General features: G+C 39.3%; 2 long non-coding RNA genes and 1 other non-coding gene across 3 annotated transcripts; 1 reads left to right on the top strand and 2 right to left on the bottom strand.

The window, feature by feature from the left end:
* Positions 1–20,974: 20,974 nt before the first annotated feature.
* LOC140501008 (uncharacterized) lies at positions 20,975–24,761 on the top strand. The gene is made up of 2 exons (XR_011966020.1): positions 20,975–21,468; positions 21,780–24,761. It is a non-coding gene; the product is annotated as an uncharacterized lncRNA (long non-coding RNA).
* Positions 24,762–39,562: 14,801 nt separating this feature from the next.
* Positions 39,563–39,665, bottom strand: LOC140521782 (U6 spliceosomal RNA). The gene has a single exon (XR_011973081.1). It is a non-coding gene; the product is annotated as a U6 spliceosomal RNA (small nuclear RNA).
* Positions 39,666–61,082: 21,417 nt separating this feature from the next.
* On the bottom strand, positions 61,083–140,369 carry LOC140522819 (uncharacterized). The gene is made up of 3 exons (XR_011973362.1): positions 140,311–140,369; positions 68,597–68,754; positions 61,083–61,453 (listed from the first exon to the last, which is right to left on the bottom strand). It is a non-coding gene; the product is annotated as an uncharacterized lncRNA (long non-coding RNA).
* Between the last annotated feature and the right edge of the window lie 3,810 nt (positions 140,370–144,179).

Below are 144,179 nucleotides of genomic sequence, written 5' to 3'. Positions count from 1 at the left end.
CTACACTAATGAAATCACAAATGCTGCCCTGAATTGTTTTTAACTGGACCTCCTAGACGCAGAGCAGAATCTTCTCTGCAATTTATCGTTTTAGGACATGACCTCTGGCACTGAAAAGTGGCTCCAGGACTTATAACCAGTAGGCAGCAGAGGCCAGACTTAACCTCCTCTGAGGCCAGGTGCTATCTACTACATCACACTGTGGAAAACTGTTGTTATAATAAGCGCATGGATGGATGAACTCCCTGGATGGCGTCCATTTAATTGTATGTATATTGTCCAGTTAATCTAGACAACATACATACATCCACTTTATTTTTCAATTTTGTCAGCTGAGATCAATCTTGGTGAAATCCACAGGAACTTCTATGTGCACAATACAATATCATCTCCATACGCTCCCATTTGGAGAATCTGACAACTAAGAACTTTTTGTTTCTTTGTGTTGCTACCATCCTGTGCAGGGCATTTTCCAATAAACGCTGGACAACCCTTTAGGTAAACAATTGCCCACGAGCAGGTGATTTAATGTGGGCCACCAGATAAGGAGTTTCTGAAGTAAGTTCACTGTCTGAAATCATCAGTGTAGATGTGGTGTATATATTTGCATCAAAACTTCCTGTGGTTTATTCTTAGTTTGTAACGGGGGGAAGAAGGGGGTTAAGGGAAGGGAACCCGGTGGGAGAGTAAAGTTGGCACCCAAACATCTAAAAATATGCGAGGGCACACCATCCTTACAGAAACGAGAGGCTTGTCCCCTCCTATTCCCGCGCCCGGACCCCAAGCCTTCGTTACACAGCTACAGTCTGGTGCGCAAAGTGCGCTCCTGGGGACATCCCCACGGACCACCGAGCACACGTCAGGCGTGGAAGGCTCCCGCGGCTCTTGCACAGCAGGAAAGGACACGGACCCCCCACGCGCAGAAATGTTCAGCACAGACAGCTCCCCACTGAGCCCTGTCCCAGACAAAAACCGGCTTCTCGGCCAATACCTGGTCAGCCCGACCACCTCTCCCACCACCCATCCTCGCTCTGATCTCTCCCCTTTAAGCCTCCAGGAGGGACCTGAGTCCGCAAGCAGAGGCGTGGCCGGCGCAGTGTCCTCTGGGAATTGTAGTCCCGGACCCGCCCTCGCCTGCGGGTTCTTACTCCTGTCTCGCGTTTTTCCTGCGGCCACGTGCCCAGATACCCTCCGCGACAACCCCATCTCTCTCTTTCCCGTGCTTCCCTTATCATTCTGCCCTTTTCAGTGCGAAGGGATGACGGGCCTAGGGCTGTGATGGGAGCGCCCGCAGAAAGGGTTTTGTGTCTCCTTAACCCCAAGTTTAGACCTTGGCCCTAAGCGGGGCTGGAATCCTGCGCGGGCCGGGCCAGGGGCCGGCTGCTCCCTTTAGGGCTCGCGCTCTTGGGGTAACTGGCCGAGAGCACCGTGCCGAGCACTGGGCGCCCGGCTGCTTGGGCCTCGCTTGAGCTGTGAGGTAACAGAAATTACTGCAAACATCCCGAAAGCCTCCAGGTAAAACGCGTGACAGGTTACTTGCAGGATTCTTTGTAAGAGGAGACCCAGGGTTTACCAGATTCCCATTCCACCATATGCACCCTATCCCCATTCCAGTCTTCTAACAATACCCACCCTTTTTTGGTGAGCTGGAGAACATATTTCCCCTCGGGATATCACTCTGCCAGGTTGGATTCCCCACAGGTGTTGTGACATCTATACAATCCTCCAAGGAATATGCTTGCCCTGCTCTCAGCTCCATTCAAATTCAACCTGTACTGATGTGTCACAAATGCACAAGAGCACTAAGGCCCACCGATGGATGCCAACTCCCGTTCTTTCTTTCTTTTAACTAGGTATTGAGCTCCTCAGGTCACAGTGGCTGCATACTACTTGCATGTGAATGTAGGTAAATCACTGCCACTTCTTAGGTCACAATTTACTCCCCCAAAATGGGGAAGGGTTTAACCAAATGATCCCCTTCCACTTCCATATGCCAGGCTCTAATCAATGACTTCCAGAAGCAGATTCTTCTGCCTGATTTAAATATGTGTGAATACCCACGAGCACACAAGCACATGCTTTTAAAAATCACTTCTGGTTCAGGAGATGGTTTCTACAGATTATGGGCCCCCAAATAACATATTTTTTTGGTAGAAACTCTTGTTCGCTTTTGTTCGCAGAACAGGCAGATCTCCAGCACTTCTGTTCTCCCTACAGAACCAAGGCCTCTTAGGTTATCTGTTCCTAAGAAAAATAGGGAGTAAAGTGCAGGAGTGATGCCAAGAAATGAGAAGATTATAGCTTTAAGGGAGCATAGACATCATCCAGTACACTCTTCTTATTTTATAGGCCTCTGAGTCTACCTTACTTACCATTGCTTTTTGTGGGGTAGTTGTGCAGATCAGTATCATCTTTAAAAAAAAAATGAGGAAGGAAGTAGGAGCTTTCTGCCATTTTAGAGAGTCCAGCTGAAGTGAATATTATGGGAATGCTGTATTTTTTACAGTCTTAGAAGTCTTTTGCTAAAGCTATGGAAATATTCCTCATTGATTCAGCCCAAGATTAAAACATGGAGGGAATTAACCTTTACATAACACCGCCCATTGTACCACAATATCTAGTAAAGTACTGGATATTAGCCCTGTACTTTTGAAAGCATAAGAAATGTTACTTGACTGTAAAGAGCCTAATACATATGTATATATAGATATTTTTCTTATTTTCCGCTAATTTTAGGCTTATCTGTTTGTAGGCTATATGAGTTCAGAGAAGGGAGGGAGCAATGTAGGTTGCCTTAGGTCAGACTTTGTGGAGGAAGCATGATTTTAGGTGCACTTTAAGGTGATTTCTATATTGGTCTCTTGGGGCTCCTGCAGTTGACAAGTCTGAAAGTGGCATACTGGCTTGCTACAATAAATGTAGACCTTAAAGGCTTTAAAAACTTGGTTATACTCTACTGGTAGCTCCACTTCAGCATTCTTCAAATGTCTCTGGTCTTGCCATGCATGGAAGAGAAATAAGTCTACTAGTATCTCCTCCAGAGAAATAATATTTACCCTTGTGATGATTATAATAATAACTGACATTTATATAGTGCTAAAAGATTTGCAAAGAACTTTTGCATATGTAATGAGGACAATCAGCTGAGCCACCCCATGTCTACTTTTTGCATTAATTTTTGGAGAAGATACCTTATAAATAATCCATTTGGGAAGATAATATCCCTGTCTTTAGGTGAAGATGGAATCTGAAGCCCTTTTCTGGAAAAAGCCTCTCCCCCCAGGCACAAGGGAATACTGTATATATAACAACAGTAACTGTTGTAGCATTTAGCTAGTGCTCTAAGGTTTGCCAAGGCTTTTACATGTTAACTTCTTTGATCTTCACAATACCCCATGAGGTATTATCCACATTTTACAGATGAGGAAACTGAGGTAGAGAGAAGTTAAGTGTCTTTGTGAGGGCTCCCTGAATTAGTGTCTGAAGTAGATTTGAACTCAGATTAGTCTTCCTGACTAATATAACTAGTATTTATACAGTGCTTTAAGGTTTACAAAGCACTTTACAAGTATCTTATTTGATCATCACAACAACCCTAGGAAGTAGGTGCTATTATTATCCTCATTTTACAGATAAGAAATCTGAGGTTAAGTGACTTTCCCAGGATCACATAACTAGTGAGTATTTGAGGTAGGTTTTGATTTCAGGTTTTTCTGACTCGAAGTCCAGTGCTTTATCCACTGTCCTACCCACCTGTTCTGATGTATTTTTATTTGATCCTCATACAATGAAATGACTTGACATGGTGGATAGAGAGCAGGTCTCAAAGCCAAGAAATCCTGGGTGCAAGTCCTATGAACCACACATATTGGCTGTGTGACCCTAGGCAGGTCATTTAACCTCTGGTTACTATCTTATCCAAATCTCTCTCTCTCTTTACAGGTAAAGAATTGGAGCCCCAAGGAAGTTGACTGATTTGCTGAAATCACACAAGTAGTATCAGCTGTGGAATTTGAGCTGAAGTTCTTTCTATTCTAGAGTCAGGGTTCTTTCTAACTCTAGGTGTAGCCATGTCCAAAGCCCTTCATCAGCATCAATAACCTTCCCTTTTTGCCTTGTACTTCTGAGCCTCTAGGGCCATTTTTTTCCTCCCGAAACAAACTTGCTTCTTAATGTTGCAATTCAATAATTGTACCCCTACCTTCAAGGCTGATACTCTTTGACATGCTATGGGGCTTACAGAGCCTCTGCACCTTCAAAATGAAATTCATAATACCTGCAGCATCCAGTTGATAGGGTCATTGAAATAATACAAAACATTGTGTCAACCTTAAAATACTACGTTAAGTGTAAGCTATTGTTATTATTACTATCCTAAGACTTTTGCTTCTACCCAGGCCTTAAAGAAATCTTTCAGTTAATCAACATGTTTTTATTGACCTTACTTACTTCAGGTTTTGTGCTATGCTAAATGCTGAGGGAGATGTAGAAATTTAAAACATGATTCCTTCCCTGGAGAAGATTGCAATTTATTTGGCAAAGCACAGAGAACAATATAGCAGCAGGTTAAATGCCAAGTTCAGGGTGCTTGCTTGAAGTGTCCTAGAGGTTCAGAGAAGATGGAGATCAGTGGGAATAGGAGCAGTCAGAGAACATCATGGAGGATATAAAAAAAATGAGAACTGGGCTTTAAAGGATGGATAGCTGGAAGGGGGAGGGGAAAAAGGACACATTCTAAAAGAAGGAAACCACATAAGCAAAAGAGTCATGGGATTGCAACATTTAGAGCTGGAAGGACCTTAGAACTTAAACTACAGTGTCAAAGCTAGAAGAATATTTAAAAATTATGTAAATCAACCTTCTCAAGAAATTGCCACCTACACAGGTTATGAAGGTCAACATCAGCCTAAGAGGATTAGCTATTTGTACAAATTTCAGACACCTAGAAACTGGTTATACTTGTTGGGAGAAGTTCCCTCTCTGTATATTAAGAAGAAAGTGGAAAATTACTAATAATTTTTGTTCAAAAAATGAGTAACCAATGTATAAAATACAGGGGTGTTGAACCTGCAGCCTTGAGGCCACATGTGGCCCTCAAGTACAACTCTTTGAGTGAATCCAAACTTCACAGAATAAATCACCTTAATAAAAAGATACACACACACATACAAACACACACACGTATTTGTGTCTAATGATAGCCATCTCTGAGGTGGGGGGAGAGGAAAGAAAAAAAGTTATTTGATAACTTTATTATATATTTAAAAGGAATAAGAAGTTACATGTAATAGATCTGCAGTTTCATGTGAAATCATCTATTTTTTCTATTCTATGCTATGGACATTTTGTTTTATTTCCTAAGTTCAGAATAAAATAATTTTTTAAAAAATGATATGAGTTTATAGGCAAGGAGGTCAGGTAAGAGGCTACTATATACTGATCTAATCATCCGATGATAAAGAACAAAAATTGGATCATTGGTAGGGTCAGTTAGATATATGAAACATTTGGCAGGATCAATAGGCATTACTGAAGTAACTGGACATAGAAAATAAAAGAAAGGAATGAATCAAAGTGACTAGCTGTTTTTAAGAATGGGTGACTAGTACCACAGATACTGGGGAAGTTGATTTGGATTAGGGGAGAGAGAGATGAATGAAGAGTTTGGTTTGGGACACTTGGAACTTGAAGTTACAGTCACAAATCCAAGTAGAAACTGTTCACTGGGCAGTTGAAAATATAAGATAGGAGCTTGGAGATAAAGATTTATGGACCCATGGAGATCATCTAGTTCAACTCTCTCATTTTATGGATGGATGAATTGAGGTCCAGGGAGCAGATGTTATTTGCCCAAGGTCATAAAGCTAATTTGCAGCAGAGGACTCATCAGTATCAAGGTGAGAGTTTGAAGCCGTGAGTGAGAATGGTTCAGCACTCTGAGGTTCAGCATTGGAAGCAGTAGGAAGAAAAGCCAGCAAAAGACACAGGGAAGGACTGATCAGAGAGGAGGATCTGAATGGTGAAGTGTCCCTGAAAAAGAGCACCTCCTGAGATCCTGACCTCATCTCCAAAGCTGTCCCAGAAAGATAACCAGGTAATCACTTTGGTGATCTTCACCCATCCAGGCATGAAGGTCCTGTAGCTCTCATCTCTTCCACTTTTCATTTGTAAGTATCTTGAAAGCAGACTTTTTATCTTCCCCATCACTTAGCAAAGAATCTGGCACACAGTAGGTGCTTAATACATGCTTCTTGACTTTGACTTGACTTTCAGCATACCCTTAATCAATGCACTTTCTTTATTCTTGTCATGAATATAGCTGTGCCTCACTTTATGTTCCCCTTGAAAAGCTGAATATAAATCACATTTTCATAAATTGAACCCATTTTAAATGCATTAGGCTAAATAGCTACTTAAGAGGTATACTGTAGTGAGTTTTATAAACCAAATAATTCTTATATAATGTGACTAATTGCCCCTTCCTTAATTTACCAATGTTTATAAATCTGAATTTTCACATTTCTGGTTTTCTTAGAATTCATTCTGTACAAAATAAACACTTAATCACTGTCAATTTGTTCACTGAAAACTCTATAGCAGTATGGTATTGCGGAAAAAATACTGGATTCAAATCTTAGGTATGACACTAACTGTGTGATTTCTCTGAGCTGTAGTTTCCTCATCTGTAAAGTGGGAATAAAAATACATGCATTCCTTGCCTCACTGAGTTATTATGGGAAAGGTGCTTTGTAAACCATAAAGTGTGATATGACTATGACCTATTGACCATGATACAACTATGATATATATGAATAAATGACTATAGGCTATATATAAAACAGGCATTCCTAATGAAATATCATTTAAAAGAAATAAAAACCAAAGTGCCAAATGAGTTGAATTAAGTGCCTGCTATGTGTGTGAGGCACTGGGCTAAGTAATGGTGATATTAAAAAATAAAGAAGAAAGGAAGGAAGGAAGGAAGGAAGGAAGGAAGGAAGGAAGGAAGGAAGGAAGGAAGGAAGGAAAGGAGGAAAGAAAGAAAGAAAGAAAGAAAGAAAGAAAGAAAGAAAGAGAGAGAAAAAGAAAGAGAGAAAGAAAGAAAGGGAAAGAAAGAAAGAAAGAAAGGGAAAGAAAGAAAGAAAGAAAGAAAGAAAGAAAGAAAGAAAGAAAGAAAGAAAGAAAGGAAAGGAGGAAAGAAAGAAAGAGAGAGAGAAAGGAAGGAAGGAAAGAAGCAAGGAAGAAAGAAAGAAAAAGAAAGAATCCTTGCCTTTAAGAAATATATTCCAGTGGGGGGAAAGAATACTGACATCTGCAAGAATCAGAAAAGGCCTCATATAGTACGTGGTACCTGAAAGTACTTGAGGGAAGGAAAGGAGCAAATGCATTCTGAACTTGGGGACAGAGGCAGGAAATAGTTATATTTGTTACATTTCAATTAACTGGTAAACATTTGTAGGGATACAAAAAGAAACAATGTCTCTACCCTCAAGGAGCTCCCAATCTAATGTGGAAGACAACATGCAAATATATACAAAGTAAGCTATATGCAGAATAAATAGGAAGTAACAGAGGGAAGGCACTGGAATTGAGAAGGTTTGGCTAGTCATTGTCTCATAATGACCCCAAAATCTAAAATTAGAGGGTTGATGTGGATAATTTCTGATACTATAAATCTCTGTCTGTCCTCTCACTCAAGCTCCAGTCCTGTATATCTCTTTTGGAGGTAGCTAGTTGGTGCAGTGTATAATGTGCTGGGACTGAATGGTCCTAAATTCAAATTTGACCTCAGACACTAGCTGTCTGACCCTGGGTGAGTCATTTAACTTGTGTTTGCCTTAGTTTCCTTAACAGTAGAAATGGGAATAATAACAACACCTGTCTCACAGGATTGCTGGGAGGATCAGATGAGATAACATTTATAAAACACTTAGTACAGGCAATGCATAATCCTTATTCCCCCCCACCCCCCCCCCCCCCAGGATGTTTTTTAAATATGTCCAAAACTTGGAGTCGAGTTTGAATCATAGCTATGACATTTTGTTATTATTGTTGTTGGTGGTGGTCCTTTATTTTCAAAGAAGACCAATGACATCACAGGGTCTCAGATGAATTGGATCTAAGTGAGACAGAGCAGTTGTACGATACTGGGCAAGTAACTAATCCTCTCTGGAACTCAGTTTTCTCAAGAGAAAAATGGGGATAGTGATATTTATACTACCTGTGCCTTACTTGGTTATTATTAGGAAAGCACACTGTACACCTTCAAATGCTATAAAAAATATGAGTAATTTTCAAAGTTATTTGGCTTCTGTTATGTTAAAAATAGCAAGATTCTCTTTCACTTTGTCTCAGTACAGCTCTTATACTTACATCAGACATTATATTTCAGGTGAATTGCTTCTCTATTATTGTCCTTGTGTACATTCTGTAGCACTTAATCTCCATAAAACTGTATAACAACCATTTTTATTAGTGTTTCTCCAAGATGTCCTTATGAGGTCAGCACTACTGAGACCAAGACCAAAGCCCATGGATATAGGTGTGTACTCATCATAAAAATGCTGATAGAATCCAAATGAAAAGTCGATGAAGAATAATGCACAATATTCAAAATATCAACACTTTTAAAAGATCAATATTTCCATATGGCTATATACAAATCCTTTTCAAAGCAATTATAAGTCACAACTTGGGTAACCACTCTAAAAACAATCCACTACTTGAAAGAAAAAGAAAATCGTATGATTATACATTGAAACCAATTTGAACAAATAATGAACTGAAGCAATCAATAGAGATAATGAATTCAATGTATCTTAGTGAACATTTTTCTAACAGTAGCACTAGACATTGAGGGAGGTGTCATTTGTCTTTTGTTTTTGAAGAGGACCAGTGGTATCACGGGGTGGTATCTTGACTTGTGCATAAATTGATAAATGTTTAACACTGGGATTTCTGGAAAAATGTATATACAACACACTTCAAAATTTATTCTGTAATGCTAATATTTTCTCTATTACTGTCTTAAATCTACATAATCAGCAAAACAATCCTGACTTATTGCATTTGCAGAATTCTGAGGTGTAAATGTTCTTCCTGAAAATTTAACAATTGACCAGAACAGATACATGTTGGTGCTAGGGGTGTCTCTTCTTATTGGTGGAGATCAATGCGCCATGACTGCATCAGGGAGTTGAAGTTGTGCTCTGATCAACTCGGCTAGGTCCCTGATGCAGTTTTGCAGCATTGCTCTCCACCAATAAGGAGAGAGTCCCCTATCATCAGTGGCCTTTGATACTGGTGTTACAACAGAAATAGAATACAAAATAGAATGCAGGATTTGTGTTTGTCCTTGATTGCTGAAGAAGACCATGCCATCAGAGAAATGGTGACATGACTTGCACTTGACTTTGTTTTGAGTGAGGGAGGGCTGTGCAGGTCACCAGCCTTACTTCTTCTCTAGAGCCATCTGAATCCAGTGACCAGATATTCATCAGGATGACTGGAGATTATCCAGGATGAGAATGCAGGAAGTGCATAAGAACAGGTCTTCTTCAAGACCTTCCATGAGGTTATGAGCTAGACAGAGTTCAGAGATGAGAACTGTTTCCACTTGGAAAAACTTCATAGAGGAGATAACATTTGAGCCAGGCCTTGAAAAGCCAGGCTTCAATGGTCAATGACAGATGTAGGAATTTCAGAAGGGAATGATAGGAACAAACCTATAGATGAAGGAAACACAAAATGTGTTCAGAAAAAGAGAATAGTGGAGAAGGAGTCAGAAGACAGTGTTTAGTTTGTTTATAAGGTTGTCAAGTGCATGTTCTCTTGTCCATTAGATTGTAAGCACCTTGAGGTTAGGAAAAGCCTTTCTCCAAATCCCCAGTCTTAGTACAGCGCTTGCCCCATTGGAATTGCTTAATAAATGTTTACTGACTTAATAAAGATTCAGACTCTGCCACTAATCAGCTGTGTGGAATTGGACAGCTGATTTTCTGGACCTGTTTTCTCCTATAAGAAGAGGTAATTTGGGGTGCAAAGGCACCCCAACTCTAAGACTTTCTGATTCTACTGTTGTTTTTCCAGACTTTACTTTTAATGTGAGAATTTATATTCCTATTTTGAAGCTGAAATACACAGCAATTTAAATTAATGAAGGTAGCTTTGGCAGTGTTTAAATTAGCACGTATGCATGAAAAGTCATTTGCAGTCCTGATTGTGTCCCCATTTGGACCATCTTTTACAAAAATTAGGCTAAATTAGGAGTTTTAGCCTACCTCAGCACCATATTCAGAATAATTAGGTAGCTAGATTGGGGATGTCATCAAAACTTCCTGGAACTATCTCTTTTACCATCTCAAAGATCAGATTCTAGTTAATCCATCAGTCAGCAACATTCATTAAACACCATCTGTGTGCAAATAGTGTGCTAATTGCTGAGTGATCATTAAAAGGGAAAGAGAAGATAGGATTTCTGCCCAAATAGAAGAGAATTACCAAGTCTAATGAGGGAAAGATACCCCAAATTCAGAAAACTGAATCATTTAGATATAGAGGTATTTAAAACAAAGAAACACAAATATGTAGAGAAGAGATGTAGTATGCTGAGATAACTGGGATGACTAGTGGAAGTTGGGCTAGTTTGGGAAAGTTTGATTCATTCTGATTGTTTTAAAGCAAAGTTCAGGTGTTACTCCTGAAGAAGACCTTTCTTAACACCACTCCAAATTGTTAGTGGTCTTTTTTCCTTTTGAAATTACTTGTATTTACTTATCGATGTATATATTGTATCCAAGTGGATTGTGAGTTCCTTGGAGGCAAGGATTATTTCTTTTTTGTCTTTGTTTTCCCATTTTTACTACAGTGATTGGCACCCAATAGAAGCTTAATAAATGAATTTAATTGAATTGACTGCATATAGTTTTGAAGGAATGAAAGACTTAGTGTAGAGGAAGAAAGCAGTTACAGTAAACCTTACCATGAATATTCTACAAGAATACTTAAAAAGGATAAAAATTCTATGTGTATAGATGTTATATATGAATGAACACTGTGTTGTGTGTGTGCATGTGTGTATGTGTAGGCAAAGGTACATGACCAGAACTCCCAATTACAATCTGCTCTAAGTAGGTAACTTCTGACATTTGCTTTATCTGCCCCTTCTGTCAGAATACTGATCACTATTAGGAAAAGTCACAACCCCTGGCTACAGATTCATGCTAAATAACCTCAGCTATGTCCTCTCACATCCTTCTCACATTTTCCAGCGTGGCTCCTCTAAAACATATCTAATCTCCAGGACTCCGCCTTGTTTGTGCTCCACTCTGGAGATGACTACAGACATACTTGGAGATATTGTGGGTTTGGTTCCAGACCATTGCAATAAAATGAATATCACAATAAAGTGAGTCATAGGAATTTTTTGGTTTCTCAGTGCATATAAAATTGTGTTTGTACTATGCTGTAGTCTAAAAAAAAGTGCATACCTTAAATAAGAATATTTTATTGCTGAGAAATGCTAACCATCATCTGAGCCTTCAGCCAGTCATAATCTTTTAGCAGGTGGAGGATTTCCTGTCCATGTTGATGGCTCCTGACTGATCAGGGTTGTGGTTGGGGTGGCTGAGGCAATGTCTTCAGATAATACAAGGAAGTTTGCCCTATCAATTGAATTTTCCTTTCACTTGAACACTTAGAGTCATTGCAGGATTGTTAAATGGCTTAATTTCAATATTCTTGTGTCTCAGGGAATAGGGAGGCCCAAGGAGAGGGAAAGAAATAGGAATAGAAATAGGTCAGTGAAGCAGTCAGAAGATACACAATATTTATTGATTAAATTTGCTGTCTAATATGGGTGTAGTTCATGGTGCTCCAGAACAATTGCAATAGTAACACCAAAGATCACTGATCACAGATCACCATAGCAGATATAATAATAATGAAAAAGTCTGAAATATTGGGAAAATGACCGAAATGTGACTCAGAGACACCATGTGAGCTCATGCAGTTGGAAGAATGGCACTGATAAGACTTGCTCCATGCAGGGTTGCCACAAACCTTCATTTTGTGAAAATTGCAGTATCTATGAAGCACAGTAAGGAGAAGAGCAATAAAATGAGGTATGTCTGTCCGCTCCCTACTTTATTGAGAAGGCAGAAGCTGTCATAAGGAGCTTCCTGGTCAAGCTTCCTTGACTCCTGTCCTGTAAGGCAAGACTAAATGCTTTACCACTGATCCCATAACCTCCTGTTTCCCCCCAAACCTTGCTTCAGTCACTAGTTCTCTCTCATGCATCTTCAATAGCTTCCTCTTCACTGTGTGTTGATAACTAATTTATGAAATTGTGAAATAAGGGCAGGTGTGCTAGGGTTTTGGGGTTCTCTACGAAAGACCATGATCAGCAGTGGGAAATGGAGCTGCTTTTAATAAGCAATAAAATGGATGCCAAGGTAAATGGTGGCATAGTAACAGAGGATGAGGTGGTGAGAGAGGCAGGCAGTGTTGAGGAAGAGGATGGGGGGAGGAGGAGGCACAAAGAATCACTCAAATAGCCATGGATTAGAGTTGGGAGCACCAGGCAGCATGGAAGAGTGCTGGTGGAGGCAGGGCAGGAGCTCGAGGTCTCATTTTTATATGATTTTTAGGAAATAGATTGACTCTTCTTATATGTGCTACCATGGGGTTTGTTCATTAACCTATCCAAATAATTTCAAAGTCATAAGTAAAATTTCATCATCATCTCAGATTTGTCAGCACCTTGTTGATGGTCTGCTGCTCTAGAATGGTGGAGGTCTGGATTTTGCCTAGAATTTACACATCATAGGACCAGAATCCTGACAGCATCCCCTAAATGGATTCTGCTGATTCAGCATATATAACCGGGATTTGAATTTTGGTTAATATGTAATACAATTTGTAAATTGTGTTCCTTTGATCTTTGGGATAATTGGTACATGACTTCCAGGTTCCCCATTTGCAATCTTATTTTCTGCTTTTACCTCTTTCTACTGGCTACATATAAACATGCTATAGTAATTGGAAGGAGGTGGGTCTTCAAGGAGATCAGAACAAGAGACTATTTTAACACACACTGGATCCTTCTCCTCTGCCCTTAAATATGCTTAGGTCTCCTTAGTCCTACCTGTTCAAGCCATCAACAGCTTTCTTCTACCCTTTATCTATCTGCTTTGTTTCTCTTTTCTCACCTTCGTGTGCTTTTAGTGCAAGCCAAACCAGAACTCATTCTATTCTAACCCACCTCTTTTTCTTTGCTCATGATGTCTCCAAATGCTAGGATGCACTCTCCTCCCCATCTCTCTCCATCTATTAAAATCCGTCACGTATTTCTGCTCTAGCTCAGGTGCCAATCTTTACCCCCACCCCCACCCCGCCCCCGGCCTCCAAAGTGATCTCTTTAAGCCCAAAATAATTTCTCCCTTCTTGAATGTCCCATGGAGCTACCCTGCCCCCACCAACTAACTGCTGATGCCCTGCCACAAACAGGGCAGGCAAAACAGCCTAACTGAATGCAGAAAGACACTCAGAGAGACAGGAAGCAGCATATGACAAAGAGGCCAAACCACTGCTACCACTTCCTTTCACACTTCAATGAATAAAACAGGAACTTGTGCTCAAGAACCCAGGGGATAGCAGCACGCCTTCCCCTAACCCCCTTATCAGGCCTGCATCCAGTATGGCTCTCACAGTCATTGTCCAGGGGAGCAATCCTTGGGGAGTTAAGATTTGGCAATTACCTCTGCAGATGCTGCAACCCTTGTCTCTTCAGCAACTAGACAGATCAAGTCTTAATCAAGAAAGTTCTTGACAGTGAAATCCTCAGCACCATTAAATGGTTATATGGTTTTATTCACGGAAATGACACTGCAGATGATGGGTTACCATCTACTTCATCAGTGTAGACTAAGGACCACTCTCTGACTTGCAGTTGAAACCCTCCCCCCATTAGAATGTGAGCTGCTGGAGACTAGAGATTATCTTGCTTTTCTCTTTGAATCATTGGTGCTTTGCACATAGAAATTGCTTAGTAAATATTTTTTAATTCCTTCCTTCCTTCGTTATGGATTTTTGTATCTCTACTAGGCTCTTACCATATTCTAGTTGATATTAATTATTTTCGTACTTATCTTAACTACTCCCATTATACAGTAAATGCCTTGAGAACAAGATCTGTGTCTTAGTCTATTTCTAGTACATTCCTAGCACATGGTAGCCACATAATAAATATTGAATTTAATGAGTGTTTCTGGGAGATAAAAAGCAGTGTTGCTGTTTTTTTTTTTAGATCAGTTGGTAGAGGGTCATAGTCAGAACTTTTCATTTGATTCAGGAACAATATGGAGCCAGTATAATCTCCTGAGAAGAGGCTAGAGCCTGAAGTATAAGACTTCTGATGTAATGTGTAAAATAAGTGAGCAGAGCTTGGAAACAGGGAACAAAGAAATGGCATCCGAAACTAGATCTTAAAGGCTGTGAAGGGTTTCAGTAGGTGAAGATGGGGTAGAGAGTCTCTTCTCCATTCTCACATCCTAGGCATGTGAGAAAAATCTTATCAATTAATTTTAATTCAAAAAATATTTATAAAGCATCTGTTACAACATAGGCATTGCACTAGGTGCTGAAGATACAAAGACAAAAACATATAAGACCCTGCCCTCAGGCAGATTACATTCTGTTAGAGGAAACAACATGTTGACAGATAAATAGAAAATGTATTAAAGCAATAATATCAGGGCTGAAAAGGGCCTTAGAGATTGTATAGTCCAATCCCTCCCCCTTTGCCTATTTAATAGAAGAAGAAACATAAATCTAAGAAGATTTAGTTGCATAGGTAGTAAGTACCTGAACCAGGATCTGAATTTAGGCCATTGACTTCAGGTTTAAAGCTCTTTTCAAGGGACCAGACCATTTGGGAATATTTTGTGGTAACTAAAGCCATGTGAGTGGTTTTACTACCTAAGAGGGTGAATATAGAGAAAATCAGATAGCTATGGTTAGTCAATGAATGGGAGGAGAAAAAGGGACTAACAAAGAAAATAGAGGATAGGTATGTAGGAGAAATGGGAGAGAAGCTGTTGCTATAACTGAAATGATAAAGACTTTCTAGGAGACAGTAGTAGTTCATTGCTCAGTGTCAGACAAATACAGTGAAATAGAGAGAATAAGCCATTGACTTTCACGAGGAAAACAGTACTGATCCTAAAAAGTTTTCCTGGAATGGAAAAAGCAAAATCCAGATTGTGGGGAGTTAAGAGGAAGATTAATGTGAAAATATTAAGGCTGACAAGAACTTTGATAGTCTGAAAACATCTGTAATATCACTTATGGAGGTATCCCTTCCAATGATATAGATTGCATCCCTCACCCTCCATCACTCCATATTATACTTCATTAGTTGCTGTGCTCAGCAAAATTTGTTATTTGATGGCCAACTCTACCAATAAGCCCATCTAACTCTCACCACTCTGTCCCTTGGAGAAAATAATCGCAAGTTCATGGTTGGGTTCATGGATAAAATTGTTAGAGTATGTGTTCTATTGGCATAGATTTTGGGAATTCAGAGTCACCTACATTCCAAGATAAGTCAGATTTTATTGGAGATATGTTAAGATAAAACAAACCACTAAAAGGAAGCTTTAAAGGATGATATCAACCCCTCTTATAACTGTTACATAAAGACAAGTTTCCTTCAAAGCTAATCTCAAACACCACCTTCTACCTAAGGCCTTTCTTGATTCCTCAAGCAACGGGTGCTTTCCCCTCAAAATTACCTTAAAACAATTTTGTATATACATACATGTCCAGACATGGACATGTAGATATATCCATATGTCCATATCTACACATATAGATGTAACTATACATATAGATAAATACACACAATTCTACATATTCACATGTATAAATTTATACATACATATATGTATATGCTGTTCTCTGATTGAATGTAATAGCCTTGAAGGCTGAAACTATGTCATTTTTTATCTTTGTATCCCCAGATTTGAGCATGTATCTGAATGGATATCTCTTAATTTGAGGTGCATGAATTTGTTTAATATTTTGACAAACTATATTTCAATATAATTGCTTTCCTCTGTAGTCTTATGTTTTATTTTACGCACTGAAAACTATTATTTGGAGAAGGTACTTCCACAGACTTGTAAAGAGTTAGGGATCCATGATGCAAAAAAAGTTAAGGACCCCTGCTATAAAGCTTGTAGATATAGAATATAGATGTAGAATGTATATTTTTTGAGAGACAATACAAATGGATAGTGAGTTGGGCCTAGCGTTGAAAAGGAGAGTGGGTTGGATTGCTTTTGGGAAATGGCAAAACACTTTTGTTGACCCAAGGTTTCCAATATAACAAAAGTTCACCTTTTCAACAGTTTCTTGGGCTTGCTGTATGGCAGTGGGGACCTGAAACCTCACTGTCTCCAAAGAACATTCCACAGAACACAATGGAAAGGCACAAGGTGGGTAAGAGCAGGCTATAATACATAGATCAATGAAGACCTCCAAAGAAGAACAGGAATAAAGGATGTCATCAAGAGATGGCAGAAAGAGAAAATGGGCTGATCATGTGGTGAGAGCATAGGATGACAGGTGGAGGGCCAGAGTGCAATATTGGCAGAGATTGAGGAAGCCCTTTGACATGTTGGATGGACCTGTGATGGTGAACCTTTGGGAAAAACATGGACAAGAGTTGCAAAGGATGGGCAGTAGGCATGGATGGATTGTGATCTTCATTGCTGGGGAAGAGTCCTAAATCACTGAGTTCACAAATCCATTTGATGTATGAGCATCTCTAGTAGTGGGTATTTAATAAAAGTTTGTTAACTAATTAACAAGTAACATGATTTAACGGAAAGAATATTTTGGAATCAGAAGAACCCATGTTTGTCCTGGCTCTGCTAATATTTTCAAGCCTTCATTTCTTCATCTCTAAACTAAAAATAATAATAGCTACATTACCAGCATCACAAGGTTGTCACATGGATCAGAGTTAGCTGTCTTGTGCAAAACAACTGATCACAGCACTTTAAGAGAGCAGTGTGAAAACTATGAGTTCCTTTATACCTTAGTTTCTTCATCTGTAAAATGGGAATCATAATAACACCTACTTCCCAGGGTTGTGAGGTTTAAATGAGATATTGTAAAGTGCTTAGCACAATGACTGGGACACATAAGCACTACGTAAATGTTGCTGCTGTTGTCATATTCTTATTTACGAAAAGCTTCAGTAAAGTTTATGAAAGTGACAAGTGCTCCGTCTTAGAACCCCTTTGTTCCATTCACCAGATCAATATTTTCCCTTAGTATATTGATTTCTTGTTACTGGCTGGAATTGCCATTAAATGTCTTTATTGGGAGCTTAGATGTACTGGAAAGTGAAGGGGGAAATGCATCCATACTTACAGAGAAGTGGGTAGGCTCAGAAAGGGATCAAGTAAAGGTCATCTGAATCTTAGAAATTATTTGAGATTCTGCTGAAGGACAGGGAGACCTGTGGAAGAAGAAAAAGAACCATGGAGAAAAGCATCCAATCTGCTTAAATCATTGGATAGATGGGGAAGACTTGTCATTTATAGCTGAGAAGGTACTCTCTACCCCCACTCCCAGGGTCCGAATAATTTACCTCCTTATCCCTCCTTTTGGCACAAAAAAAAATAAGAAATACACAATAGTAAATATTGATGTAAACAATAGCTAGTTCATAAACCTGCTGGATTCAGAGTCAGAAGACTGGGCTTCAGATTGATTCTTGCTATGAGCTTGTGACCTGAGTGTCCATGGGCAGGACATTTTCACCTTGAAAAGCTTCAATTTTCCTTTTTATAAAATGATCCTGTCAGATTTGTGATTTTCTAAGGTCCCTTTCCATCCCAACGTCCCATTTGTTTTCTTGTGTGTGTGTGTGTGTGTGTGTGTGTGTGTGTGTGTGTGTGTGTGTGTGTGTGTGTATTCAAGGTACTTCTTTTCCCATTTTGGGTAGGGATTCTTAATACTCAGATCTCTACTGCCAAAGCATCCCTGAGAACTGAAGTAATTACTCATAGATAATTAATTCATGTTCTGAACACTACTTTCTTTAAAACAAAGGTCTGTTCCAAGCTCTAAATCGGTGATCTGGATTAATCAGAGTCAGGTTTTGTGTGAATGACTGATAACCCAAGCCTACTTAACCTAGAGGTTTGGGGCTTTTGTTTTGTTATATTTCAAATGAATACACAATTAATGGAATTTCAGAAGGCGGATTATATTTAAGGAACCTTCCTTTGTAATCACATGATTCAGCCTGTATGGTTGGGAGGGAAATGGGTAAAGCTCTCAGTTTCCTTATACCCTTGGATAGAAAAAGATTTGGAAAAGTGAGTCACTAAGCCTCTCCCTCCACTATTAGCCTTCTATTTGGAGAGTCTGGACAATGTCAATCTTAATCTTCACTGAATAAAGGGAATGGAAGGGATTGGGAAGCATAGGAAAGGTAGTCTTCCTACTTCAGTCACAGCTCCCCTTAGGGACACTAACACTCAGTTCTCAACACCTAGAGGTCAGCACAAGCATCACTGGAGTTTCCCAGAAATCTGAGGTCATGGCTGCCTCCTTCCAGAAAAGCTTGATGCTGTGAGCACTTCAGACCAGTTTCCTGATTGTTCTATTGTGGACTTTAGTCCTTCCCCATTAATCCAGACAAGCTTGGTTTGGATGGAATCCTAGCCATTGTCCAGAGCTAGCCACTGCTCCCAGACTCAATATTGCAACTTTCTCAACTTCATATGCTTCATTGCTTCACTAGAATGGCAGGTGTGCCCATGTTCTCCAACACATCATCAATTTAGCCTCAGACAGGACCACAATAGCCAGTCATCTGTTTTGCCCCAGATAGGATGACAATAGCCAATCAGAAATCAGCACCAACAGGACGTGGATCAGGATGTTTGATCACTAAATCACAGCCTAAGTGGACACCTGTGCAGTAATAGCTAAGGTGAACTTATGAAGTAGAGAGGCTTATTATAATATCATTACCATACATAAATGTCTACACACCCCCAGAAGGCTTTGCTGTATGCCTTCTGGATAACTGCATGTGCAGTTTCACCAAGGTGAGGCCCCCCTCCTCATTTTAGTAAACTCCATTTTAATAATCATATATTCTGCAATGCATATTCATATATTGCTATACAATCAGTTTCATTCACTCTACAAAAATCCCTATCCTGCTCTGCCAAAAGGCCAGTTTCTTCTCAGACCAATGTGCTTTCTGAGAGGCAATAAATCTCAATAAATGCCTTTGATTGGTTTGGAGATGGTCTGAATCTGTGAATTCTTTGGAGATTATTCTAAAATCCACTTTGAACCTCAACAGTTAAAAGCAATAGTTATTTATAAAACCTACTGACCATTTAGTAAATGATGGGAAGGTCTAGGTGACCTGGGATAGGAAAGGGAAAAGGGCACCTCCCTCCCCCTTTTCATCATTTACTAAAGGGTCAATAGGTCATGCAAATGATCAACTCAGACCCTCAAGACAACTCCTGTTTCCCTTAGTGGTAGAGTTAGCCTTTCCCCCTTCACACCCCTAAAGTGAACTTGACTGCTTTCATTTGTTGAATATGTTAAGGGGAAAATTTCCAAAACTGATCCTCCCAGTAAGATAGAGGCCCACCAGGGTCTACTTTTTACCCCCACCAATCTACCCTCCAAACCTTAGGATGCTGCCATCTGACCTGCCAAAACACTCTAAAGACCCTTGGGCCTTGCCATCTATCCCATCCTTAAGATTTCCAATCTGCTCTATGGTAACTAAGCCTTTCTATATTTCTTCTTTCCCTCCATTAGAGTGTGAACTCTGAAGCAGGAACTGTCTAGCTTTTCTATCACTATCCTCAGTGCTTCATAGGGATTAATAAGTGCTTTTTTCATTTATGCCTAATTAACACACAACACAGTAACAGTATTTATAGAACACTCAGCTCTGTTCATGAATGTTCAGACCTCATACTGGGTTGTTTACTTTGCAGGGACTGCCTTCTCACAACTTAAAAAAAAAAAATCAGAGAACACAGTGTTGTTGACTAGTCTTCTTTGTCATTAAAATAATCAGTTGATCCTTACAACCTCTCTAACTTGATAGTTAAGTGTTAGACACTTGCTTGAGTCCCATAGAGGCTAAATGACTTGCCCATAGTTACTCAGTGTCCAGGGTGAGATTTGAACATAGATCTCCCAGATTCCAAGCTCAGCACTCTACCCACTATGACACACTGCTTCTATGGTAATAACTCTATTTAACTACAATTTTTTAAAAGAAGAACCTGTAATTGCTGGGAATTTCTGTTGTGGACATTTCCTCAGCTGATACAGATCAGCAACCCTACAAACTATAGTTTTTAAGAGTTTCCTGGAACCCCCAGGTATTAAGTGGTTTGTTCATGTTCACATAATCAGTATCAGAGACTTGAACTCAAGTCTTCCTGACCCTATGACTGGCCCTCCATTTTCTCCTCTCCCCCATCCCCTACTCACATTTGTAATAATCATCTACTATATGAATAGATAACTCTATACTAATTAATAAATATAATTATAGTTATTAGGGAACTAGGGCATACATGCCTAAAAATACATTGTGTAACTAATTAAATTTACATGTTTAACACTGTACGTTAAACATTCTTTAGAATGCAGGAGCACTTACTTGGTATAACTTTAATGATTGCTTTTCCCAACCCAACCCCCCAGTGGCTTAGCTCTTTCACTGTTTAACTCCAAGATACTGTTGTCAAGCAAAAAGAACGGGAAAGGGGGCAGAGACCAAGAAGACAGAGCTATGCTTTTGTATAAATCTGGATCATAACTCTCACAAAAGGTCATCCTTCCATCTGCAGAAATCAATAAAATATCAGTATCAGCTTTCACCATAGCCGAAGTCATAAAACAGAAGCCACAAGGTCTCCTAAAAGTCATCCTCAGAGGTTACTGTGTGGTCGGGATAGGAGGATTCCACCAGACAATTAAAAGCATTTCTTTAATAGAACTGGAATGTGGTTTCTGAAGGAAACGAAACCTTTCCTTCTGCAGAGGAAGGCTGAAAGAATGCGGTGCACGCTCATGCACACCCTGGAGATCTGACCGAGAGTAACCCCGAGCTGCGAGAGAGAACGAGGGAGAAGCCAACATGTCCTTCTTTGCCAGCGCTCCGAGACAAGCACCCGGGGTATCTGCAAACCGGGCAGCGCGTAACCTTTAGAGAGAGGAAAAACAAGGGAGGATCATCGCCCATGTTTTATTGCAGAACAATGAGATTTATGCCCGGGTGGTTTATGGGGGCAGGAGCGAGCTCACTTGGCACGCCAGGAGGCTCCGCAGCCAAGGCGCGCTGCTCGGGCTTTAGGGCTCCCCCATCGCCTTCTTCTCCCCGGGGAGGGGCGCTTTGGCACGGTGGGCACCACTGGCCAAACAGGGGCCTGCCGAGGCGGTGCAGAGAAGGGCGGGTCGGGGTCTTTGGGGAGCAGCAGGCGCGCCGCGTGTGGTCGGGGCGGGAGGCCCGCAAACAGCCGAGGCCGGCGGAGAGGAGGGCGGGCACGAGCCGCGGGGGGGAAGCGCCGTCTGCCCGGGCAGGGTAGGGGAATCGGGGGGCGCTGGGCTGAGCCCCGCGCCGGCTGGGCGGCCCTGAACCGGAGAAATAGGTCGTCCGCAGCAGCGAGGGGTGGGGGAGGGAAACCACAGAAAAACCCGACGCCTTTTTACAGAGGGCTGCAAAGCCAGCGGGTCACGTGGCAGCGCCGGGTTCGAGGAGGAAGCGAAAGAAGCAGCCTGGGGAGGAGGAGAGCGTGACTGCGCAGGCGCACCCGGACTCCGTCTGAACTCTAGTTACCCCAGGGCTGCGAGCGGCGGGGAATTAGGTGAAAGGTAACTTTGTGTCGCTGCCCCCAGCGGCGGCCGCAGGGCGCATGCGCCATCGAGGGATGCCTTTCGGCAGGAAAGTCCGGACTTGGGCGCCGGCCTCCACCCCCAGTTTAATAAAGTTTGCAGTTCATTCCTGGAGACTGGGGAGAGTAAAAGGTTTCGAGCTCTAGGGAAGAGATAAAAGCCTACGTTAAAAACAACAATCCTTTTTTCCTTCCCAGACCCCACCGAGAAAATGTCTGAGATAGAGGGATGAGGATGGAGATCGGGTGGAGGGTGTGTCCGGGAGAGGTGCGGAAAGGAGGAAGGCCCTGGAGGAAGCCCCTTCAGCCCCGGGGTCAGCCACCCCTTCCCCACTCCATCCTACCACCCCGGCTGCACGCCCTGCCTTCCCCTTGGTGGTCAATGCCCCGAGCGCATTTTCCCACCTCCGGGCAGATACCCCCTTGGCTGCTGGCGGGAGTCCTACCGTAGTGAAAAGCAAAGATGTTACCGGGAAAGATTGTATCTGGCCGACTACCACGAAGGCAAGCATGCTTGCTACTTGGAACTGGTTACAATCGTCCCATCTACTAGCTTTCTAACTATCCAGCGTGCCTCTGAAGAGGGAGGACGACACCCATCTGCATCTGTGATGCAGCACTGAGCCTGGAGAAATAACATACATCCCAAGTATTCCGAAAATATCTGTTGAATTCGTGAAAAGATGAGCTACCGAGTGGGGCTTAAAAATTACCCTGAAGGAAACACTAAATGTTTACCTAATCTCTGAAGTAGCCGGGGTTTTTTTAGAGTCAGGAAAACCTAGCTTCTAATTCTACCTTTGACACAATGATTATACTAGTCATACCCTTATCCAGTCTCATTTTCCTTATCTGTAAAATGGGCATACCTTAGGCAAGTCAAAAACCTTTCTGGTGACATGTTGAACTCTAAATTCTCTTAACAGAGGTTAGGACCCTGAGGGCCTTGATGAGACTAGAAACCAAAAGTTAGGGAACACAGTGAAGAACATTTTTTCTGGATGTGGGAGCCCCCACCCTTTTTCCAGGGAGTGTAGTAAACAACATACCCAGATCCCCAGCACTAGAAATCAGAACAACAACAAAAATCTACCCCAAAGAGGGGGCCTTGGGAACAGGGGCATCGTTAACAAAAGCGAAATGAGGCAAGGACAGAAGGACAGAAGTCCTTTACCCTCTTTCTACCCCTCTCCAAGGGCTTCCCCCTCTCCAGTTGCCATAGTTCCCACCAAAGGAGTTGGAATGTCATTGGTTGGTGCCCAAAAGACTTTGTTGCTGCTCAAAGTTGGCAGTCTGATAAAGAAAGGAGTTGCTATTGGCTGATTCTTTTGCCCTAACATAACCTTTCTTTCCAACCTCACAGAGGTGACCAGAGGGAAAAGAGCTGAGGAATGTCTTTTTAGAAACTGCTTGCTCTTTGGGGCTTGTTCAAAGAGCTCCCCCCCAAGTTGTTTTTCTTCTTAATTCTCTGTCTCCTAAAACACTGAAACCTAGGCTGAATAATAACAGTAGAGAAAAAAGGGAGAGAAAGAATTTGTGAATGTATGATGTAGCTCTATGGGAGCCATTTCAATTACCTCCAGACCTTGCGCTCAGTACTAAAAATCTAGACCAGGGTTTCAGCCTCAGTGGATTTTGAAAGATAACTTTAGAATTTATTACAGTTGTGCTTTACTTCAGAGACCTTAGATGCAGCTTACTCCAAGCATCTCCCCAAACTCCCTCCAGGACCATTTTCTGTCAGTGACTCCTGGACTTGGTATTTACCTCTGTCCCCTGCAGGATGCAGTTCTCTTTTTCAATTTGAAAGGTCAGACGAAGAGGGGACAATCTCTGTTTTATTATCTTGCCTAAACAGAGGGGAGGAGAGAAGGGGGCAGCATCCATGTAGCAGAAAGAAAGCATGGCTTGGGGTCAGGATGCTTGGGTTTTGCTTCCTGCCTTCAACATTTACAAGCTTTGTGATTCTGAGTCAGTCCCTCCCCTGTCTGTCACTTTCCTCATCGGTAAAATGGAGGGTCATGATATCTGTGCTACATAACTCACAGATTGGGGAAAAATGTTTTGTAAACTTTTAAAGTGCTATGAAAATGTAGCCTTGCAATTATTAGGGTAATTCCCTGTTAACTTGTTTCATTCTGAGAGAGCAGGGAGTGATTAGTATTGGGGAAAGCCACAAAGCTTTAACCTTGTTATCAGGAATAGACTTAGATTCAAATCCTGACACTGACAGGCACTTATTGCTCATTATTTAATCTCTCTGAACCTCAGTTTCCACAAATGTAAAATGGAGGTGATAATATTTAGTTAGTAGGTGTTATGAGATACAAATTAGGTAATGAATGTGAAGTGATTTGTAAGCCTTAAAATAACTATGTATTTAAAGTTACTATGTAAAATAACTACGTATAACAGCTCCTAGTATTATTATTTATCCAAGGTTTGGGTTGTTGTTATTCAGTTCAGTTGTGTCTGACTCTATGTGACTTTGTCCAAGGAGTTTTCTTGGTAGATAATCGAATGACTTGCCATCTCCTTCTCCAGTGTGTCCCCATTTTCCAGATGGAGGAGCTGAGGCAAATAAGGGTTAAGCAACTTGTCCAGGGTCACACAGTTAGTAAGTGTCCTAAGTTGGATTTGAACTCAAGTCTTCCTGACTCTAGGCCCAGTCCTCCACCTACTGCACCACCTAGCTGCTTTGACCACACAACCACTAAAGGAAGAAGATGAAGGAAGAGATGCGTTCAAAGACTCACTTTTTAACAATCAAATGTTCTATTAAAAACTTAATATTGAACACCAGTTGAACTGATTATACTTCCTTAGTAATTTTGTGCTTGTTTTACAGTAATGTCTGACTCTTTGTGACCCCATATGGGATTTTCTTGGTAAAGATATTAGAATGATTTGCCACTTCCTTCTCCAGTTCATTTTACAGATGAGGAAACTGAGGCAAACAAGGTTAAAGTACTTACCCTGGGTCACATAGCTAATAATTGGGGCTAGATTTGAACTCAGGTCCTCCTGACACAAGACCTGGCTTTTTATTCACTGAACCACCTAGATGAATACATTTCAAAGCATAATGGATTATAACTTTTTAGTCATTTCTCCCAAGTCCCCTTTAAGATTGTTTTATACATTCATTCCCATTCTTTCTTCTTCACGTTGTTGTTATTGAATAATCTTTTGCAGGTTCTGCCTTTTTTTGGCTTTGCATTATTTCATAAAAGTTATTCCAGATGTTTTTGCATTCCTCATTCTCATCAGTTTCAATGGCATCACAGGGTTCCATTTTATTCAATGTAGGATAATTTACTCTACTATTGGGCACTTAAGTTCCTTCCATTTAGTTTTTTGCTGCAGTTGTAATACAGCTATGAAAATCTCTAAATAATAGGTCTCTGTTTATTTTTGATGACCCTTTCAGGTTATATAGGAAAGGGTTACGTTTGGCCCAAGAAAAGTTCTGGACTGAAAACATTCTCAGGCAATAAAGAAAACAAGTCTAATAATATCTGTACCCTCTCTCTCTCTCAGAAGTTGTTTTGAGAAGAATCCTTCATAAATCTTTTTTAAAAGAATGTTTGTATTTTATTTTTTTCTCAAGTACACATAAAGCAGTTTTTGACATTTTAAAAATAATTTTTGAGTTTTAAATTCTCTCCCTCCCCTCCTCCACCTTTGACAAGGCAAGCACTTTGCTATAGATTATACATATGCAGTCATGCAAAACATATTAGCCATGTTGCAAAAGAGAACATAGATCAAAAAAAGGTGAGGGGGGAAGAAAATTTTAAAAAGTATGCTTTGGTCCGCATTCAGACTCTATCAGTTTTTCCTCTGGAGGTGGATAGCAATGTTTCCTAAGTCTTGAAGCATGATATAAATGCAAATTATTATGAAGGAGCACGGAACAGCCAGCATGTTTATACAGCATAGGCTAGAAAGCCAAAAGTGATATTAAAGGTCAGCTACTGCAAACTTCTCATTTTACAGCTGAGGAGAAAGGTAACTTCAGGGAGGTGGCAACTGACGACTGAATGGAGAGAAGCAGGTATTTGATGGCCTTTTCCTATGTTGTTGCCCTTTATTTCAACAAGTAGGAGGGGCGAGATGAGTAGGGTCCGGTCGGGGAGATGTATTCCAAATGCAATATAGTTTAGTTAAGGATCTTCATTTCCCTTTCACCTCTCCTGGCCCACTAATTTGAAGAGATTTTTTGCTTGAATTCTGATCACTGGAGGGAACTGAAATTCCCTTTCCTGTATTTGGGGAGGCAGTGTGGTATTGTGACTGGAAAGTGCCCTGGTCATGGAGTTAAGAGAAAGAAACCTGGACCCCAAATCCGACTCTTGACACCAATTCTTGGCTGTGTTACTTTAGCTCTCTGAGTCTCAATTGCCTCATGTGTGAGATGTGCAAATTGAGAGACATCTCCACTCCCAATTCACATGCGCTATTTGTGCTCAACCTGTGGTGGAGCCTTCTGGGCTTGTACTGGTCTGATCAGTACAAGGACATCCTGTACCTTGACCCCAGTATAGCAATGTCCTTTTGGTCATCTTTGAGAATGAAAGAAGACACTAATCAGCCTCCTCTGTAAACTGAAAAGAACTGGATAGACCTTACCTTCCAGGGTTGTTGTAAGGATCAAGCCTGATAGGATATATAAGGTGTTTTATAAACTGTAAATGGACCTGTGAATGGCAGGTGCTATTTAGATGGTGCCTTCAACAAACAATCTTGGCTTTTCCTGTTTTTGTTTTTTTTAAGGGATTTTATACTGTAGGTTGCACTGACTTGTTGTGTGGTAAGTCAGTCCATAAACTTTTAAGTACCTACTGTTTGTTCCAAGTGGCTGAAGCAGGTGCTGTTGAACCCCTAGAGTTTGGTCACACACCAAAGACATCAAGGTCATCCACTGCATCCAGGCCATCTCCAGTCATCTGGACTGGAAGCCATTGGACTTTGATGACTCAGGAAGAGAGGGTAAGGTTGACGACTTTAGGCAGCTTTGCCTCCCTTAAGTCCAATTCACTCATGAGTCAAGATATCACCTGTGATGTCATTGGTCTTCCAAAAAGAAGGACCACCATCAACAACATTTAAGCATCTACTTATTTGGCATACACCATGCTAAGTGTAGGGGATATAAAGAAAGGCAAAAGACAGTTCTTGCCCTCAAAGAACTGGCAGTCTAAAGGGGGGAGACGACATGCAAACAAGTGTCTACAAACAAGCTCTATACAGGATAAATAGGAAATAACAGAAGAAAGGCATGAGAATTAAGATGAGTTGGGAAAGGCTTCCTGTAGAAGTAGGATTCTAGCTGGGACTTGCTGGAAGCCTGGGAAACCAGAATGCAATGATGAGGGAGAGCATTCTGTGTACAGGGGACAGTAAGTCAAAATGCTGAGAGCTGAGAAATGGAGCGTCTTGTTCAAGAAACAGCAAAATGTCCAGTGTCACTGGATCTCAGAGTAAGTGGAGGGGGCAGAGAAAGAAACATGGGAGAGCTGCACCCAAGATCAGCCCAGAACAGAGAGATGCTACACCTCTTTCTAGATAATCTAAGGTCTATTTTTTTATACCCCAAAAAACTGGGGGCACAATTCTATCTGCTCATCATCTGAAGTAGTGCAGGTTCCATTTTGCAGATGGGAAAACTGAGGTTTGGAAAGGATAAGTGACTTGTCCAAAGGCAAACAACTAGTGAGTGGCAGAACAACGTTATGAACCTAAACTTATGTTTTCAAATTCAGTGCTTTTTGTTTACCATGTCACGGTTGTCCTTTTTGCCATTCTGGTGTCAGAGCCTGAAGAAACTAGGCCTCTAATCAGCTCAGCCACTCTGTCTCTTTTTAAGCCAAGGAAAGTCTTAATAGCCATCTTTTCAACTCAGAAATGATGCCTCTTTGCCTCTCCCTTCAGAAAAAAATGTTCCAAAAACAAAGGCCTGTGCCCAAAACAAAACAAAACCTTCTTCTAAAATAATAGATGGTTTGAGAGTAGCTATTACCAAAGGGTTGACCTGATTCCCACTAAGGAGGAGAGATTGTTCATCATTCATCCATGGTTCTTCCATAGTGAAGTATCTCTAATCTGTTTGGTGATGGAGTAATTGAAATAATACAGCGTAGGATTTTAGACACACTAATGTGAATGAAAGCCCTTTGTTCCTCCAGCTGGCTGGAAACACTAGAGACAGCAAACCTGGAGCCCCTTCTCTGGATGTTCTTAAGCTTATTGATGTCTCTCCTAAAACATGGTGAATGCATTACTACAAATGTGATCTGACCAGGGCTGACTATCATCTATCACCTCCCTAGTCTTGGACAAGATGTCTCATAATAAAGCTTATGTTAACTTTTTGACTGCTATGCCATATTGTTGACTCATATTAAGCCTGTGGTTCATGAAAAATCCCAGGTCTTTTTCAGGCAAACTGTATAGCCATGCTTCATCTCCATTTTGTGCTTGTAAAGTTGTTTTGTTTTTTTTTTAACTGAACTATAAGACCTTACATTTATACATATTAAATTTCATTTTTATTAGAATCAAACCAACACTAGCCTGCTGAGATTTTTTTTTTTTGGACCCTGATTCTGACACCCAGTAAATTCTCTCTCTCTCCTAGCTTTTTGTCGTTTAACATAATAAGCATGGTATCTGTCATTGTAGGAAGCAATCTTGGTGAACCTGGAAATTCTGAGCGTCTTCATCAGTCTGTAAAATATTAATCCCAAAAAAGTTTTGAGGACTTTTTACATTCAGTGGACTCAGCAGTCTTGTTTATCAGGCAAAACTTCTTGGCCTACTGGAAGTTTTGTTTTTTTTTAAACTCCCCTCAACTTTTTCTGGGTGGATATTTTTTAGAATCTGGGCAGCTAGGTGGCACAGTGAATAGACTTTCAGAGTTGGAGTCAGAAAGACTCATCTTCCTGAGTTCAAATTGGGCCTCAGACAGTTACTAGCTATATGACCTTGGGGAAGTCATTTACCTCTGTTTGCCTCAGTTCCTCATCTGTAAAATAAGGAAGATGGAAATATAAGGAAAAATAAGGAGAAGGAAAATGGCTAACCATTCCAGGATCTTTGTCAAGAAAACCCAAATGGAGTCATGAAGAGTCAGACATGACTGAAATGACGAAGAACAATATATTTATGTTTATTGTCTCTTCCATTATCTTTCATAATCAGAGATTGTTTCATTGTTTTTGTACTTATGTCTGTAGCACCTAGCACAGTGCCTGACACATGGTGGGTGCTTAATAAATAATTACTGACTTAATGAAGTAAGCAGAACCAGAAGAACATTCTATACAGTAGCAGCATATTATATGATGATGGACTATGGATGACTTAGCTCTTCTCAACAATACCGTAATCCAAAACAATTCTGAAGGACTCATGATGAAAAATACTATCCACTTCTAGAAAAAGAACTAATGCAGTCAATGCAGATTGAAGCATATTTTTTTAACTTTATTTTTCTTGGGGTTTTTTTTTTGGTCTATTTTCTTTTGCAACTTGACTAATATAGAAATATGTTTTGCACAACTACACATGTAAAATCTATATCTATATTGCTTGCTTTCTCAAGGAGGGGAGGGAAAAGAGGGAGAGAGGAAATTTGGAAATTAAAATTCTAAAAAAATGTTAAAAATTGTTTTTACATGTAGTTGAGAAAAAAGAAAAAAATTCATTTTTCCAAGGATAAAAAAATTATTCTTGATTGATTGAAAGGAGTACATATGGCATTTTAAATGTTCTTTAAGGATGCAAAAACTTATAAGGTTTATTATATATCATAAGCTTAATTATTTTTCTAAATTCTAATTAATTTGTGTAATGCCACATGTCCTCTCCAGGTGATCTATGGCATACACTTAGGAAGATATTTCTTTTGTTTCTGCCTGTTTTAAGCTTTCCCCAGATGCTTTCCCTTCCTCTTATTGGCTGATTTCCTTAGAATGGATTTATCTTCTTAATATACAATGTTACTCTGCCCATTTTTACCTATTGTATTCCTTTTGAATAAAGTATACGCTTCCAGACCCTTTTTCCAAGCATGGGTTCCATTCTACTAAGTCTCAGTGATACCTACGAGATCAAATATGTTTAATTGTATTACACTGTCCAGTTCAATTTGCTTGTTATCTGTACTTTGTACTTTTCTGTATAGTCGAGTAAGGCCATGCGCTTTATTGTTGGCTGTTCTCTTGGATTCTTGTCTCCTAAGAACTTCTGTTTTCCTGACATTTTTCTTCCTAGACTGGTCCTACTCTTTATGGCATCTATTTTAGTGGATCCATTTAGGCAGTTTTATTCTTCTTCCTTTTTAGTTTATAGCCCTTTTGTTAGATTTTTCAGTACATTTTTACCAGTCCTTGCAAGGAATATTCCATTCTTGGCCATGAGCCAGTATTCCTATATATTAAACTGTGGTCCAGAAATATAAATCCTCTTCCTAGCCACAATCTTCTTAGCCATCTAGCTGTTTGCTTCCCAAGCATGACTTTATTTTCTGTAAGCCTTGTCTTTGATCAGCATCGGTGATGAAAATATCCCTTCGATTCTGCCTGAATTCTTCAGTCTCTTTCCCAAAACTGAATAATCCTTAGAAATACTTTCTAGATCCCTTCTAGTTATATCATTTGTGCCTACACAAATTGTCAAAAGTGGGTAGTATTTATGTTGCTTGACAAGTTTTATGAGGTTCTTCATCATGTCCTAGATAAACATCCTGGAAAAGAGTAGTCCTCTCTATAGCTGAGGTCAACACAACAAGCAGCTGCCTTAGTGTCCCCTCAGTGGGGAGTAAGTAATCACTTCTCTGCTTTTTCTCTCATCTCTACTAGATATTTTTTTTGTGTGCTTGATAGCATCTCTAGATCCATATCACTCCTTAGAGGACAAATAGCTTCTCTGGGAAGCGCATAATATCTATTGATTGTTGTTGTTTCAGTTGTTTCAGTTTTGTCCAACTCTTTATGACCCCTTTCAGGGGTTTTCTTGGCAGATACCAGAGTGGTTTGCCATTTACTTCTTCAGCTCATTTTTACAGATGTGGAACTAAAGCAAACAGGGCTAAATAACTTGCCCAACATCACACAGCTTGTGTCTGAAGTTAAGAGTTGAACTCAAGAAGAGGGTTCCAAGGGACCTCATAGGCTGTCTACCTAAGAATCTTTCACTTTCTCTATGTGGTGGACTCCCTTCATTTTCTGGTTATCTATCTCTCTGACAACATTCCTCATCACTTCTGCCCATTTCTTCCTTCATGATATTCTGTAGCCCACTCTTGCTCATCATATGCACCTCTCCATTGAACTTTAAAGAAATTGAATTTTTATCAATACTTAAAAAAAAAAAAGAAAGTCACATTCTTCCACCTTTCATCCTCTTGACCCTGGAGAATGACTGAATGTGTGCGCATTCCAGATCCTGTAGATAAGTCAGTTTGAGAACACTGTGCTAGAAAAGGACAAGGAAAGGTCTTATATTCCAAGTGCCTGGTCTTTGAAGTAGTTAGGAGGATCTTTTCCTTAGAAGGAAGCTTTTATATGGGAGGCACCCAGGGTGATATTTCATCACAAGCCTAGAGGATATTTGCTTCTTTCTTGGACAGTTCCCTTCCTCCTTTACTCCCTTGAAGATCCATTCAGAATGGAAAAGAAAATATTAAGAGGAAGCATGATATAATGGATAGCATTCCAGTTATGGAGTCAGAAAGATCTCAATTAAAACCCTACCTCTGGCACTTTTTAGCTGTGTAGCTATGGGCAAGTTCACTTGTCTTTGAGTCTTAGTACCCTCATCTCTAAAATGAAATTGGACTTGTTGACCTCTAAGACCCCTTCCTCTTCCAAATCTATGATCTGTATAGTCAACAGTCAAAACATTCAAGAGTCTTTCCAAAACTGCAAAGATAACAGATCTAATATATTTGTATTAAATGTACTAAGAAGCCAAATGTCCTCCATTAAAGTCACTAATAGGTTGCCTGCTCTTTTACCTGAATTGTCTACATTCCTATTGTAGATTTTTAAAACATGATTATTGATCATAAGAATCCCATCATGTCTTCCCAGGGTTGATTCATACTGAGCAAACTCACAAGATCAAAAAGATCCATACTGACACAAAATCAATACTATGTGCTCCTCACTTAAAATTTTTTTTTAGATGATTTAAAGCATGAAATACCAGAAATAGCACAGGGGATGGGAGTCAGATGGCTTGAATTTCAGTCCTATCTCTGCCAATAACTATGTAACTTTGGACAAGTCACTTAACCCCTCTGGGCCTTAGTTTCCTTATGTATAAAATGCAGGGTATGGATTAGGATAAGTGATAACCAAGGCGTTGATCCAACTCCAACATTCTCCAGGAAGTTGCTTGTATTTTGAGCTCTGAAAATGAAAAGTTATGTCAGTAAATGAAAACCTGCATTTCAAATAATCTGGGCAGAGAAACAAAGACTGACGAAATCCTGAAATATATAGGAATTCAAGGACAAATAGTCTAAAGCCAACTTTTACTTCTGTGTTCTAATCTCCTTCATTTAATCCAACAATTATGTCCTAATTAGGGGGAAATGTGTGGTTAACAACAATGAAAACTTTGTTTAGTTTCCTAGCCAAAAATGGCACTTATTATTTGTTGAAATTAGATTACTAAGTAGTGTGTCAGGTTCAAGGAGAAAAAAAGTATTTTGCACCCAAAAAAATCTGTTATTTAATTTTCACTAATCTGGAGGAATATATGGATTGATGTCAGTATTTTTCAGCAGATGTGTCATAAGTGATGCCCCACAAATCAGTAGCAGAGAAAAATAATTAGGAAATTCATAATTTAGCCTTTGTTTACACACCAGGTTGTTCCTTAGTTATAGGTTAGTAGGGCCAGTTCTGAAACACTATTTGTATTTCATAAGTATGTTTGAATTTCACTCTCAGGAGCCAAACTTGGCCAAACTTACACATAGCTCTCTGGTGATAGAGCCTATGATTCAGGGAAGCATGCTAAAAAAAGAAGCAGAAATTAGAAAGGATTCAGAAATTGTCATTAATTTCAAGTTCCCCCAGAGGCAAATAGTGAAAGTTTATTTCAAGGGGAAAAAAGGACAAGACACATCACAGTTAGGAGTTGAAATGAAATTTTGTCACAACTACAACTAATCTCGATGCAGCCCCCATCAACCAAATTCTCTTTTTCCTCATTAGAATTTTTTAAGGGGTTTCAGTTGCTTCCATTTAATTCTATTCTTGTGGACACCACTGCAAAGTATGTATTGATAAGAATTATTTAATTTTAGAAAGAACTTTAAGATTATGTATTAGTAATGTAACCAGGGACTCAAAACCTATTTGCATACGATTCATCTCCTTGATGGAGATTGGCTACTCCTGCTCTTTCTTCTTGTAAGAGAGAGGAGACATGAAACCAAATTCTCTTCTGGGAGAGGACCAGGAGGGGACAGAAAGATTCTGGGAAGAAGCTGACATGTAGAAGAGCTGGCAACTTGATCATATTTTTATCCCCAACTTTCCCCCCTGGATGAGATCTGAGTCTCTTTTGGTAGAGGTTGAGATATCTCACTCCCAATGGGACAGTTCATTTATTCTGTTTGGTATATTCTCATCTATATAACTTCTCTGATTTTCTGTTGTGTGTCATCTTAGATAAATGGATTCGTTTCCTATTAGATGAGGGAAAATTATCCTTTTTTATTATTCAGGGGATTAGTAGAACCCTAAACAACTTAACTCCTGGCCTGCTGATATGTAGAGCCAAATTTTACTATCTGCATAAACTAAGAACCTGGTTTTACAGATATGTTAACCATGAAAAAGCAGCATCTAAATCTAATATTTTCAAGATACTACAGTTTATTTACTGTTAGGGTCAGATGACTGGGATTTTGTTTTATATCGTTATTGGCTTGGTTTGGTTTACTTTAGGGTGATAGATATCTTGTCCACATGGTTGCATTAACATGTTATTTTGTCTTTCCTTTTATCATTATCCTAATCAGAACAGTTTTTAATCATGGTGCTGAACATTGTAAATAATAGATTTCCACAAATTCCTGATTTTTACGGTTTCCAATGAAATGCTGGCAGGTCCAAGGTTGAAATCATATCTTTAATGTTTCTAAATGGCCATCGTCTGGAGGTAGGCAAATGACTTCTGGTAACCTCCCAGTTTTCAACTCTGGTAGTTCTCCAGTTCAAATATAATACAATGGGGGAAGTGGTTTGCTGAACCAGCTGACATAAAAGACGTGCAGCCTTCGTTCTAAATGAAATGCAGTGAGTCACATCCTCCCCTTCTTGCTCAATTAAAAAAAAAACCCACATCTTAATCACTTGTTTTCCACAAATGCTGTGCTGGTACTTGTGTAGATGAGTAGACTGATTTCTTTGAGTGTGTTTTGGTGATATTACCTCTCTTCTTTCACTTCCCTCAAAGGCATTGCGATTTTGGGACTTAGAATAAAGCTTTTACTCCCCCCGCTCCCACAGATACCCGTCTTTCTCAGATTGTTGGATTTTTTTGTTTGGGGGTTGTTTTTTGTTGTGTTTGTGGTTGCTATACATGAGTCCTCACTGAAAAGAACTTGACCACACTGAGACATTTTGCACGCATCAGGAAAAGACTAGCTAGGTCACTTGTCCCACTGAGGCAGCTAAAGGGTTTTATCCTGCACAGAGGGTAGGCTTGGAGTCAAAAAGAGTATGGCCTCAGACTCTTACTAGCTTTGTGATCCTGGGCAAGTCACTATTTGTCTTAGTTGCCTCACCTGTAAAATGGGCATAATCATAGCACCTACCTCACAGGGTTGTTGTGAAGATCAAATGAGATAATTGTTAAAACTGTAAACCACTTAGTATAGTGCCTAGCACCTAATAAGTGTTACATAAATGTTAGCTATTAATAACAATAATAACATTTATTATTAGTCACCCAAACAGCCCCTAAAGTGTTTGAAGACTTCTTCCTAGAGAGAATATCTTGGGATAAGGTTGATGGTGAGATGCTGGGCAAGAGGGGTATCTTTGAAACATGTTATTGGTGCCCTGGTGGTCAAATCCAAGTCAAAAAATCACATAAGCCATGCCTCACCATGAAAGACAAAATGACTTATTTCGAACCCCATCTGCCAGTCATCTTTACATCCAGAAGATGAAATCATATGAGTATGACTGCTTTAATTTATGCAACAAAAAATTCTTGAGTGATTGCACAATTTTCCATTCAATCCAGCAACAGTGGTTAACTCTAACTTTGTGAGGAGAATATTCAATAGACTTATTTTTTATGCACAGGCATGATCTTTTTTTTAAAAAAAATTAATTGTGAATCTATGAGTCATCCAAGGGACTCTTTGTTCCTATGGAGTTGAATACATTACAACATAGCCTCTCATTTAAACCCTCTCTAATTTTACACATCCCATTGCTTGAAATAGCTTTTTCCCTTTCCCTTGCAAAGGTTCTGTATTTTCTTATTCAAGGCTACTCAGATCTGGAAAGGTTTGGGTTAAGGACTCCTGTTTCTCTCAAACCACATAACAATCACCCTCTACAGTATCCTCTTCAAGTTTTTCTAAACAAAATTAAAGGGAAAACAGAAATCATAATGCATAACTTTTAAAAGTAGGGGATTCTCCAAGTCCCCCTTTGATGTCTCATTATGGTTTCAAGACGATCTCAGCTTTTGAAAGTTATCCATGGGAAAGGGTCTCATGAACAAAAATATTTATAGCAGCTCTCTTTGTGGTGGCTAAGAACTGGAAATCGAGGGGATGCCCATCAATCGGGAAATGGCTGAACAAGTTGTGGCATATTGTGCTATAAGAAATGACATATAGGAAGACTTCAGAGATAATTGGAATAACTTAGATGAATTGATGCAGAGTGTAAGGAGAAGAACCAGGAGAACACTGTACACAGTAATGAACACAGTGTGTGAGGCGCTTTTCTGGTAGACTTAGCCCTTTACAGCAATGCAAGGACCTAAAACATTCCCAGTGGACTCTTGAGGCAAAATGCCATCCACATCCGGAGAAAGAACTATGAAATTGGATCACAGAATGAAGCAGAATATTTTCTTGTGTTATGTTTTGTTTCATTTGGGTTTTTCTCATGGTTTCATTCATTTTATTCTTCTATGCAACATGACTACTGTGAAAATGTGTTTAATAAGAATGTATGTGTAGAACCCATATAAGATTGCATGCCATCTTGGGGAGGGAGGAGAAAGTCTAAGACTCGTGGAAGTAATTGTAGAAAACTGAAAACAAATATATTAATAATTTTAAAAAATAAAGAAATTATCCAGCAAGCCAGTCCTACTAACCTGGAAAGTCTTGAAATGGACCAGATATTTTCTATCATCTGAGGACCAACATAGTTACAGGCAGAAAGGCTCAGAGAACTGACCCCAAGGTAGTGACTTGTTTTGGCCAAAGCAGCTTTTGAAGTCTCTTAAAGTCATAGAAGAGAAATGTAAGCTTAGTTGGCAGAGCGAGTGCCCACCCTGATACAATGAAGGCATGTCTGTGTGTTGACATGTGAACCATATATATCATACAGTTAGAACTAGCCCTAAGCAAAATTGTGAGGTGCTCAATTTTTTGAGGTACCTTCTTACATCCTTTTCTGTGCCCCTATCCAAAAATTGTGACAATTTATGATCTATAGCGTAATCATTGGGGCATTAAATGACATTAAAAGAATGGGCTTTTGTGTCAGGGATTAACTTGGTCCTAATGAAAGCACTGAACGATTTTCTAAATATAATCCAACCTGATTATTAAACACAACAGCTATCTATCAAGGAACCTAATATGATCTTTTTTTCTTGGCTAATGGAGTTTAATAGAAGTTTCCAGTTAATAGCATACTAATGAGTGTGGTACTCACATTTCAGCACTAATCTGTTTCTCTGATTGGATTCTGACTTGAGAGGCAGAGTCATGAGCTCCAAATCCTCCATTTAAGGAGGGGGCCCAGCACAGGCTTTTCATCTTTTCTCATCAACTGCTCTGCTTTTGGGACAACTTAGGAATTCTCCCCCTACCCCCATCCCTTTTGAGCTTCCCTTCTTCCATTAAAATGTAAGCTTCTAGAAGTCAGGGACTTTCTTTTGATTTGCGTTTCCAGCACATAGCATGGTGCTTGGCAAATAGTAGGTATCACAGAATAACGACCAGTTTATTCTATATTGTCATTCTCCAAGATAGCTTGAAGTTTTGAACAACTTGAGAAATATGTTAAAATTCAGACTTTAGGGAAAAACAGATGATATATTTGTTTCATTTCTATCCTTTGCTAGTGTTTGCTATATCTTATCTCCTATTCTTATCTTTTTTTACATCACCACAGTAGCCCTGCTCTTCCACTCCCAGAGAACCATTCTATATAATATATAGTATATATGCACACATACACATATACACACATACATTATACATTTACACACACACATACATATATATACATATACATATACATACATACATATATATATATATATGTATATAAGCCCTCCCTCACTCAAAACAAAATGAAGTGCAAGTCATGTCATTATTTCTCTGATGGCATGGTCTTCTTCAGCAATGAAGGATGAACATGCACACATATATGAATTATGTATATGTATATATGTATTATACATACATATAAATATACACATATTCATACATATGCATATATACACATATACATATATGTTTGTGCATATATATGTATTTGGAGGCAATTGGATTAAGTGACTTGCCCATGGTCACACAGCTAGCATCTAAGGCTAGATTTAAACTCAGGTCCTCTTGACTCCAAAGCCGGTTCTCTACCCACAGCATCATCTAGCTGCCCCACAAATAGTATTTTTTTATTAATTTATTTTAAACTTAAATACACAATAAGAAAAGAAAAAGAAACATATTATAAACTTAAATACAAAATAAGAAAAGAATAAAAAAGCATTGCCATGTGCACAGAAGAACATAAGAGCGAATTCAAAATATACAGCAATAAATTTCCATTTCAAGAAAGCCTACGTAATAAGTACTACCCATTGTGTTCCTAGCAGTCCATCTTTTCTTTGCTTCCTTGTAAGTTTTCTTTTGTTTTCTGCTGCACCTTTCACTTTGTTCTTTTTTCCCCCTTTCTTTCCTGCTTTCCCCCCTTCTCTTCCCCCCCCCCGCCCCCACCAGGCTACAATTAAGTGCAGACATATATATACATACATATACACACCTACATGCACTTATATACCATACATATACTTAGATAGCTATAATCATACTCATATATAGATATATACATTCATATGCATCTATGTAAGACCATCTCTGGCAAGGACTTCACTGTGTGACACCTTATCCGTCCAGGTGATCCTCAGAATCTTCCTAAGACAGTTCAAATGGAAGTGATTCAGTTTCCTGGCATGGCGCTGGTAGACTGTCCATGTTTCATAGGCATACAATGATGAGGTCAGCACAATGGCTTTGTAGACTTTCAGTTTGGTAGTCAGTCTAATACCTCTTCTCTCCCAAACTTTTCCTTGGAACCTCCCAAACACTGAGCTAGTTCTGGCAATGCATGCATCAATCTCATTGTCAATGTGTACATCCCTGGAAAGTACACTACCAAGGTAAGTGAACTTATCCACAGTGTTCAAAACTTCTCCATTTGTTGTAACTGATGGTTCCACGTATGGATGGTCTTTGCCTGAGCTGAACTGCCAAGCATTCAAACTATGCTTCAGAGACTGCAACTCTGATGGGCTGGCCACGTTGTTTGAACGCAAAATGTAGCTTGCCAAAAAGACTATTTTATGGAGAAGAACTTGCATGGGGCAGGTGATCACATGCTGGTCAGAAGAACTGATACAAGGACACTCTCAAGGTCTCTCTCAAGAACTTTGGATTTGATTATGCAACATGGGAGACACTGGCACAGGACCACTCAGCATGGCATGCCCACATCAGAAAGGGTGCTGTGCTCTGTGAGCAAAACAGAATTGAGACAGCATAAAGTAAACATACAATGTGCAAATTTGGAGTATCCACCCCAAATGTTCACATGAACTGTCTGTGCCCAATCTGTGGTAGAGCATTCAGAGCTCATGTTGGTCTGATCAGTCACAGTCTGACCCATTAAAACTTGAGTTTATAATGGTGATGTCATTTGGGTCCTCTTCAAGAATGAAGGACAACAACCAACCAACCAACCAATGTAAGACCATACTCTACTTGTTTGTCCTGTTTCTCTGAGGGTAGATAGCATTTTCCTTCATTGGCCCAAGTCTTTCCATATTTTTCTAAGTCCACCAACTCATAGTTTCCTATACCACAGCAATATTCCAATCTTATACTGTCTATTTTAAATAGTCTAAAACAATATTGATTATTATGGCTGACATTTAGTATAGTTTCCCTATTTTCCTCTTTTGATTAAATCTGTTTTAGCTTTAACTTTGTCTGAAATTATGATTACTTCCCCTGCTTTTTTTTTTCCCTAATAAATTCTGTGCCTGAACTTTATTTGGTTTGTATGTATCTCTTATTTCTTGAGTGTCTGGCAATTTAAAATATGAAATCCTTCATGAAGTTGTGTATGATCCTTGTGCAGGGACGGTGTTAATTTTCTGTGGATTGTTTCAATTTCAGCATACGTGCTGCGAAAGCAAGCGCACAAATAGCATTTTTAAGACCAAGAAAGGAGGAAACAATTCAATACAACTCATCAATACACAGAAGAAGTGTGAAAAGATGTACAATATGCAACATTTGTGAACCTTTCTTCTCTGCAAAGGGAGTGTGAATCTTTTCTATATATCTTGTTTTGAAGTATGCATTTTTATTCTCTACGATTTTGTAAAATTCACTTTTGATTTTGTGTATAGTTGGTGGTTTTTTCCATTAACATTATCATCATTCTATATATTGTTTTCTTGTCTCTGCTTACCTGACTCTGTGTCAGTTTATATAGATCTTTCCATGTTTCTCTTTATTCATCACATCAATCATTTCTTACAGGACAGTAATATTCCATTACATTCAGGGACCTCAATTTGTTAGTTATTCCCCAATCAATGAACATCCACTTTGTTTCCAGGTCTTGACTATCACAAAAAGTAATGCTATAAATATTTTGATGTGTATAGGGACATTCTTTTTATCAGTGGCCTCCTTACGGTATAAGTCCAGTAATAAAATCTCTGGGTCAAAGTGTAGAGACATTTTAGGTGTTTTATTTGTGTAAGTCCAACTTCTTTTCTAAACTGGTTGTATTGATTCATAGCTCTTCCAGCTTATCTTCTCACAACCCTCCAACAATGTTATCTTTGCTGATTTGCAGGTTGTGGGAAAAAAAAAACATCAGGGCTGTTTTGATTTACATTCTCTTAATTATTTGTGATTTAGAGCATCCTTTTATATAACTATTAATAGTTTGCATTTCTTTTGAGAACTGTTTGTTTGGGAAATGGCTGTTGGTCTCATATATCTATGAATTATTTATATATCAGATGCCACACCCTTATCAGAGAAATTTGATACAAATATTTTTCCCAGTTGACTACCTCCCCTCTTATGTTAGATGCATTAATTTTGTCAGTGCAGAAGCTTTTCCATGTTAAGTAATCAAAGTTATCTATTTTATCTTTTGTAATTGCTTCTATTTTTTGTTTGGTTAAGAATGCATCTTTTACTCATAGCTGTGAGGTGTGTATGTTCTGCTTCACTTCTAATATTCTTTTTTAAATTTTTTTATTATTATTTTTTTATTTTTATTTTAAATTTTTTAAAAAATTTATTTAACTTTTAACATTCATTTTCACAAAATTTTGGGTTCTAAATTTTCTCCCCATTTGTCCCCTCCCCTCACCTCAAAACACCGAGCATTCTGATTGCCCCTATCACCAATCTGCCCTCTCTTCTATCATCCCTCCCTTCCCTTGTCCCCATCTTCTCTTTTGTCCTGTAGGGCCAGATAACTTTCTATACCCCATTACCTGCATTTCTTATTTCCTAGTGTCAAGAACAGTACTCGACAGTTGTTCCTAAAACTTTGAGTTCCATCTTCTCTTCATCCCTCCCTCCCCACCCATTCCCTTTGGGAAGGCAGCCAATTCAATATAGGCCATATCTGTGAAGTTTTGCAAATGATTTCCATAATAGTCGTGTTGTGTAAGACTAACTATATTTCCCTCCATCCTGTCCTGCCACTCATTTATTCTATTCTCTCTTGATCCTGTCCCTCCCCAGGAGTATTGACTTCTAATTGCTCCCTCTTCCCATTGCCCTCCCTTCCATCATCTCCCCCACCCTGCTTATCCCCTTCTCCCCCACTATCCTGTATTGTAAGATAGGTTTTCATACCAAAATGAGTGTGCATTTTATTCCTTCCTTTAGTGGAATGTGATGAGAGTAAACCGTGTTTTTCTCTCACCTCCCTTCTTTTTCCCTCCACTAAAAAGTCTTTTGCTTGCCTCTTTTATGAGGGATAATTTGCCCCATTCCATTTCTCCCTTTCTCCTCCCAATATATTTCTCTCTCTTCACTTAATTTCATTTTTTAAAGATATGATCCCATCCTATTCAATTCACTCTGTGCTCTGTGTGTGTGTGTGTGTGTGTGTGTGTGTGTGCAATCCCACAAACTACCCAGATACTGAAAATTTCAAGAGTTACAAATATTGTCTTTCCGTATAGGAATGTAAACAGTTCAACTTTAGTAAGTCCCTTATGACTTCTCTTTGCTGTTTACCTTTTCATGCTTCTCTTCATTCTTGTGTTTGAAAGTCAAATTTTCTTTTCAGCTCTGGTCTTTTCATCAAGAATGCTTGAAAGTCCCCAATTTCATTGAAAGACCATTTTTTTCCCCTGAAGTATTATACTCAGTTTTGCTGGGTAGGTGATTCTTGGTTTTAGTCCTAGTTCCTTTGACTTCTGGAATATCATATTCCACACCCTTCCATCCCTTAATGTAGAAGCTGCTAGATCTTGTGTTATCCTGATTGTATTTCCACAATACTTGAATTGTTTCTTTCTAGCTGCTTGCAATATTTTCTCCTTGACCTGGGTCTCCTTTAGCAAGGTGTTGACCTGATTTTCATGCTTTTCTTGCATCTCTTTCATTTCTCTTCCCAGTTTTTCCTCCATCTCTCTAACTTGATTTTCAAAATCCTTTTTGAGCTCTTCTATGGCCTGAACCCATTGAATATTTATTTTGGATGTTTGGGATACAGAAGCCTTGATGTTTATGTCTTTCCCTGATGGTAAGCATTGTTCTTCCTTATCAAAAAGGATGGGAGGAGATATCTGTTCACCAAGAAAGTAACCTTCTATGGTCTTATTTTTTTTCCCCCTTTTCTGGGCATTTTCCCAGCCAGTTACTTGACTTCTGAGTGTCCTCTCTACACCCACCTCACCTCCAGATCCACCCAGCCAGCGCTTGGGGTCTGAGATTCAAATGCTGCTTCCCAGCCTCAGGGCTTTGGGCAGGGGAGGCGCTGCTATTCAGGATAAGATTAAGTTCAGGTGCTCAGGTGGGGGCAGGGCCGCCACTGGGGACTCAGTTTCCTTAGAGGGTCTATGCAGAGACATTCAACAATGGATCTGAGCTCTTGCCTGCTTTGGGAGCCCTTGTTCGTTGCTGCCTCCACTGCTGCCTCCCTAGGGGGCCTGAGTTATGGAGACACCCTGCTCCCCTCTCAGCAAGCCAAAAAGACTCTCTCACCGACCGTTGTCACCTGTGGGTGGAGGGACCTGCGTGGCCTCTGGAGAGTCTGTCCCTGAAGCCTGCTCAGATCTGCTCCCCTTGGTGCCGCTTGGCCAAGGCAGGACTGGGCTCTGCTCCGGGTCTGGTGAGTGAGGGACCTTTCATGTCAGGTTTTCAGGTCTCTCTGGAGCAGAAATCTCCACTCTGTTGTTCTGTGGCTTCTGCTGCTCCAGAATTTGTTGGGAGTTCTTCTTTACAGATATTTTATGGGCTGTGGGTTAGAAGCTAGCATATGTGTATCTTTCTGCTCCACCATCTTGGCTCCTCCCCCCACTTCTAATATTCTTATAGTATGATTTTTTTTTAATATTAAAGTAATCTGCCCATGTAGAATGTATTGTGAAATGTGGTATAAAGTGTGAATCTAAATCTAATATCTTCCAGATTTTAACATAACATTTGAACATATTTTAAATAACACTTTGTAGTTATTTGGAATGGTATTCCCCTTCCTATTATTATCTCTTGGATTTTGTTATTACATAGAAATGCAGTTTATTTTTTCCTTTTATTTTTTAAAATTTCTCCCCTGTTACATGTAAAGACAATATCCCACATTCATTTTTTTTAAAAACAAGTTCCAAATTTTCTCTCTCCCTCCCTCAATTTTCTCTCTCCCGTCCTCACCTCCCCTTCCTGAGATGGTAAGCAATTTGATAAGAGTTATACAAGTTCAATCATGCAAAAAATATTACCATATTAGTCATGTTGTGGAAGAAGACACAGACTGACAGGGGAAAAAAAAAAACATGAAAAAATACAAAAAGTGAGAAAGAGTATGCTTCAATCCAGGCAGTTTATTTTTGAAAGTTTATTACAAGTCTGCAACTTTGCTGAAACTACTAATTGTCTCAGTATCTTTGTTAATCCTTTGGGGTTTTCCAAATAAACCATCATATCATTAGCAAATAGGGATAGTTTTATCTTCTTCTTACCTATCTTGTGGTGTTTCTATGTTTTGTTAGGAATCCCCTGGATCCTCTGCTTTATCAGGTGTTAATTGGTTTTCTTTTGTCTTGCAACACATTCATAGATGCCTGAACTCTCTTACCTGATCTAGAGGCCTTCTGCATTTAGTTTCTTCCCTATTGATTTATCTGGTTGGTTTTTCTGTTTGTGCTCAAGGTATTTAATTGATTTTTCTTTCTTCTGTCATATTTTTTCAGTCTTTCTTCATTATTTTCAATAATGAGTAATTTCAATCTTTTTTTCATTATATTCCCCTATTGCTCACTTTATGACTCTTTCCTTTTTGATGATGGTTTCCCTAGGAGACTAGATTTCAAAGGGGCTCAAGCTCCTCTGATACTGGTCAGTTCATGGTTCACCAGCTTTGATCTCTGCTCCAAGTTACTTCTGGAGGAACAGAACTATCTCCAGTTAGATGCTGGGCTCTTTATCTTAGGGTTAGTGGAGTACTACCCAACTATAAATGTGTCCTGCCCCCTTTCTGTTCCCCTGTTATCTGGTTGAGTTGCTCCTCACTGCCATGGTGCTGTCTATCCCAGCTTGAACAGATTCCTGTTTTTGGCATTTCCCTACACTGGGAGTGGGATGTAGAGCTGAATTCTGTTGAAATTAGCTAGGTCAGCTTGTATACCCCTACTGCCAGGGTTGTGGTGGGAAGGGATGCTGAGTGAATTCTTGTTAGGGGCTAGAGATTAGTTTTCTATGCTATTAGTTGATTGGGTGGCATTTAACCTTGTTTTGGCTCTTTATATTCTAGACTATTGAGGCAACTGAAATTGCTTTTTCTCTAGTGCCTAATTCCTATTTTAGAGAGGTTTGAGAGGTCACACGGACCAGAGAACATGTCTAGACTCCATATTTTTAGACATGTGACTTCTTTATATGATCTTGACACAAGCATAAGACCCTCAGACTGGAGCACTGATGATGAAACACACAACCCTTCTTTTAGCAGAGTGGGAAATGTTGTATGAGCTGTCAGATGTGGTCATTTAGCTTATTTTTCTTTATAGAAAGGGAGGGTTCAACAGTGTCTTTTTCCTGGCTTGCCAGTCCCAGAGAAGTAGCAAGACATTACATTTGAAATCTTGATCAGAATGGGTTGGAGGAAAGAAACTCATTGCTAAGACAGATTTGAATACTGAGACAAGAAAGGAAGTGGCCACCATATCTGGAACTTCTACTGTGGCACACATCTGAAACAGATGTAGAGATCAGAAAATGAGGGGAAGGAATCAGATGTACTCTGAAACGTAGTATAAAAACTATGTAAAACACCTGCTTGAAAGACTGACAGTGAATAGAATATATGGAAACCATGCCTTTTAGAGGGCATTGAATTCAATAAATCTCAATTAGAATTATGTGTAGACAGACACTTAATTCAACAAATGTCTATCAAGCACCTACTACACGTGCTAGGCATGTACTAAGTACTTTCATACTCTCAAGTAGCTTATATTCTAATGGAGGGAAATGGACTGTACAGAGAAAAGTAAACTAAGAAGAGGGTGTGATGGGGGGCAAGAGAAGAGCTAGACAGAGCACTCCAGAAAAAAGGAATGACAGAGAGGAAGCATGGCACAATGGAAAGAACGTTGGCTGTCTAGTCAGAGGATATGGGTTCAGATCTTACTTCTGATGCTTACTGACTATGTGAGTTTGGGCATGTCACTTAGATTTCTTACTTCTTAGTTTCCTTGACCATAACATGAAAGGGTTGAACCAGATAACCTTTAAGGTTTCTTCTAGCTCTAGATCTATGATCCTAAAAAGCATATGATTTAAAAAAAAAAAAGGCACTGGTTATATTCACTGATCCTTCTGTGGAGACTGAGCTGCCCCACTGAATATTTGGGGAAATATGGCTCTTAATGCAGTACTTGCATTAATTACATAGGTATTTCACACAGCACAATAAAAAGTAAATGTTCAAAAAGAAGATCATTTATTTTTTTAGAAAATGCTTCATCTGAAGGAGGTGGGGGGGTCAAGGAAGACTTCACAGTGTAAGCAGGACTTGAGTTGAGCCTTATGTATCTACAGCTACATTTATATACACATTAATTCAATTCAATAAATGTTTATTAAGAGCCCACTATGTGTTAGGCACTGTGATAAGTGCTGGGATACAAAAAGAGACAAAATACAGTTCCTGTCCTCAAGGAACTTACAATCTTACTAATACATTACTAATATTGTCTATACCTGATCTATAACCACAAGTCTTTTTGTATCCTTCTATCTCAAACTACTTTTTTACACACTCAGTCAGACTTACATGGATGCCTAGGCCTCTTTCTCATATGAACTTTCTTGTCTGTTTCAGTTAGCTACATTCCAATAGAAATTTCCAAGAGAATATCTGTTATCTTTCACTCTAGTGGTCACTTGCAAACTCTGCCAATGCTCTCTGGTACTAATTTATTTGACACAGCTATTCCACTAGTTATCAAGGCTAAAAATAGAAGTAAGTCCATTGAAATGATCCTTCTCTCTCCAATCTGTTAGACCCCAGCTTTCCTTGCAGGTTTAGAATTAATCCCATGCCAAGCTCCCCTTTAGGAACATTTCCTCATTTATTCTACTTCCCTAAACAAACAGCTGTATTTGCCAGTTCCAAGAAATAGGTGAAAAGACAGCTCATGTGCTTAAAATTTCATAATCTCTCCCTCGTTGATCAATCCCCCAAAACCTTTTAAGTTTAAAGAGACCAGATTATCCAGTGTTTGTCTGAGCCTAAAGCTCAGGAAAGTTCAGTTACCCATAGAATCAGGGCAGAACTGGACAGGACTATACATTTGTCCAAATACCCTTGGATTGGTGGTACTAGAGAAGTAAAGTTAGTTGGTACCATGCATGGAAAAGGTGATTCAGTACTACTGAGCCCTGGGCAGAATGGATTTAAGTACCAGGAGGGAAAGAGACTTTAAATGCTAAAATAGACATGAACATATCATGTAGAAGCAAGGAAGGAAGTGGCTGCCACAGAATATTTGCATGCATTTTAAACAGCCATGAGATTCTTTTAGAGACTTGAAAATGGGGGGAACCAGTTAGGTTTCCATTTCTAGAATATTAGAATAGAAAGATCACTGAAGGCAGGGATTATTTCACCTTCATCTTTGTATGTCCTGCACCTAAAACAATTCCTGACACATAATGATTGAATAGTTATTTGATTGGAGTCAGAGGACTTTGATTTCAATCCTCTTACTTATTGTCTTTGCAATAGTAAGCAAGTTGCTTAACCTACAAGGGTCTCAGGTTCCTCAATTGTAAAATGAGAGAGCTGGACTCAACAGGACTCTGAGTTATTATCAGGTGCTCTTAATCTATGATTCTATAAATTTGATTCAAACCAGCTGGATTGTTTTTCTTAAATTTTTTCCATGTTGCTGTCATAACTAACTGGTTTCCTCATTCTTACTATTCTCAAGTAAAGATGGAGCCTCAGATTATACTAATTGGGACAAGAGTCTGTACTCCAAGCCTTGACACAGACTGCCAACCTACTTGTGACCTTGCTAACAAAATTCATACCCCTCCTCCTCCTCTCCTCAGTTCACACTGAGGACCTCCAGTCCCTGACAGCACACAGACCAGTGCCCCTCACACAAGGGCCCCTTCTCCTAGGGATGTGGGTAGTACAATAGCCCTGTCCTTAGGCAGTGACCAAGGTGCCTAATCCTGAACAGAATAAATGGCAAGAAGGGACAGGTTTCTAGTAGATAAAAGAATGGTATTCTTCATGTCCTGTAGACTTGCCAGTCAATTAATTGTATTGCAAATAGAGTCTAGATTCAATGACCTCAGTGAAAAAGGAGGACAGCTGGTCAGAAACAATAGCCAGCCTGAATGGGACCCATCTGCTGCCTGGAGATGAATGGGAAAGCACTGTGTGCTGTGGATCTGCTGATTGGTGGAGCTCTGAGAGTGTCCAGGAATCCAGTGAACCAGGCACACACCCATCAGTGCTGCCCACACATCAGTGTCCAAGGGACACAAAAGTGTCCATAGTCACTCATTCTTCTTGACATCTGTCCTGTCATATTAAACAGCACCTTAAGCCAGCTCCCTCATACCTCTCTCCCCTATCACCAAAATAACATTTTTTTAAAATAATGCTGTAGGGGTCAGAGCCAAGATGGCAAAGTAAAAGCAGGGACTCGCCAAAGCTCTCCCCCAAACCCCTCCAAATACCTGTAAAAATGACTCTAAACAAATTGTAGAGTAGAAAACCCACAAAAAGACAGGATGAAATAAATCTCCAGCACAAGACAACCTGGGAGGTCAACAGGAAAGGTCTGTTGCACCATACTGAGATAGGAGTACAGTCCAGTGCAGGCAGTGCCAGCACCAGCACAGACCAGGCCCCCCACAAACCCAGAGCAGGCCTCAAGGGACTGAATCACTGTCAGCTGTGGTAGTTTCCAGACTTATTAATTCACAAACACCAAAGAAAACTTAAAAGGTCAGTAGAAAAGGGCTGTTGGACCTGGATGAGAAAGGAATGCAATCCAGCCCTGACCCTAGTAAACCAGGAACAGGTCTTGGGAGTGATTGAATCAGCAGCAACAGTGGTGGTGGCAGTGACTGTGGCAAACAACAGCTGTTTCAAGAGCTCTTAGTCCACAGATGGTAAGGGGTTCCAACAGCTGGTCAGAAGGAGATAATAGGAGTCTCTTTTCTGGCACTGAGGCAGGACTCTGTTGCTTTGCCCATACTTGGATCTGGGTCACAGTCCTGGGTGGCACTCCTGGGGTGAGGAGGAGCACTGGTATAGCAGAGCTTGTGGCAGCAGTGGAGAGGGAATCCTCCTTGCAGTTTCAGGGCAGAAAAGAGTGCTTGTGGCCACTTATAGACCAGAGCTCAGGCCAGGAGAGGAGTAAACACCTCTCTTTAGGTCATGCCACCTGGGAAGAACTAAAAACTTACAGGTTCCTAGAAGCATCTCTGAAAACAGCTGCACAAAACCCCTGAAACTTGGGACAGTATGCCCTCCATACTGGAAGCAGAGCCCTACCTTAACAAAGAGTTAAGAAGTCAAGAGATAGGTTAGGAAAATAAATAAACAATGGAAAAAAACCTCAGAGTATAGAATCTTACTGTGGTGATAAGGAAGATCCAAACATATACTCAGAAGAAGACAATAAAGTCAAAGCTCCTATATCCAAAGCTTCTAAGAAAAATATGAATTGGTCTCAGACCATGGAGGAGCTCAACAAGGACTTTAAAAACCAAGTAAGAGAAGTAGAGGAAAAGTCAGGAAGAGAAATGAGAGTGTTACAAGAAAATCATGAAAAAATGAGTCAACAGTTTGGTAAAGGAGACTCAAAAAATACCGAAGAAAATAGCACCTTAAAAAATAGACTAGATCAAATGGCAAAAGAGGTCCAAAAAGTCAATAAGGAGAAGAATGTCTTAAAAAGCAGAATTGGCCAAATGGAAAAGGAGGTCCAAAAGCTCAGTGAAGGAAATAATTCCTTCAAAATTAGAATGGAGCAAATGGAAGCTAATGATTCTATGAGAAATCAAGAAATCATAAAACAGAACCAACATGGTGAAAAAGTACAAGACAATGTGAAATATCTCACTGGAAAAACAGCTGACTTGGAAAATAAATCCAGGAGAGATAATTTAAAAATTGTTGAACTGCTTGAAGGCTATAATAAAAAAAAGAGCCTAGACATCATCTTTTAAGAAATTATTAAGGAAAACTGTCCTGATATTCTAGAACCAGAAGGTAAAAAAAAATTCTCAGGAATATTATAGCCACATTCCAGAGCTCCCAGGTAAGGTGAAAATGTTGCAAGCAGTTACAAAGAAACAATTCAAGTATTATGGAAACACAATCAGTATAACACAAGATTTAGCAGCTTCTACATTAAGGGATCGGTGGGCTTGGAACATGGTATTCCAGAGGTCAAAGGAGCTAGCATTAAAACCAAGAATCACCCATCCAGCAAAATTAAGTGTAATCCATGAGGGGCAAAATAGATATTCAATGATGTAGTATGATTTAATGCATTCTTGAGAAAAAACCAGTGCTAAATAGAAAAATTGATTTTCAAATACAAGACTTAAGAGAAGCATGAAAAGGTAAACAGGAAGGACTTATTAAAATTGAACTGTTTACATTCCTCCATGAAAAGATGATATTTGTAACACATGAGACCTTTCTCATTATTAGGGCAGTTAGAAGGAATATATAGATACAGAAGGTACACGGTGAGTTGAATATGAAGGGATGATAGCTAAAAAATAAAATTAATAGGTGAGAGAGGAATATAATGGGAGAAGGAGAAAAGAAGAGATTGAATGGGGTAAATTATCTCACATAAAAGAGACAAGAAAAAGAGTGGAAGGGAGAGGTGAGAGGGAATGAGTGAACTTTACTCTCACTGGAATTGGCTTAAGGAGGAAATAACATACACACTCAGTTGGGTATGGAAATCTATCTTACCCTACAGGAATGTAGGGGGCAAAGGGATACAAGAGAGGGGATTGATAGTTTGGGGGAGGGTAGATAGAGGAGGGTAGTTTGGGGGAGAGGTACTCAGAAGCAAATACTTTTGAGGAAGGATGGGGTGAAAGTAAACAAGATGACTGTTATGAAAGTGTTTTGCATGACCACACCTGTATGACCTATATTGAATTGCTTCCCTTCTCAGTGAGGGTGGGTAGGGAGGGAGGACGGGTGAGAATTTGGGACTCAAAGTTATACAAATGAATATTAAAAATTGTTTTTACATGTAACTGGGAAATAAGATACACAGGCAATGGGGTATAGAAATCTATCTTATCTTACAGGAAAATAGAAAGGGAAGGGAATAAGAGAAGTGGGGTTGGGTTGTGATAGAAGGGAAGCATGAAAAGGTAAAAAGGAAAGACTTATTAAAATTGAACTGTTTACGTTCCTCCATGGAAAGATTATATTTGCAACACATGAGACCTTTCTCATTATTAGGGTAGTTAGAGGGAATATATATAAGCAGAGAGCACAGGGTAAGTTGAATGTGAAGGGATGATAGCTAAAAAATAAAATTAATGGGTGAGAGAGGAATATAATGGGAGAAGGAGAATCCCCTTCTATTCCATTCCAAAGTGGGAGAAGGGGTAATCAGAAGCACAGCACTTTTGAGGAGGGACAGGGTGAAAGAAGAGAGAATAGAATAAATGAGGATAGGGGGAATAGGATGGAGGGAAGTACAGTTAGCAATAGTATAAATGAGGATAGGGGGAATAGGATGGAGGGAAGTACAGTTAGCAATAGTAACTGTGAAAAAAAGTTTGGTTGAAGGAAGCTTCTCTGATAAAGGCCTCATTTTTCTAACATATAGAGAACTGCATCGAATTTATAAAAATAAGAGCCATTACCCAATTGATAAATGATCAAAAGATATAATCAGTTTTCAGATGACAAACTATTTTAACTCACTATTGATCAGAGAAATGCAAGTTAAAACAATCCTGTTTGTTTTAGATCTGTTAGATTAGATAATAGATAATTAGATAATAGATTAGAAAAGGTAAATGTCAAATGTTAGAGGGGATATGGGAAAAATGAGATATTAATGTACCATTGTCAGAGTTGTGAATTGATTAAACCATTCCATGGAACAATTTGGAACCATGTCCAAAGTGCTATAAAACCATGCATACTTTGACATAGCAATATCACTAATAGGTCCATTTCAGAAGGGAGAAAAAAATCAAAAAGGAAAAATATGTAAAAAATACTTATAGCAGCTCTTTTCTGAGGGTAAAGAATTGGAAATCGAGGGGATGCACATCAGTTGGGGAATAGCTGGATAAGTTATGGTACGTAATTGTGATGGAATACTATTATTATACTATAAAAAAATGAAGAGAAGGATGCTCTCAGAAAACCCCAGAAAGACTTGCATGGGCTGATGCAAAGTGAAATGGAATGGGTACAAAGAAACAGCAGTATTATGGGATGATCAGCTATGAATGACTTAGCTGTTCTCAGCAGTACAACAATTCATGATAACTCTGAAGGACTTAGGATGAAAAATGTTATCCATCCCCAGAGAAAGAACTGATGGTGTGCGAATACAGATCAAAGCAGTTTTTTTTCCCTGCTTTCTTTATTTTTCTTGAGTTTTTTTTTATCTGTGTTTTCTTTCACAACATGACTATTATGGATTTGTTTTGCATAACTACACATATATAACCTATATGGAATTGTTTGGAGTGAGGAAGGAATAAGGGAGAGAAATTGGAACTCAAAGTTTTAAAAACAAGTGTTAAAAATTGTTGTTTACATGTAACTGGAAAAAAATTTCATACTAAACAAAAAAATAAAAATGTAATTGGGATATATTTAACAAAATAAATTAAAATATGATACAGCACACAAAATATTAATGGTGTAGTCTACAAACAACCACGACCAAAATGTTGCATTGCCTTGCTCCCTAAGTTGTTTAAACTCCTTTGCATAATCATGAGCCTTCTCCTGGTGTGAATTACATTTTCTGCTGGGAAAGTAGTAAAAGGATTAAAATATCCATGTACCACTTAAGAGAGAGGCAGAGTAGGGATATATTTTTTGTGTCTGCTAAACCCATCTTCTCTCCTTATCCCTAAGACTTCAACTGAGCAAATTAAGTAGTGGACACCTAAGTTACAAGGCACAGCCTCTAGCTCAACTAGTTTCCTAAGCAATAGAAGTCAACTTAATAGTGCTGCTGAGGTTCTAAACACTGGATTTCTGATCAAGGGTCTTAATTTAGTTGCTGGAAGCTTCTTTCTGCTGCTTCCCATGTCATTAATATGTCCTTTTGCTTTAACTCTCAATTACTGCCTATAATGTGGGTCTAGGGATGAAGGAGAGGGGAAGGGTGCAGAACATGATGTATAATTTCACTGGTCCAGGAAGTACTCAGTGAGAAAACTCAGCCTACTAATGCAGAATGGTTTCTAATCTATTCTGTCTTAGTTTACTGAGACATTAAGTGACTTACATAGGATCACATATCCAATGTGTGTCAGAGGGAAGGTCTGAACCTAGGGGTTCCAGGCTTTAAGACCTGGCCTCAATGCTAGGAAAATATCACCTTGCTTCGTTGTTATGAGGGTCAAATAAAAAATAAATTGGGGCATCTGGTGGTGCAGTGGCTACAGCACTGGACACAAAGTCAGGAAGACTTGAGTTCAAATCCTCCCTTAGACACTTATTAACTAATGAACTCAAGCAAGTTATTTGACCTTTGTCTCTCTTAGTTTCCCCCTCTTTAAAGATAATAACTACCTCTTGGAATCCTTGTGAGGATCAAATGTGATAATATTCATTAAATGCTTTGCAAACTCTAATGTTGTTAGTCGTTTCAGTCATGTCTGACTCTTCTTGACCCCATTTGAAGTTTTCTTGGGGAAGATACTAGAGTGGTTTGCCATTTCCTCCTCTAGTTCATTTTGCAGATGAGGACATGGATGTAAACAGGGTTAAGCGACTTGGCCAGGGTCACACAGCTAGTAAATGTCTGAGTCTGGATTTCAGTTAAGGTCTTCTCAGTTCTAGGTTTGGTGTTCTATCCCCTAGGCCACCTAGCTGCCCTGGAAATTCTAAGGTGCTATATAAATGCTAGCTATTATCAGGATCAGTGCCTAGTATGTGCAAAGAAGTACATCCTTTAAATAGTCAAATGAACCTTGATTTGATCAGTGTAGGAACTAACATAGACAAAAACCCTTTCACTCCTTAATAGAGGGATCATTATGAGTTACTGTGGCAAAAAAAAATAACAACAAAATCCATCACTCAATTTCTAGCGTTCTTAGGATAAGCCTCTGTCAATTTAGCTAGGCCAGTGCTTAGATGAATATACAGGCCTTCAACAGCATCAGATTCAAAATCTTTCTAAATTGGTAAGAAGTTGGAGGTAGTCTTTGCGGAGCCCATGTATCTAGTCCACTCACACCAAAAACATTCCACATTTCCCTATTCAGCCCCACTTTGTTTGGCCTGCCTCTCTGGATTGAAAGGGTAGTTGATGATCCCAATGTAGGCCGTCTCCACAGATAGATAGATGGATAGATAGATAGATAGATAGATAGATAGATAGATAGATAGATAGATATCTATCTAAATCTATATATCTATAGATATATATGGAAATCACTTTATCTAAGAAGATGAGGGAGCCTAGAGAGGAAACTAAATACTTCAGTGATTTGGAACAATGTCTCTGGCCACCCCAATGTTGTCACTACCCTTCAGTGTGAGGCTAGATCTTATCACTCGCTGCTCCCCAATTACAGTAATCCTGGGAGCAAGTAGGACATAGCACCTCTGTTTAACTTGTGGCTCTTTTTCTACTCTCTCGTTCTTCTCCAGGAATTCTCCATCTTCTACCTTGTTCACTGGGATCTGACTTTCCTGTGACCATCAAAGGGGAGATTCACATGCCCCATAATAGCTGATGCACTTGGGAATGGTTATGATGCTTCATTCAGAAATCATGGCCCATGTCAGCAACTGTGTTCTCTACAAGAAAGACATGCTGCTCTCATCTGAGAGCACCCTTAACAACCAACTTTGGGAATTCCACTTAACAATCCCACTTTGAGAACCTATGGTACAATGTTGCTTTTCCTGGATTTTAGGATTCTGAGGTCAATTCATGTCAGTGATAGACACTTTAGTGTAAATTAAATAGCTTAAAAACTGCCTCTGGACCCCTCCAGCCCCACACAGAAAGAAAACCACAGACAAATAAAACCTATGGAGGGATTCCATTTTCTCATGAACAAAAATACAAAGTTCATCTCTCTTGACCCATTTGTTCATTAAGTCAAAAAAAAGCATGCATTAAGTACTTACTAAGGGCCAGGAATGGTGCTGGACCCAGATGGTATAATGACAGAAAACAAAGCAGTTCCTGCCCTGAGGTAGCTTTACTAAGGGGAAAATAGAATGCATACAGAAAATTAAATGCAAAAGATATGCAAAATAATTTATGTCAAGCAAGGTACTAACAACTAGGAAAATGAGGTTTAAGCTTCCCTTAGGAGGGTATAGCTGAGCTTAGACTCAAAGAATGTGAAGAGACAGAAAACACATTTCAGGCAAGACAGGACTGTTTGTGGCCAAGTAATGTGAGATTAATTAGTGGGAATCCAGGAAAAGCAGCATTGTACCATAGGCTCCCAAAATGGGTGATACCACCCCTCTTCCCCAAGGGGTGTTGGAATGATCCAGGGGGTGGTAGTAACCTTGGGTGCAATTAGGGGGCATTGAATAAAAATAAGGGTTCACTAGAAGCATAAGGACGGAAGAGAGGAGAAGAAAATTTTGAAAAACTGTTTGTATATGTTTTATCTGTTTTGTAACAGTTAAAGTCGTAGTGATTACATTATTTTCCAAACAAACACACAAAATACAAGTTATAACCAATCAGTAGTCAAGTTCTTCAACAGGTCTTAACAAGCAAGTGTTAGCAGGTGAGTGTGTTGCACATTGTCAGGTAATCCAGCATGAGTTGGCAGGAATAAATGCATGTAATGACTTGTTTACAATACAATACTATGTATTTACATGACACAATATTGTGTTATCAACATTTCAATGCAGAAAAAAACCACAAATTTACAATAAATTATTAAATTTAAGAAAATATTTTATATAAAATGAGGCAAATTTTAAAAAACTCTTAAAGGGTTAAAGAAAGCAGATTTCTGAGGCGGGGGGTGCTGAGTAATTTTTTGTGAAAAGGGGATGGTAGTCCAAATAAGTTTGGGAACCTCTGATCATACAATGGAAAGAGTGTTGGGTTTAGAGTTAAAGAACCTGGATTCTCTATGATGCTACCTGTATGGTAATGGTTTCAAATCCTACCTTTGCCACTATGAGCTGTAGATAAGAGGCTAGCTGGGTGTTCTCTAGTCAGAACAGGATGCCCTTTATAATCAGCCTAAAATGTGAATTAACCTCAGCATAGGCTTTAAACTAATATCGGAGAGTGTGTTCTGAGAACCCGTGTATGACAAGAAGCAAAGAGGATAAGCATGAAAGGCATCATCCTCTTACACACAATTAAGGTATTCGGAGAAGCTACCATTATTTGAGGAAATTTTGCTTAACAAGCTTACAGTTATGGTTCATCTTACATGCCTAGTGGTAAACTAGCCTATTGGATCATGGGATCATAGATCAAAGGAACACAAATTTAGAGCTGAAAGGGATGGGTGGTGATGAGGAAACTGGCCAAAAGAGAGATTAAATTACCTGCCTAGGGTCACCTAACCTAAAAGTCTAGATTAAAACGCACACTTTAGTCTTTCTGACTCAAAGTCCAGTACCTATCCACAAATAGTGTCTTCTATGTATTCACTCATCAATCCCCTTAAGCTCCCAGGATCTCACTCTATAAGAGGAGTATGGGTCTCCTCTCCATTCTGCTATCAGGTTGAAGGTAACCAGGTTGAGGGTAGGCCTCAAACCTGTTGGTAAGTTAGGGGGGTGTCTAATGAAGACATTCCTCGCAGGATGGATGGATGAGAACAATTTATTCCAACGGACATGAAGACAGCTGAAACAAGAGTTGTGGAGCACTTAGAGCTTGGTTATATCTCAAAGACACCAAGGTCATCCACTACATCCCAGGCCATTGCCAATCTTCCTAACTGTTGTTTTATCACTAGATTTCAATGACGCTGGAAGAGAGGGTGAGGCTGATGACTCTGTGCAACTCTGTCTCACTTAAATCCAATTCAAAGGCAAGTTGAGACATCATTTACGATGTCACTGGTCATGTTCAAAATGAACAATGAACAACAGTATCTTTTAGTCTTCAGTGCTTTGTCAAATGACTGTATCTAGTAACCACTTCCACACCCCAAGAACAGGAGGATCTTTTGGCATGAGTATCAAACTCAAAAATGCAGGAACCTTAAATATATTAGGTAAAGAAAGCACCTGATTTAATGATTGTGTTGTCAGGCTTAATATCAATTCTGACACTGGACAAAAGCTAGATGCTTATTGAATAACATGTTTTAGCAGAGAAAATAATAAGAAAATCATTTCATTAAAACAACAACAACAAAAAATCAAATTATGCCTTAATTTTTTGGTGGGCAGCCAGGTGGTGTAGTGAATTGGGTGCTGGATTTAGAGTCAGAAAGACGTAAGTTCAGATCCTGCCCCGGACACTTAGATGTGTGACCCAGACTTAACTCCTGTCTGCCTCAGTCTTTTCAACTGTAAAATGGGGATGGTAATAGCACAACTTCCAAAGGTTGTTGTGAGGATAAAATGAGATAATATTTGTAAAGTGCTTTGCAAACTTTGTAAAGTGCTATATAAATGTTAGCAATTATTTATTTTTGTCCGATTTTCACTGTTTCTGAGGCAGGACCTCAGGGTTCAAGTAGTCCAGACCATATCTGAAAAAAATCTTCTATAACATGTCTGCAAGAGAGATCATCAAAATTTTACTTAAATACCTCTGACAAAGGGGAAGCCCAGTTCCTTCTCTGGCATGCCATCCCACTTTGGGGATTGCTAGCAAATTGTTTCTCTACATAAAATCTAAATTCCCCTCTTTGCAATTTGCCATGATTGCTTCTAATTCTGTCCTCTGAGTCCAAGCAGAATATGTTAAACCCCTCTTCTAAATAACAGTCCTTCAAGTACTTCAAAATAGCTAACATGACCAGTCTGTGTCTTTTGTCCTCCAGGCTCAACATTCCCACTTCCTCCAACTGGTCCTCAAGAGGCAGAAACTCCCGAGTTTTCATTATTCTGTTTACCTTTCTCTGGAAAGACTTGAGTTTATCAGTCTTCCTCTAAAAATATGGTATCCAGAGCTAAGTACAGTTCTCCAGATATGTTCCAATCAAGGAGAAAGCACAATGAAACCATTACTTCCTTAATTTCTAAGGTTCTATCTCTGTTAATATAGTTTAAGATTTCATAGCGCATTTATGCTAGTGACTCATGCGGGGACTGAATATACTAAAACTTCCACTTCTTTCACAGAAATTGCTACGTGGCCATATATACTCCATCTTCTACTTGGAAGGCTGATTTTTGAATTCAAGTGGAAGCCTTTTACATATAATTCCATTCTATTTCATTTTATTTAATTTGGCCAGATTTTATAGCTTGTCCAGGCCTTTTTTGAATCTGCGGATTGATTTATCCTAATCAGTATTTGCAATACTCTTATAAGAAGCAACTCACAGTGAATCCCCTTATCTGCACCTTGCAGTCTCCTGATATACTGCAGCCATATTCATAGTGCGTGTATGAGCCCAGGATATACAAACCAAGCCGCAACACAGTTGTCAGGATTCTCTTTCTCCTTTGAGACATTAAGTGACCCTCACTAACACAGAGATCCCTCAAATAACTGTTGCACCTCTAGAGAAAAAGTTCTTTCCCTTTTTTTCCTTTGACTGAGTACTTAAAATATTTAGAATTTGACTTGTTTCCTCTTCTCCTCCAAACCCTTCGTGATACTAAATAGGAGACTATTATCAGCAAGGATGCTTTGCACCACAGAAGCATCTATTAGAAATTCTACCCCAAAGCCCTGTAGCATTATAAAATCCAAGCAGCGGGGAGTCACATTCACTGAACAGACCATTTGCAAAATGTATGAAGCCAAGAGTCAGAGTGAGCAGTTTTTCTCTAAGAAGGAACAATTTGCATAGTCCAGATATGCAAAAATTGTTTACAAGTGCATTATAAATGTGTGCTTGAGTGATTGAGGGCAAAGGAATCGTTCCTGTCTGTTTGCAAAAAAGGATCATTCAATATACAGAAGTCTGTGTAGAAGACATAGTCTGAATTCCAGCATAAAGGATAAATTTCAATATGATTTTCTCACTCTGAAAATGGAAGCTGTGGCTTCTGTGGCATGTGAAACCACTTTACATGGGGGTACTGCTGATGTATTGTCGGTTTCTGAATTGGCATCCTATGAATGTAGGAAATTTTTTTTGGTGGGGGGGGGTTGAGGCAGACCACTATCTTTTATTCAGGTTATTCTTAATTTGCAAAATGAAAATTTGAATTAATGGTCCAAACAGATAGTAGGAGCTAAAGAAAACCCAGAGAATGTAGAATTTTATTTGCTGAGACTCCCCAACATTATTATGTATTGGTTTCTATTCTAAATCATTACATGCAAATGAGAAAGTCCCATGGATTTGCATCCAGTAATGAGTACTCTGACTTGGCACTTGTCGTTATCTGCAGGCTATTAGCAGTGAAAGCAATTTGCTATGTACTGAAATGGTGGGTTTTTCCCTTTATCGTAAAAAGTAGTAGATTGGCAACTGACTATAAGACAGTGTTGACTATAAGACAAACGCCAAGCATCATGTATTAGGATTTCATTAAACCTTCCAACCCCCAAATCTCCTGCAGATATCTTATTGTCATCCTCCCAAGCTTGAGATTCAATCCCAAATTCTAGTTTTCCAGAGCATGGAACAACTTTATAAAAAAACACCTTAGAAAGTGGTCAGTGGTTGGTACACACGATATGTGTACATTTGTTACAAATTCTAAAGTAGGTGAATATTGAAAATAATGATCTTTGTATAAACTATTAACATTTGTGTAACATATATGACATTTGTAGGCAAGATCCCCATAGTTCAATGTGAGATGGGGCTTAGAAAAATCTTCTTTGATTTTAATTTACCTAGATTGGGGGCCAGTATTCAAAGAAGGGACTTGAGACATCATTTAGTCTAATCCTACTTGCCAGTCCCAACAAGTGGACATTAAGTTTCAGCTTGAAGTCCTCCAATGAAAGAGAATTCTATTTTCCAAGCTGATGCTATCACTTTTGCCCAGCTTTAATGGTTAGGAATTTTCCCTTCCTGTTAAGCCTCAATCTACCTCTCTGAAACTTCACCCATTTTTCCTAGTCTTGACTTAAGGAACTAAACAGAAAAAATTGAATCATGCTTCCAAATGATATTCCTTTAAATACTTGAAGACAATCCTTTTCTAGGTTGAACATTTCCAATTCATTGAATAAAGCCATACATGGCATGGTCTCCAATTCCCTCACAATTATGTTCTCACATTCTAGATGCATTTTGGCATGTCCTTATTAAATGTCCATTCCTTTTTTTTTTTTTTTTTTTGAGGCAATTGGGATTAAGTGCCTTGCCTAGGGTCACAGCTAGTAAATGTCTGAGGTCATATTTGAATTCAGGTCCTCCTGACTCCAGGGCTGGTGCTCTATCCACTGTCCCACCTAACTGCCCTATAAATGTCCATTCCTAATGTCTTTCCTAAAATGTGGCATCCAGAACTGAACACAGTCCTCCTTCATATAGGTTCCGACCAGAACAGGAAATAGCAAGGCTCTCACATGCCTTGTTCTCGTCATTATACTTCTATTAATTTGGCTTCAGATAATTTGTTGTTTTTTACTTCCATGTGATCACTGACTCATTTTACATTTGTAGACACTAAAATTCTCTAGTCTTTTTTTTTTTTTACACAAATCTATCTAGCCATTCCTCCACCATTTTGAATTTGTGAGGTTGATTTTTTTAAAACTTCTTTTCTTTATGTTATTAGAGTCAACCAATTCCTCTAGCTTCTAAAAAAATCTTTCTGGATCTAAACACAGTCACCCAGTATGTCACCAATCTCTCCCAGAGTCAAGCCATCTAAAAATTCTACATGTGCTATCTATGCTTCCATAAAAGTCATTGCTAAAAAAGGTCGGTCAGTGACAGGTTAAGAACATATCCATGGGAGGAACAAATGGGGAGGGGGAGAGACATCGCTGGGAACCTCCCTCTAAAGTGACATGAAGCTATCAATGACACTCTTTGGGTCCAGGTGCTCATCTCAATTAGCAACCATAATTCTTCCAGCATAAATCAGGATGGTTATCCACCTATCCCAGAAGCAGAGAAAGCAGAGGATGTGGCAGGATGAAAGGGGCTGGTGTTAGAATAATTGGGGTTAAGTTCTGACCCTGAAGCCCTCTTTAAGCCTCAATTTCTTACATATAAAATGTCGATACTAACCCTTGTACTATACACTTTGGAGGGTTGTTGTGAAGATCGGACAAGATATGGTATACAAAGCACCATATAAATATAAGCTATTAATATAATTGCTGCTCTTACTCTTTGGGAACTTGAATCTAGTCTATACGTGTCATAGGTGCGGACTCAGTATAACAGGAGAATTATTTGGAGTACCAGTTCGGTTTTTGTGCTTAAACTCAACCATTCCATAGAATGAGTCCAGGTAACTGTCTGAATAATTCAGATCCTAAATCCAGATTTTCTGACTTGTCAAAGTCAACTGTCAGCTGAACATGGATTTACCAAGTAATTGCTAGTTTTCCCATTCACACAGTGCTACATGAATTTTTATTTTACGTGAAAGGTGAATGACGCTGATATCATGAAAGGTTTTATGAAAGAAGTACAATTCTCCCCCCCATTTAGTAGGGAGATGAAAGTATAAAGTGGTGAAGGGCATACTCCAGAATAGAGCTGACCCTTAGCACCTAGCCAGGTGCTAAGAATGCACAGGTAAAGACCTTCTCCGTGTTGTCAGAAGACTTAATATAGACTCAGTTTTTCTTGTTGAAGTCCAGTGCAATCAGTGTCATGGTTCACTTTTGTCCTTTCCACTTTGCCTCTTGGGGAGCTAATAACGCCGAATGTTTGCAGAATTCAGTAAGCTCAGAGACCCCATCCTCATCTGTAAAAAGGGAAATAATAACAATAGCACCTAACTTCCAGGGAGAAAATGAGATAATATACGTAACGCACTTTGCAAGCCTTAAAGTGCCATAAAAATTTCAGCTATCATCATTATTATTAAAAATGTAAGATTGGAATTAAAGGAGTTTTTTTGCAGGAATTTGCAGGAATTTTGTACTAAATTGATTTTTATATTTTTAACTGAGCACATAAAATAGACTCTCTTTCTGCCTATAGAGTCCATGGTTGCTACTGCAACTCATGACCCAGGCCCCCAGAATCCTAGGCTCCTGTAGATTGGGTCCAGTCTTCAGATTCATTGCCCCAATTTGAATTTTCTCCAGGAAAATTTCCAAATATAACTTAGATATATAGCTTGTATATAACTTTGCACAAATGTGAATAACAATTCTTTTAGTTCCTATACAGGCACTCAAGGTAACAAATGTGTACCATAAACAGGACAACATTTAGTCCTTTCCATTCTAAGATCTAGACCCCTAAGTGACTTGCCCTTGGCTACACACCTTGGAATTATCTGAGGTGTTATTTGATCCCAGGTCTTCCCTAGCTCCAAGCCTAACATGTTGCATCTATGCCAAGCTGCATCCCAGCGCAATATGTTTTCCCTATTTCCACCAATATAATGGGTTGGCTAAACTGTCAATCAATACTGGGGTCATTATGTGACAATTTGAATTGGTTGATATTCCCTGACTGGTTGATCTGATACTGATTGAAAGCTAAGTCAGTTATCAGAGTTTTAGGGAGAATAGCCCTTGATGGCTAGTATCACTTGATGTTTGGTATTTGTTTAGTAATAGTAGTTTTGAGAGAGCCCCAGATCTTAGGTATCCTAGGTCTTATGTATCAGGCTTCATTGAATACTCTACTTGTACCTGCAGTGGTGACCTAGAGAACAATGGTCACAGTGATGACATAATGTCTCATAGAACTTTACAATACAAATAGTACTGAGACTTTGGGTTAAAGTCTTGTTTATTATTGTTTTTTGATGAGCTGGATTTGAGAGAGGCTTTTTGGATTGGCATAAACTTCTAGATGCAGAATGTTAGAACTGCAGAAACCTTAAGATCATAACCCAACCCCCTCTTTTCACAGACATGAAAGCCAAAGACGAGTGAGGGGAAACGATTTCTTTTTATCCACATCATAAAATACATTTCCATGAAGGCATTTTTTTTGTCTGTGTGCCTATTTCTTGAATTGCCTAGGGTTGGAGGGGGGAAGGGAGGAACCCAACCTATTTTAGAACCATCAGAAAAGACATTGCCAACAATTACTGATTTCTTAAGATGCTCTGAAGGTAGGGCTGCTGAAGAAAGCCTTGGAGCAGAATAATATGAATAACTTACCTCCAAATAATATGTTGCTAGACAACTTAATCTCCAGGGCTATGGAAATAAACCACAATTCCCTAGCGGAAGAGGAAAAAAATGTCCATATCATCTCTTCTTTTTAGATATGCTGGAAATTTGGGGCATTAAATAACCCTTACTGATTTGTTTGCTACACATGGCTTTGTCAGAATCAGTGCCCTTACCAAGCTCAGTAAGAAGTCTCCAAGGATTTCTTGGTATAGTTGATTGGAAGTTCCCAAAGGGCAAGTCCAATGTCATTTCCTATATATTCCCAGAACTTAGCATTATGCCTGACATTTAGTAGATACTTAATGAGCATTTCTTAAATCAAATTGAACAAATATTTGTTGAGTGACTGCAGTGTATTAAGCCTTAAGGGAACCATGAAAATAAATAAAACATTGCCTTGAGGGTCCCTACCCTTGAAAAGCTCACAGTAGGAGAGAGAAGACAAATACATTAATATCCTACAAGGCAAAATTTCAAAGTGAAATAAGGAAAGAGCAAAGTGCTCAGAAATCACTTCTGGCTAGGAGAAGATTTCATGAAGAGATAGCACTTGAGCTGGTGATCAAAAAGTGAAGAGCTTATCGGCTATTGAAAATAGACTAGGGAAAGAAAGGGAATAAAGCTAAAGGAATAATTTGCATGATTCAAGCACAAAATGTTAAGAGAAAAAGAAAGTTAAAGGTTTAACCAAAAATTATCCAGAGCTTTTACCTACACCATCCATATTCACCAAATTATTGCTTTACTTTCTACTTCTTTTGGTTGATGGGGATAGAAAAAGTCTTTAAATTGTATTTGTCTTCCTAGTTGTAAAATAAATTGTTTTTCAGCATTCCGGACCCCAAACAACTATTACCTCTTTTTTCTCCTCCTTTTTTTCTGCCAAATCTCTTGAAAAATCAGTATACACCCTATGTCTTCACTATTTTACTGCCAACTCTCTCCTTAATCTTTTCCCTTATGATTTCCATTCCCTCCTACTACTATCTACTGATACTTTCAAAGTTTACCAGTGGTCTCCTTGATAGCTAGTATTTATACTATACCTTAGGAATTGTAAAACACATTACATGTTTACATTACATTACATCTCACGTGATCTGCACAATAATCTTGTGATATAAGCGCTATCATTATCCCAGTGTAAAGATAGGGTATCTCAATCTAAGAGATTTGCCCAGGGTCACAAAGTTAGGATTTGACCTAAGTTCTTTTTTTTTTTTTTTTTTTTTTTTTTAATTAATTTTTTTATTTTTTTTAATGTTTAACAATCACTGCCATACAATTGCGATTTTATCCCTCCCCACCCACCCCCCGCTACCTCCCTCCCTCCCCACGACTGCATACAATTCTGTATAGATTCTACATATACTTTCCTATTGAGTATATTTTCACTATCGTCATGCTATGTAGTCAGACTAAGATAAATGAAAGAATCCGTATAACAAATCAGAACATGATACACAAACAGATACACATACACAAACATGATCTGCTACATTATGTGAGTGACTTCCATATTTCTCTCTCTGAGTGTGGAAGGCTTTTTGCCTTGAGGTCCACCATTGGGATTTTTTTTTTTTTTTTTTTTTTTCAGAAATTCTTGTGTTATTACAAAAATCTAAGTCTACCAGAAAAAACTCTCACACACTGTGGTTGTTGCTGTGCATAAAGTTCTCCTGGTTCTGCTCCTTTCACTCAGCATCAGGTCATATAAGTCCTTCCAGGCCTCTCTGAAGTCTTCTTGTTCATCATTTCTTATGGCACAATAGTACTCCATTACATTCATATACCATAATTTATTCAGCCATTCCCCAATTGATGGACATCCCCTTGACTTCCAGTTTTTGGCAACTACATAGAGTGCTGCTATAAATATTTTTGTACATGTGGGACCCTTTCCCATTTTTATGATCTCTTGGGGATATAGTCCTAGTAGCGATATTGCTGGGTCAAAGGGTATGCACATTTTTGTAGCCCTTTGGGCATAGTTCCAAATTGCTCTCCAGAATGGTTGGATGCGCTCACAGCTCCACCAACAATGAATTAGTGTTCCAACTCTCCCACATCCTCTCCAGCATTTATCATTTTCTTGTTCTGTCATGTTTGCCAATCTTATAGGTGTGATGTGGTACCTCAGAGTTGTTTTGATTTGCATCTCTCTAACCAATAGTGATTTAGAGCATTTTTTCATATGATTATAGATAGCTTTAATTTCTTCCTCTGAAAATTGCCTGTTCATATCCTTTGACCATTTATCAATTGGGGAATGACTTGTATGATTATACATTTGGGTCAGTTCTCTATATATTCTAGAAATGAGGCCTTTATCCCCGAGCTTAGCTGTAAAAATTTTTTCCCAATTTACTACATCCCTCCGGATTTTGGTTGCATTGGGTTTGGTTGTGCAAAAACTTCTCAGTTTAATGTACTCAAAGTTATCCATTTTGCATTTCATAATGCATTCTATCTCTTCTTTAGTAAAGAATTCTTCCCTTCTCCATAGATCTGATAAATACACTATTCCTTGCTTCTCCAGTTTATTCATGGTATCAGTCTTTATACCTAAATCATGTACCCATTTGGACTTTATTCTTGTGTACGGTGTCAGGTATGGGTCTATGCCTAATTTCCGCCACACTGTTATCCAGTTTTCCCAGCAATTTTTGTCAAACAATGAGTTCTTATCCCAGAAGCTGGGGTCCTTGGGTTTATCAAACAGAAGGTTGCTATATTCCTTGCCTACTGCATCTTGAGTGCCAAGTCTATTCCACTTGTCTACCTCTCTGTTTCTTAACCAATACCAAGTGGTTTTGATAATTGCTGCTTTATAGTACAGTTTAAGGTCTGGTAGCGCTAGGCCACCTTCCCAAGCATTTCTTTTCATTAGTCCCTTTGATATTCTGGACCTTTTGTTTTTCCAAATGAATTTTGATATTATTTTATCCAGCTCTAGAAAGTAATTGTCTGATAGTTTAATTGGTATGGCACTAAATAAGTATATTAATTTGGGTAGAATTGTCATTTTTATTATATTAGCACGGCCTACCCATGACCTAAGTTCTTTAAAGCATTTGACACTGCTATATCTTGTCCAAGCCCTCCCTCTGCGTGTTCTCTGTACCTTTGACCTCCAAGACACCATATCTACTTGGTTTTCCTTCTTCTTGACTGCTATTTCTTTTTTGATTTAGTTGACTCTTCTACCTCTTCCTAAAAGTGAGTTAATATTTGATAAGACTATGTCCTTGGCCTTTTCCTTGACATCTATACTATGTTCCTTAGCAATCTCATTTACTTCCTATGACTTCAACTAAATTCTCTCCTCTTCATCTCTCTTCTGTATGCCAAAACTATATCTCCCACTGTCCACAAAATATCTCAATTCATCATTTGCTCCCCAAAGTCTGCTTCTATTTCTAGCATACCTACTTTCATTAGCAGAATACCAGTCATCCAGTCTGCCATGCTTGTAACCCTGAAGTTCTGTTTGAGCCTTTCCTCCCCCACTCACCTTCCAGATCAAATTAGCCACCAAATCCTGTCATTCTATTTTCATAACGTCTCTAATAACTACCCCTGCCTTATATTCTCACTGTCACTATCATTGTTCAGGATTTCACTAACTCTTACCTGATTGATTGTAATAGATTACCAGTGGATTTCCTGACTCAGCAATAGGGTACCATGGAAAGAGCACTTGAGCAAAATCCAAAGACCTGGGTTCTCACTACATGTGGAAATAACAACCTATGTGATCTTATGCAAGAAACTGGACCTAAGCCTTCCCATCTATAAAAAGTTAGGAGTTGGACTAAATAGCATCTGAAGTATCTTCCAACTCTAGATTTGTGATCTAATGCTGTCTCTCCCCTCCAATCTATCCTTCACAGAGTCAGATTAATCCTCTTGATTAAGAGATATGATCATATCACTCCTTTACTCAAAGTCTTTCAATTATTTTCTTTTTATTTTACAAATTTCTCCTTATCTTGCCATTCAAAGCCTTCTATAATCCAACACCAATTTACCTCTCCAGGCATACATATCATTGCTGTCCTCTGTCTTCCCTATGAACCAAATTGGACTTACTTTATGTTCCCAACTATATCCAATGACTTGGCATCTCCCTGTTTTTGCCCATTTCATGCCCTGTGTCTGAGCTATCCCTTGTTTCACACACATACACACAGATACACACACACACACACACACACACACACACACACACCTGCCATGATGAAATCTTACCCATACTTAAAAGACCAGTTCAAATGTTTTCCCTTCTATGAGGCTTTTTCTGATGTTCCCAGGTGAGGAGTTTCTCCCTCTGGAATCTAATATGGTGCTTTCCAAGTACCTTTTTTACATACTTATTATATTTTATTTTGCATCATAGAAATTTCTGTGAGTATTATATAGTAGGCTACCAGGGTGCCTTCATTGTTACAGATAAGGAAGACCAACTCAAGTCCACGGACATAAATCTGATGGTAGGTCAGGTGGCTCGAGGGAGGCCTTAAGTGTCCACTAATTAGTTGTCTTTGTCAGGCCAAGGATGAGTAACAGGGAATGAAGCCAGAGCTGATTGCAGAAGGCACAGCCCTGCCAAGAGAGAAAGTGAAGAAACCTAAGCTTAATGGGCATGTGGAATAAAGAGCAGAAAGGGGAGGAGGCTGTCTCTGCATTCTAGTAGGAGAGAGTGGTGCCTCAGTGAAAAGGAGGGACTGAAAAGGAATTAATAGGCTTTGTTCTTGCTTCTGTGACTTATTTTTACTCTGTGTTAGCCAAAAAAGGAGAACCCAGTGCCCAGCTGGGTCTGACATGGAGCTGATTGGCCAACAAAGTTTGTATACATCATCCAAGAATAATTGTCTGTCTGGGTCTCCAGACAGGAAAGGTGATCTTAGCCCCACTGTCCGTCAGTCCCTTTTGACATATGTACATTATAACCTGTATAATAACATACAACTGACCCACAATGGAGTTGAATGAATGAAAGAGTAAAAAAGTATTTATTAAGTACTGTCTAGTAGCACTTAGTAACAAAGAGGAAATGTGGCATTGTGGGATAGAAAGCCAGCCAGAAAGACAAGGGTTCAGGGCTCAGCTCTGACACGTATTGGCTGTGGCTATAGGCCCTCTCAGAGCTCTAGACAACTCTCTGAGACTTTAAGTTTCAGAGAAGATGCTGGTATACATTATTAGAGGGAGTTCCCATTTTAATGACATCCCTATCCTGTAGGAATAAAGTGTTAGAAATACAAAAAGTCAAACAAGACAGGCCCTGCTCTCAAGGACCTTAAACTCTTAACTGGGGAAAATGGCACAAGTAAGAGTTTTCAGCTACAAGATACTTGAAACTTCCTTGTATTCCTTAGGGTTTTGTGCAAACAAGATGGCAAATATATGCTCTTTAGTGTGGGTTTCCATTGACAAAATGATGTCCATTTCTGATGTTGGAGCATTGGATGGTGCCAAGGAATCGGGGGTCAATTTTTTTTCTTTTGGAGGCTTTTAATAGCTGTGACTACTTAAAGATGCAGGAACTGTGGCACCTCCAGATGCAACTGCCAGATCACATCTCCACAATGACTGCTCCTCTGAATGGTGACTCTAGGGCCAGGTTGCGGTATATCTATTGCTTTGTAGGCTTGTGTTATTCCAGGGACTCTTGGGTCAAGGCTTTATGCTTTTCTCACCAGGACTGGAAGGGGAGGTGGTAATCAAGGTTGTGGCTATAGACCTACCGGGCACATGATGCTTCCTCTTTCTTCCTGAGGAGGCCTTGTTGCTTCATCTACGCTGGCTTGCCTGCCTCAGTGGTGACAGTTGTTTGGCATTTGGTGTTGATGAATACAGGGATGACAGATTTCCTTCTCCAAAGAGGTTGCTCCCTGGAGGAGAACTATGAGGACAGTGGTTTTGTTTGAAATTGTAGAAGAAAGAAATGACCAAACTCATACACACACACACACACACACACACACACACACACACACACACACACACCAGGCACACTCATAACAAGAGCTCAGTATTTTAGCTAACCGTCAGAAGCAGTTGCATAGAGACAACTGCCTTCACTCTATGTGCACAGCGAGTCTGAAGATGATTCTAGTACATTCTGTGGTCAGCCTTCTTCCCTCTAGAGTCCAACTTCCCTTTATTTCTTAGCAATAGCAATAAGTCTTCTTAGTTATCATCCTCCTTTTTTTTCTGTTGCTTGGTTACCCTCCCTTCACCAGGTCTGTTTGTCATTGTCTCAGAAAATCAGCAATCTCTGGAATGTTGCCATGCTACCAAACAAAAAGGTTTGGGAGAGGTGGGGTGGGATAGAATCTTCTCAGAGCTTTCCTTAAGCTACTAGTTACGTTATCAGTGTTCCCATCCATGGTCTAAACCAGTTCTTGTCCAGGGCTACCTCCCCTTTACCCCGCCCCCTCCCCAGTGCTCCAGCAGATTTAACCCCTTAGACCTTACTAATATTAAACTCCATGAGCATGGTGTAGTAGATAGACACTGGACTTGGAATCAGGAAGAATGAACTACAAAACCTGCTTCAGACACTTACTAGCTATGTGACTCTGGGCAAGTCACCTAACCTCTTTTGCTTCAGTTTCCTCATCTGTAAAATGAAGGAGTTAGACTCAATGATCTCCAAGGTCCCTTCTAACGCTAAATCTATGAGCCTATGAATCTTTATCTCTCCCCCAGAATCTAGCTCTCAATTTCATTAAATGCTTACTAGGTGTAAGAAAATTGCTGTTTTGAGCACGGGAAATAACAAAGACAAAAAGAAAACCCTCCTCAACCAGATGTTGCACTCTCCTGGAGGATAGAATGCACTAAATAAATGATTTTGGAATTACAAGTAGCTCCTGATTGGTACAAATAATAAATTCCCCAAAGGGGTCTCATTATTTGATTTTGTACTGGGACCACTGAGTATATTTGAAGTAATTATAATTGTGCATAGTGGGAATTCAAATATAGGCAACCACTTCATGAGATTCATTATTCACATTTATCAAGACCTAGCTGTAATGGAAGGGAGTTTTCATGTTACTGAAAAATGTTACTATGTACTTGGCATCTTGTTTGGCTCTAACAAGTTAGCATATTTTCCTTAAATGAGAAAATATTATTTGAAAAAGTTCCCATGAAGGTATTTTAATTCAAACTCCATTAGGAGTCCTATGCTGACAGAGTCTACTGAGCAGATGGAAACTTAATTCACTAGATGGGCACTTATGATATAAAACCAACTATCCTGGGAATTGGGAGGATGAGGGATTGTTTGCTCAGTCCTTCCAATCAAGTCCTAAATTCTAGTGGACATTGAGTATATGTGAATAGATTTTTCCTTTGCCCTTCCTTTCTTAAACAAGCAAGTTTGTTTTGTTAGTACTTTTCATCCAGAAAGATACACAATGCAGTCTTTCTACAGAGTCAATCACCAGGGCTTCTCGGAGTTGTTGAAACGTTAAGGTCAGGCCTCTCTTCAATTCTCCTGCTGGAGAGAGCTCTTGATGTGTTACAAAAACAGTGAAGGATCATTGGACTGAAAGCCTGAAGAAATGAGTTTGAGTCCTTGGTCCCACCATTTACTAACTAGGTAAATGTAGGTAGGTCACTTCACTTCTCTTGAAAACCAGTTTCCTTATCTCTGAAATAGAAATGATAATTCCTTACTCTGCCTACCTCTTGGGGTTGTTGTAAAGCTCAAATGAGATAACGTCTATATAAGTGAGACTTAAAGATACCTTCATTATTTCTACAATGAATCCTGCCCCAGGCCTTATCCATTGGCTTCTGGGTGGAGTGGACCAGGAAGAGAGAGGGGAGAGACATCTGAAGGAGCTTCTTCCCTAGGAAGTTGATCAAGTAGGAGGAGAGAGGTGAAGACCAGGCCAGGGAGAAAAGGAGGGAGTACAGACGAGTGACAAGCAAGCTGGAGAGAAATAAAATTGAGCTGTGTACAGGTCTTCAGGGAGATGGCAGGAAATGAGAAAAAGCAATATGGAGCCACATACAGACAAGAAAGAAATGACATTGAGTTGTGAATGAGCTTAGACTAGGGGGAGCCAGCAGAGTATGAAGCATCCTGTAAGAGGGTGGCAATGATGACTGCCAGAGGGAAGCAGTGGGTACCAGTTGGAGATAACCAAACCGATGGTGCAGGCAGCCCTGGTTCTCCACTCTTCTGGGACCTCAAGGGTATTGCTGTGGGCTCTGGGCATTGTTGTGTTCGTCTTTTGTTGCTGAAGAAGACCATGCCATCGGAGAAATGTTGGCATCACTTGCATTGTGTTCTAAGATGGAAAGGGGGAGGAAAAGGAACAGGAGGGGGGAAAGGGTTTTCTTGATTTGTGTAGGGCTCAGATAGGAATACTTTCAGTGTGTGTCATTGCCTTAGATAAAAATCTATTCTTGATTAGATAGCCTTGCTGGCCTGTGTGCTTCCCAGAGAGCTGAGTGCCGTTGGAGGTGGTCAGGGCAGTCAAGGAGAGCCAGATTCTGAAGTTCTCAAGGTTGTCTCAGGTGGAAACACTAGAGATATTTTGTGAGAAGCTTCCGAAATCATACCTAAACCCAGTATCAGTAGGGATCCTCAGACCCTTGACCCTTTGTATATAGCACTGGACCTTCTGATGCCCAGGTTCCATCTTGAGGACTACTTATTTTGAGAGGCAACATGGAGTAGTGGGTAGAAAGCTGTTCTTGGAGCCAGGATAACCTGGATTCAACTCCTGGCACATTCTGGCTGTGTGACCCTGGACAGTTCATTTAATCTCTCAGTGCTCTATGTGACTCTCAGAGTTTATATATTACAGAGAAACTGCTGACCTGCATTACTAGAAGTATTTTCCTCCCCAGAGAGTTAGTTGTCTTTGTCAGCGAAATCACTGACCTGGTCCCTACCTCTGTTTAAGATATTATGCGATGGGGTTGTATGAAGGGGAGTTGTAAATGTGCATTAACACATCATCATCTGTGACTGAGTCATGATATCTTGGCAGGCATGAGCCAGGGTGCAGTATACAATTGAATATTAACTGGGTTTACAGATGTAAGCACTTGTTTTTTTTTAATAGTATTTTATTTTTTTAAATTACATGTATAGATAATTTTTAACATTCAGTTTTTTAAAATTCTGCATTCCAAATTTTCTTCCTTTCTCCCTTCCCTCTCTCCCTCCTAAAAACAGTAGGCAATTTGATACAGGTTATATATGTGCAGTCATGTCAAACATATTTCCATATTAGTCATGCTATCAATGAAGAAACAGACCCAAAGGAAAAAAAGACAAAAAAAAAATAAAGTAAAAAAAGTATGCTTCAATCTGCATTCAGAATCTCTCAGTTCTTTCTCTAGATGTGGACAGCATTTGCCATCATGTATCCTTTGGAATTGTCTTACATCATTGTATTGTTGAGAAGAGATACATTGTTCATAGTTGATCATCACACAATGCTGCTGTTACTATGGACAACATTCTCCTGGTTCTGCTTTCTTCACCAGCATCAGTTCATGTAAGTCTTTCTAGGTTTTTCTGAAATCTGCTTTTGTCATTTCTTGAAGCATAATAGTATTCCACTACATTCATATACCACAGCTTATTCAGCTGTTCCTCAATTGATGGGCATTCCCTCAACTTTCAACTTTTTGCCACCACAAAAAGAGATGCATATAGGTACATATAGGTCCCTTTCTGTTTTTTTATGATTTCATTGGGATATAGATCTAATAGTGGTGTTGTGACCACTTATTTATCAAGGAGAAGTTGCACAACAATGGCTATGAACCCTTACCAATGAATATTGATTTTCTAAATGCCTTTGGACTGCAAAGAGGGCAACATTGAAGATGCCACTAAGTGACCACTGAGGTATGGGTCCCCAAAGCCAAAAAAGAAGCTGATCAAAATTATATAACTCACCAAAAAAATTTTTTTTAAATTGCCAAGCATTTATTTTCCCTTCTTCCTATCTCCCCACCCACTATTGAAAAGAAAAGAAAAACAAAAGTGATGTAACAAATATTCATAGTAAAACAAAATTAATTCCCACATTATCCATGGCCCAAAAGGTATATGTCATTCTGCTCTCCAAGTCCCATCACCTCTATCAGTGGGTGGAGAGCATGTTTCATCTTGGATCCTCTGGAATCATAGTTGGTTGTTGGTTAATAATCTTCATTTTTTGGAAGTTGTTTGTTTTCACAGTGTTGTTGCTGTAATTGTGTGAACACTTCTGGTTCTATTATTCCCTTCGTTCAGCTTTAGTTTATACAAGTCTTTCCAGGTTTCTCTGAAACCATTCTTCCATCATTTCTTATGGTATACAATAGTATTCTACCACATTCATATGCTGTAATTTGTTTAGTCATTTCCCAATTGATGGATACCCTCTTACTTTTCAGTTCTTGTGACTATAAGAGGTGCTATCAAAACATTTGTATATGTGGGCCTTTTTTCCTTTTTCTTTGATCTATTTAGAGTATAGGTCTAATGACGATAGCTAGGTCAAAGGTTATGCATAATTTGGTCATTATTCCAAAATTGCTTTCCAGAATAATTGGACTACTCTACCAACAGGGCATTCATGTGACTCACCAAAGAATTTTGAGCCAGCCTGGCTATCTCTTAGATTATTGTTCAAAGTTATTCTTCCCTGAGGATCAGAAAGGCTTGGGTCCATATACTAAGGATGCCCACATTGAAAATAGTATCAAGATAATATATCTAAAAAGGCCAGGAGATATTTTTCTATAACTCTAGACCATATGACACATGCATGCTGAATATACTCAAAAAGGGGATATACTCAAAAAGGCCATCATTGGCCTTCTAAAATGTACATATTCTTTAGTCCAGCAATCCTACTGCTAGTCACATACCTCAAGGAAGCCAAAAATAGAAGGGCTCCAAATGTGTTAAAAAATATATGTAGCAGAATTTTTTTGTAGTAGCAAAGAATTAGAAACAAAGTAGATGTTCATGACTAGGTAATAGCTAAACAAAGCATGGTACGTAAATGTAACAGAATATTACTGTGCTATAAGAGAAAATGAATATGATACTACAGACAGGCATGGAAGATTTATATGAATCAGTGGAAAGTGAAGTAAGCAGAACCTGGCAAGCAATATACATAGTACCTATAAAAATGTAAATGGAAAGAATACCACCATTAACAAAAAAAGAAACTGAATGTTGACCCCAGAAAAAAACAAGGAAAAATTCACCTCCCTTTCTCTCTCTCTCTTTTTTACAGAGGTGCAGGACAACAATTGTACATATAGTCAGAATCAGTATGTTGTTTAGTTTTGAAACTCCTTTTTCCCCCCTCTTTCCTTTATTCTTTATTACAAGAAAAAGTTCTTTGGGGAAAGGAGTGAGGAAAGAAGTATATTTATAAAGGAAGGTGATGTGAAAATTAAACTTATTGGTTATAAAAATTAAAAAGAAAAAAGAAATGAATTCTTGCACCCCTCCCCCCCAAAATCTTCCTGGATCCATTAATTTTAGGTTTGTAGGATTCTCATGCAGTAATGATCAGGATATTTTTTTTAATTTTTAAAATTCTGAACCTAAACAATACTAAATAAAATATACATTTCCATATAAGAATTGAACAGAAAAAAAGAGGATTATACATGACACTGCAAATCTGTTATATATAACTTGCTTTTCTTTTAAAATATATAATAAATTTTTAAAGGAACTTTCAAAGCTGTCTTGCTTGTTTGTTATTCTTTCTGGCCTTCTGTTCTTTTCTGTAGTTTTTTTAAAAAAAAGATCCTTCTATGACATTGTAATCTTTTTTCTTTTTGTGCCTCTATTTCTATTCTTATTTCCTTCCCACCCACTTCCCAAATGGGAAAAATTAGAGGAAAAAAATTTTGTAACAAATATGCATAGTGAAGCTAAACAAATTCCCACACTGTATCCAAAGATGGATAGCTTATTCTGTATCTTAAACCCATCTACTCTCTGTCTGTAGAGGAGTAGGATGTTTCTTCCTCAGTTCCATTGACAAGAACAATTGAAGGTCCTGAGTCTATCTGGTGCTCCAAAATGAATCATGGAGTTCTATGGTCATTGAACTGGAGTGATTGGGAAAGGAAATTTTATGTGGAGGACTCCACGTTTTAGTTGAGAAACTCAGAAATTAAGCATTTTTAAAAAATAAAATTCAAGAAGTATTTCTTGAGTGCTCCCACATGAAAAGCTAGGGGTGGAGAACAGAGAAGAAAGTAACTCAAAAAGTTTCACAAGGGATCCTGACCTCAAGGAACTTACAGTCTAGTTGTTGAGATAAGATCCAAACACAGGAAGCAACTAGGAAATGATATAGGAGAGCATTTAAGAAGCTGTGACATTGATTATATTAATTGTGTGTCACATTTTCGGGTTTAGAGAACGTACTCTGGGAAGTCAAAAAAGGAAGAGATCTAGGTTCATGGAAGTTTTCAACAAAGACTTCATGGAGGATATGATTTGAACAAGCAGGGAAGAAGGAGAAAATATTCTAGGTGGGGGCTGAATATGAGCAAAAGCATGAAATGATTGAAGGAGACTCCAAGGTCTTCTGGTCCAACCTCCTCATTATACAGGTAAGTGAACCAAGACCAGAGAGACCTCATAGGTAGCAAGTGGGAGAGCTGGAATTTGAACCCTCTCTCAAAGGAGATGATTGTAAAGCCTTACCAAGTCCTCCACCATTTACAAAGCACTTTCACATTACTATGTTCACTTGAACCTATAGTACCCCTGTAAGGTAATAATCGTTATTTCCATTTTAGAGATGAAGAAACTTGTCCACGATAACATCACTAGTAAAAAGAACAAGTGTAGGACTAGATCCCTGGTCTTCCAATTCCTGGGGCAGTTACACAGTACAGTGGATGGAGTAATGGCTCTGGAGACAAGAAGACTCATCTTCCTGAGTTCAAATCCAGCCCCATACATTTACTAGATGTGTGGCCCTGGGCAAGTCACTCAACTCCGTTTGCCTCAGTTTCTTCATCTGTAAAAAGAGCTAAAGAAGGAAATGGCAAACCACTCCAGTATCTTCACCTAGAAAACTCCAAAAGGGGTCACAAAGAGTCAGACACAACTGAAAAATGACTGAACAGTAACTGCTACTCCTCTTCCAGTTCTCTTTTTACCACACTATACTAAGTTCAATGAGGCACTCAAGGAATCAGAGAGCATTGTGAAAATATGTCTGGCAGAAGCATGGGGTCTCTGTTGGTGAATTGTGGAAGATCACGTTGAATAGCTAAGAGGAAAGTGGAATGTGGGATGTCTCTAAGTGCCAGGCTAATGTGCTTGAACCTGACCTTTTAGGCAATAGGAAACCACTGTAGATGCTTGAGGGGAGGGTACCTTTTGAGGGGGCAGTGATTTAGGAAGCCATAGCACATCATTATTGATAAACTGCCCTCAGCAAATCATTGCTTATCTCTGATTAAGAATTATTCCTCTTTGAATCTTCTGTTTTAGCACGTCCGGAATGTAAAAAGTCAAAACTCTTTCAAGCAACAGATCTTAGAATGATGAAAGCTGCTGGGATAACTGATAGATAAATTTTAGTATTTAGCTATTGGGGAATAGTTGAAAAAACTGCGATAGACGAATGTAGTAGAACATTATGATCTGTATGATGTTGGGCAAGTTATAGCCTCTCAGGTCTTCATCTTTAAAAGGAGGGGGTTGAATTAGATGATCTCAAGGACCTTTCTACCTCTCAATCCATGACCCTGTCATTAGGACCACAGGAAATAATAAAAATGAGGAATTCAGGGCAACACTGGAAGAGTCTGTATGAACTGACACAATGAAGTAAACAGAACCAGAGAGCATCAAATATGTAAATGAAAAAAGTATTAAAACAAAGCCAATCATTGAATAATTGTATTGGCAAGACAACCTTAAAGAAGGTATGAGGAAACACTTCCCTCCTTTGGGTAGAATGCTGAGGGAACCAACGTTTCATGTATTTTCCGACTTGGTTGTTGTGTTTGTTGATTTAACTTCACTGCTTATCTTTTCTTTTTCTTTGTTTGGAGGGAGGGTTAATTTGAGTGAGGGGAGGTATGTCTGGAAATGAATGTGATGGAAAAATAGCAAGCATCAGTAAAATAAAGATCCTCAGTATTTAGTGCTAAGAATTGTCATTGGAATGGGACTGAATCTAGGAAGCAGGTCAGTTAGACACTAGTTAGTTCCTCTTAGGCATTCTTGTAGGGTGGATAGAATAAATGAAGATGAAAAGAATTGCTTATGACCTTTACTGTTTGCAACATCCTCTCCTCAGAAGAACAGAAGCTCTTTGAGAGAGGGTTCAAATCCCAACCCTCCCACTTGCTACCTGTGAGGTCTCTCTGGTCCCAGTTCACTTACCTATATAATGAGGAGGTTGGACCAGAAGACCTTGGAGTCTCCTTCAAGCTTTAAATCTATGAGACTCTGAGAGAATGTTTTATTTTTGTCTTTGTAGACCCAGTGCCTAGCATGATGCCAAACTTACTCAACTGCATGTACCCTTTGATCCAGTGATAGAACTGCTAGGTTTATACCCCAAAGAGGTATAAGGGAGAAAGAAAAGAAAGAGGGAAAGAAAGAAAGAGGGAAAAGACCCATTATGTACAAAAATATTCACAACAACTCTTTTTGTAATATCAAAGAACCTGGAAACTGAGGTGCTCATCAACTAAGGAGAATGGCTCAGTAAATGACAGAATATGGATACAATGGAATACTGTTGTGCCATAATAAACAACGAAAGGGACAATTTCTGAGAAGCCTAGGAAGATCTGCATGAAGTTATCAGAACTTGGAGAGTTTATGCAGTGACAACAGCATTTTAAAGACAAACAACTTTGAAAGACTTAAGAACTCTGATGAATTCAATGACCAACCATGATTTCCAGTAGATTCGTGATGGGATATGCAATCCACCTCCTGACAGAGCAACAATGATCTGATAGGGAAGAATGAGACTAATGTTTTATGGACAGGGCCCATATTTTGTTTTTGTTTTTATTTTCCAGGAGGTGTGGAGTGGGAAAAGGGAAAGAACATAAACTGCTTATTAACTGAAAATAAAAATCCACATTTTAAAAAGACCATTTGTAGAAGTGTGGGAAAACAATTATTGTTTGGGTGGCCAGAATTCTGCTAGTGAGGTGGTTTTTTTTTTCACTTAGCTAAACTAAATAATGAGCACAAGGCCCAATTCCTATCAAAAGTCTTTCTAACTTGCTAGGTCCTGCCAGAGTTTGAGTTCCAACTGGCATAGCCTTGAAGCCCAGAGGCAATGGAATAAAGTTCATAGAGTACTAAATATACATTAAAGCCCTATGCAAATCTGAGCTATCATTATCATTATACATTGAAATAGGGTTTTAATGGAGAGTTGTTCAGTTCCTTTTTAGTCATGTCCAACTCTTTGTGATCTCATTTTGGGTTTTCTTGGCAAAGATACTGGAGTGGTTTGGCATTTTCTTCTCTAGCTCATTTGACAGGTGAGGAAACTGAGGCAAAGAGGGTTAAGTGACTTGTCCAGGGTCACACAACTAGTATGTGTCTGAGGCGGGATTTGAACTAAGGAAGGTGAGTCTTCCTGACTCCAGGCCCACTCTGCCACCTACCTGCCCAGAGAAATAATAGCAGTTAATACTCATACAGGGCTTTTACTTTTTTTTGTCAATTCCATCCATCTGACAGGTGGGAAGTGGAACCTCAGACTTGCTTTAGTTCATATTTCTCTAATTATTTACATACGGGGGTACCTTTTCAACTGACTGCTAATAGTTCAGATTTCTTCTTTTGGAAATGTCCTGCTCACAGAGGGGCTCCAAGGTCATTCCCATGCATCATTAGTATCTCCTAACAACCCTATGACATAGAGATGTGCAAATGTTATTAACTCAGCTTTACAGGTAGGGAAACTGAGACTCAGAAAGTCTAGTGAATTGATATCACATGGGTAGTAAGCACCCAAACCAGTACTCACACTCAAGCCTTCTGACAATGAGAAGAAGGAAGTTAATGATGATAATGATGATTGCAAAGATCCATGCTATTTCCCCAATCCATCTTTAATTCTAGATATAGAACAAAAATGATACCCATTACACATTGTGTTTTTGCTCCCTACCACCACAACATCAGGATAAGATCACCATGGAATCATGGGATTTTCATTGCCCTTTTTTTCTTATCATTCTATGATCTGCTTTAGCTTAGAGACTAGCAACTCAGCCCAGGCTGTATCAAACATCACTTGGCCTTGCCATTGGGTCTCTGAATTTTAAGCTAAGCCATTGGAATGGAAAAGCATACACCCACTTTCATTTGGCTGTCCCATTGACTCTTAATACTTTCATTATGTTATCAAAAATAGTTTCTTTAAAAGTCCTTGATACATCCATTAGGTGCTCCCTTATAGCAATAGGCATACAGTCTAATTCTTCTTGTCTCTCTGATCTGGCTGTATTTAACAAGAGTTGATGCTTTCCTGGTGGATTTGAACGAAGGCAGCTTGCTTCCTTGTCAAACCTTAGAGTGGATTGTAGTAGTGAACCTTTCTCCTCCTCCCATTTATTTGGATGTGCCTTCATGTGGACTACAGGAGGTAGCTATCAGAAAGTCTTGTGCTTTGGTCTATGCTCCCTTGTAATTGAGGAAACTAAGGAGCCCAGGGGAGGTTCAGTAATGATATTCAATTGGATTTTGCAGAAACCATGATGAAGGACTTTGTTGATATCTCCATATATTGATGAGCCCTAGTTTTGACAGTAGGTGAATGAAAAGGAAACGAATCTTACTCTCTGTCTTCTTTTCTTTTCTTTCTTTTTTTTTTAAATCTCTGGGAGGCTGGAAATGTAGGAGCAGAGCTGCATGAGACTGTAATTACAAATCTCAGCTGGCTGGCGAGTTTGCAGCAGAAACTCAAACCAGCAAGCGGGCTTTTATCTGAGCGCTCATTCAAACCCACACAACACTGATCAAAATTAGAGCCAAAAGTTCAGCAGTATGGCACTTGTCTCTCAGCCAACAACAGCTGGCTTCTTTTTCCAGTTTCCTCTGGAGAGGAGTCTCATACACTTTCTGTGTTAGACCCATAACATAGGAATTTCCACTAGCCCAAAAATATAATGGATGATGTTTAATTCATTGTGAAAGACTCAGTCTCCAGGGTTTTTGGTCTGTGGAAGCTTTTTTGGTATAATGGAAATCATGCTCAATTTGCAGCCCAAAGTACTAGGTTTTTTGCTTGATGGGAGACTAGGGTAGGTCCTTTAACTAATCAGTTCTCCCAATCAGGAATTCAAACCTAGATGTTCTGACTCCAAATCTCTCGACTCCAACACAGAGAATGCCAAAAATTCAGGCTGGATCTTTTACAGATTTATGCTATTGGATCTTTCATTAATCTTTTGTTGAATCCTTATCAAATTACCTAAAGCAACTTACTTGTTTAGGCAATAACCGAGATTACCTTATGTAAATCCTCAGAACTCTCTTGGGAAAGGATAGATGAAATCAGCTTGGAAGACACTATTAATGAAAGTTTAAGTAGCAGAGTAGGTAGATTAGGTGCAGACAGAAGGTGAAATGAGCTATTTAGAAAAAATGCTTGATTGGGCAAACTATTGATGAATACTAAAGATCCAAGCCAAGGATGGATCAGGAACCAAGATGGGATGGGACATAGATGGAAAAAGAGTCCATGACTCTTGTACAAAACATACAATCAATCTAGGAGAAAAGTGGTGGAAAGAGATCTTAGGGATACTCAAAGTTAGATAGAAAATGGAGCAAAATGGATACATTCATGGTCAACAAGTTGAACTGGGACCAGACAAGCTATGGGGGAAGTTAGAGAGAAGGGGATAAAGATCAGAGGAAAGAGCTGGGATCTCTCCCAAATGAACAAAATACTTTCTGTTTAAAAAATGAGGCAGCTCAGGGATTTCTGGAAAAGGCTTATAGTGAGGTGGTTTGTCCATCTCAATGACTCAGATATCCTAGGTAATAATTTCCTCTTCTTCCATCCAAGAATCCCTTGAGTTTATTTCATTTTTTAAAAAATTTATTTATTTATTTATTTTCAGCTTTCAGCAATCACTTCCATAAGTCTTAAATTTTCTCCCACTCCCTCCCCAAGCTGGCATGCAATCTTATATGGGTTCTACACATACATTCCTATTAAACACATTTTCACATTAATCATGATGCATAGAAGAATCAAAATGAATAGGAGAAACCATGAGAAAAACCAAAACAAAACAAAACATAACACAAGAGAAAACAGTCTGCTTCATTCTGAGTTCCGATTCCATAGTTCTTTCTCTGGATGTGGATAGCATTTTGCCTCAAGAGTCCTTTGGCAATGTTTTAGGTCCTTGCATTGCTGTGAAGGGCTAAGTCTATCAGAATCAGTCCTTGCACACTGTGGCTGTTACTGTGTTCAACGCTCTCCTGGAGTTTAATTTAGAAGGAATGAGTGAGAGGAGGTGGAGGGAGAGAATGCCAAACCTCAGGATGAGTACTACATCCTTTGAGACCTTAGGGTTACTTCTCTTCAAGATGTCTCCCTTATTTTGAACAAAGGGTCAATAAGAAAACAAGGGCCAGGTCTATGGTCCCAATACTCTCTTCCTTTCAGTATTCCTTTCAGGAGCAACTATGGGGCACAGTAGATAAAACACTGGATCTGGAGTCAAGAAGATCTGAGTTCATTCCTCAGACTTTTACCAGCAGTGTGGTCCTAGATAAACCACCTAACCACTATTAGCCTCAGTTTCTATATCTGTAAAATGAAAATAACAATAGCCCCTATCTCCCAAGGTGAGGCTTAAATGATATAAAATACATAAAGTGACTTGAAAACCTTAAATGCTGGGCCCCTTTTCTATAAAATGGGAATAATAATATTTGTACTCCTATGGAAATCAACTCAAGTCAATTTAACCCACTTCTTAGGGTTTCGTGAAGAAAACATGTCTTAAAGTACTACATGAGCATGAGCTATTATTATAGGAAGATTGGTAGATCTAGAATATCCCTTAAAATTTTAAATTCTATGATCCTATAATAGGGACTAAGAATTCTTTGTTGCATGAGTGTATGATGAATGACTAGCATATATAATCCTAGAGTTGTTTTTCTATAAAGCTTAGAGGATATCATTTCTTAAAAATTAGCTTGCCATGAACCATTTCAGACTGGTTGGAGGTCTTGTGAGATATGGTGATAAACCATACAATTTTCTATGAGTTTTACCGGGGTGTTGTTTTCCTTACTTTAATAAAATCACTGCAATGCCCTCAACATATGGGAAGATGGAAAAAGAGAGATCCTTTAACTCCTCCTACTTCCTTTGACCACCTTGCCCTGTGAATGGCTTTCTATTAGAGCTGTTACAACATTGATAGATGGACTGCCATGTCATGCTCCCTGTACCAATGCCGAAGGTTGGGATTCTTGATATCTATCCTTATTTCTGCTCCTAGATTCCCCACTTTAAATAGGTTCCCTTCTTAACCTTCCAAATATGACTCATCTGAAGGACCCAAACCCTACGATTGACTGCTGACCCATCAAAAAGACTAGAAGAAGTTTCTTTCCAGGTAAGGCAGAAGTTGCCTTCTTCATTGCTGGTGTCTCACCTCAGCTTGCTGGGCTTCTGTCCTATCATGTTGTTTGATGGTAGAGCTCATTTTAATCTTGACCTCTGATATCTGGTTATTTTCTAATTCTTGGCTACCTAAATATCGTTAAATGAAAGTTTGTCTTTGTATTCTTGACAGCTGATGACCTGCCTAGTAGGCCTTTGATGTTTAATTTTATTTTAGTTGTATCCAGCCTGTTCCCTCGCCAGGCTTCTCCTTTTGTATTGCACCTAACCTTGGCTTGTTTCTCTTGGCCCTGTCTTCTTACCTTATCTCCACACTCTTATCACTACCCTCAGACTCAGAGCAACAGAGGTTCTTTTTCTTGTGCAGGCTTGCAGTTTGACTCAATAGTTCAACAACAGAAGAGTGTTCCTATCCTTCGCAATACTAAGGCTTATCATCTTCCTTTCTGAGATGCAAAGAAACTAATCATGGCATGAGTCAAGCAAACAATGTGGTGATGGAGTTGCTTGCTGTCAGTCAATCAGTCAACAGATATTTGTTATTGGGTTTATTTCTTATTACTGTGCTGTGAGGGCAACCACGAAACTGAGGGCAGAGAGGAAGCTGTGAAAGGAGCACAGATTGCAGAAGGGTATAATCATAACATCATTAAAAACAATAATCATAGCTTTCATTTGTACAGTGATTTAAAATTATGAAGGGCTTTCTACATCATCTAAGGCAGGCTAGCATTATTGTCTATGATGGTCATTGGATGTTTTCCCCAATTTCTGACGTTATTATTCCATTTTAGCTATTTCTATATATTTTAAACTGTTGTTCTGTTTAGACAGTTTTTGACTGTTTTATGTTGTTAAGTATGTTAAAGGTCCTCTGATCCAATCCCTTTATTTTTGAGATAAGGAATCTGAGACCTAGAGAGAAAGAGAGGTTACCTTGCCCTAGTTATGGACTGAACATTTCAGAGCCATGGATTTTTAAAGCATGTCTCTATACATGTGTACCTGTATATAGATACACAAGAAACAGGCAGACAAACAGACAGGAGAACAAATAAAGCCCAAGGTCACACAGCTGAGACCAAAATCCAGGCCTTCTGACTTCTGTTGATTTTTCTACTATAACATGCTTCAGAGAAAATGTGAGAAAAATTCATCAGAAGAGACTAGTGACACAGAAACTAAATGTTTAATCCAGATCTGAATAAGGTACAAAACCCTGATCTCCTTGCCCTAGTTATGGACTGAACATTATGGAACTATGAAATATTAAAGTATATATGTATACATTTGTGTCGATGAGAAACAGACAGACATACAGACAGAAGGAAAGACAGAGCCCAGGGTAGCATCCACCAGAACGTATGCTTCCCTGACATGATTTTCAAGAGCACAGGGTCCCCTCTACACCATAAGGAAACATTGGAGTCCAACCAGTTGCCATTATAGTAAGCTCCTACTCTAAGTTAGGTAACAGGACTAGATGTTTGTTTGGGGTGTTCTATGACCAAACTAGAGTGCCTTCATAGGATTCAAAGTGCAGTGAGGATGACAAGGAAACTCGAAACTATGTTGTACAAGGAAGAGTTCACATAACTAGGAATGTTTCCTCTGGAGAAGACAGGACTTAGGGACAATATGGTTGCTGCCTTCAAATGTTTGGAGGATTATCTTGTAGAAGAGGAATTATTCTTCTTTGCTTGGCACACAAAGACAGAATTAAGATTAACAGGTAGAAGTTACAGGGAAGCAGATGTCTTGCTTTATATAAGGGAAGACTTCCTAACAATTAGAGCTTTGTTGTATAAGGAAAGTAATAATAGCTAACATTTAAATAGCACTTTAAAATTTGTGAAGTATTTTACAAATTTATCTCATTTGATCCTCACAACAACCTTAGTATGTAGTTACTATCATTACCCCCATTTTACAGATGAGGAAACTGAGGCAGAAATTGTGACTTGCCCAGGGTCACTCAACTAGGATGTGTCTAAGAATTAGAGCTTAGGTCTTCCTGACTCCAGGTACAATGCTCTATCTACTCTACATGTATAATAATATCACTATACAAATTCATTTATGTATTGTTACTTAAATGAAAGTTACTAGTATTGCATTTTTTACCCTTTTCCAGCTATGAACTCAGGTCTTTCTGACTCCAGGTCCAGCATTCTATCTGGTGTACCACCTAGCTCCCTCTAGTTTTCCTCTCACTGGAATTTTTTAAATCATGAGAGATTTTGCGGAGGATTCTATTACTCTCTCTCTAAGATCTCTTCGATTCAATTCAACAAATAATTATTAAACTCCTAATATATGTGAGGACTAAGTGATGGGGAGATAAAGACAAAAACAAAACAGTTCTTGCTCTCAAGGAGCTTATATTCTACTAGGGCAGGGCAGAGGAACAGGATACAGCATATACACAAGAAGTGTAACACCAAGTCATTGAGGAAGGAAGTGACTTCCTTCTAACTATTAACACTAACTGCTAGGGGGTAGGGGAGATCAGAGAAGGGAGGAGATAACTCTTGAAATGAATCCCAAAGGAAGACAAGAATTCTGGAAGAAGGAAATGAGAAGGAAGACCATTCCATGCGTGGAGGACAGCATGTGTGAATGTATAGAAGTGGGAAATGAAACAATTTCCAAGTTATTTTAAATAGTACGTAAAGTATATGAGGGAAAGTAATATGAAATTAATTTGGAAAAGTAGCAGTAATTAGATTGTAGAAAGCCTCTGGTGTCAGTCTGGAAGTGAGAATATTTAGGGTACAAATAAAGGGGTTTTACTTGGCAAAGAAAAGGAATACCTGTTCCTTAGAAAAGTGCAAAATACAAGGAAAATCAAGGCATAGAGTCATCTTGAAGTACAGAGCAGGAAAGGTATGAGAGTTCACAAAAGATATTTTCCATTTTCTGAGTAAAGTAGGAAGTAGAAACTGCTGAGAGAGTTGGGATAGGGATGGCACTGGGGGTGTGAGGTAAAAAGAGAAGTTGTAAACAACTGCTGAGGGGAATGAAAATGAAACAATTATCACATCAGTGAAGATCCAATGGAGACCAGATATCAATTTATAGTTGACCCAATCATCCTAATTGTGTGTTTTCCTTTATTAGCGTTAAGTAATTTCAAAAAGGTTGATAGTGGGCGTTATCCAGTGTTGGGCATTGAGAGGGTGTGGATGGTAGAAAGATAAGAAAAAGGGGATAAAAGGTAGAGGACAATACTGAAATGTAGAGGACAGTTGAAATGGTTAATTAAAGAGTAAAGAGACGAGTGAGGCCGAAGCAAGGATAATGGACCACAGGGACAGAAAGGGCTGGAAGGAGTAGAGGTCACAGTGAGGAGGAAGACTGCCTTTAGAGGGAGTGAGGCAGAGGAAGAGATGGAAAGATAAAATGCTATAAGCATAGAATGGAACTTCAGAGTTCAGAATCATGGAAGTGACACATTATGGGTGATGGTGAGATCTGAAGGATTATATAATCTCTGTGAGTGACTGAGGTGAAGTGAAAATGTAGGAGACTGATGAGCTAGGAGGATAGAGTGTTCCAAAGGATATCCATATATTTATTGTGTACGCTGAGTACCTATGTGCAAAGGTACCAGGTATTGGATAGAGAGGAAGATTATGATCCAAGTGCTTGGGAAAGGAGAGAGAATGGCCTGCTAGATTATATTGTATTAGAATGGCTGCTAGATTATAGCAACTAAGATTTAGGTCAGTCAATCAACAAGTATTTATTAAGCACCTATGATGTGTAAAGCACCAGAGTTGCATAGATCTGAATAACAAGCAAATCTTTACTCTCAAAGAAATTACAATCTACATGTAGACTACATGAAGACAATATGTAAACATGCAAGTCTATATAGAATAAATACCAGTTAATACAAGATAATTAGGGAGGAATCATATAAAGCTACATCGGTGCATGAGTTATATCTAGGTAGAAGTGAGGGATTCTATGAAGCCAGGAGGTAAAGAAGGAGTACCTCCCACGCATGGAGGATGGCTAATACAAAAGCATAGAGATGGGAGATGAAGAGCCATATATGAAGAAAAGTGAGGAGGTCAGTTTGACTAGACTACAAATTTCAAAGAGCTAAGTCTATATTGAGTTTGGAAAGATAGGTTGAGGCTAAGTTGTGAAGGAGGGAGTTCTATTTTATTCTAGAGGCAACAGGTAACTCATATGGTAATGACCTAATTAGATAGGTAATTAAAGAAAAACACTTTGACAGCTGTGTGGAGGATGGATTGGAATGTGTGTGTGGGAGGGGAAGACTTGAGGCGCTGAGACCAATTAGAAAGATATCACAATGGTCTAGGTAAAAGGTGATGAAGGTATGAGCTAAGACGGTGGCTATGTGGGTATAGAGAAAAGGCTAGATGTAAGAGATGGCGTAGTGGAATAAATAACTAGAATTTTCAACTGCATATATATATGCATATACTCACATATACACATATACATGTATGTATATATGTATGTGTGCATATCTGTACCTATTTATCTATATGTCTATCTATGTAGGCTGAAGGGGCTGTGGAGGTTGAGAAGTCAAGGATAATGCCAAGGTTGGGAACCTGGGAGACTGGAAAGTGATGGTTCCTTTGAGAGGAATGAAAAGTTTGGAAGAGGGATGGGTTTGAGGAGAATATGAATTCTGTTTTGTATATGTTGAGTTTGAGATGTTTCCAGGATATCCAGTTTGAATATTCAACCAAAAGGCAGTTGGTGATATGGAAATGAAAGGTGAGATTAAATGTAGAAATATAGATCTGTAAGTCATTTACCTTCAAATGATAATTAAACACAAACACAATGGGGGATGTTGAGGAGAGAGAGAGACAGAGAGAGAGAAAGAGAGAGAGAGAAAGAGAGAGAAAGAGAGAGAGAGAGAGAGAGAATGCAGATAAAGGAGAAAAGGAATCAGGACAGAACTTTGGGGAATTCCTATTGATCAGAATCAGTTGACATGGACAATTGGAGTGAACTGCAAAGAAGAAGAGGGTATTAAATTATTCTGGCGGAGAGATGACAGTGAGAAGCAAAGAGTACACTAATTCTTCCTCCAAATGGTCCAATGTGTCAGAGACATGAGGAAGGAAACCATTAGCATTGGAGAGGGAAGCAGTCTTCTAGGGAAAGACAGGTTTCCATGAGTGCAAGAAGATGGAAAGTATGAAAAGAAAGACATGTAGGATGAAGGGAGTTTGATAATGATAGAGGAGGGGATTCCAGAGAGCAGAGAAGGACTGGGAATAGGAAATGTAGGGAGAGGAAGCAGAGAGTTTTCATTTGACAGCAGAAATTGTTTAAGGGAATAATTTGATTCAATCCAACAACTATTAAATAAGCACCTGTTACGTATAAGGCTGGGCAGGCCAAGTTCTTCCCTCATGCCTGAGTAGCATTAATAGACCTAGAATAAAATTTGCATCATGCTGGGTGGATTGTTTTTGGGGGATATATTGGGGAACCTAAAAAGGGCTCATAAAGAATTGAAAGAGTTGTGATCTCCATTGATAGAGATCTGTGAGATTCCCAAATCATCCAAGTGGTGAAGTACATACAAGGATCATTATATATCAAGTGAAGGACATACGAAGAAATACAACACATAGCTCTTGCTTTCAAAGAGCTTGCAATCTAATGGGATGTATGGGAGGTGGGGGAGAGAGCTATCATTCTCCACTCCCGCCCCATCCCTAGTCTTTTCTGCTCCTGTCTAAATATCCTCAGTCCCTTCCATTAATCTTCAACTGTGGCTTAGTCTCTTCAGCGTCTTCATTATCTTTAATACTGCCCTCTGGACTTGCCCCACTTTGTTAATATCTTTCGTATAACATGGCACTCAGAACTGAATGTAACTCTAGATGTGATCTGGCCAAGGCAGAATATTGTTCTGGACACAGTTCCTCTCTTAAAGCAACCTAAGATTGCTTTTGTTTTTCATGACAGCCACGCCACATCGTGATTCCTCTTAAGGATGCAGTACACTAGCATCCTCAAATCCTTTGCAGACAAATTGCTATCAAGTCACATCCCCACCCCCATCCTATCTTTGTGAAGTTGATTTTTAAAAAAAATCTTAGTGTAGGATTTTATATTAAGCCCTATCAAATTTTATCCTACCTGTTGAGGTCTTTTGGGGATAAGGACTCTAGTATCCAGTATATAAGCAATGTTCTAACTTTGTGATATCTGAGGGTTTGACAAGCATGCTGTCTATACCTTTCTCCAAGTGACTGATAATAATGAGAAACCACACAGACCTAATGACAAATCCCTGGGACTCCCCAGTAGAGACATCCTTCTAAGGTAACACTGATCCATTCAAAGTTACTCTTTAGGTCCAGTCATTCAACCACCTTTTCCAAGTTCACTTAATTGTACCATCATTTAGCCAGAGCTTCTTAAACTTTTCCCATCGCTAACCTCCTTTAACATTTCAGCAGCATTCACTGGTGTTTGATGGCCTGAGGGCATGCACAGTACAAAGTGTGTATGCTTTGTGTTCAGAACCAAGGCTGCAGTGAAGTTGCCAATGCAACCCGGGCAAATGCTGCCAGAAACACCTTGGATTCATTACAAGTTTGATTTTTAATTGATTTTTGGTCGTTGTACATTCAGAAATCTTTTGCTGTTGCCAAAATTTTCAAAACCCTATATGGATGGGGTCTCTACACCTTGTTTAAGAAGTGCTGATCTGGCCCACGTGACTCTGCCTTGCCCACTTGAACAAAAATGGTAGCCCTGACATTTCAAAAAATTAGATAGAATTTTGATCATGTCTCACGTAATCTTTAGTGATTCAATAGACACACTATAGTGTCTTAAAACATTCAGAGGTGTGTCAAGCAAAAGAAGGATTATACTTTGTGTGATTCCAGAGGGCAAAAGCAAATTTCCAAGGACATAGAAAAGCTCACTATAAGGTAAAACTTCCCAGCCCTTAGAGAAAGAACAAAGAGTTATCTTATTGGAAGGCCTGCCACTGGAAATGCTTATGAAGATGCTCAAGACCATCTGTGAGGGATATGTGGAAAATGGAAGGATGTCCAAGAAGGTATACGGCACCAAAGATAATCCTACAGCACAATTTTGTCTCAGGTCTGACCTTAGTGATGCTGTCCAAAAGAGTCTTAGGAGAATGTATAATGGGAGAACTTTGAACAATCTCCATTAATTTTTCTTCCTGTTCACAAAATGCTTGCTTTGGTCAGGTACATAATTCCAACACTTCATAGAATCATAGATTTAGAGTTGGAAGAGCACACTGCCTGAACACATAGTAGGCACTTAATGTTTATTGACCGACTGATGGAAGAGATCTTGAATGTCATCCAGCACAGTTGTATAAAACTCAGATAGACAAGGGATCCCTGCCACAGAATACTGACTTAGAAAAACATAAATTAGCATCATCTATGTGATATTGTATTTTTATCTTGTTATTACATTTTAATATGATTTGGTTGGCACTCAGGAATTTATGGGACAACTTGTGACTTCAAGTTTGACATTTTTGATTTAGCCTGACTCCTTAATTTTATAGATAAGGAAACTGAGGCTCAGAGAGTCACTTAAGTGAATGTCCAAAGTCACACAGGGGCTTAATGGCTGAGACAGATTTGGTAGAAAGTCCTCTGATTCCAGAACCAGAACACTTTCCATTACAACATACTGGCTCCTCTATGTTCTGTGGTTCCTTTTGAATTTGCACAAAACTCTCTTTGAGTGGGGAGGAGAAAGCAATATTTTACAAAGTAGATTTTGATTGTGAATGGATGGACAAATAGAGCTTGGTGTGGATACAGTTAAGAGGGTGTTAAATGGAAATAACCTAGTAACCATCTTTGCTAAATAAACTTACAAGTTGTGTCTCGTAGCCATTGCTGATGAAACTTAGTGTGTGGAATAGCAAATTTCAAAGGACTTTTATTTCAAAAGAAAAAGATGTTTTTACTTAAGTGGAGATGACCATCACACACACACACACACACACACACACACACATTAAGGAAAATAATCTAAACTATCCAAGTCTTTCTCTTCATTTTTAAAGAAATTTTTTCCCCATTTTCAGGTGGCTTATAGCTATCCCTGGGAAGTATGAAATTGAATGCAGGCTTTTTCCTTCTTTATGTATGACTAGAGTGGTGATTCTCACAGTGTAGTATACAAGAATCCTCCAGGTGGTCTGTGGACTGGTCTCAGGAATAAAACATTATATCTATAATGTGACAGTCTCAACACTTTTATTTTTAGCTTGAATGGATAATGTGCTTATTATACTTTGTGAAAATCATACATCACCATCTCCTTGCTTCTCATTCAAGGAGCATCAGCCTTGACTTGGGGACTTCAGTCAGTGGAAGTAAGTAGGAAAAAATGATCCACAGGGTCTTCTGGGTCATGGTTCTAATTTTCCTTCTGCCCCAGACAAATGTCTCCTCATCAGCCCACCCTACCCATTTCTTTCCATGTCTTCAGTCTTATATCTTTATACACACACACACATGCATGCACACAAACATGCATGCACATGCATGCTCACACACGCACGCATGCACACACAGCTTATTTGCCTGCCTCCTTTTCTCCAATCCATCCATCGTTACCTTCAAGACTGGGTTCAACACTCAATTTCTTCAAAAAGCCTTCTTTGATCGAATTCATCCTTGATTGCTATTCCACAGGATTTATGCATGGTCTCTATTTTATTGTTTGCCATTGGTTTATGGGCTCTCAGGTTGTAGCTTGTAGTTTTTCTTGTCTCTGAGCTCCTTCATGATGGAGGTCCAATCTTCTACTTTATGGTTCTTCCTGTGTTCTCTTCTCTATTCCCTAAAGTACCCAGCACCAGGTTATGAATAAAGTGGATGTTTAATAAATAACCTCTTCTGAAATGTATTAAGATACACCTGACTGATTGACCAATTCAATTAAAAGCACTTTTTCATTGGAATCGATATTCCTTTGTTGATGGTGCTTGTTTTATTGGAAGAGAACACTGCTTTTAAAACCTTCTGAAATCTGTTGTTTTCAAAACTAGCTCTTTCATGTCAAACAAACCACAAAAACCACAATCCTTAACATTGAAGGAAAGCTAAAGTGCTTGCTTCCATTTATGACCCTTTTATGGAATCACCTGCTAAACACTAATTTTCAGAAATGTGACTTAGCTGATGAATGCTCGTAAAGTGCTTTGAGATCACTGGATGAAAGACTCTCTAGGGTAGATGAAGTGTTATTATCATTGGAATAAATATTATATATGGCCCTAGCAACTTCTTGACTTGTGAGACTGAGTTTCTATAAATCTGTAGAGGCAGAATCACAGAATCTAAGATGTTAGAAAAACTGTTGGACCTTCCCAGTGCCTGAGACGTAGTAGGAGCTTTAATAAGTGCTGTTGACTGACTGACCTAGTCCAACTCATACTGAACACAAATCTTCTTTAAGACATGCCTAAGAAATGTTCATTGAGTTTTTTTTTAATTTGTTTAATTTTTGTAAGTTCCAACAATTTCCCTCCTTCCCTCTCCACCCCACACTAGAGAAGGCCACCATTGGACATAGTTGTGTGTGCGTGTGTGTGTGTGTAGATGTGTATATGTATATATATAATATGTATACATATATGTATAGTGTAGACACATATTCACATATGTATACATATATGTGTGTATGTATATATGTATATCTATACTACGTATGCTTGTTTTTATCTTTCTTTCAGTTCTATCTCTTTGTCTATCAGTTTCTTCTCTGGAGGTAGATGGCATCTTCCTTCATAGGTCCTTTGTAGTTGATTTGAATATTTATAATACTCAGAATGGCTTAGTCATTCAGTTTTCTTTGAACACTATTGCTATTTCTATATTCCCCATTTTCTTGGTTCAGCTCACATCACTGTTCATTTTTTCGTGCAAGTCTTTCTAAATTCAACCTTCTTATGATTTCTTACAGCATCATTGGGCCTTCGTTAAAGGCCTCTAGCGAAAAGGGATTCATTACCACTCCAAAGAAGCCTATTCCACTTTTGGATAATCTAGTTGTTAAGAAGTTCTTCCTGACATCCATCAAGCCTAAATTTGTCCTTTAACAACTTCTGCTCATTGCTCCTGGTCCTGAATCCTCTGGGGTTAAGCAAAATAAGGCTGTTCCCTCTCATACACAACAACCCTTCAAACCCACGAAGACAGTTAAGGTGTTCCACTTCTACGTCTTCTTCTCTCAAATCATAAGACTTAATAGTTAGATATTTCCAGCCAAAGATGCACATTATACAATGATAGGCCAGAAGATATGGCCAGAAGAAGCCCTAAGAAGATATCTAGTCCTGCCCACTATCGTAAGCTTCCAAGAAAGTCTGAAGCTAAGTTTAAAACAGAAAGTTATCTATTTTGTGCTTCCCATGAAAGCCTGATTTAATTTCTAACATGAATTTGTTATTCTAATAATTAATAGTAGTTTAGAATTGGAAGGGTCAAAAAAGAACATCTCTAGTCCAAGTACAGGTGAGAAAACTGAGGCCATTTGCCCAGAGGAAGAAGTAAGAACCAAAACAAAGTCTCCTGACTCCTAATTCAATTTCTTTTCTTTCTATTGTGCCCCTAACTGCAAGAGAAGGATGCTCAAAACTGCATCAATTGTCCTCTTTCCTTTTCCCATTTCATATCTAAACAACCTTATCTTTGTTCTCCATCACATCCTTTGGTGTATACATTACCCCTTCCCTTTTGAAAATTAAATTTTATTTTTCCAATTAATGAAAAGCCACCTTCTCTTCCTCTCATTTTCCCTGCCCACTCTCCTCCTTATTTGAGGATGAAAGAAAAACAAGGTTCCTGTTATAAACATGTTATAAATATCTCAAAAAGAGCTGCTATAAAGATTTTTGCATATATGGGTCCTTTTCCTTTTTCTCTGATCTCTTGGAGAGTATAAACCTAGTAGTGACATTGCTGAGTCAAAGGGTATGCAATTTAATAACTTTTGGGGCATAGTTTCAAATTGCTTTACAGAATGGCTGGGCCAGTCCATAGTTCCAACAATGAATTAATGGACCTGTTTTCCCATAGCCCCTCCAGCATTTCTCATTTCTTTTTTTTTTTTTTGCAGGTTTGTTTTTGTCTGATAGGTGGAAGGTGAAAACTCAAATGCCAGGCCTAGAGGCCTAAGGGCTACCCGAGTCTTACCTTACCTATCGCAGGTCTTCGGATGGCCAAACCAGATAAACGTATGAGAGAAGAGACTTCCCAGAGTCGAACAAGGGTTAGGCTTTATTCAGGGCCTTGGTTACATGTGCAGGGGGAATTCTTCCTGAGGAGAGAGGAATCTCCCAAGGAGGCAAAGATCTTACAGAAAGAGAATGGGAGCATGGGAGTGGGAGAGGGGAGAGGGGCCTTCTGTCCTGTAAGGGCCCCTCAGCGCTAAGAACATCTTCAGGCTTTCCTGACCCTACTTAAGCTCCCCCCCCCCCCCCCCCCCCCCCCCGCATAGTTTGCACGTGAATACCAGGCGTGCTCTCAGCCTTTTGTTAGTCAACAACAGGTGTGCTCAGACCCCGGGCCAATCTCGAGGGCGGGATGCTCTCCCCAGCACAGAGAAGAGGTGGAGATGCACGAGATAGCCCGGGTCTCACACCTCAATTCCCAGCTGTTCCCTGGGGGGCCTCATGAGAACTCTGAGGTTTAGAAGTCCTCACTTTTACCTGCCCGAGACTGTCCACATGGGACTGAGCTTACACCCCCAACACTCAAAGTTATTTTAATGTGCATTTTTCTAATTATTTGGGATTTAGGGCTCCCCCTCCCAATATAACTATTGACAGCTTGGGTTTCTTCTTCTGGAAAATAACTGTTCACTTCCTTTGATCATTTATCAATGGGATAATGGTTCTAATCCTCATAAATTTAAATTAGCTCCCTGTAACAACTAGGTGGCACAGTGGATAGAGTGCTGCACCTGGAGTCAGGAAGACTCATCTTCTTGAATTCAAATTTGTCCTCAGATACTTAACTAGCTGCAAAACCCTGAGCAAGTCACTTAACCTTGTTTGCCTCAGTTTCTCATCTGCAAAATGTGCTGGAGAAGGAAATGGCAAACTACTCCAGTATCTCTGCCAAGAAAACCCCAAATAAGATTACAAAATGTTGAATATGACTCAAATGACTCAACAACTGGAAATTCTAGAAATAAAACCTTTGTCAGAGGAAATTGTTGCAAAAATTTCCCCCCATTTATCTGATTCTCTTCCAATTTTAGCTGCATTGGTTTTGTTTTTGCAAAAACTTTAAAAATATTATGCATTTTATCTTCTCTGATGTTTTCTGTCTCTTCTTTGGTCATGAATTCTTCCTCAATCCATAGATTTAATAGGTAATTTCTTTCTTGCTCCTCTTATTTGCTTATGGTATTACTCTTTATGTCTAATTCATGTATATATCCACCTGGAACTTATCTTGTTATATGGTGTGAAATGTTGGTTAACACCTAAATTTCTGCCAAACTGCTTTCCAGTTTTTCCAACAGTTTTTGTCAAATAGCAAGACATAACTCCAATAGCTGAGACTTTTGTGTTAATCATTCATTCCTTTTTTAGAAAACAAGAACTCCAATAAATCCTTTAGCATTCTGAGAAGACTGTAACAGAACTTGGCTAAACTGTTATGACTTGCTATGTGTGTGTGTAGAAACAAATTTCTACGAATTAAGGAGATGAATATTTAAGTAATAGCCTTATCCTCTGTAGCCAATTTCATCTTAGAATTAATTGTTAGGGTAATTGAGACATTTTTCTGAGCCATATATAAGGAAGGATTTGTTTATTTCAAGAAATGCCTCCCAGGGATTTTTTTTCTCTTTTAGTTTCCTATGTATATTGACGTATCTGACTTATTAAAACTTCCATTGACCACAGCATAGAAGAAGATGCAGACCAACCTCAGGTCGAATTCATCAATAAATGTTGATGATATTAGCACAAATTCACTCTGCAAATGAATGCTTGTTGTATGCAAGACACTAGACCCTTTATGGAATATAAGGAAGAGTCAATCATATGTTTTGTGGTAGAAGCAATGACTACTACCCCCATGCATGTTAGGCTAGTTTTTCCTTAGGTAGCCTGTATATGTCACTGTCTCAGAGGGCTATTGTACCCTCCTCACTCTGGACCCTCCCAACCAGAAAGAGTGAATTTAAAAAAACAAAAACAAAATTCCACAGACTGTACTCTCACCATCTCCTGACCCAGTTGAGCTAGAACTTTCTCCTTTGGTCTGATCCTCTACCTCTTTTCTTCTCTTTAGAGGGGACTTTGAAAGGAATCACTTAGCCTCAGGTAAGCCAGGCAGTCATTGGGGAGCCACATCAGGTGACTAGAGCCAAAAGAAATGAAAAGACTTGAGTCTAGGAAAGATTGAAAGAATACTCCAGGTTCTGTTCTAATTCTTTCCTTGGGATTTTGCTGTGAAACACACAGGACAAAATAGCTCATAAAAATATTCCTCCCATCTCTGGGGTCTCTTTGATCATAAAACCAGTAATGAGGTCTTGATTTATATATTTTGTGAAATACAAAACTCTCCCTGAACTGTCTCTACTTTAGCATACTGGATGGTATTTATAGTCACACTAAAACAATAGGGAACAAATTCTTTATCAAAATGAATTTTTGATGTAAAGTTTAATAATCAAAACCATTACACAAGAAAGATCTATACAGGAGTGAGGGAATCTTCTTATAGAGGAAGGGAAGGAAAGAGAGTAAGAGAGAAGATGCCTGTGCAGCTAATGGGGGAAAATCTGCGGCTGTTCACTAGTACTTCATTGAGTTTTACTTTCTAGTAGCTGATGTCCTACCAGCCTACATCACACAACAAAAAGAGTCCTTTCTCTCTTTATTCCATCTGTCTTTCAGTGCCCCAAACTTAGTACCACCACAAAATCTCATCCTCTCTTGTGACAAAGGATACATTCCCCCAGGGAGCTATCTTAATCCTTGGAAAATTATAAAAGAGGCTACACCTAAAAGGTATTGACACTATCCAAGAGACTTTATTGATTCAGTGGGCTAAGGCTTGAACTACTGATGTAGCTAACCAGAAGCCTAAGTACAAAATATAGTCCATGAGAAATCAGGAGCTCTTCCCTCAAGCTTAAGCTGTGTGCCAGCAACACAGACCAGACTCAACCAAATCTCTGCTGGATCCTTGCTGAATATCCTGTCCATGTTACGATTAGGTAAACCTCCTTTTATTTACTGCTCTCTAGTTTACTGCTATACAAATGTTTCATTTTGTTCCAATCCAGAAAATGACTGGCTTGAGTTTGACTGATCTTAGAACACATGGTCTCTGGTTGTATTCCAAAAGTGTGTTTGTAGCCCATAAAAATGATAGTTATCAATAGTGGTCATAAATAGTTCCTAGATTAGCCCACAAAAGTCTTCTTGGTGTCAAATGTAGCTAAAGTAGTATATATTCACAATGAAAAAGAATAGGAAACAAAACTGTCAAATACTGATCATTAACTAAAACTACAAAGTGATAAAATCAATTAAGAAATAGTTTATTCTGCTAAATAAAAGTGCTAAGGAAAATCAGATTTAGAGGATGGATGCGGAGATAGAGGGAATCTTTCTGAAGATGTAATGCATTAGAAGATGGCTGATTTGGAAACCCCAGGATCTGAGTTCAAATCCCACCTTTGATACTTACTATCTCTGTGGCCTTGGGGAAGTCATTTAAGTATCCCCACCTCAATTTCCTCATCTGTAAAATATGGGAGCTGGACTAGATGGGCTGTATAATCCTTTCCAGCTCTAGATCTATGATCCTCTGATCCTTAAGGACAGGATTTATTTCATCTTTGTCTTTGTAGCCTCAGTGTCTAGCATAGTAGTAGGTCCCCAACTGATACTTTAAAAAAAATTTCTCTCAATGACATGTAAAAATTTTTTTTCAACATTTATTTTTTTAAATTTTGAATTCCAAATTCCCCCTCCTTGAGAAGGTAAGCAATTTGATACAGATCATACATGTGAAGTCAGGCAAAACATTTCCATTAAAGACATGTTGAAAATGAAAATGCAGACCAAAACAAAAGACCCAAGAATAATAAGGAAAATGGAAAATAAAAGAGGAGTTAATGAAGATATGTTGCATGTTTGTGAAAAAGAGGTTTCCCAAAGACAGATTTAGCTTAGTTTTGAGTAAAGCGGGTGGGGGAAGGAGGTGGTTGGGAAGAAATGTTCATTTATATATTTCCCAAAGACAACCACCAGGGGTATCATTGCCTTGAAACAGGTTAGTTGCTGCCTAGACTATGAAGAAGACATGTCTATTGTTTACAAGTCAAGGGACACCTGAACAATTTTTAATGAATCCATCTTACTATCACCGTCAACAACCAATATTATGTGATAGCTCATAATGATGGCTAGCCTTTATATAGTTCTTTAGAGTTTACTAAGTGCTGTACAGATGTTATCTTATATGATCCTGGCATCAACCGTGGGAGAGGTAGATACTATTATTATCCCCATTTTACAGATGAGGAAACTAAGGCTGAGAGAGGTCAAGTGATTTGCTCACATTCACACGATACCTGAGGTAAGATTTGAATTCAGATCTTCCTTACTCCAAGGCCAGCACTCTATTTACTGTGCCACCTAGCTGACTATTGGGATAAGCAAGAGTAAGAATCCTGATAGAAAAATCATGTGCCAGAATGTTACAGTTAAATAGTAGAATGGATAATTTTACCTCCTCCCCTCCAAGTAGCTTCACACTCTCTACTGGTACCGAGGGCACCTTTTCCCCATAAATGAGCAAAGCTTATGGTCGTTACATCTTGGCCTTTGAAAAGAAACTTATAAATAAATGAATAAGTGTGTGTGTATATATATGAACACATATATACATATACATACACATATATGTATGTATGTATGTATGTATGTATGTACATGTAGTGATACAGTGGATAGACTGCAGGGCCTGGAGTCAGGAAGACTCATCTTCATGAGTTCAAATCTGGCCTCAAACACTTACTAGCTGTATGACCCTGGGCAAGTCACTTAACCCTGTTTGCCTTGTCTGTAAAATGAACCGGAGAAGGAAATGGCAAACCACGTTAGTATCTCTGCCAAGAAAACCCCAAATGGGGTCACAAAGAGTCAGACGTGTCAGAAATGACTGACCAACCACATGTATATGTTATGTATATCCATATGTAGTTTTTCTTTTTATTTATAATAATAATAAGACTGTGTATAGTTTTCAAGGAGCTTTTACAAAAATCTTTTGATTTGATCCTCACAGTAGGATCATAGATTTAAAAGGGGAAGGAACTTTAAAAAGTGATCCCTGTGAGATAACACAGGGCATATAATATTATTATCATTTCCCAAATGAGGAAGGTAAGGCAAAAAGAATATACTGGGGTTGTAGACTTAGAATGGGAAGGAACATTAGAGTTCATTTAGTCCAAGCCTATCATTTTAGAGTTGATAAAACTGAGGTCCAGAAGGCTTCACAGGTAGGGAGTAAAGCTCAGATTTGAGTCCAGGTCCTTGGACTTTTCCCACTGTACTACATGACCATGTATTTAAGGTTATGTGTTTAGTAACTGGTCGATAAAGGACTCATACCAAAGGCTCTCTTTCCTCATCCTTTTCAGTATGGCACAATGTATTTATCATTTAGTTGTTTTTATTTCTAGGGATGAATTCCCTTCTGGAACACCCTCCTCAATCAGACTTCTTAGGAGCTTAGAAAGGCCATTGGAACATACAGAGCAGATGAAGGAGCATGATCATGCAGTCTTTGAAAGATCAGAACCATGGCATGCCTTTGAACATCTAAGGGCTGAAAAGCTTCTATTGGATTATGGGTAGGACTTGCAGTCATAATGATCAAAGGGAAAATTAAGAAAATCACCATTCCTATTGGAATGATAGTGCTACAAGAAAAGTAAATCAGAGTGAGGTTGAGTAAGTATTAGATTGAAAGAATCCTGTAAAACCTTTCAAAAGCTTCCCCTTCTTCTGGGGAGGGAGACACCATCCTCTGAAGTCCATAATTTTAAACTCTTCCTTGACTCCCTCTCCCTGTCTGATCATATCCAATTTGTTGCCAAATCTTGACAATTCTATCCTTGTAGTATTTCTTACATTTTTCTCCTCTTTAATCACAAATCTTGTCCTCACTTCTCCTTTGCACTGTTATAATACAGTCTCTCCATTTCACTCTCTGATCCACCTTTTCTCTATATGCTAAAATAAAAAGACATAGGTTGATCTGGGTCACTCTCTGATTCAGATATATTTAGTGGATCCTCATTGTTTGAAATATAAAACAAAAGTTCTTTAGTCTGGCATTTAATGCCCTCCACTATATGGTTTCTACCACTATGTCTAGTGTGATTTCATACAAAATCTACATAAAGGGACCACTTGGCTGTTCTCTGAACTCAACATTCCATCTCTTATCTCTGCATTCAACAGAGGCAGCTCCCTGTGTTTGGAATGTGTTCCTTTCTTATCCTCATCTCTCAGAATCATTGTTTTCCTTCAAAATAAGCTCAGGTGCCAAGATGGTGGAACCATCTCTGATCCCACAGTTGTTAGTTTTTGTTCCATTCTCAGCTTCCCTTACATTGTTCTTATTGTGTACAAGCTGGATCTCTCCCTCTCCCCTAGTAGAATGTAAACTCTTTTATGGGTAGGAACTGTTTTGTTTGGGTCTTTGTATTCCCAGGGATGATCACAGGTCTCTGATCTTAGCAGGTATTTAAAAAAATACCTGCTGTTGTTGAAACAGACTAAACAATGGCTTATTATGACTTTAACATCAATGTGGCTGCACCAGGTTCTTTGTATACTCCTCAAAGGATGACCGATAGAAAGACCAAAGTGAGCAAAAACAGCTGAACACACACACACACACACACACACACACACACACACACACACACACACAGAAAACAAATAATGTTAAGAAAAGTGCTGACAATTAAAAATGGCTATACAGGAACAAATAAGCCAACACACCAGAACTGAAGCATGAAGCAAGCCATCCCAAGAGACATCCTCCAGATGATCAATGGTGCATTTAAAGAAATTAAGTAAGAACTCTCATTATTAAGAAAGTCAGGAGACCAAATAAAAGAATGCGAAGACTGTAAAAACTCATGAGCTCTCCAGCGATGGAAGATGTTAAAACAGACCAGCAAGAAATTAAGAGAAAATGGTCAATGTAAGGAATATTGAAAATCTGAAAGACTCAATTGACTAAAATAGCAACAGACTTAACTATGTGGGAAAACAGAATTATAGCCAATGCAGATCAACCAAAGGAAATGCAGGCATGGAAAATCCTTTAATTATCCCAAGAATTGGAAAACATACAGAACCAACTGACAGACCTGGAGGAGAGGTCAAGATACATTTGAGATGCCTAAAAATGTAGGAAAAAATCAGAAGAATCTAAAGTGAGTTCACACTGACCAAAACTATACATGTATATATGTGTATACATATATAGATGTATATGTATGTGCATACATATGTTTGTGTAAATGGAAGACAAATGGGTATTAGATTCTCAAGCAGATTTTGAAAGGGAAACAGAAGCAAAAGAAATCCTTGTTTATTTGCTGTCTGTGAAAAGAAACAACTTATTGGGCAATAGATCAGTTCTATTCTATTAAATACTAAGTGTTTTATGTAAGATTTTCATCCTTATTTTATACTTTTATTGTCTATATTTGTTGATGGTTTTTGATTTAGAGTAAAAACTTGAAAAAGAAAGGAATAGTAATAGTTCATTACACTAATTTCTTTCATTTCTATAGTGTTTTTCAGAAAGTTACAAAGTTCTCTCTGACATACTGCTTCACTTTATTCCAACCACAACCCTGTGAAGTAATAAGAACGATGATTTATCCATTTGGAATTATACTAAGAAAGCGGAGGATATGCCCTGGAGTTTTGGTCCTCTGACTCTGACTCTGACCAACCCAACACTGCCTCCCACTACAGCTTCGTCAAAATGTGCCAAGCACTCACTGATCCAGACAAGTATTTGCCATCTAGGAGGATTCTGACAGGGAAATGGATGGATTCAGCATTCCTTTCTCTTTGTGTGTCATAAATTGTTACTCATGTCTTAATGCATAGATGAATGGCAATGTCTCAGGAAATGACATTGAGTTGATATTAGCATATCAACATAGTATCTGAGAAATTAGCAAGGGTCAGCAACCAAACTGGCTCAACTAGAGCAAGAGAACAAAGATGAGGCATGATGAGAGAGGAGGCCAAATGGGAATGATAAGGGCCAGCTGATTGCCTCAATCTATAGGGTTACCTCAACTTTTGGCAAAGGTTTATAGGCATTTTTCAGATTTCTCTCTCACAGAAAATGCATTGCTGAGGAATGCTATCTGGAGAACCATGTCATCATCTGCAGTAAGGAAAATTAAGTCACATATATCAAAATATAGGTCATTTTCACATGCAGTAAACTCGGTTTGAGTTTTGCTGAGAAAGGCCACAAGAGTATCTCATGTGTCTAGGTTTGAGACCTTGTTACTCAAGAGATAGCCTAGTGTGGGGAACCTGTGGCCTGGAGGCCACATGTGGCCTTCTAAGTCCTTGGGTGCAGTCTTTTGACTGAATCCAATTTGTTCTACAGAACAAATCCTTTTATTAAGGGAGTTTGTTCTGTGAAGTTTGGATTCAGTCAAAGGGCTCTACTTGAGAACCTAGAAGGCCACCACATGTAGCCTCCAAGCCGTAGGTTCCCCACCCCAGCAAGTGACCCATGGAGATTAACTAAAGCAAATACAGCCATGGAAAATCACTTCATTATCTCAAGAACTGGAAAACCTACAGGAACAACTGACAGACCTGGAGGAGAGGCCATAGGAAATATGTGAAAACATAGAAAAAACTCAAAAGAATCTAAACTGAGTACACATTAAATCAGAAGATATAGATTCCAACACTAGCTCTGATACTACCCTGTGTGATTCTAGATAAGTTGTTTAACCTGTCCAAACCTCCATTTTTTCATCTGTAAATATGGGAATCCTTACACATTCAGTATTGCTGTGAAGAAAATGCTTTGTGAGTCTCATAGTGCTACAAAAATGAGAGTGATTCTGTACTTTCCTGTAAATATGGGAGGCTGTCCCCAGAAGGCAAAAGTATCCAAGTTATGAAGGCTGTGGTCAACCTCAGTGGTATTTCCCTTTAGAATTGATGTCTCCCAGTTTTTTTGTTGTTGTGCAGTTGTTTTCACTTGCATCCTGCTCTTTGTGGCTGAATTGCTTTCTTTTGAATTGTTTTAGGAAGATTCTGAAGATTACCTGGCAAGATAAGGTACTAAGGTCATTTTTGGAGCTTAGTGGTGAAGTATTCAAACTCTACTGCAGAGAGCACAACTCCAATGAGCTGACCAGATTGATCAAATTTGAAATGTACACTTGCCTAAAAGTCTATCTTATGGAGAACTCACAGCACATGGTGGTCAGGAGAAGCGATACAAGGACACTCTCAAGATTTCTCTGAAGAACTTTGAAATAGATTGTGTGACACAGGAGACACTGGCACAGAATTGCCCAGCATGGCGTGTCCACATCAAAGAAGTCTCTGTGCTCTATGAGTGAAGCAGGATTACAGTGGCTCGAAAGAAATGTGATATGTGCAAATTTAGAGACATCTTCACTCCAAATGTTCATGTGAACTATTTGTGCCCAACCTGTAGTAGAGCCTTCTGAGCCCATGTTGATCTGGTCGATCAAAGTCAGACACACTGTACCTTAACTCCAACATACTGATGTCATGTTGGTCCTCTGTAAGAATGAAGGACAAAAACCAGTCAACTCTTCATGACCCCATTTGGGGTTTTCTTGGAAAAGATACTGGAGTGGTTTGCCATCTCATCTTATAGAAGAGGAAACTGAGAAAAATGGGGTTAAGTAACTTGCCCAGGGTTACACAAGTAGTAAGTATCGAGGTCAAATTTGAATTAAAAAAAAAATGAGTCTTCCTAACTCTAGACCTGGCATTTTGTCCACTATACTCCCTAGCTGCCCAGTGAAGGGGAAACTGAGCTCAGAAGGGGCTACAATCAGTGGCACCCCACAACCACCCTATGAGGCATAGGCCCAATTTATTCAGTTGCTTCTCAGTTGCGTCCAACTCATTGTGACCCCATTTGGGGTTTTTTGGCAAAAATACTGGAGTGGATTGCCATTTCCTTCTCCAGCTCATTTTACAAATGAGGAAACTGAGGCAACCAGGATTCAGTGACTTACCTATGGTCACACAGCTAGTAAGTGCCAAAGGCCATATTTAAACTCCGGCAGATGAGTCTTCCTGACCCCAGACCTGGCATTGTATCTACAGGGCTTCTTAGCTGTTCTAAGCCCATTTTTCCCAAATCCCAGCTAGGCCTCGCAAAATTCATCTTCCTTTCCCACTGGGATTGGAAAGACGGAGTTTTGAGGACAGACTGACTATAGGTCTTAGAGTTGAAAGGGAGAGGCAATGTAGTTTAATAGACAGAGAATGATCCTTAGAAGCTATGATATAGTGACCTTTAAAGATGGAGAAATGGTTGTTGAGTAATATGGCAAAGAGAGGGTCTAAAAGTAGCACTGAGGGGGAAGGAATATGCCAGTGCTTCTTCCTAGGCTTGTTGTCAGTACGGGGTGAGAGAAGAAAAACTCAGTTTTGAATAAAGTACCAAGAGATGTGACTGGTATCTTCAGTGGAAAACTATGTTTTAGTGAGCACCAGAAGATTGGAAGAAAATGAAAGGAAGAGATCTAGGAGGAAACTAATAATCAATATTGATAGAGAAGATTTACACAGGGTATAATGGAAAGGAAGAGCTAGGATTGGTGAATTTCCTCAGTTCCCACCAATTCTCCTTAGGCTTCTGCTTGGTCTTGAGGCTCTAGAGATTGGGACTTTAACCATCCCATCTAATCTGGGCCATGATCGTGGTCCTGGCAGCCCTGGATTATTGGGCCCAGGCTCCCAGTTTATCTTGGGCCCTGATCCAGCAGGAAGAACCTGCCTAGCAACCCAAAAGCTGTTCCACTCTCTGCCTCTTCTTTGCAGTGCTACTCGGAGAGCCATAAACCAACGTTTCACCAACATTCCTGGGTTGATCCCAGGTGCCCTACATACCGAAGATCCTGGTGGCATGTTCAGGGCATTTCACCTTAGTGGGAAGGTGAGTCCCAGAAGAGAGATGTGAAAGTTAACTATGAAACTCTGTGGGGGAGGGGAGAAGAGGACATAGAAAGCATGAGAGGAAAGTACTGACCCTATATGAGTATCTAGACAAAGCCCCAGAGACCTCAGGTTAATTCTAGCTCTGCATATGTATATTTCTATTTTTTTCAAATCCATGCAGATTCTGTTGTGATTAATAAGGTACAAATTCATTAAAAGTTTTACTGAATGCATGGAAGATTTTCAACATTATGTATTTTCTCAGTCAATGGACAGTGATGGTTGACCCCATCAAAATGGGGACCTTTTATTTAAAAAGCTGGGGAACCACGGTACTACACTTTGCTCCTCCATCAGAAGAAGTTGAGAATGAGAACAGAAGTTGAAAGGTCTCTCTCTGAAGGCCTATACTGTTTTACTCCAGCTTGGGTCTCCTTCAGATCTGGTTTTCCCCTAGTCAAGTCTCTGTGCCCATGCAGATAAGGACAATCTGATCTGTCTTGTGTACTGACAGGAACAGAAAGACATCTGCTACGGTGGTTGCAAGATTCTGCCTAGTGAACTCTAGTAACCTCATCTGTGTTTTGTTATTACAGTCCATGTGCCCTGGCTCTGAGGCCCAGCCCTTCAAGGAGAGGAGGAAGGCAGAGACAAGCTTTTCAGGCAGATTCTTCTTGCTGAAGGGGGGGTGCAAGGTAACTAGGAGCCTGGGCCTAGTGGACCTAGTGGATACTCAGACCACAGGCATGCCCCAGATTGAATGGGATGATAATATCCTGATGTCTAGTGCCTCAAGACCAAGAAAGAATTCTAAGGAGAGCTGGATAGCAGCTGAGAAAAATCATCCATCTCAGGGAAGAAATCTTGCTGAAAAACAGGTGTGTCCTGGGCCAGGTAGGTTCCTTTCCAGCTGACAACCTCCCTTGAAGAAACCTGTCACAGGGCATGCCTGATCCCTGATTTCCAATGAGGTTGGGTTGCTAAGCAGACTGATAGGACTGTGTTCATCCTTCATTTTCAAAGACCATGACATCAGAGAAATGATGACACGACTTGTACTTGACTTTGTTTTGAGTGAGGGAGGGCTGTGCAAGATCACCAACCTCACTTTTTCTTCCTGAGCCATCTGGGTCCAGTCACCAGATAGTCATCAGGATGACTGGAGATGGCCCAGGATGCAATGGGAGACCTTGGTCTTTTCAGGTACTCACTTACAGGAAGGTAACCTAGGATCAGCTACTAGTCTGGGAAGAGAAGCCTTTTACCTTCAAGGGGCTCTAGTGGTTCCACTGAAGACTGGAGCCCAGTGAAAGGAACTTAACTGGGGATGAAGGTGACATTGAGGGGAGGTAATCTGAGTCCCCAGCAAGCCAATTGACCCAGACCACAGAAATGTTACTCCTGCCAGAAGTGTTAGATAGGGACCCAATACAGGGAGGAAATTGAAATAAAACTTCCAAACTTCGATGAAACTAGGGTTGTCATAGGAGCCCCAGTTTGAGAGACCTCACACCCACCTGGAAGGGCCTCTAATGGTGTGGGAAGGATTAGGAGTCAGAAACCTGATTAAAAATCCCAGCTCTTTCACCTCTCTACCTGTAAGACCCTGGGCAAATTACTTAATCTCTTTTGGCTAGTTTCCTCATTTTAAAAAACAGAGAGAGTTGCTCTGGATAACATCTAAAGTCTCTTCCAACACTAAATCCAGATCTTTTCCCCCAGTGTTGTTTTTTTTTACATGTTTGCATTCGCTCTTTCTTCAGATAGCCTCGATGGGAACTGACTGCAGCAAGAGGCATCTCTTGAAGATGAAAGGTAGCCAGCCAAAAATATGGTTCACCACACTGAGGAGGCTGGTCCTCAATTTCCCAAACCCCAGAATCCCAGAATATTACAGCTGGAAGATACTTTGCAATTCTTCATTTTGCAGGAGAAAATAGGTCCAGAAAGGGGAAGCAACTTGGCTAAAGTCACCCAGAATGAAAACCCAGAGCTCTGTCCTCTTAGACCAGGGCTCTTTCCACCACACCACACAGGCCAAAGCTTTGCCAGTACAAAGGGTTAAGAAGTGTTTTTCCCAATTACAAGCCAGGTCACCACTTCCCCATCCCCCCCAAGGCCAGGCAGTAAGTCAAGTTGACTATGATACTTCCAAAAAAAGGAGGTTAAAAGAAGGCAAGAAATAGGAACAAAAAAATGATTCTTGCTTTATCTCTTGATGCCAGGATGCCCCCTGTCTGTAGGGGAGTCAACTGCCTCTTCTGAACTTAACTTTTTGATTAAGGCAGAATTGCACCAGATGTAAAATGCTAGAAACTCAGCTGGATTGAGCAACGTCCCAATGAGACCGAAGTTTAACAATCTGATCGCTGTGGAAGCTAATAGGCTTTGTTTGGTCCCATGCCCAGCAAGTGTACCCATAAGAACAGCAGCTCAATGTCTTCCAGATGCATTGTCTAGGATTAAAAGGAGGCCTGGGAAAGAGAGGAAAGGTGATCCAGTCATCATCCTTTCCTAAACATGTACTTGTTCCTGTGCTACATGGTACGATTTGGTAGGGGTTGGTCGCTTTTCTTCAGGGTTCTTTTTTTCATCTTGCCGTGTCTCTCTAGAAATGTCACCAGAAGACCAATCAATCAAGGAGCGTTGAATGAGTGCTTACCATGTGCCAGGCACTCTGCTAGACACGGGAGATAAAAAGACCAAAATAAGATAGTTTCTGCCCTCAAAAAGCTTGTATTTGGTTTGATAGTGAGTCAATAAGATTAACTGTGTATAAGAAGGGCTTTACATTTGTTAGATAGAACTCTACAGAATCACTGGACAATTTCCTCATCTAAAAAATGAAGGGGTGGGACTTAAATGTCTTCCAAGTTTTATTCCAGCCCTAAACCTATAAAATTCTGGTCTAGATCTATAAGAGAGCCTTAGACATCATCTCCTTCTATCCCCTGATTTTACAAGTGGAGAAACTGAGGCCCAGAGAAGATAAGCCATTTGCCTAAAGTCACAAAGGCAGTAAATAGTGGAGCTGGAAATCAAACCCAAGTCGTCTGTCTGCAAATGTAGTATACTTTCCATGATACCATTTGGTATGCAAGTTGGGTCTATCCTAGATCCTACCTATTCCCTGACCATTCCTTAACTATCAAGGCAGCTATGTGGCACCATACATAGGTATATCCTTGTGGTTTGTCCTTTGTTCTTGAAGAGGACCGTGACATCGGAGAGATGATGATGTGCCTTGCAATTGAATTTGATCTGAGTGAAGGAGGCTTATGCAAAGTCACCAGGATCATTTTCTTCTCCAAAGTCATCTGGGTCCAGGGGCCAGATATCAATCAGGACAACTAAAGATGGCCTGGGCCTGTCCTAGACTCTACCTAAAGGGAAACCTTTCCCTGATCATTTCTTAACTACCAAGACAGCTGTGTGGTGGCACAGGAGATGGAGTGTTGTCCCTGGAGTTAGGAAATCCTGAATTTAAATCCAGCTCCAGATACTTGCTAGATGGGCAAGTCACTTAATTGTTATAAGCCCCAGTTTCCTCATCTGTAAAATGGGGTTGATATACATCTCAGGAGAAAATAAGATAGTATTTGCAAAACACTTTGCAAACCTTAAAGCATTAAATGTTAGGGGTTATTATCATTATTGTCATTGCCAAACCCCAAATCCTTCCCCTCTAATGGTTTGGGCACCTGTGATTTGTGCTACATAATTTCCCATTTAGCTATATATTATTTCAGGTTGTTTCACATAGGTGGTTGGATCTGAGTTCTATTTCAATCCATTTCAACTGACTATGTGAAGGACACTGTGCTAGGCCTGGGGAAATGAAGGCAAAAGGAAAATAATTCCAGCTGTAAAGTAGTTTTCATTCTCTGGGGAAGGGAGGAGTATGTAACATGAAAACAGATAAGAAAATGCCTTGATAACTGGAGAAGGAAGGAAGCATTATCAGCTTTAGGGAAAAGGAAAGGTTTCCCTTAGGAGTTGGCACATGAGCTGAGCCTTGAAAGGAGCGAGGAATTCTAAAAGGTGGGGGTGAGGAGAGTATATTCCAGGCATGGGGAACAGTCTGTGCAAAATCACAGAGGTAGGAAATGCAGCGCCAAGTTCTAAGAATGGTAAGCAGGCCAGTTTGGCTGGAACATAAAGCACATGAAAGGAAGTGATGTCCAAGAAATCCAGAAAGTAGTTAGGAGCCAGGTTTTGGAGGGCTTTAAATACTGACTGAGGAGTTTATGTATTATCCAAGTAGCAATAGAGAACCATTGAAGTTTCTTGAGCAGGGGAGTGGCATAGTCAGATTTGTGACAGGACTGGAATTTAGATTATAGAACATCAAGCGGGAACAGATTGAGGAACATATGGCCAGCAATGGGGGTGGTGCTGGGGGTGGGACTCACCTGTATTTGACTAGAGAACTTCCAGGTGAGTAAACTCCCTTAATTAATGAAGGTTGGCACCTTCTCCATGTAGGTGGACTAAAGCAATTCTATTTTGTGTATCCCTGGCCCTGTTTGTATTGTAGCCCCTGCCCTGTTCTAAAACCCTCTCTCTTTCTGCTAAAACAACAAATAAATGGGAGCAATCCTACCTATTAGGACAGAGCCTTTCCTGTGATGAAACCCCAATCCCATCCCTACTCTCCCAGCAATAAGCCCTGTCCAATCAAGAGGTGCCCCATCCCCAATCTACCTCCCACCTAATTGAGACCTCCATAAGCCTTTTGTTCCTTGAGCCAGGCTGGTGGGCCTTCCTTTCTGGCCAACTTAATAAAGCTTCCTTGCTTCCAAAACTTTCTGACTCTTGTTTGGGTTGGTTCTGATAATGAATTTTTATGCACATTCACAATCTGTATTTTTGGAGACTTACCTTAAGGGACTGTGATTTTCCCAAAGTCACAAAGCCAATGTCAGAAGGAGAACCTGAACCCAGATCTTTTTGACTTTGGATCCTGCCCTTTATCCAATGCACTGCCCTGCCTTTCTGTTACCTAAATTGTTAGAACTAGAAGGGACGTTAAAAACCATCTAGTCGAAGCCTCACATATTACAGAAAAGGAAACTGAGGCCTAGAAAGAAGTGACTTTCCCAAAGTCTGTTGTCCTCAATCAGAAGAGAAGACCCTTAAGAACAAACACTTTTTATTCCCCTAGCAGTTAGTACAGCCCTGGACACTAGCAAGCAAACAAGCCTCCTCTAGGTCAGGTGCTTTATAAATATTATCTCCTTTGATCCTTACAACAACACTGAACAGTAGATGTAATTATAATCCCTATTTTACAGTTGAGGAAACTAAAGCAACCAATTGTGCAGTCACTACTTGCCTCAGGTCACACTAGTATCTGAGATCAGATTTGAACTCAGGTCTTGACTCTACACGTTGTAGTCCTGTACTACAAAAATCTACTTTGCTATTAAGTAGGCATTTAGCACATAATAGATACTAAAAACTGGTCTAAACTCTGAACATTCAATCAAGGCTCACAATTAGCACATGTGGCCTTCACATATTTTAAAAAACAACAACAAATCTCAATTTTCCCTCAAGTTTTGAAACCTTGGGGTCACTCAGCTCCTGGGGTTGTAACAAGAAAGATTCGGAGATGCGTTGGAGATATCGTAGCAAATGCAAATTTATTACCTGAAGGCTAATATAGTAAAGCCTGGGGTATACACAGGAGTATTCTAATCCCTTCCCACCTGTGCTAGGAAGAGATGTGACCAGCTGACAGGCATGAGAGAAAGGCAGGCCTCATATCATAGGGCTGCTTTTTCTGGGGTTACTCTGTGGTAGTCTGAAGTGACTCACATTGTCTGCCAATCATGGAGTCTCGGTTGATCTTGGCTCAGTTGGGACGAAGTGAGTGATCTTCCCTCTGCTGGCCAGGCCTGGCTTTAGCTGGAATTCACACCTGAGCTGCTATTGGGTTTTTTCTTTCCTTTTGTAGAAGCAGTGGGCTCTGCCATCATTCTAAATCTAAAGACCTTACGGTCATTTCGCTATCATTCTTTTAGAAAAGGAAAACAGAAGGCTTACGTCATCAAGCTCCTCATAAACTCCCTAGTCATGAGACTAGGGGGAAAAAAATCCCCTTTGGGCTATTTTTCTTTCCTATAAGAAGAGTTCTGTCTGTTCATCCAAGACTTGCTCAGAAATTACTTTCCTTTCCAGAAAGAGATTCCTCATCCCAGGAACCAAGCTACTTGGAATACAAAGCAGAACCAGCTCCAGCTAACTTCAGATCACAGTCTATGTGCCTTTAGTGCCTTCATGGGGAAATACATGTTTTCATCTGTCTTTTCTGGTTAACAAGCGCAAAAAACTCTCAAGAGTTCTTTAGAGTCTGAAAGTCCGCCTAACTCCCTGTGTAATTTCCAATGGCCAAATTACCCTTAGTGCCCCATTTTAGACGTAGCCTTCCCACTTAAGTATCAAAGATTTTCAGAGTTAGGATCCCCATTTTCTCCACCCTAAAACCTTTTCTTTCTCTTCTATGCAAATGAATAGGAGGAAGAAATATCATTTTAAAAAACAATCCTTTGAGGAAATTAGGTAATAAACAGCTGACAGAAAGAGGACCCTCAGGTGGACAAATGCTCTTTACATAATTATTATCCTTACAACAGCCAAACGAGGAAAGACAAATATTATTTCCACTTTAGAAAGAAGAAACTGAGGTGCTGGTATTGAAGGGATTTGCCTGAGGTCACCCAATTGCTCTGATGGCATGATCTTCTTCGTCAACGAAGGACAAACACACACACACACACACACACACACACACACACACACACACACACACACACACACACACACACACACACACACACCCCCAACCATTGAGTAATGAAGGTAGTACTTGAACTCAGGTCTGTGCCCTCCTGATTCCATTAGGCTGCCTCTCAAACAATTTAAAACAATGGAATGTCGCCTTATCTAGAGAATGAGTCACTAGATTACTTGTTCAACATTAATTTAAGTCGAGGCAGTAGCTTTGCTCCTGTTTCAATCATGGAAGTGGGTACCACCAGTTACAGAAGGAAGGAAAGAAGGAAACAAGCATCTATTAGGAGCCTACTATATGCCAGTACTTTACAATTATTTCTTTTGGTCTTCAGAACAACCTGGGAGGTAGCTGCTTTTGGTTGATTGATTAATTAGCCCTATTTTAGAGGTGAAGAAACGGAGGCAAATAGAGGTTAAATGATTTTCCCAAGGTCACACAGCTAACAAGTGTCTGAGGCCAGATTTGAATTTTGGTCATTCCTGTCTCCAGACTCATTGTTGTATGCACCAAGGTACCTAGTTGCCTTGTTAAAAGCCAGCATCATTGAATCAAAAGCTTTTCCAATATTCAGGCTCTATATTTTATGTTTTCCTTTATCCCATACTTTCTTTTCTATCGGCAATACTCCATACCTGCTCCAGGAGCAGGAGGTCACTTTTCTGGTACAAGTGAAGTCTGGGCTGATAAAGTCATCTGGACACAACTTTTGAAAAGACAGTTGCCTGAGACTCTAGCTCTAGGAGCATGCTGGAGAGCCTCTGATATAACCATTATGTTTCTTTCATGTTCCATCTTTGTTATAATGTATGCATCAGATTCCTCTCCTTACCCACTAAACTGTCAGCTCCATGGGGCAGGTTGACTTCTGTGTCATCTGGAGAACCTAGAACAATGGCTCCCCAAGAGTAGGTATTTAACTGTTTGTCAAATTGAAGTGAACTGTGCTGAGACTTCCTGGAAGAGATGGGCCTTGAACTGGGCCTTGGGAGGAAGGATAGAGGGTTGAGCTAAGCAAGGGGAGGAGAGAGTGCATTCTGGCTAAATGGCCCAGCTAGGGCAAGGGTGCTAGGGGAGAAGAATGGTGCTGTGTTGGAGGAAGAAGAAAACCAACTTGGTTAAAACCAAACACAAAGAAAAGCTGTCGAACTTCACAGTCTCTGAGGTCCCTTAATTCTCAATACATCATATTCTATATGAAAGGAAATAAATTCTAGAGTTTTCTCTGCATGTGTCCATAAGAAATAAAATTAAGAGATTAATTCATTTCAATAATATAATATAATTATTTGTCAACTATTCCCCTCCCCACTCCATTGACAAGCTTCCTATGCATCTTATATATCACAGGTTGAGAACCCATGATTTAAAAGAGGAATGGGAGGGGGGGAGGGTTGGAGAACTAAGGAAGGATTAGGCAGAATAAAGAAGGCCAGAGATGCCAAGCTAAGGCTATTTTTTGTAAATGAGAGGATATTAGAAGAGGTGGGAAGTGATTATTTCTAAATGTAGATACAACAGGCATAGGGGAGTACTTCTGTAATCCCTCCTGCCAGGGAGGCTGTCTGGTGGATCACCTGAGGTTAAAGTTGAACAAGTGGTCCATGAGAAGTCTGGTACCAATATGACAAGCCCCTAGAACCCAGAAAGGGAGGAGGCCCCAGGAGGGGTAAACTGACCCAGGTAAGAAAAACAGAGCCAGCCGAGTTTCCCATGTTAATCAGTGTTGGGAGCAGGCCCATTTATGTTTGCTGCTCTTTTAGCCTGGTTGACATGGGAATACCCAATCTCCAAAAACAAACCAAACAACCAAAAAAAACCCATCCATGTAAGAGTGATAACTTCAAAAGCCACATAGCCATCTTGACTCCTTGGATTTCTTTGGTGGGATGTGGATACATAAACTGTCAGACTATTACAAGAAATGTGCTGATAAAGTCACACACCTGACAAAAACAATAGGAAATTTATTGAGAAAGGGCCATCCTGCAGAGACTTAGGCTTTATGTCAGCTAGGTCTTATGATCGTGTGTCAGATAAAGGTCAATGCCCCATGATACAAATCAAAAATACATTGGATTTGGAGCCAGAGCCCCTGGTTTCAAATCCTAGCTCTGCCACTTACTGCCTCGTGTGACCCTGAGCAGGTACTTTTTTCACCTCCTGAGACCTTGTTTTCTCATCTGTAAAATGAATGGGTTGGACTTAATGGCCTCTAATGTCTCTTCTGGCTCTGATACTGAACACACACTAATGCATGTGTTGGTTGGCATCTGTCCTTTGATTTGTTCCCTTTACTGAATAAATAAAGGTAGAGTTGGAGGACATTGTTACTAACACAGGAGCTTTAAGGAAAGATTGGCCTGAAAGCCACTTCTCATCCTGGGCCCTCATTGACCACACTGTAATTCTGTCCTCCTCTTTATACACACAGAACAGTGTGAATCCTCAAGGGAACTTTGTTTCCCGAGGCATAAGGGAGTGGGGGGGCAAGATATGTCTGTTACTGAACAAGCATTTATTAAATGCTTACTCTTCTCCAGTGACCATGCTAAATACCGGGGATACAAAGGAAGGCAAAAATTATAATCCTTGCCCTTAGGGTGCTTATATTTTAATGAAGGAGACAGCATTTGAGCAACTCCGTACATGCAAGACACAGACAATGTAAATGGAAGGTAATATCAGACGGAAAGCAGTAGCAGTGGAAGAGGAGGAGAAAGGGAGTAGAGGTGGGAAAAGGTCTCTTGCTGAAGGTCAGATTTGAGTTGAGTCTCCAGATCAGTGCTAGAAACCCTGGTCAAAAGAGAACATACAATTCATAATGCCAGGAAGCTGGAAAAAGGGCCACCAGATCCTACAGGGGCAGGTTTCCTCATCAGGCTAGAGAACGAGAGTGTAGCTGCTCAAAGCTACCACTTTGAAATAATGCCTCACCACACTAAGGAGAAATTTAAATACTCTAGATGATTGGGAACCCTCAAATGATTTGAGCGGCAACCCTGACTTGATTCCTGGATACTTGGAGCTGCCTGTCTAATGAAGGTGTCATAGATACAGTATGGGACCTGTGACCTATCTGGTTCAAGATAATTCAGAACTGGAGCCAGAGGTCTCCTTGCTGCCCAGACATGTAACCATGAAGGAGATGGTTCCTGTTGTGGCATGTCAGCAGCTTCAAAGGGAGAAAGACAATGAGAACATGGGAAGGCTATCGCTAGAGGCCAAATTCAAATGAACATTTGGTTTCTCTAACTCTTCTCACCCCAGACTGGGCGGATGTGGATAACAGATGAGAACAGTGGGAAGAGATAACAGATGAATGGGCTGAGATATCAAGCATATGTAGAACACATATGACTGGTGACTCATCTTGGCATAGAGATGACCTGGCATTCCCCAGGGCTATATCAGGACAGTGAAAGTCCTACAAAAGCTGAGGTGGCTTTGACAATGGACCTGGTGATGGACTCATGTCTGTAATGCAGTGACAGTGACCTACATAGGGAGAGACTAATCACCACAAGGCTCGCCCCAAGAAACTGGCTCTTTTCTTTTTCCTTCTTTCCTGCCTTCCTTCCTTCCTTCCTTCCTTCCTCCCTTCCTTCCTTCCTTTCTTCCTTCCTTCCTTCTTTCTTTCCTTCCTGCCTCATTTTATTTTTTTTTGAGGATGACTCTTTTAAGGCATTTCATGAGGACCATCTACAAAGGCATGGAGAGGTTATAATCTGCGTCAGTAAAGGGAGTATTCAGATTAAGGAAATAAAAGATCTTTCTAAGTATTTTAGTGTATGGCAATTACAGCCAGTCAGAGGGAGAGTACCACATTACCCCTATGTTTACTTTACAAAGCCATGAACCTCCAAGTTAATAAATTTTCTATCTGGAATCTGTCATGTGTTTGATTGTTCACTCTGAAAAAGTGAAACATTTGGAAACCTGAGCTTTTCAACTAGCTCTGTGACCTTGGGCAAGTCACCCATTCACTCTGTGCTTTAGGTCCCTCCTCTGAAAAATGAAAGGGTTGGATTTGGTGGCCTCCAAGGTTCCTTTCAGCTATATAGATGATCCTTGAACTTCTTCACAATGTAGGGGTATGCTTGGGTATACTATAAATAAACCAGATGAATGAACATGTGAATTGACAAGGGAATAAATTCAGGGAAAGTGATTTGCTTGTTAGCCTGTTAGATCTGAAAGGGACTAATTCCCTCATTTTATAGATGAGAAAATGGAAAATCGATTGCTTTGCCCTGGGTTGTACACCTATTTAGTGGCAGAGCTGAGGCTAAAACCAAGGCTTCTTCTCTATGTTTGTTGGTTTTCAGTCATGTTCAGCTCTTCTTGACTCCATTTGGGGTTTTTTTTGGAAGAGACACTGGAATGGTTTGTCATTTTCTTCTCCAGTTCATTTTACAGATGAGGAAACTGAGGCAAACAGGGTTAAGTGCCTTGACCAGAGTCACACAGTTAGTAAATGTCTGAGGCTATATTTAAACTCACAAAAATGAGTCTTCCTGACTCCAGGTCTGATGCTATATCCACTGCTAATTAATAGATAGATAGATAATGTGCCCCTTTCTCTATAGCTCCTCTAAAGACTACTTTATAGAAACAATAATCTTGAGCTTTTAAAAAAAAGTGAAATGTCTAAATATTTTAAAAACATTACTGCAGTTGCATACAACTTTTCAGGAATATAAACATTATTTCAAGCAAGGTACAATTTGAAGCCATATGACGGGACAAAAAATTCTGGAAACCTTAAGTGTACAGAGGCAACAAAGTGGAGTGGATAGAATGCTGGACTTGGAATCAGGAAGATCTGAGTTCCAATCCTGACTCAGAGACCTCCTACCTGTATGACCCTGGGCAAGTCATTTCACTTCTATCTGCCTCAGTTTCCTCATCTGCAAAGTGAAGATGATAGTGGCACCTGGTTGTTACAGGGATCCAATGACAGAACATCTGTAAAGTGCTCTTAAAAATGCTATATAAATAAATAATATATACTATATAAACCTTAAAAATACTGTATAAATGTTAGCTAATAGTGTCAGTGAAGCTCCCAGGAAGCAGTCACCAAGGTTTTGGGGAAGCCTTAATAGGGGGGGAAAGTTGAGAGAAAAGGAGGGATCACTACTGAGAACCTGAGGGAAGGGTGACATTTCTGTTTATCTGGTTTTGGAGACCTTCTTTCCACACTACTCGTTCCATGAGCATCTCCAAACTCAGAACAGTAAGAGTCAAAGGCAGCCACTGGAGGACGTGTTATGCTTTCTTGAAATATGACTCCTCTAAAAGTCAGTGACCTTGATAGTGACATGAAATCACTTGTGGGATTGTGGGATGACTGACTTTGATAGACTTGGCTCTTCTCAGCAATACAAGGTTCTAAGACAACTCCCAAAGGCTCCTGATGGAAAATGCTAGCCACATCCAGAGAAAGAATTACAGGGTCTGAACGCAGATTATACTATTTGTTCTCTCTCTTTTTCGTTTTGTTTTGTTTCTTCTTTCTCATGGTTCATTCCATTGGTTAGAATTCTTCTTTATAACATGACTAATGTAAAAATGTGTTTAATATGAATACATATGTAGAGTCTATATCAGATTGCACATGGTCATGGGGCAGAGGAGAAAATTTAAAACTCATAAGCTTGTGGAACTGAACATTATATAAATAAATTAATTTTTAAAAATAAAAAAAAAGAACTCACTTGTGGGAAAGCAGGTGACAGTGGTCTCTTTTATCAGCACAGGCTGCCTGCCCACCATGATGAAAAGTCTCCTATATTCTTAAGTGGCTTTTGAGAGATTACAGGTCCTTCCTGGTTCACTCTATGTTCAGAGGATGCTAGGTCCTTGTGTAGTGTACCGAGTTGAGGTGTACCAAGACCATTGTAGTGGAAAGAGGGCTTTGTTTTGACTGAGGTTGTGCAAGGTCACCAGTCTCACTTCTCCTCCAGAGCCATCTGAATCCAGTGACCAGATATTCATCAGCATGACTGGAGATGACCCAGGATACACTGGGAGGCCTTGGCCCCTTTAGGTGCAAGTTATGTCATCATTTCTCTGATGGCATGGTCTTCTTTGGCAACAAACGATGAACACAATAAGTAGGAAGAGGAAGATGGTGGCCAATACAAAGAAGGAAGATACTGTCTGCAGACAGAACAAATTAGGGGCGTTTCTTGAGTGGGTGATCAAGAAGGAAGCCACCTTCTTCCAAGGTCTTTTTAATTTGTTATTCATCCATTCATTTATTTATTTGATAGCAAGGTGATTCAGTAGATAAAGTGCTAGACCTGAACTCAGGAAGACCTGATTTCAAATACAGCCTTGAATATTTCTTAGCTGTGTGACCCTAGGCAAGTCACTTTACTTCTGTCTGCCTCAGTTTCCTCATCTGTAAAACAGGGATAATAGCACCTATCTCCTGGTATTGAGTGTTGTTGTGAGGATCAAATAACATAATATTTGTAAAGTGCTTAGCTAAAAATGTAAGTGAAAAATAAAATGCTTAGCTTACTGTCTGCATTACATGGTATATGTAATATAAGTATTAGCTATTATTAGACATTATTATTCTCCTTTTTACTGATTTATTGTTTTTATATCACTTTTGTCTTCAAACATGTTCTCCCTCCTCCACTCCCAAGAGAGTTATTCCTCGTAACAAATAACAAAAATGAAAGAGCACAAAAAACAAGTCAGCAACACTAATCAACACTCCCAAGTCTGACTATATCCTGTGTTCCATACCCATAGTTCCTCACCACTGCAAAGAAAGCAGGGAGGATTTTTCTTCTCTCTTTCAGGGCCAAGTTTGATCATTTTTATTATTATTAAATAGTTTTGTTTTCTCTTTTTGTTGTTGTATACTGTAGTCGTTATGTATATTTTTTTCTTTGTTCTGCTTACTTCACTTTGCATTAGTCCTTCAAGTTCGGAGTCCTTTTAAAAAGGATAGATTCTCCTCTTTCTAAGATGTGGTTCAACATGGATTGTCCAATGACCTATCGAGATGGCTTCCATTCTAGGATTATCATAAGAGTACCCAGCAATGGTGGCACCTGACTTCCAGTCTGTACACTAAGAGGAGGGAAATGTAATAGTATTAGAATCTGGGTGCTATAAAGTCCACTGATATCAATGAGATAGTGGAAAAGGCTCTGTCAATCAGCTAGTATGAGTCACAGATGGGATTTGAACTTAGGTTTCTCCTAACTTTATACCTAGTACTATAGTATGATATGAGTTCCAATGTCTACTTGGCTATTTCCCAGTTAGGCAACCTTGAGCAAGTCTCTCTTCTCTCTGCATCCTAGTTTCCTCATCTGGACAATAAAGGAATTGAATGAGATTTGTTCTAAGGTCCCTTATAACATTCCCAAGGATCTTGGGAATCAATTTGGAGGCTTGTCACCTTTGCATCAGCAATTCCCCAAAAATCCTTTATAAAGGAAAAAACACCCAAAATATGTTCATGGCTGAAATTCTTCAAAGCCCCATCTCGTGCATGTGTTTCCCTTAGTCTCCCTTTTTTATGTCTGTGGGAAAACATCTGGGAAGGTTTAGCCTGATCTCTAGGTACATGGAAGTTTATGTAACAAATCAAGGTCCCTCTGGGTGACCAAGAGCTGGTGGGAGTGAAGAGAGCGCAGCTCCTTGGAATTCTTTTGGGTCATGAGAAGGTCACTGTACCAGAAGGTCTGATGTATTTACAGAGAGTGAAGAATACGCTGAATGTACCAGTAGGAACAGTAGAGGAACAGTAAAGTTTGTTTACCATTTATCCAGTGGTCAGTTCAGGCCACTGAGTGCTAGTTACTCACACTTCCATAGGATTTAGATTTTGAGATTTCTGTAGTTTTCATTATCCTTCAATATTTCCAATCCAGAGGAACCATATTCATGTTAGAAACCCATATGCAAAGTCATTTGTTTTCAGTTGTGTCTGACTGTTTGTGACCTCATTTGGGATTTTTTTGGCCAAGATACTGGAGTGGCTTGCCATTTCTTCTCCAGATCATTTTACAGATAAGGAAACTGAGGCAAACAGGGATTAAGTGACTTGCCTAGGATCACATAGCTAATAAGTTTAGGAGACTAGATTTGAACTCAGGTCTTCCAGGTCCAGCACTATATCTACTGCACTACTTAGCTGCCTCCATAAGGAAAAGAAAGACAATTCAAAAGGAGGCATACTGATTGCCAAACCAAAAAATGATAATATCTCTGTCTGTCTCTGTCTCTTTCTGTCTCTTTCTTTCTCACACACATGCAGACATGCATGCGTATGCACTTTTTGGTCTTTATAATCATGTTACAAGAAGAATTACAAGTTTCATCCCCACCCACACACTCTTGTCTAAAATCAAATTATTTCAATGTCTTCTCAAACTCCATTTCATACTGACTACCATGTGGCTCTTCAAGGCACCTCTAAATGAGAAAGGCAGCATGGTGAGATAGAGAAGAGAAGTGTGAACCCAAGAAATCTTCCTCCTTAATTAGCTGACTCTGCTACCCACCTTCTGTGTCACTTTAGCACACCCATTGTCTTCCCTGTTTCTATTTACCCTTCCTGTAAAATTAGGTTTCAGTCCACCCTGACCTCACATGATATAGGGGTATTGGAAGGAGATGTGAACCTGGAGAGAAAAGTTCCCTTTGAAAAGCGGTGTGTAAACAAGGGCAGGATGTCCCTCTTGGAAATAATCCAGACAACAGGAAATCTTTGCAGTACCACAATGTGACAGACACATTGCAAATATTGCAAGACTGAAAATTTCATGCCTCTGTGGTGCTTTGATCCCTGTAAGGGAGGAGCGCCTGCGGTAACTGGGAACAATCACAGACGATGGAGCGCTGACCCTGACCTTGGTCGGGGCTTGAACTTCCAAGAAGAGGGTTTTATAATGTATCCAAATTCATTCAGTTGCATTCGATTCCCTTTTGGTTGGTGTTGAATGACGCCTCCTTCCTCCACCCCCACCCCTCACAAATTCCTGGACCAAAGCAATGAGGATGCCGGCTGAAGTGATCTGAAGTCAGGAAATGTAACAAGTAGGAGTGAGGTGGAAAATAATTCATTACCTTCCCTACCACCGTTACAGGACCCCATTTCTTTCTGCCCATTCCTTCTTCCCATTCATGAAAGGGTCCCTATTTCGATAATTAATAATAATCATAATAATATCAGTTAATATTGATATAGTGTATATACTACACAATCATATATAGTATATATGTATGTGTGTGTATATATATATATATATATATGTATATATTATGATGTAGGATTGCATTTTATCCTTACAACAACACTGGGAGGCAAGTGCTATTATTATCTCCATCTTATAGATAAGGATCCTAAATATTAAAAGTATTAAGTAAATGATCTAGGAGTCACACAGCTAGTAAGTGTCTGAGAGAAGACTGGGAACTCAGGTCTTCCTGGATCCCGGTCCAACAAGATCTCATGTTTAGGGATAGTCTACGTATTCAAAGCAATATAGTTACTTTTAGAGAATTTTTGAGGCAGCTGGATGACACAATGGATGGAGTGCTGGACCTGGAATCAGGAAGAGTTGAATTCAAACCTTACTTTAGAATTTATTAGCTGTGTGATCCTAAACCTCCATCTGCCTCAGTTTCCTCATATGCAAAGTGGGGACAATAATAGCACTTATGATTATGAAATAAAATGAGATAATAATTGTAAAGTGCTCTGCAAACCTTAAAGTGTTATATAAGTGCTAAGTACTATTATTATTAATAGAGAGGCAGTGCTACATAATGGAGAGAGAGAGAGACAGAGACAGAGAGACAGAGAGTCAGAGATGGCCTTGGAGCCAGAGAGATAATCCTCACAAGTTCCACTTCTGACATATGTTGGCTATGTGAGTCTGGGACAAGTCATGTAACCTCTTAGGGAACTCTATAAGACTATGAGTTTTTGGTAGACAAGGAACCTATCTGTTTTGGGAGAAGGGATTTCCTCATCCAGGAGGTCTCTATATCAATGAAAGCACAGGAACTATGACTATGGTAAGTTTTAAAAGCACACATATAGAGCTCTATAACATTTTCAATAGCACTACGAGAGTTTTCACCACAAAGATCAGAGCACCCACCTGATTCAAGAAGAGTCACAGTTTGAGAGTAAAACAAAATTAGCCTCAGTAGAACACTGGTGATGATTTCCTGTGAGCCCCCAACCTCCTTTGTTTTACCATTTTCTAATTCAATCTCAGCTACAGCTTTGATTCCAGTTGTTGAAATCAGGTATGCGGGCAGATGATGATATGAATCTCTCTATATATAACATATTTTTGTATATGTGTGTATGTATATATGTATATTTGTGTGTGAATGTATATATTATGAGAAAAGAAGAAGGAGGAAGAGGAGGAAAAGGAAGGAGAGGAAGAAGAGGAGAAGAAGAAAAAGAAGAAAATGAAGGAGAAGGAGGAGGAGGAGAAAGAAACAACGAAAGAAAGAGAAGAACAGTGTGCTGGCAAATGTTGAAATTGCTCTTTGGGGGGAAAATGTACCTTCAACACACTTTTAAGTTTAACCCTCGTTATTAACATTTTCTCCATTACTTTCTTAAGTCTAGACAGCCAACAAAACAATAAATCAAGGCTAATTTGTAACATCTGCCAATTTCAGAGGTACAAGCACTTCAACAATTTAACCATCAGCTCAGTTTGAGCAGTAGGCGTGTACTCCTGGATATAGATTCTTCCTTTCTCCAGAGCAATCAAAAATATGGCTATTTGATGGAAAAGCTTTTTCTCTGAGGAATTCTGCTCCTTTACTTTGGAGTGGTTACAAACTCCTCAGGGTATGTCTCCACCTTTCCCCTCAATCTTCTGTTACATCTCATAACTGAGACCACCTTGACTAGCTTGGGCACTAGATAGGCTATCAGAAAGCAGCAGAACTATAGCAATTTTGGGACCTAGGGCAAATGGCAGGAAACTAGCAAAGCAGGGTAAGGCAGGAGCAAGTAGGGTTGTAGCTGCTAAGACAAGGAAGTGTACCCTTGGACACTATGAATAGACTATTCGGTAGACCCCTGCCAGTTCACCTGCAACCTTACAGGAAGAAAGATTTCTTAAGATATTTAGTTATTCTTGTACACTAGGGGCCAGCCTCCCTTATTTCTTTGTGGCTGAAACTTTACAAGTGGTATCAGTGTCCAAATGTCAGTGCCCTGGAAACAAGACTTGGTCATTCCATCCTAGTTGTGTCTTTGGATGTCAGACCTGAGTAGTCTTGAGCCTTATTTCTCACCACTACATAGGTCTTTGTGGCTGGATGGGCCCCACAAATTGGCTAGCTTGCAGCAGAAACAGAAATAATCAGCTTCCAAAGGCAGAAACGAAGCTTACAATGCCTCTGTGACACCGTTGGAGACTTCAGTTGAGAGTCTGGGAGAGGTAGTGAGGCTGGGGGTTATTTGTACTGGCCACATGACACTATTTCAGGCTAACTCATCACTGTTCAGCACACTTGTCCTCCTCCCTCTTTGGTATTCTCTGGGCCTGTCTTACGCTCAGTCAGTTCAAAGTTGTTCATTTGATCCCTGTGATTGGGGTACTGCACATGAGCCAGATGGACCTTTTCCCATTTGAGAAGCAGCTGCCAAGCCCACACATTCACCCTCTCTACTGCCTGTCCTCAGAGAGGCAAGGAGCATGAAAAACTGCGGATCTCCCATGACGCACACAGACTATGCTGTCCCAAAATCCCATTTTTCTGCAGGCACATGTATGTTTAAACTCTGCAGGTCTCTGTTCTAGTATATTCAGCGGGCAGGACCTCAGTCTTATCCTCAATTTTCCCTCTGTCTCTTAGCTATCCTCATTTTTCTTCTGTTTTCTCTTTGAGGATCATGTCTCCCATCTCATCCCTCGTCTCTGACCAGACCCCACGTCTTTCAGTATCTGATATGTCCCTAAACAGTCCAAAGCTCTAATGGTAACTCTTCACTCCCACCTCGTTTATTCTCTCTACTCTTCTTCCTTTCTTTCCTTTCCTTAGTCCTCTGTAGGGCTAAGTGGGTACTCTGGGAGGTTGCGGAAAGAAGGAGAGGTAGTTTGGTATAGTGGATAGAGAAGTAGCCTCAGAGTCAAGAAAAATCTGGGTTCGAATTGAGTATCTGACAGGTCCTGGCTATGTGTCCCTGGCCAAGTCGATTACTCTTTTAGTGCCCTTAGAGACCAATAACTAAGACTATAAATGGCAGAGAAGGTGCCCATGGGCATTAGTGCAGGGAGTCTCTCAAAGGGAGCTCCTTATAAAAATGAAGTCATAAGCCTAGTTAAGAAAAAGGAAAGTCAAGTCAATAAACATTTGTTTTGTGTCAAGTGTGGCACTAAGAAGTCAGAATACAAATACAAGCAAAAAAAGAGATTCTGTGTCATTAAGGAGCTTATACTCTAAGGAGGTTCGGGAATAGGACTGGGAAGAAGGTACCCTACAAGGGAGGTGGGGGTGGAGAAAGGAGTCCAGAGTCAGGAACAGAGCCTGCAAAGGAATGAAGAAATGAACGTGAATGGTTTGAATACTTTTCTTAAAATGAAAGTTCTACAAAGAACCAATCCAAGAAAAGGGCCACAAGGTGCAATGATCTTCCAGGGTGAGAAAAGTAGGGGTAGAAATATTTCACTATTTTCCTCCTCACCCTACAACTATAAGAGACCTCAGAGGCTGTCTAGTACAACTCTTTCAATTTATACTTTTTCCTCCCTCTCTCTCCGTCACCCCCCCCCCCCTCTTTTTGGTGAGGCAATGTAAAAGCAAGGACCCCAACAGACACAGGGGAGTCTGCTTTCACAGGCTCTTAGATCTGCTTTTCTAAAAAGAAAGCAATATTTGAGGATTCAACAATCACTTTAGTCAAGCACATACATCATCCCTTAGTTCAGGGGGAAAGGTCAGCACCCTGAACTTCAGAGAAAATACAAACAAATAAAGACCAATAGACAGAGCTTTCAACTATCTGACCATAAGCAATATATACATCACAGATCAACAGACAGATCCAACTGTCTGATCATTACATACATACGTAGTTACCAGAGAGAGAAACACCAGCATATGAGTTTTCAAAGCTGGGGGAGGTTCCTTAGTGGCTACCCAGAGTCTCATCTGGCCAAACACTTCCAATGAGTAAGTTCACAAAGTAAAACCATACCTCAGAGTCTTTAAACACTTTTCAGAGCCAGAGGGCATCACAACCCAGTGTCTCATTACCAAAAGGTGTAGGCCTTCCTACAAATGTTCCCAGGCCCATTAATGGGTGGGGAAGACCTTCTTTAATCATGTTATTAAATCAGAGGTACTTCATTATACTACACCAAAAAATGCATTATCAATACAGGCAATCAGGGTTAAGTGACTTGCCCAGGTTCCATAGCTAGTAAGTATCAAGTGTCTGAGGTTGGATTTAAACTTAAGTTTCCCTGACTCCCAGGCAGGTGCTCTACCCACTGAGTCACTTAGTTGCCCCTCAATTTATACTTAAGGAAGCTGAAAGCCAGGGAATTTGAGTGGATTACCAAAGGAAGATAAATATCAGAGATAGGCTATGAACTGAGATCCTCTTATTCTAGAGTCAGTGCTCTTTCCCTTGTGCCTGACACATAGTAGGTGTTTAATAAATGTTTATTGATTGATTGGAGCACATTGCCTTTCCCTAATGAAGAAGTCTCAGAGTGTTTCAAAAAATTTGAGGAGAGAGGGATCATCTTTAGTCATGGGTAGGAAAACCAACCTACTTCCATCTCCTTGAGCAGATCTAGTATCCTTGCTATAGATCACCCCAATCTCACACTGGATTCCCCCTATAAACCTTTAAACCTTTTACCTGCCAAGTCCCAGGCCCTCATTTCTACCAACCCAATTTATGGCTTCCCTAGTGAAAACATTTTTCTTAGCGTTGAAGGCCCTCAGAAATCTGACATCACCCTAGCTTTCCAGTCTAACTCTACATTACCGATCTTACTCTTTCTCTTTCTATGATACTCTTTCTATGCTTGACCAGACTCGACTATTCTTTTTCCCCTGAGTGTATTCTACATTTTTCCACTTCTATATGGAACCATAACTAGAAATTTTGTGTCTAGTGCAAGGAGAATGAAATTTACCTGACTTGGGGCTTCCCAATCTTCCAATTTTAATTCATTGTCCTTACTAGTTTCTCAGTTCTATCCTCACTGATTTCTAATATTAATGTAGACTGCATTGAGATTTTCTCCATTCCTACTCCCTCCTCCTGTTCTGGTAAAGGAGAACAATAGCAGCTAAAGGGCAATTATAAACTGCTTATGACTGAGCCCCAACCCTGGGTGGGACCAGGTAAGTGCTAAGAGTACTAAGTACTGAGTACTAAGAGATCCCCCTGTGTCCAGCAGAGAGTAACATCTGGAAATACCTACAGAGAGCAGCCAGAAACTGCAGAAGGAGCCATACCATTGAGTCACCAGGAAACATGAAGCAAAAAAAGACTGCTATAATCTTCTTGCTTTGCCCTATCTGTAGTGGGGGAGGGTCTAGCTGACTTATCGGCCTTGTCTATGAATACAGGAGAGCCTCTGGATCCCATCTCAAAATAAGGTTTTTGAATACATAAATTAAAATACATAGGATTACTAAAGAAACCAATTATATTGAAGTATGGTTACCATTTTTTTTAAATGAAGTTCATATACTCTAAGTTAAGGGCACCTCCTGTTCTAGAGAAACCAAAATAACAAGAAGGAAGCAAGTCAGAGACTCAAACAGTGAAGCCCTCAGGAATGGCTGACTATCTCCTGATTCAGAGCCTCAATAATAGAATGCTGTACTATCAGAGGAGCTAAGGTAGCCTAAAAGAAGTCAGTTAGGGGAGAACCACAAATTACTGGAGAGATGTTAATAGAGATTGGAGGCTGAGGTGAAGAAAGCAAGGTTCTCCTGGTTACTCTATCAAGTCAGAGGAGCATAGCTGGGGCTTCCATTGGTGACGAGCTTCAGAGATGCTACTTATACCAGGTATTACAGAATAAGAAATATTTAAGTTAGCTTCACACATATTTAATGCTTCTGTTCTCTTGTCAGAGAGGCCTAGATTTCATTTTTTAAAAAGATATTTACAAGGTAGTCTACAAGACAACATGAGAGTGAAAGAATGTTCAGGTGAGATACCAAGAAACTTGCACTGGTTTGATGATGTTCTGGGTTTTCTCTCCTTTATCTCAGCCACATTGTACACAACCACTTTTGAGGAAAAAAGTATGGTTTTTCTATGGTTCTACATGGTATTCCATGTTACCACATGGTATTTCTATGTTTCCTTGGGTGTCTTCTTATGGTCCATGGCCAGGTCCTGTCCATAGCATAGCCTATCAAAGAGGGAATATAACCAGTCATGCCATGCTTTTTAGATCTGGACTAAAAGATATCCAATGATTTCAATCTCCTCTTTCTAAGAAAAGCTGTTCAGTACTTGAGATACCATGGCATAGTAGAGGAGATCTACAATCAGAAAACCTGGGGTTTGTGGCCTTTTAAAAGTGGCTTTGTGATGAACTACCTGTATGACCTTTGTGGGAAAAAATCCCTTTTTCCTCACTAGGACTCAATTTCTTTATCTGTTCAATGAGAGTGTTATACTATATAGGTGGTTCTTAACCCTTTTTGTGTCAGGACCCTTGGGCAGTCTAGTGAAACCTAGGGACTCCTTTTCAGAATCACATTTTTAAATACATAGAATAAAATATGTAGAATTACAAAGAAAAGCAATTATATTGAAATATATCAAAATATTTTTAAAAACCAAGTTCATGGACACAGGTTAAGAAATCTTAGACTAGATGATCCCTAAAGTCTCAACTACTTCTAAACCTTGTGCTCTTATAATTGTATGTAACACCTAGCTCATTAGGAGACCTTTGATTGTCTGGACCATTATGACACTGATCAGTTCTAAAGAGTAAATGCATGAGCAGTACTGAAGTGTAGGCCTGACCATCTCTGTCTCTGTCTCTCTCTGTCCCTCTGTGTCTCTCTGTGTCTATCTGTCTCTCTCTCTCTCTCTCTCTCTCTCTCTCTCTCTCTCTCTCTCTCTCTCTCTCTCTCTCTCTCTCTCTCTCTCTCTCTCACACACACACACACACACACACACACACACACACACACACTCATACTCAATAATCTCCAATGGTTCCCTATTACCTCTAGGACCAAATATAATCTTCTCTGATTGGCATTTAAAGTTCTCCACAACCTGGCACTTTCCTACATTTCTGATTTACTTGCCCATCACTCTCTCCAGACTCTCTATGATCCAGTCATCCAGCCCTCCTTGCTGAGTCTACACTAACGGAGTGCTTTTATTAAAGTTATTTTTCCAGTTATATTGATATAGTTCACTGATAGGCTGCATTGACCCATGTGCTTTTGGGGGGGGTACTGTACAATAATAATATTAATAAATGACATGTATAGAACTTTACATATATTATGTATCTAATGAGTTTCACAACTTCCTTATAAGTGCGGAATTTTGATTTTTATATTAATCTATATGATATGTGTAATAAATATGCTAATAATTTAGAATCCTCAAGAATTGCTTTTTCCAGTGTGTGAGTCAGAGCTTATTTACAGTACAGCTTAAAATGATCAATCAAATTTTGACAAGACTCACATCACTGGCATCCTTATACCTGTGTACCTGAAGCAAAGCGAATCAAAGATTATAGAACCTGTTCCCGTCTCAGAGCTCTGGTCTTGTTGTTGAGGCTTGGGCTGCTGGGAACCCCGAAATGCAAGGGTCCAGAAGGGTCTTCCTTCAAAGAATTAGACCATTCAATCCTTTCAGTCAGAGTAGCAAGGTTTTATTATAATACCAGTAAGTAGGGCAAGATTCCTAGTATATTGGGGGAGATTATTAGGAAATCTGTGCAATTTAACTGGGGTAAGATCAGTATTTATATCAAGAAAAGACAGTGAACCGATCTGGAAGGGATTGAGGAGTTGGTAAATAGCCTGGGGCGGGCCAGGTGCAGACAATGAAAGGAGTTAAGACGTCAGAGAGTCACTGTGAAAGCACAGTTGGAAGGATTATTGAGTATCTACATGGACTATGGTTGTTGTCCTTGGTTCTTGAAGAGGACCAAAATGATATTACCATGATAAAGTCAAGTTTCAACGTGTCTTGACTGTGGCTGATCAGAGTAATACAAGCTCGAAATGCTCTACCACAGATTGGGCACAGATGATCCATGTGAACATTTGGGGTGGATACTCCAAATTTGTGCATCCTATTTTTCCTCTGAGCTGTTTCAATTCTTTTTTGCTCATAGAGCACAGCACCCTTTCTGATGTGGGTATGCCATGTTGAGTGGTCCTGTGCCAGTGTCTCCCATGTCACACAATCAATTCCAAAGTTCTTGAGAGAGACCTTAAGAGTGTCCTTCTATCCCCTCTTCTGACCACCGTATGATCACCTGTCCCAGGCAAATTCTCCATAAAATAGTCTTTTTGGCAAGCATACATTTTTTCATTCAAACAACATGGCCAGCCCATCAGAGTTGCACTCTCTGAAGCATAGTTTGAATGCTAGGCAGTTCAATTCGAGTAAAGATCTCAGTGTCTGGTACCTTATCCTGCCAGGTGATCTAGGTGGACTACAATAGGCCAGATGCCTCAAATGACATGCCAGTGTGGGAAAGTTCAGAGGCTTTTAGGAGTTCAGGCCCTATTGCCTCATCACTGTTATACACCAATTAATGACTCCCAAGGACTGGAGTAATATTGCTCCCACAGGAATCCAGAATGGTTGTATTATCTTCCATTTATGGGTTTGTCAAGGAAAACTGCTCAAGCCTGGAAGGGTGGGGGAAGAACATTGCAATCCTTCCCCACCCCCACCCCTTCCCATTTCTGATTTATATATATAATCTCTGTCTTCAGAAAGGTGGAATCATTAGGAAAATTCCTGATTTAGACTTTGTCCTTGACCTGCTGTTTCCTCATTCTCAGGTTAGAGATGGCCCAGTAAAAAACATCTTAACATGAGATAGGTGCTAAAGGTATTATTATCCTCAGGCAGCTCATGACAAAGTGGACAGGACAGCACACTGCACCTGGAGTCAGGAAGACCTGAGTTCAAATCACTCTTCAAACATGTACAAATTGTATGACCCTGGGCAAGTCACTGAGCTACTTCCTCAACTGTAAAATGGAGATAATACAAATGCCTACTCTCAGGGTTACTGTGAGGATCAAATGAGATATTATTTGTAAAAGCATGGTGCCTGGCACATATTAGGCACTATGTAATTGCTTATACCTCACGCCATTGAACAAATGAGAAAACTGAGTCTGCGAGAGGTTAAATGACTTGCAGCTAGTAATTATTAGAGGTGAGGTACAAACCTAGCTTCTCCTTTATCCAGCAGCATAACTATCTACTCACTGCCTCAAACTGCCCCAGAGTGGTGAATAATACTCATTTGTAGTCAGTAAGGTATTAAATGGTAGAATCACAAGATCTCAGCATCAGAAAGAACCTTCAGTGTCATTGTTGACCTGAAAGTTTGGTTAAGAAAAAGGCAACAGGCTAAATGCATATAGTTTATTCCCTTTAAGATATTGATTCATGATCATGGAGCCAGAAATAAATTCTGACTGACCAATACAAGAATGACCAAGCTTAAACCTATTTTAGGACAATCCAAGGTGGTCTGTATCCTTCAGATTTATGGTCTCCATGAGTGATTAACTAGACCATGAGAAAGGAATTTCTTAATTGCATAGGTTGTAAATACAATAAGATAACAGAGTTGACAAAGTTTCAATTGAAATTATGACCCAGGATATCTGTGTTCTCTTTACCATTAACATGCTATAACATAGTATATGTCCACAAATTATTAAGATATGGAAAAAGTCCCATTATTTAAGATATTGTCTTGGATTAAGGGTCTCATAAAGAATGCTAAGTCAGCCCCATCTGGCTTTGTTGACATAGGAAAAGATATTCTCTGAGTTTCCTTCAGAGAACAAAGAGACTGTTAGGGCCAGACTCTTCTTAATTTAAGCTCTGGCCCTTATTAAAGTCCAAAAGTGATATTAAATATTATCATTCCCTTCTTTTGGTCAAATAGACCAACAAAGGTATGGAAGAAATCTCTAAATAACCAGTCCTGGGTATAGGGAGAGACTTGTGCTTTCTAGTCCAGACTCTTGGGAAAGCTGTTTATGTCTGACATCATCTTCTTCAGGCCCTTTCAAAATTGGAGGGCAAGTCCACTCAGGAGCAGGGGCAATGGATGTAACAGATGGATCCAAGAGTCTACACAGAAAAACCTGACAGAAGTTCCCAGAAACATATGACTTGATAATTGAGAGGAAACAGTACAACATAGTTAACACGGCTAAAGGCACATAGAAATAGTTCAGTTTCCCAGCCACACAGGACTAGGTTCACATTACACAATAAAGTTTCACAAAATTGCATTTTTACATTAAGATTAAACTTAGATGGCTCACAATAGACTAGTTTTGAGAAGGGAGATTTATATGTCACCAATATAAACAAGAAAATTAAACATGAACCATACAAATAAATGCAATCATTATTTCCAATGTTAATTAACACTAAGTTCTTTGTATCCCAGTAATCCATCCTTAATGTCCATTAAAACAGCACTTTTTGAATCCCAGATTTCTCTTGTAGTTCTCTGATGCCTAGATATCCTTTCTTTGGAAATAGGTTTTATTCTTGAGACAGTTCAAAAAAAAAAGGGACTTCTGCTTCCCTGGTTCAGATCTAGAAGTTTCCAGATACTTCTGACAATATAAATTAGTACAATCACTTAAAATTTGTTCTCCATTTGTTTTTTGGAAACTTCAGAGAATTTCAGTTTATATTATTTGCTGTTTCTGTCTTTATCTAAATCCTATACCTGGAATAAGAATCTTTTAAAATGTGAGGGTCCAATCATAAAGTGAACTCATCTGCCCTTTAAAATTATTAGACATATTTTAACAAAGAAGAAATAATTTCACTTACTTTTACCACTATTTTGTACAATTTTGTGCAAACATCCAGATTTGAGATCTTATCAGAAACATGATAGATTTTAGAAGCCTATCATATACATCTGTATATGTTTCTTAGAGGAATCAGTCTGATCCTGGTCTTTTCCTCAAAATTTGCTAATGTATTTAAGTAGACATCTATCACCCTACATGTTTGTCTTATTATTTTGTCTCAATCATCATTTAGTTCACTGTTGCATTTGCAAGAATCCCATGATGGCTTGTTGCAAAATGAATACCACTCAAGGGCTTAGAAATCTTTTTTTTTTAAAAAATAATTCCTTAACTCTGTCTGTCCCTCTGTCTCTGTCTCTCTCTGTCTCTGTCTGTCTCTGTCCCTCTCTGTCTCTGTTTCTCTGTCTCTGTCTCTGTCGGTCTCTGTCTCTGTCTCTCTCCCCCGCCGTGCTTCTCTCTATCTCTGTGTCTCTGTCTCTGTTTCTCTCTCTGTCTCTCTCTCTCTCCCCTGTCACTCCCATGTCTGTGTCTCCTTCTGTCTCTCTCTTGTTTCCCTGTTTCTCTATCTCTCTCTCATTTCCCTGTGTCTCTCTGTCTCTGACTCTTTCTCTTTCTATGTCTCTCTAGAAATCTTTTTTGCTAAGTATGTTAACTTACACCCCCATCTCCCCACAAAAATAGTATGTTACTAGTAAATCCTCACTTCGGTCACAGAACCTGGTTTCCAATACCAGTCAATAACTGTATGACCTTGGGTAAGTCTTCACTTCTCTGGGCTTCAGTTTCCTAATTTGTAAAATCAAGCGAGTTGGACTTTATATAGCATGTGAAGCCCCATCTAGCTCTAAAATCTATAATCCCAAACTTCAGCCTAGCCCATGACCAAATATGCCATATTTATTACGAGGAAAGCTTTACTATTGTTTTTGAAAAATCCATGTTCTTTGAATAACCTTCTGGATGCTTCCTCCTCTCTTGACTTCCAGGACAATGCTCCCTGTTGGCTCTCCTTTCTGACCATTTCTATCATGTGTCATACTTACTTGATGTCTCCCCTCCAAATTAAGCTGTAAGCTCCTTGAGAGCAGGAATGGCTTTTTTTTCATATCTCTATCCCCAGCCCTTAACATGCTGCCTCCTTGCACACTGCGTGTGCTTAATAAATGTTTATTGAATTGAAATGTATCCAGCCTCACTTTCCAGCTCACTTTGGTGATGATGTGGGGAGGGGCTGATCATGTTTCACCTTTCCCTCTTCCCAGCTGGGGATTCAAACAGCTGCTGCTATTCGACTTAAAAAAAAATTGATGGTGGGAAATGAGTTTTATGAGTTTGAAATCATGGGCTCCATATATTTCATGATACCTATAATCAGCCTTTGCAGTACTGGTTCTCAGATTTTCTCAGTGCCCTGCTGGGCAACTCCTTTTCCTAAATTGTGTCTCTAATGTGTTTTATTATTTACGCTGAGAACACTAGGGGAGTGGGAGACCATGGGAACTGAATGTAGGTATTGCAGCCTTAGGTGCAAGATGAAAAATAAACATACACAGAAAAAGTCCTTTTGGAAATACATTCTCAAATGGAAACAGGAAAGAGTTCAGAGGTGGTTACTCATTCTCTCATGATCAGAGGGATTCCTAAAATAGAAAGTCCTGGCACAATGTGTTATTTTACTGAAAACACTGGTAAAGAACCCAAACTGTTGGGAGCCAAGAGTTTATCTTAGAGAAATATCTTTGCTTTCTACCATAGGATTGAAGCTTTTAAAACCTCGTTTCTAATCTTTTTCAGTGTGACCTTAGACCAATCGCAACCTCCATGAGCTTCCTTCATCCTGCCTACCTGCCTAATGCACATGAAAGCCCTTTGAAAACTAGAAAATACTGGAGAAATGCACATTGGCAGTGCTGCTAATGGCCAGGAATATTCCTCAAAATGCTTGCTAGGGCCAAAACAAACCACAGAAGATCTGATTGCCAAACCAGAAAAATTTAAAGATTCACCCTCACTTTGGAGGAAAGATCTACTTTGGCCATTTTTTTCTTTTTAAAATTCTTTCCTTTTTTTTTTTTCAAAAAAATTTTTTCCATCATTGTCATTTTCTAACACACACACACACACACACACACACACACACACACACACACACACACACACACCACCCTTGTAACAAAGAATAGTTAAACATTTACAAAGCAACCAAGTGGGATAAATAAGTCTGCATTCTATACTCATGGTCTCTCTCTTCTTTATTGATAGTAAAGATAAATGTCACATCTAGGACCAAGATTTTTCATTTCAGTTAATCTGAGTTAAGCCACCTATTAGTGATGCTTCCATTTAAATTATTGTATTCCATGTGTATATCTGCATCATTATATGGCAATCTTCCTGAATTTCTTTGAATTCCTCATATTCTCCATTTCCTACATTCTAATACATTCATATATCATTCCCCAATGGACTTGCCCTTCATTTTTTGCTCCCCTAAAGAGTGTTATTAGAAACATATTGTTCTATGTGGAACGTTTCTTTCATCGATCTCCTCAGGTGTCTACCCAGCAGTCAGATTATTGTACACAGGACGTGTACACTTTAAAGATTTTTTTTGCATAATTTCCTATTGTTTTCCAGGACAGCTGGATCAATTCACAAATCTTCCAACAATGTATGAGTGTGTTCAATCTATTCTCCAAGTAAACTCCAAGTCTCTACTGCTTAGCCAGGGGATATTAGAGAAATGGAGAGAATTCATAAATACTTAGAAACAGGGCTCAATTTTCCTGTAGTTTGAAAAGGCTGTTTTTGGGCCACTGGGGGTGATAGACATGGTTAGTTATGATAAAGCAGAAACAGGAATTGCCCTCTTGACTATGGAGAACATATGGATGACTATGTGGAATGATCTCAAAGAATCCCTCATTGAAAAATGTTTCTTCCATAACCATCCCTGAAATCCCACTTTTTATTGATGAATTCCTTTGACCCTGGAATAACAATGAATGGTGTTTCTAGTGTTCTTTTCTTGGGTACTTCAGTGGATCTTTGACCACATCAATCCATTGATATTCCTTCTAAATGATGCAGATTTCAGTTCATCTGTGATCTCTTATTACAGGTAACTTGTCTTTTTTTTTGTGAAGTGACAGAGCTAGATTTGTGATTTTATCAGATATGGAAAGCTCTCCAGTGTTGAAATTACCTACGCTAATGAAGATTGGCAACTCACAATTAATTTGCATTCTGAGAAAGTTGCCTACAGCACTGAGAGCTTGTGACTGGTCTTTGTTTGCACAGCCAATTATGCATCAGGGATGGGACTTGAACCCAGGTCCCCTTACTTCAAGACCTCTATCCACTTCATGAACTTAGAAGGTACTCTTACCTTCTTTCCTGATCATACACTTTCTTAATGATATATGTTATACTAACTCTCTTGGGAAACTGTTGCATGACAATGTTACAAATGATCCACAGTCATCCTACACTGTGCATTGTCTCTTGGGTGACCCCCCCCCCCCAACTTAATTCTTCAGAGACTGTGGTATTTTAAGATTATATCTCCAAAAAAATACTGATGTTAAAAAGATGGGTCTTTGTTTCAAGCTTTGGGTCACTAAAAGTTTTACATAATTTCTTAAAGGCAATCTAATTTTCTCTCTTCTTTCTGGGAGGTAAAGTTCATCAGCCTAGATGAGATCCATAATCAATCAAGGATTCATTCCAACTAACCAAGTGATTAAACAAAGCTTGTGTAGAGAATGGGTCCATTAATAAATATTTTGGGCATGCATATGGTCTTTAAAATTTTCAAAACACTTTATATGTTAAGTGGCCCAGTACTTGAATTCAAATACAGTCTCAGAAATCTGTGTCATTGTCTCATTTTTCTCAAATGTAAAATGGGTGTAATAATAGCATCTATATCCCAAGGTTGTTGTGCAAATCAAATGAGATATCTAGAAAGTGCTTAGCAAAGTGCCTGGCACATGGTAGGAGCTTGATGAATGCTTATTTAATGGTACTAAAATGTTAGCTTTAGAAATAAGAGAAGAAAAAGAAATAGAAGGAATTAGAATAGGCAAAGAAGAAACTAAGATATCACTCTTTGCAGACGATATGATTATAGAGAATCCTAGAGAATCATGTAAAAAACTTCTTGAAACAATAAAACAACTTTAGCAAAATTGCAGGATACAGAATAAAACCACATAAATCATCTGCATTTCTATATATTACTAACAAAGCCCAATAGCAAGAGAGAGAAAGAAAAATCCCATTTAAAGTTACTGTAGACACTATGAAATATTTGGAAGTCTACTTGCCAAAACAAACTCAGAGACCATATGAACACAATTACAAAACACTTTTTGCACAGCTAAAGTCAGATTTAAATAATTGGAAAAACAGCAGTTACTCATGAGTAGGCTGAGCCAATATAATAAAAATGACAATTCTATCTAAATTAATTTACTTATTCAGTGCATACCAATCAAACTACCAAAAAATTATTTATAGAGCTAGAAAAATAAGATCAAAATTCATCTGGAGGAACAAAAGTCCAGAATATCAAGAGAATTAATTAAAAGAAATGCTAGAGAAGGTGGCCTAGCCATACTAGATCTTAAACTGTAATATAAAGCAGCAATCATCAAAACCATTTGATACTGTCTAAGAAACAGAAGGGAGATCAATGGAATAGGTTAGGTACATAAGACAAAGCAGTCAATGACTACAGCAGTGTACTGTTTGATAAACCCAAGGACTGCAGCTTTTGGGATAAGAACTCACTGTTTGACAAAAACTGCTAGGAAAATTGGAAAATAATGTGGTGGAAACTGGTGTCAGATCAATATCTGACATTGTATACCAGAATAAAATCCAAATGGGTACACGATCTAGGTTTAAAGGCTGATACTATAAACAAACTACGGGAGCTAGAATAGTTTATTTGTCAGATTTATGGAGAATGGAGGAAATGATGACCAAACAAGAGAGAGAGAACATTATGAAGTACAAAATGGACAACTTTGATTACATTAAATTGAAAGGATTTTGCACAAACAAACCCAATGCAACCAACATTTGAAGGGAAGCAAAAAACTGGGAAAGAATTTTTACAACTAGTGTCTGTGATAAAGGCCTCATTTCTAAAACATAGAGAACTGAGTCAAATGTACAAGAATACAAGCCATTCCCGAACTGATAAGTGGTCAAAGGATATGAACAGGCAGTTTTCAGAGGAAGAAATTAAAGCTAATGTTCTAAACCACTATTGATTAGAGAGATGCAAATCAAAACAACTCTGAGGTGCCACATCACACCCTGTCAGATTGGCTAACATGACGAAACAGGAAAATGATAAATGTTGGAGATGTGGGAGAGTTGGAACACTAATTCATTGTTGGTGGAGCTGTGAGGTGATCCAACTATTCTGGAGAGCAATTTTGAACTATGCCCAAAGGGCTACAAAAATGTGTATACCCTTTGACCAGTAATACTGCTTTTAGGGCTGTATACTAAAGAGATCATAAAAATAGGAAAAGGACCCACATGCACAAAAATATCTATAGAAGCTCTTTTTGTGGTGGCCAAGAACTGGAACTTGAGGGGATGCCCATCAATTGGGGTATGGCTGAACAAGTTATGGTATATGAATGTAATGAAATACTATTGTACTATAAGAAATGACGAACAAGCAGACTTCAGAAAAACCTGTAAAGACTTGTATGAACTGATGCTGAAGGAAGTGAGCAGAGCCAGGGGAACATTATACACAGTAACAACTATAGTGTGTGAAGACTGTTTTTGATAGACTTAGCTCTTCACAGAAATACAAGGATCTAAAACATTTCCAAAGGACTCATGATGCCAAATGCCATCTGCATCCAGAGAAAGAAGTATGGAGTTGGAACGCAGAATGAAGCAGGCTATTTTCTCCTTTGTTTTGTTTTGTTTTTCTCATGGTTTCTCTCATTCTTTTCAATTCTTCTGTGCAACACTGCTAATGAGAAAATGCATTTAATAGGAATGTATGTGTAGAACTCATATAAGATTGTATACTGTCTTGGGGAGGGGGGGGGAAATTTAGAACTTATGGAAGTGATTGTTGAAAAATGTAAACAAATAAATTAATAAATTTGGGGAAAAAAGTAAATGCTTGTTTAAAAAACATTATATTACTTGATCCTCACAATTACCTATTAAGTGAGAGTTAAGTATTATTATGTCCATTTTATAGATGAAGAAACTGAAACATGGAGGAATGAAATGATTTTTAAGACCCATCCATTCACATAACTATTAAGTAGCAGAACCAGAGTTTCATTCCAAGCTTTCTGATTCCATTTCAACACCCTTTCCACTAACAATACATTTTCCACTCAACTAAAACAATGCACCCTTTCTATTATACAATTGTCGAGGTAGCCACGTCTTCAAAGGTCCATTACTACACTCTTATTGTCTCACATAGTGTAGTACAATAGAAAGACCATTAACTCTGGAGTGGGAGGACCTGGGTTCCAGTCTCTGTTCTGCAACTGATTTACAACTCAGAAGATCCTCACTTCTCTTGGCCTGTTTCCTCCTTTGTAAAATGAGAAGGTGGAGGTAGTGGGGGACCCTGGTGTGGACTGGATGTTCTCTAAGCTTCCTTCCAGCTCTCTGGTTTCTTCAAAACTTAACGTTGCCATCTCAGCTCTGTCATTAACTTCCTGCACATGGTCGTGGATAAATTCTTTTCCCTCACTGAGCTTCAGTTTCCTTACTTTCCCAATGATGGGATGGGACTGCATGAACTAACTTGAGTGATTGTATGTGTGTGTGTGTGCATGTGTACACACACATGTGCTGGCCCTTTTCAGCCTCTCGTTCTAGTTTTTCAAAGGGCTCCCTTTAAATTTAAAATTATCTTTTTCCTCATCTTCTCTCACTCAGAAGAGTTACTGTTACTCCCAATCTTTCACCTCTCTTTTCCAGCTATTTCAGTCAATTATTACAATTTCTTACGCAGAGCTCTATTGCTATTTTAGTTCATGTTCTTGATTGAGGGATGGAAATTCTCCATTTCCTCTTCCTCTATTCACTCACATCCTTTTTGTTTTCTCTTCTGCCTTTCTATTTTCTTCTCTCTGTCTCTCTGTCTCTGTCTCTGTCTCTGTCTCTCTCTCTCTTACACACACACACACACACACACACACACACACACACACACACACACACACACACTCCACCCACCCCACATATTTCTTTCGGTCTTATTTTCTCTCTTCCTTTCTCTTTTTGTTTCTTCCTTCCTTTCTATCTTTCTTTCTTCTCTCTCTCCCTTCACCTTTCTTTCTCATTAATTTTGATCATGTTGATTCTCAAAATTAAATCCTCTATCCTAGAATAAAAATATGTCATCCTCCACTCCTCATTTTCTCTCAGTGCCCCCCCATCCAATTTATTGCTGAGTATTGTCGATTTTATATTTGTGATATCTCTTGTTTATACTTCCCTGTCTCCTCTGCTATCACATCTTACCTACTCCTATCCACCCTATATTCAGCTATCTCCTTCCCTCCCTCCCCTTAATCTTTCTATCTGCACATGTATCCATCTTCCTTTTCCTTTTCCTCTCCCCCCACCTTTGACAAGTATTCCAGGTCACATGGCTAGGGATTTCCCACTAAAAGTCCTTCATTTCACTATTGTATAGACTTGTAGATGCTTGGAGTGGGAAGTAACCTTTGAAAAACTGCTCAAATCATTCATTCCTTCATTTTTATAGTGAGGAAACTGAGGCAAACTGACTTGTACAACTAGGAAGTGACAAAGCTGAGATTACAATGTAAAGAGTCTATGAGTGTTATTTTTTCTTTTTTTTTCTTTTTTTTTTTTTTTTGGTGAGACAATTGGTGTTAATTGACTTGCAGTGGGTCACACTGCTAGTAAGTGAAAAGTGTTTCAGGACAGATTTGAATTCAGGTCGTCCTGACTCCAGGGCGGGTTCTGTATTCAATGTGCCACCTAGCTGCCTCAAGAGTTATTTCTGTGATGTGTTCTTGGGCTTACTGGAAAATGAAATTGTCTGGAGACTAATTCATACACAGGATGTTCCCAAAAGTCTTAGTGCTCTGTAGGGGGGGGGGGGGCGCATCTCCAGGCATCCTGATTTATATCTGGTCACTGAACCCAGAGGCTCCAGAGGAGAAAGTCAGGCTGGTGACTTTGTACAGCCTTGCCTCACTTAAATCCAATTCACTTGCAAGTCATGGTATCTATCACTTTCTTGATGTCATGGCCCTCTGAGAACCCAGGAAAAACCACTGCAACAGCAGTGGTAGCCTGATTTTCATGTCTGAGTGTGCTACAATGTAAGCAACAAGGGACTTGTCTCAGAAGACCCAGACTTTGAGTCTAGGATCTACCACTTGCCAGTCATGTGCATGAGCTAAGCCCTTTCATCCCTCGGAACTTTGGTTTCCTCATCTCTGCAATGGGATAGATAATATTTGCATTACTTCCCTCACAAACTTCATAAAATCAAGAAGTAAAAGGGGATCTTACAGGATAAATTCCTGCTCCCTTTTACATATGAGAAAACTGAGGCACGGGAAGCTAACAGGCTGCCCCTGGTCATTAGCCTATGGAGCTCCTACTGAGGAAACTGCTGCTTACCAATTCAAGGTGGGACATTCTCCGCAGAGGATGGTCTTGGAGTGTTGTCTAGAACATTGAGAATTTCCATGACAACCAGTTATGTCAGAGACAAGATTTGATGCCAGGTCCTTCTGGCTCCAAATACAGTTCTCTATCCACTTCTCCTAACTTTTAAATCTAGAATTCCACACAAAGTTACTATTGTTATTTGTAAAATGGGGATAATTACCTTGCAAGGGGTTTGTGAGAATCAAATGAATAAAGGCATGTAAAGCTCTTGGTAAATTGTAAAGTTCTTTGCAAATTATATTATTTTGTATTATTATTATTATTATGTAATTTTATCATATCCACATTCTCTCTAAAGCATGAAACTGGGCTGCTACTAGGAAGAAACAATGTAGAAGGTAAAATGAATGCAGATGGAGGGGTGGAGGGATAACTACAGAGCTGTGGGGGACTTCTGTGTGGCATAAGGGCCAATTAAGAGATCAAAGAACTATTCTTGGCTTTACCACATGCCAGCCGCCCAAAGAGCTCCTGAAAGCACTTTCATCTAAAACTTAACCCTGGCACCACATTTAATACCCACCAAAGGCCCACTGTCTGGAGAGCCTGTTCTTACCAGGCCCTTCCTTCATCATCATGTTTCTCCACCTCTCCTTGCCATGTTATCTCGGGTACATGCAATTAATGCTTCTGCCTTGTACTATTGAACTCAACAAATTCGTGGAAATGGAGCTGATTCAGACAAGGTGGGTCATTCCCCCTCCTTCTTATCCCCCCAAAATATAAGATGAAGTCTCAGTATGTTGATTGGATTCAAAGACTATACGGAACAGAGAAATGGCCTTTGAATTAAGGAACAAATAAAGGGTTAGATTTGTCCTTCTCTACCCCAGAGGGCAGGATGAGGAACAACAGATAGGAAGTACAAAAAGACAAATTGAGACATGAGGAAAAACTTCCTAAAAATTAGAACTATCTAAAAGGAAAATGGATGGTCTTGGGGGAATAAGGCTCCCCCTTCTTTAGAAGTCTTCAAGCAAGGCTGGATGACCTTTAACAATCTACTTGTGGGTAGACTGCAGAAGAGAAGATGATTATTCAGGTATGGATTGGACTAACTGGCCACTGAAGGAAGGGAGGAAAAGAGAGCACTAAGGTCCCTTTCAGCTGTAGAGAGTAAAGATAGGATCTCCAAACAACTTTTCTCTTTTCTCTAAATCAAAATGGTTTTTCATTCTTATTTCTCATCACTTCCTTCTAGAAATGGGGGCCATGGGATCTTAACTGTCATTGAATCTTTTGAAATCTACTCTCTGAAAAACTAGGGTGCAGGTCAAACTGTGCCTGATTTGTCTCTCCCTGAAACATATTGTAAAACGTAGTGATCTTTCCACAGAATTCCTCATCTAGTTCCTTTTTTTCTTTCTAGGTAGTCTTTTTCAGATAGAGATACAGATAGATATAGATGCACACACACATATACGTATATACACATATATGTATGGTGTGCCTATATACACACATATATGTATTATGTATGTATAAAACACATAGTTAAAAATTATGAAGTCTTAGGAAACTGACTACCTTAGAAGGTGTTTTTTCACTGCTATGAATATATTATATTCATGTATAATACATTACACATATAATATGCACATGTGATTACATATATATTACATATAAATCAATTTTGTTATTAAAGAGAGCTATTATTAAAACAAAATTGCACTAAGACTTTTGGGACACAGTATATATATGTGTATGTATGTATGTGTGTGTGTGTACGTGTGTATGTATATATGAATGACAATATTACTTCAGTTTTTGCCTCAGAAGATTTTTGCCCAAATATTGTCCACTACATTTCCCCTTCTGGTCTGCTCGTTTCCTAACATGAATCTGTTTTCTTAATATACAATACCTCCTTGAATTTCCTAACATGCATTTATCTTCTTAATATTATACAATACCATTCTAAATACTCACTCTTTGCCTATCTTGTGTCTTTCAAATAAGACACACTTTTCAATTCTCATATTCAATGTATATGTGAATTCTATCCAACCAATCTCAGTAATACTTTTGTTGTCAAACTTTCCTCTTTGGGTTAGAATTTCTAGTTCTAGTTCTTAGTTGTTACCCATACCGTCTGCATTTGTGAATAGACACTTGAGGCAGTAGGTTTTGTTTTTGCTCCTTGTTTAGTTTCTTTTTTTCCCTGTTATGAATTCCCCAGCATCTCTAACACTGTTCTTTCTACATTATAGCTTCTCTCTAAGGTATCTAGTTTGAGAGAGTGTTTTTTCTTTTTTCTTCTTTCTTTTCATTTTTTGTTAAATTTGTAAGACTTCAGGCAAGTACTTCTTTTTACCAGCCATTTTGAAGTTTACTCCATTTCTGGATAAGAACACATCTTTCCTACATTTTAATAGGTAATCTAAATCCCATTCTCTTTTAGAATATATATTTTATTTTTTTCCAGTTACATGTAAAAACATTTAACGTACATTTAAAAAAAATTTTGAGCACCAATTTCTCCCCCTCTCTACCCTCTTCTCTCAGTAAGGAGGCAAGCAATTTGATATAGGTCATATATGTGCAGTCATGTAAAACACATTTCCATAATAGTCATGTTGTGAAATAAAACACAGACCAAAAAAAAAGTCACCCAGAAATAAATAAAGTAAAAATGTGTGTTTCAACCTGCATCCAGACTCTATCAGTTCTTTCTCTGGGGGAGGATGGCATTTTTCATCATAATTCCTTTGGAATTGTCTTAGATCTTGATATTACTGAGAATAGTCACAACTGATTATCGTTGAACGTTGCTGTTACTGTGTGCAATGTTGTCCCAATTCTACTCACTTCACTTTTATCAGTTCATGTAAGCTTCTCCAGGTTTTTATAAAAGAATCCTGCTAATCCAAACACACTCTTCTTGACCAGCTGTTCATATCCCAAATCTACCTTTCTCTTCTCTTCCTTTACCTTATTTTGGTAAGAGTGATGAAAACATCACCTATGCTCTTAAATCCTTCAGTTTCTCTCCTGAAACTTCATAATCTTTAACTATGTTTTCTGAGAATGTCAGTTTTGCCCAGTTAGATTACCAGAAGTAGCTAACAGTTGTTAGTCTTAGATGGTTCCTATGTTGGATACATGGTCCCTGAAGATAGCCTTTTTCTTCTATGGTTATGATTGGGTTAACAAGTAACTGATTCAATAAGCCTAAACAAAGTCATCAACCACTACTACTTGTATCTTCTTACTTTGATCTTTACTGGCTTATCTATCCCATATGATCACAGCTGGGGATCCATATCAGTTGTTTATTGGAGCATAAACAGTTGCTTCCTTAGAGAAAGTGTCCCCTTCAGGAAAAATTCTCATAAGTATTTCTTAGTTCCAAGCAGGGATGTTCACATTGAAAATTTAACAATAGTCTTTAGTGAGACAGTTCAAGCTGTCTGTAGCATACCCCTGCTCTGAGTTTCTTTCCTCTCTTTCTCCTCTGAGTCCTATCCCACTACATCCTTAGAGTATAGCAGTTTAGACCTAGAAGGGACACGACAGTAGAACACAGAATGTGAAAGGGATCTTAGAATACAACATATCGGAGATGGAAATGAAAGTAAGCAATCATTGAGTCCAACTCACTCATTTTTACTGATGAGAAAATTCAAGTCTAGAGAAAGAAAAGTAAGTGACTTGATCAAGGTCATACAAGCTAACAGCAGAGCCTAAATGGAAACCTAGATGCCACTCAGTACTTTTACCAGTCCTTTATGTGTGTACCCCTCCTCCCAAGCCAAACTCAAGAGATCCAAAGTATATCAGAGTAATGAGCTTATTTTTAATAATAATATATAATAAAA

Source organism: Notamacropus eugenii, chromosome 1 (assembly GCF_028372415.1).
Source record: "Notamacropus eugenii isolate mMacEug1 chromosome 1, mMacEug1.pri_v2, whole genome shotgun sequence".
Lineage (NCBI taxonomy): Eukaryota > Metazoa > Chordata > Mammalia > Diprotodontia > Macropodidae > Notamacropus > Notamacropus eugenii.
The sequence above is the reverse complement of the archived record's forward strand: the minus strand, read 5'-3'. Positions and strand labels throughout refer to the sequence as shown.